Raw genomic sequence first — 124,303 nt, forward strand, 5'->3', positions numbered from 1 at the left:
ACTGAGACTATGAGGTTCAGATTCACGCACTAAAGAAACACGGTGCTTGCCTCGTGTCTTCCTGTTACCTCAAAGGAGTGGACCCGTGTGACTGTCAGCTGGGCGTGCTCTTCCGCTCACCTTACTGAAGCTGAAGTGTGCTTCTGATTGAGTTGTAATTAGGATTCATCCAACGTGCAGGAGAACCATGGGCAGCATGGGTGAGGTCGGAAAACTACCCACCCTTCTGAGAGGCCCTGCAGACAGGTTCGTGGGTTGCTGAGAAAGAGCACCCTGTCTAGTCAACATAGTGCTTAGTGTTTTCATCCTCAGTCCCCACTGGATTCAAAACTGGAGGAGGCTGTAAGGCCAGTAGCAAGGCACCTGTGGATTTGATGCTGCTGAGGGTTTCTGTCCTCGTAGACTGTGCCCATGACTCGCCCTCACACAGAAGGAGGATGAGGCACATTATGTTGGGTTTGTCCCCTGTTACAGGTGATACATAAACCAAGGCTGGGAGACTAGGAAAGGGCTGTGCAAGTGTGGGGAACCGAGTTTGGGTCCTCAGACCCATGTCAAAAGCCGACGTGTGAGATATTTCCGTAAGTCCAATGCCAGGAAGCAAAGACAGGTGGATGCCAGAGTCAACCTAGCCAGAACGGCAAACTTCAGGTTCAGTGAGGGACCTCATCATCAACCTTTAGCCTCCACACCTGCCTGCAGAGGTGCGCTCTCTCTCTCTCTCTCTCTCTCTCTCTCTCTCTCTCTCTCTCTCTCTCTCTCTCACACACACACACACACACACACACACACACACACACACACACACACATGAGCAGAAATGTAAAAGGCCTCTCAGAGTCTCCCTTGATTGTAACATGAGTCCTGATCACTGGATTCAGTGTGTGAAGAGAGGGGAAGACAATGTGTTGGATGGAATTTCAGAGTAAATCCAAATACATCCTCCATCGTGTTCCAGAAACACCATCTAGCTCCCCACCCTAAACACAAAAGTCAAACACACACGTCAAAGAGTCCCAGCTAAAGCAAGCATCCCCAGGTCTAACAGCAGTTCAACAGAGGGTTGACTGGGCCATCCTTTCATCCCATCACTCAGGAGGTAGAGGCAGGAGGGTCTCGAGTCTGAGACTTTATCTCAAAAAGCCAAGGACTGGGGGTATGGTTCAGAGGGAGAAAGCTTGCCTAGCATGGAAGGCTCTAGGTAGGAAACAGAGAAAATTTGGTCCAAAATCAAATAAGGGAAAATTCTCTGTCTGCAAGGGCTCTGTTAACCCTCTGCTCTTGTCTGTGGCTAAATCCTGGCCAAAGGGCTCCAGATGGGACAGATAGCTTCTGGGTTCAGCCACGGGGTGTTCTGTGATAGGAAATGGGCCTTCTGCCAGGCCGGCCTTCCCTCTGTCCTCCTGAGTGACCCGAGCCCACTTGGGCTGGATGAGTTATTTAAATGTTGTACATTACTAGTTAACAGACACAACATATTGAAAGTTTTACAATCAAATATTTATGCTGCTAGAAAACATTGTACATTATCTTTAAACAGCCATGTCATCTATTTATTTTCATTCTCTGATCTTTCTGTTTTGTATCAGAATTGGAGAATTTAGCCTATTTACCCAGAAGTAAATATTATGATGAAAACATTGGGCGGCTCAAAAGTAGACCTAGGAAAATGCAGAAGTAGTTTTTGTTATTATCAGTTGCACAACAGCCTCTGCATACTAATAAATTAAGCAATGTCTTTGGAACACTTACAGGATGGAGATTAAGTACTTTACAGTTACTCCCTGCTACTCACCTGCCTGGTCCCTGGTTGAGCAGCCCAGCTACTCCTTCTGGCCTTCTATTCATTTTCTGCAATCAAGAGAGAAATTGTTTGGGACAAAAAAGATGTGATGTGCAGGTGACACCAGTCAAAAGAACACACTGAACACTAAACCTTGGTCTGTAAGTAAGAGATTCCTATCAAGGGCCTAAGTACTTTGATTGACAGCCAATGATGACCAAGGCCTTAGCTTGGCTCCTTCTTTCTGAGTCAGACACTACTGACTTCCACAAACTTCTCCCCAACTCTGTCCCGATTCACTGCTTACAGGATCTCCAGATCCAGTCACTGTGCTTCAGGATAACTTCAAGAAAACCAAGTCAGTATTTTGTCCTGCTACTGAGTTAAGGAGGAAGATTCTGCTTACCTGCTAGATACCCTTGTCAAAGTTATTTCCAAAGACCTTCGAAAATATGGAGAAGGGGCCAGAAAGTTCCATCTTTACAGTGACCCTCCGTCCCAAATCTCAGACTTAAGGTGCTTCCTATGGCTTGGATGTTGTTGGACCATGTACTGGAATGTGCTAGAGGCTTAGTCCTCCATATGGTCATAACAGAGCTCATAGGACACTAAAGGATAGAGTCTAGTGGGGAAGGTCTGAGGTCACTGGGGAGCTGTTCTCCAGTCTCACTCTACTTTCACGTTTGGTGATGACTATTTGCTCCCACGTGGACTCCTGTCATTGTCATGAGGTCTTCCCCAAGATCGGGCCAGTCTGGCCATCGTTCTCTGAATTCCCACAATGGTGAGCTAGGCAAACCTCATTCTTATATATGAAGTTAACCTGCTATGGGTACCCTATTGAAGCAACGTGAAACAGATCAACCCAAGCTATGAGACCCACTTTCTGCTTCTTAGCTTTAAATTGGTTCTTTTATAGCCTCTGGTCCTTGAACTCCCTCTCCACCCACATTCAGTTGTCCAAGCTCCAGCTGAACTGCTCCCTAGAGTCTGTTTTCAGTCTCTGCCTTCACTTTGATGTTGGATCAACTATATCTCCTGCCTTGACTTAGCAGAGTCTTCAGTAAACTTGAGGAAGGTAGGAGGTGAGTTTGAGGTGACATCCATGTCAAAATCCATGCCACCTTCTCAATAGCCCAAGCAATCCCCCAGCCTCCGTGAATGTCAGTTCTTCCTCTATAATAGAACACCTAGACCATAGGGTTGGTATGGGGAATACAGAGCTAAAGCACCGCCTACCATGCACGACCTCAGAGTGCACTTGCCAATGACGGACTGTTAATGCCTGTTGCTACGATTTATGCTCTGACTTCCTCGAGTTTCCTCCTGCTTTGATTTCCTCTGTCTAATAGCGAGTATTAACTCTTGATCAATGACTCATTGCTACAATGAAATGGGAAAACAGGAGGAAGAAAAGAGGGAGTTGATGATAGAGAGAAAAATAAATTAGGACCACATGAATTAGAAAACCCATGCCATGGGTTAAATTGTTCAGTGTGATAAAATGCATACCCAGTGGAGAAGGCAGCTCTAGTTCTACAGAAAAGACAAGACACAAATTAATGAGACATTTAGGAGGTGCTGATGGAACACCCCAGTTCCGTCCCGATGTGAGTTCCTGAGAAATTCAATCCAGCTTCAGCATTCTTAGCTTCCTCACCTATAAATGAGAAGATTCAACTAGATTCATTCAATCAACACTTAGCCAATATTCCCTAGCCGCTGCCATGTGCAAGGCTCGTCTCTAGGCACTGAGGTTACAAATTCACAGGGCAGACACAGGATCCTGCTCACATTCCAGAACTGGGACTAGGAAAACAGGGACTTGAGTAGATAACTAAATAAGACAGTTCCAGTTAATCCTGGGGCTTAAAGGGAGTCAGAGTCTGGCAGTAGGAAGCAGATTACTTAAGACAGGGATATCAGAGAAGACCTTTCTGAGATGCTCAGGGGAGTGGAGTTCCGACAGGTGAAGACCTGAGGGGTTTGGGGGGAAGGACTGTGTTCTGCAGGTAGCATCATAAAGTGCTTTTACGGTGTACGTGGAAGGAGAGCCGGCAAGGTGACTGGCAGACAGCAGGCGAGCTTAGAGCAAGGTTGGGAGTATAGGCAGGTGCCACACAGCAGGGACTTTAAGGCCAGTTAGGAGCAGTAGTCATGTTGAAAACTAGAGGCAATTTGGATAAAGGGGATAACGGCGAAGATGTAGGTGGGATGAGGGCCCCACAGAGCCACATGGAAAATTCCCAGGGGCTGGATTGGCAAAACATCCTGACCATGCTGAGGACAGCAAGAAGAGGAGGGAACGGGTATCAGAAAGGCTGCAGCTGGACTGGGGACCTCACTCTGCGCTTCCTTCCAGTTCCTGCCAGAGCCTCCCATTAATTGGGCACATCCAGAAAGCAAAGGGCAAATGAGCCTGCTAATGAGGTCATCGTATTTGGCCACCCTTCCGCAGTAGCTGCTGAGAAGAAGAACTGAATGGAAGAAGGAGAAGAAGCTGGAAGAACCAGAAGCAACAGGAGGAACTGGCTGAAGATAGTCCAAGGGTCAATGAGAGGGGCTGGGTTCGATCCTAAGGACGTTGTGGGGGAGTTAGAAAGCTCTGTGGAACATGAGCTGGTTTCCACTGAGTAGGTCACTATAGTGGCTGTATGGAGAATGGATTTCAGAGGGATAAGATGAGATGCCAGCAGGATATTTAGGCAGGGATTATAGCACCCACAGGAGAAGAGCATGCTGAGGTCTAATATGGTGGTCAAAGAGAAAGAGAGAGAAACGGATTTAGCATATGCATCCAAAAAAATTTTTCTACCATGGCTCTAAGCTAAAAGAACGAGTAATGGAAAAAATAAGAACATATGCATGCCATCCACACTCGGACTGGAAGCCTCGATGCCAAGGCCAGCTCATGTTGATTTTACAGTACAGAATGCATTAAGATAAATTTATCAGCTCTATGCTGTTTTTATTTATAAGAAGGAGACAGAAAATAAAAGAATTTTCCAAGCCTGGCATGTAGAAAAATGATTTGTCCGGTTGACCCAATAAATAACAAAGAGTAAAGTCTTCTCGTTTTATGGCCGCACTATCATAAAGAACACGCCGTGCTTATTATCTGCTTAAAGGGGGTTAGCTCCGTGTGATGTTCGAATGAGTTATCATCTTAATAAACAAATAGCATCGTTCATTTCTTAATTCCTAGTCATGAATGCCTCTCTCCCCCTCTCTCTCCTCCTCCTCCTCCTCCTCACCCATGCCATCTCTCTGCTTTGCCGGATATCAGAATGCCCCCAGATGTGGTGTTGTTCCCAACCTGAGATCTGTGGAGCTGTTTTTGAATGCCATTGGTGCCAGCCATAGTGGCTGGTGTCCTCATATCAACCTAAATCATGAATCCACTTCTGAGAAGTTCCGGTGACCCAGGAGCAAATCTGCACAAAGTATGACATTCCTATTCTTACATAAGGTGAGCCAGAAGCAAAGGAAGTTTGATCCCTGGCACATAAAAGATTTGAAAACCTGAGGCAGATTGAGGAAATTGCCCATTTTTGTAAAATTCACATATAAGGACTACAACCAGTGATATCTTTAAAAATAAAGGAAAATTTTGTATTTCAAATGTACCTGGGCCCAGAGTCCAGCCCTGTCTCTTAGCAACCGGATGACCCCAGTCACACTGTCACTTCTCTAAGCAGGGCTATTCCTTGAAGGTCTGGGGGCTTTGGGCAAATAGTTCTTGCAGGACTCATATCTATATAAAGCTTTGAGTTATTGAAACAACATGCTGGGTTCAGGGATCATGGTTAGTCTAATCTAGCTGCCTTAAGAGGCATGTGTCATAGGTTTTTCAGGTTAGAGTTCATGGCTCTGGGGACATTGCATGCCTTTCAGTTTCTGAGAAATGGAGGCACCCCCTCAGGCAGCCAAGCATTGAGACTGCCTTCTGTTTCTCTGTGTTCTCTAGAAGTCAGAGGATCATATGGAAGCTTGACAGGACAATTGGTCTTGGAATATTTAACTGCCATTATATTCGGTTTCTGATATGAGTCTAAAAATTCTGATTGCTGACAATAAACTTGTCTCAACCTCAGTCCTTTTTTTGTTGTTGTTTATGTTTTTTGTTTCTTGTTTTTTCCCTTTTTATTTTTATTATTAGGAAATTTTCTATTCATTTTACATATCAACCACAGATCCCCCTCCCCTCCCTCCTCCTGCCCCCCAGCCTTCCACCCCGACCCACCCCCCATTCCCACCTCCTCCAGGGCAAAGTCTCCCATGGGGAGTCAGCAGAGCCTGGTACATTCAGATGAGACATGTCTAAGCCCCTCCTCCCTGCACCAAGGCTGTGCAAGGTGTCCCACCATAGGCACTGGACTCCAAAAAGCCCCCTAGTGAACCAGGGACAGGTCCCGATCCCACTGCCTGGGGGCCCTCTAAACAGTTCAAGCTAAATAGCTGTCTCGCCTATCTAGAGGGCTTAGTCCAGTCCCATGGGGGCTCCACAGCTAATGGTCCACAGTTCGTGAATTTCCACTAGTTTGCTCAACTTCAGTCTTGCTGAGACCCTTCCATCATGGCCTGGTTTTCATTCCTCACCAACATTAGCCAGATAACCCTGGCCTGGTAAGTAAGTGCTTTCAGTTGGGTACCATTATGTGAGCCCACCAAATAAACAACACCCCGGCCAGGGAACTGTATCAACACCAGGAAGCCCCCTGAAACCATGCAGGCCAGACAGCCAACAAGACTCTAGTCCTGACATGTCTAAGTATCTGGTGGACCCACTGCAGGGATAGTTCATGGCTATCAGGCCAAGGAGAGAAAGCCCATTCTGCCACCTACCCTCACATACCACCTCTGGTCTCCTCAGATGCTAGGTTCCACATGGAAAATGTCAAGAGAGGTAGGCCTTCCAAGCTCCAGGGATGACTCTGAGATGTGATATTAGTATAGACACCCTGATGGTCTTATTTTAAGGTCAACTCTTGCTCTGAGCCTCAGTTTCCCCATCTGTAGGAGAATAAAAATTGTAGCCACTTGCCAAATTGTGAATATTAAATGAGATACTACAACCATTCAAATATCTAGCACAGGAGACCGCTCAATGTCAGCTAGTGGTTCCACATGTATGGATGCATAAGTACATGCTCACAACACTTGTGCTGTAGGTGAAATTTAAGAAGCTGGTTTGCGGCAGTGCTGAGGATGAAACCCAGGGCCCCACATGGTAGGCAACCATTCTATCACTGAGCTACACTGCCAACCTCAGAAAACTTGGATGGTACATGTGTCTACTAGCTTTTACTACCTGGCTCTGTCCCCTGGAAGGTATCATGGCATGTCTGTCCTCAAACCTACTCACCGACAAGACCAAATTATAGAGAGAGGGGGAAGGAGACTTCAGAGTTTTTAATTCCATATTTATAGACTTCTATCCCGGCAAATATTTCAGTGGAACTTTTCTTCCCAAATAGGACAAAACTCAAACCTTTGTGACTGCCATTGCTTTGGTTATTACAATTAACATCCAGGCATTTCGTTACATTATATTCCCCAGGGAACCATCATTCAAATAAAATAAAATAAAATAAAGACTCAGCTGGGCTGTGTGCAGCCTCCCTGGCCACATGCCTTCTCACACAGCTGCAGGAAGACCACAGCAGCCATAGGCAGAGTTCCTTGCAAAGACTTGTAGCTGTGTTGGTAGAACACTCTAAAATGCATAAGGTGCTTCTGTGTATTGGCACTTGGCCTGGAGATGAGCTCATAGGTTCTGGCACTAGAACTCGATGTCTCACCACCATCTTCCTGCTCATCAGCACTCTGCGTCCCATTTGCCACATGCCAGCCTCTGAGGGTGCTTTTCACGTATGTATCCCTTGAATTCTCTCCATACAGATAAGGCAACTGAGATGCAAAGAACAGAGAGGTCAAGTAACTTACCCCACAGTCACACAGGCCATAGAAGATACAATCAAGAAACTGTGTTTGAACCTTTAGTTTCAAAACTCACAACCTTTGCTATAACCAGCCTCCGTGACAGTACATCTACTCTGCAAGATGAAGGACCATAACACCACCAAAGTGGTTGGGTAGGTTGGATGTCTCAACCCTCCTTTTAAACCCAGCCCAACTTCAGTCATGTAAATCTCCTCTGACCATTTTAAACAACGTTCCTGTCAAACACATCAGGATTTCCTAGACTCCTGTCTTGAAAGTCTCATATATACAGTTACTGTTCTTTAGTTTTACATGATAATGTAACAAAATCTCTGAGTTTTTTTTTTTCATTGAATGGGTTAGTACCAAGGTCAGTTCATAATAAAGAACTTTCCAGAAGCCCCCACCACCACCAAAGCCAACAGGAATTGGCAATGAACTCTTAAGGAAAGGCTACACGAGCCAGGAAACAACTTAGAGATGTTTAATTTTCCTGACATGAGCGCTGGCCACCCAGGGGGATAAAGGAAACACCTGTCCCCGGTGGACAGCGGTTCTGTGGGGCATGTGGATGGCCAGAGAGCTGCTGACATGTCTCTATCGCCTGTCAAGTTGGAGACAAACCAATCCGTGGAAAGAGTGGCTCCACAGAAAGACCCCAGACCCCAGCCCGTGTCTTAGCTCTGCCTCTGACTAGGAAGGGGCCACTAGAACCAACTACCCTGCTTCCCATGTCATCTTCTTCCATGTTAAAAAAAAAAGCATCTTAAATCTCTCAAAGGCTTTTAGCAAGAGTCACAAAGGAAGCTGTGAAAGTTTGAAAGTGAAAAAAGAAAAAAATGTAGGAATGAGTTTGGGAAAAAGTATGAAAACAGAGCAATTACAAGACAGGAAAATCCTCGAGAAGAGAGGCATGATGGAACAGCCTGAGTGCCGAGGTTCAGGGGAGGGTGCCTGGTGAATTCCCGTAATGCAGGACACGTCCAAGCCAGGTTCATAAAAAGTCATTCCGCTGCACAGGGGTATGCTCAATGTGAACATCCCTTGGCTGTTTGCTCAATTCAGTCACTTTAAAAGTTTCCTTTGACTGAACACTGGGTTCCAGAGACCAGCTTCCTGAGGGTATCTTGGTAAACAAGCCTCCCACCACGAATCTCCTCACTGTTACTGTAGCTGGTTTTAATTGCACTTGGGATTTTTCCGTTTCAGACAATCGCACTTAAAATGTACTAACTTCTTAATGGTCAGATGTAGTTTTGAGAGAATGTGTTTAAACTCCCTCAGTGAACCATGTTATTCCTGAGGCAGATCTCCTTCCCAGACAGTGTCCCCTCGGACAGCAAGACCCCTCTTTGACTCACACACATCCTTGGAGAAGTGGGGTGATGTGAAGAAGAGGTTTGGCAAGTGTTGACTGACTGCCACATCTGCAGCTTGATCTGTCATCCTCCCACCCCTCCCAGTTCTGCAGGCACTGTGGGAGGTGCTCAGTCATGCTTTAGTCAATACCAAGCATCCTGGATTAATGAGAATGTTCACATGATTTGTAAGGTCACCTGATTCGGGGCAGAGATTTATGGGACTCTGTTCTGTTATCTGGGGAGTAGAGAAGATGGCAGGCTAGTGAAACTCAGAGACACAGTGTGACTGATTACACACACACAGAAATGTTGAAGGAAATAGCAAACTCCCGGGTCACACTTTATGAACCAGAAGTGGTTTCATCAATTCTGGGAAGTACAGACTGATATAGCATGTCCAGGGTGATTCCCTCTGCTGCATCCACCAACCAACCCAAGCTGAGCAACACTTTGTGAAAGCAAACCACCGCCTGAGATTTCTCTGTAGACTCAAAGAAAGTCACATCCTTATCAGCCTTAAGTTTATAAACTAATTGTAGAAGGAGGGGAAGACAAGAAACACTGCTCAATATGTAATAATGAAAATACAAATACATCACAGGGTAGTTTATTATGAGAAGAGAGACACAGAAAATTAATGATATTAAAAGGGAAAGCTAGACCATCAGTTACTGATGAACATGGCAGCATTATCCCTGTCCTTCAGTCTCCCACAGATGACTGATAAATCTTTGTGTTGGAAATAATTGATACTCTGGCATGCTCACACAGGCCTGCCATCCCAGATACTTGGTTTCCATCTATCTATCTATCTTTCTATCTATCTATCTATCTATCTACCTACCTACCTACCTTCTGTAAGTAAAGGGGCTTGAACCAAGGGCTACATGTAGGTTAAGCAAATGCTCTACCACTGCGCTACAGTCCCAACACTCTTCCTAGCTACTTAGGAGACTGAGGCAGGAAGATTGGAAGTTCCAGTCCAGCCCGGGTTTCATAGCAAGATCATGTCTCAAAACAACAACAACAAAGCAAAACAACACACTGACTATCACAATAACACAAACATACATAAGATAAGCCAGTAGCAAAGCAAGGAGAGTATAATGAACTCAGTCTGGGGCTGCCAGAGAAGAGAATATAAACAAGATAAAGCCTGGGATAACTTTTGGAGAATGGATATATCTCTAGGCAGAAAAAGGGAGAAAGACATTTCAGACCAAAGACAACCATGGGGAAAAGAATTTGAAAAACAGGGAACACAAAAAGGCCCCATCACGCTGAAAGCTATTTGCTACTGATAACACAGAAAGAATGGAGGGAAGAGGCAGAAAACACAGCAGGAGAACATGGCGGGGCTGGGTCCACGGAGCGTTCTGTGCCACACGCAGAAGCACGGGTGGTACCTATAGGCACTGAAGAGGTCCATGGGCAACAGTGGCATCTGATTCAGAAGTATGACCTTGATGACCACATGGAAGATGAGTCGGAGCAGGGAAATGTCAAGAGACACTTGTAACAAAGCAGGAAAAAGCCAGGATCTGAAGCATAGAAGTACCAAGGCTAAATGAAAGGCGGACTAGGCAAGGAGCCTTTAAGAGTGGGTACAGACGGGGCTCTGAGATAGACGGAATAGCAATGGGAGGAGGCCCAGGGGTCAGCAGTGGGCTCTTCTCCAAGCTAGAGTCAGGCAAATGGTTTCCCACACACTTGAAAGGGCAGGAAACTACAGGTTAGGAGACACAGGGACAGGAGGAGGCTCCGAGGGAACGCGGGACAGAGGCAGGTAAGTCTGGTTTTGTACTTGGGTTTTCAAAAAGCTTTGAGGAAACCAAAGTGGAGAAACATGTGAATACATTGGTCTAGAACAAGACTTTTTGAGTTTCTTCCGTTCAGTATCATTTTGCATGGGAAATCTTTACGTGACACGTTATATCAATAAATAAAATACACCTATAAATCAAACACTTACTGAAAATAAGTTTTAAATAGAGACATTTTTTAAAGTCTTTGGTATATACAATGTTAGCATTTATTAAAGATCGAAGCACATTTTCATATTGATGAGATAGATTGCTCATTTATTTTTATATATGGAATTAAAGCTTCACTAAGTATTTGATACTGCAGGACGCAGAGAGTCTTCAATGTTATTCAAACTTGATCAATGTTTGGTTTTATAGTCATCAATAATGAAAATGCCATTTTCATTGATACATAATAAAAAAATCTGGTAGAAGCATGTTTAGGGACATCTCAGAAGGCTTCAGAAATTCCATCTTAATCCAGAGTCAAAATCCACTGAATGATTTTTAAGGGCACTCAAGTGAGCAACTCAAATGTAACTTTAAAATCAAACATTCTAGTATAATATAGTCCAAAGAACTACTAATTTAATACATGCTGAGAAACGATGGTGGGGGAAAAATCAAGTCTGTTTTCTGTATCTAAACCATTATGCTCTGTAAGAGCAGAAGCCTTTGTATTCAGAGTAAAAACCACTGCAGTTCATAACATACAAAAATCTTGAATGTGAACTGAGACATTTCAGGCAGTATTCTCCAGAGACCTGTGATGCGGACACATGCGCAGTATAAAGCCCACGTGTGTGTTCAGAACCGAAGCTGTGAAGACGTGGCAAGCTCTTCCTGAAACACCTCACACTGATCGCCAGTTTCATTTGCATGAATTTTCAGTTGTTAAGTGACCATGTCTTAGTTACCGTTCTGTTGCTGTGAAGAGACACCAGGAACTATGCAACTCTTACTGAAAAAAAAAAAAAAAAAAAAATGAAGGCTGTCTTACAGTTTTAGCAGTGTCCATGATCATCATGTCAGGAAGCAAACTGTCATAGAGCTTTACATCATTATCCAAAGGCAGAAGGCAGAGAGAATAACACTGGGCCCAGCATGGGCTTTTGAAACCTCAAAGCCCACGCTCAGTGACACATCTCCTCCAACAAGGCTGTACTTACTCCAGTAAGACTACACCTCCTAATCCTTCCCAAACAATTCCACTAACTGGGGACCAAGCATTTAAATATATGGGGCTATGGAGGCCGTTCTCATTCAAGCCACCACAGTCTAAAAACCTTTTACTGTTGCCAAAATATTGGTTCCAAATATTTTGGAACCCCACATTCAATTATGCCATAACACAGTTCAATAAGCTATGGTCCAGCATACAAGAGCAAAACTTCAGAGGGGCACAGGGACATGAGATGGGTTTTATAAGGAAGAGAGAAATCAGCGATGCTCTATCCCCAAGAAAATCTAGAAAGATAAACTTGTACCTGTGCTTAGATAAACTAGCGATCTTCAGTCATTGTACTGGATGTTTTTCCCTGTCATCTTGACTGAATCTGGAATCTTGTAGGAGATACACATGTGGGCACATCTGGGAGAAGGTTTCTAGAAAAAAGGTAAAGAAAACCCTTTCTAAGTGTGCTTGGCACCATCCCATGAGCTGGGGACTTGAGAGAAGAAAACAAGCTAAAAAATCAGTATTCATCTCCCTCTGCTTCCCAACTGAGGGTGCAACATGACTATTCTCCTCACCTTCACTCAAGTTGCCTATCAGACCTACCTTGCCATGACAGATTACAGTCACTTCAACTGTGAGACAAAATAAACCCATTCTTAAATTGTTTTTGTAGGTTACTCTGGCACCCTCAAAACCCAAACAAACAAAAGAGCTTCTCTGAGTTTTGTGGAAACAAACAAATAAAAAAAGAGTTGAATATGTTGTAGCATGCAGCTCACACTTAGCTGATGGTGGCTTAATCCCTGTTCTAGGCTTTTCCATCTTCCACATGCTCTAGGACAAAGGAAGCTCATCAATGAGAGTCGTCCTAGGCCGACCCTGGGCCAGAAGGACAGGCCCATTGTAGAGCTGTAATTCAAAGTAGCTTGAACAAAACTTTCATGCTCTGTAACCTAAACACTAGAAGGGGTTGGAAAATGGGATGGGGTTGATTCAAAAGCTGCCAGCAGACTCTCTGCTGGTGTGTGGTCTCTACTCCTTAAAGGACTAGCAAGGACACTGAAGGACAAAGTAGAGAGGATGCAGGGCCCATGACCTTTCAACCCTGTAACATCATCCTCTCGCCCAATGGCTTCAACTTGGCTTCAAGTTGTATGCCCTTTGAGGAGGAGGCAGGGTGGGAAGTGTTTCTGTCAGGCAGGGAAAGAAAGGTTTGTGGCAGATTCTTTCAACTGAAACTACTTTTTATTTTAACATTTGTTTAAATTGAAGTCTTTGTTTAAGTTAGGAAAAAGTCCTTTTATATTCAGTTTCACAAAAGCAAGCGGGTTCTATTAGCTGTGCCTGACATGAGTCCCACCTGAGACATGATGACATTAACTAGCACTGTGCAGTAATGACCCCGGATTCAGGTTTGTTGGGAGCCTACAGAAGACCCATCATTGCAGTCTCAGCTCAAGGTCCCAGCCCCTATCTGTTCCATCTTTATATTCCCTTTGCTGCTAGAACACAGTTGGTGCTGAATAAATATTTCTGGAATTGAAATAAGCTAGTGACTGAGGCTACATTCCTTCAGTCAGTGACTGGACCTATTTCCCCTGCCCAGCTAGAGTTTGAGCGGTTTTTCAGAGGTGAGAAGTTAAATTGCTTTCCTGAGGCAGCTAATAGTGGCGTGGAATTACCACTCAGCCTGAAGTCACAGTGAGTGTGCCCTCATGTTCTTTCGACCAGAGGTTAATGCAGCAGAGACGGGGTACCCACTTCCTCCTGCACGGGCCCCGGGGATGCTGGGAGAAGCTGACAGCTGACAGTGTTCTAGATTGAGAAGGGGAGACAGTTAACAAGCACTTGTACTTGGCTGCTTCTGCTGCACTGATTGAAGCTCTCAATCTCCCATGCCTCTGTCAGCAGTGAGCACAGGCATGGTATCATTCGGTAGAGGCAGTTGCTCTTACACGACATATCGTATTTACAACTTTCCACTCATTTTTTGAATAATCTGCACGTCCCCGCAGACCGACCGGTCATATAGTAGGGCATATTTTATTGCTGTTTGCTGCTAATTGTTTGTGTTTTCAAAAACCCAGTGTTTTACACCCTGGATTTCCGATCCTGAGCAGTTGTAGAACATGGATTTGTATTTCCTCCCCAGTGGCCACAGGCACCTGGGCAAGCTATCTGCCGCCCCATCTGTTGCATGCTACCCTTCACCCCTGCACTTTTTTCTTACCTTCCTACCACTCAACTCATTGGAGTTTGCAAATCTGCCTGACAGGGTACTTGCCGTGGGGCCACAGGCACATCCTGGAACGTATTTTCAGAGTATGTGAAGGAAGAGCAAACGGTCCTCTGATTGCTTGTCAATCAGACCTGTGGAAGGAAGAGGAAGGACTGTAGGAGGGAGGAGACACCTGAATCACGGACTCTTCAAGATCACTGTGAGAGCTGATGCCAGTGGGAAAAGCAGAGACCAGGCTAAGAAGGAGCCTCCTCCAGGGAGGAATTGCAAGTCCTCAGCCTGCGTAGGTGCTCTGACTGTGCTCACCACACTGCACCTGCCTGTGACCTACCATTTGGCCTCAGGCTGTACTCAAGGAAGAAGGTCTCCGATCAGAATTCAAACTGACTTCCCTGAGCCATGCTTTGGGCTCAGGCCCATGAACACAGCCATTCCCATGTTACCTTCAGACTGAGTACCACAGCTATGAATGACGTGCAGTGATTTCCATACCCCCTTGTATAATAATAGTTCCCCTTCACCATGTGCTGCACTGGTAAAAGTGATACGCGGCACTAGACTGAGCAGAGCATATTTGGTAAAGATGAGGCTTTTTGGGGGGGAAGGAGGTGGGTAAAGATGGACCCATCTCTACCTGTAGCACCACAGACCTATGAGCAGTGCATTGCCCCACAGTCTTTGGGGCAAACCACCAACAAAGGACAGAGAGGATTGTCGTTGTCGTTGCTTGGACTTTTTCTTTGTTTGGTTTTAATTTTTAGACAGGCTCTGCTACAGCCTTGGTTTGAATTCCCTCTCTAGTTGAGGATGACAGTGAATTCCTGACCCTCCTCCTCTCTCTCCCTTGTGCGGATGCGTGTGTGTGTGTGTGTGTGTGTGTGTGTGTGTGTGTGTGTGTGTGTGTCTTAGAGGTAAGCACCATCACTCTCAGTTTAGCAATAGAGATGGTTAAGTCGATCTTTTAGTTAGAATTTATTCTTTTCATCTCTATATAAGAACTTACAATCTTAAGGGAGCATCCTTGTATATGGGTTCCACTCGTCCGTGGTAGATTGAGCCATCCTTACATGTCACGTGACTATAATTTCTGACATAGTAAAAAAACAAAACCAAAAACAATTGACTAACAGCAAAGTTAAAAAAAATCAAAACAAAATTCCTTGAGAAAGAGGAAGGACCTTGAAAAATTACCGGTGAGGAGTCAGGCTGCACCGGCAGCCACTGCTGTGCTGCTACAGTACATTCTGACAGCAGCTGTCTGAGATTCCATTCTCCTGGGGAACAGCCTGTCCAAATTCCACCCAAAAAGTCATAAAAATATTTGACCGCAGAGGGCAAAGGATGAGCTTCTATAATGCACATATTTATATCCATAGATATCCCAAGCCATAAGGGCTAGAAATCCCAGAGGGCAGAAGTCAGCTGCTCCATACTCTGGTGGGAAAAAATGGAGGAGGGTTGTGGTTATCAGGATTTCCCAACTCACACCAGAGTCAGCGGCAGGGGGGTGGAGGGTGGGGGGGGGGTGAGGCCCAGAGACAGAGAGACAGGAGAAAGAGGAAGGAAGAAAGGAAGGGGACAAAAGTAAGAAAGGGGGTATGGCGATACAAACGTTTAATCCCAGCACTCCAGAGACTGAGGCAGGACTGTGGTCAGCCTGAGCAGGCTCCTCATCTGACCTGAGAGTAGTTAGGCATTACAAATCGAATACCATGGTTTTAAAAAAAGAAAAAGAGGAAGGAGGGGGAGGAGGGAGAGCAGGAAAAAGAGGAGGTGACCACAAGGACAACTCAAAGTTGGACGGGTAGGGAGGTAAGGAGGATGGAGAGAGTGAATCTGGATTGGCTTGGGGGAGGGAGCATGAATATGCTCAAAATTCGTGATGTGAAATTCTTGAAGAATTAATAGAAGCATTATTTTAAAGGTTGATCAATAAACTCCTTTTGAGATGGAAACTGAAAGAATTCCAGGGTAGCCTACACTCATTCGGGAAACCTCACCTCATTAAACAACAGTAAAAGAAAATGAAAGAGGGACTCGGCTCCTGTCTCCAAGCACAAACTCAAACAGGCTCCCTCCCTCTGGGTCAGGAAGACCCCTGGGTTGGAGCCTTCCCTTGATTTCATCACAGCCCCCACTAAACAAGAATGCCCCCATTGAGTTTCTGTGGGCATTGTCTCAGCTTCACTGCCCTCGGTGTAAAGACCTGCTTGGTTCTTTTCTTCACTCTTTCTTTTGAAATGTTGTTTTCTCCATGGGATTTTATAATGCTCCTTATACTACCACCTCTTTTCTCTGGAGTAGCCCCTGCCCCACAGCTCAAACCTGCTTAGGGTTCTTCTAGACTCCTGAGCTTGCCCCTCCCAAATCTTCCTGTTTTATTTCTTTTCACTGAAGACCTGGATGGCAGGGTTTAGCTACAGCGAAGAGAAGCTGAGAAGACAACCACTCTGTGTGACCCACAGTATCACACCCTCGCCTTCGTGTTCTGTTTTCAGGCATCAGCGGCCCTATTACATTACATTGCAAATGGGAATTAAGGTCCATCATCAGTTAGCCTAACAGAGCGTTTCCTTAAAGTAAGGTTAACTCACTCAAAGAGAGATGCAAAAGTGTGTGTGTGGGGGGGGGGGGTGTTAGACTGATAAGATGGAACAAGAACTTGACCTACAATTTCTCTTTTGGAAAATGGAAGAACAGGCCAGAAGCCAAGGAACATGGGTGGCCTCTAGTAGCTGGAGAGGGAAAGGAAATGGATTCTCTTCATGAGCTTCCAGAAGGGAACACAGCTCTGACAACACCTTGATTTTAACCCGGTGAGGCCCATTTCTGACTGCCAGCCTTCGAACCTGCGTGATAATGAATCTCGGTGGATGTAAGCTGTTAATGCGGTGGTGGTTTGTTCCCACAGGAACAGCCCAGTCCTGCACAGCTTGTGGAATGCGGGCTTCCGCAGGAGGCAGCCTCTCACAGGCCTGGGCTGCCCAACCCGATTCGCAAAAGGAAGCTGGGTAGGACGGCTCCACCTCCTCTCTGATCAAGTAGGGGGAGAAAGTTGCCTATCCCAGAAAACTTAATTCATACCGACGCTGGTGCAGCCCAGAGAGTGAGGAAAAGGAAGGTCTAGTCCGCCTAGCTTGTCTTCAGCGACAGATGACAGAGGCAGAAGCTCCCGGATCGGGACAGAGATTAGCCCCAGAAGTTATTGTCACTTGTAGGCTTCCACCTGTCGCTGGCTGATCTTTCAAGAATTCAGAGTTTTGAGACAAAGTGGAGGTGTGAGGAATGGGTACCTGGGAGTCCACGTGTACAGAAGGTTGCAAATAATGACAAATTGTATTTTTTATGTATGCAGTTCGATTTTTTTTTTAATTTGTGCCTTTGTCTTACACAGAATATTTGTTGTACTTAATGACGCACGTGGGACCCCTGTTAGCCAGAGACCCCTAGAAACGTGCATCAGCGCCGCTTTGGGTGTGCGGTGAATTTCCCACTAGAGAAGGCACTGGGAAAGCCTCTGCACCTTTCCAACCTGGCATGTCCAAGCCCCCGTCCTACCCTGTTGAGAACCCAGTAGGGCACTCGACTCTTGCACCTTCCCCCTCTGTGCTCAGTCCCCAGACACCAAGTCTCTTGTGTCCCTAAAGAGGGCATCCATCCACAGCTAAAGGCTTTCGCCACCTTCTCGGATTCTCTTGGGCGGCTATAGCTGCTGCAAGATGTCCGGTCTCCTTGATGCACCACCGCTCGGATGCCAAGAAAAAGCGAGCGCTCCCGGGCGTTGTAAGCCTGGCTTCTTGGGCAGGGCTCCAGCGGGTTCCGAGGGTGTCCCTTCCCGAGCCCTGCAGCAGGCTGGAGACACCGAGGTCGCGCACAGCCAGCGCCGCCGGGTACGCTCCGAACTCCGGGCGCCACCTGCAGCCTCCAGGCAGCCGACTTAGCAGTGTCAGTGCAGACTCCGGCCCGGGCCAGCAGCGGCTGCTGAATCTTCTGCAAAGAGTTAAGAGCGGGCTGCTGAGGCTCCCGGGGCCTCGCCGGGTCCCCCGAGGCTCCGCCAGCCGCTCCTGATTGGCTGATCTCCTGTCAGTAGTAAAGAGGATCAGATAGCAAACTTGGGACCTTCATAAAGGCGTAGTGGCGATACTCCGCGACCGCTGGCAGCCTATGACATCAGTCAGGAACGCCTAGGATGCGGCTGCTCCTGGCCACCCTGAGAGGAGGAGGGTCCTGCCTGCTGGGAGTTAATTAGCCTCGCGCGCGGCGAGGGGGGAGGTGCCAGTTTTCTGGGGACACTGGCGGCCACTGTGCGTCCTCCTGCCCAAGGGAGCTCCCTGAGAGTTGGATGAATTCTGGGTTGTTAGCTGCTGTCCTCTGGGCTCCCGGGAGCCAGTTTCTGGTGGAAAGCAGGGGGCGTCTGGCCAGCGACCAGCGGCTTGCTGAGACTCACCATGACACTCCTGGGGTCTGAGCACTCTTTGCTGATTAGAAGGAAGTTCCGATCAGGTAGAGTAAGGCGTTCAGCACTCCTTCTTAAACTTTTCATTTCTACCGCTCTCCACTCAACTGCTTTCTGATGAATGCCTCGGGCCTGCGCTGGCGGCCGCCACTCTGTTCCCCCAAAGTGAACAGCTGTGTTTGACTGAATGCCTTCAAATGTCTTCCCTTTCACCTGTGTCGAGTGTGAGTTTTGTTTATATGAATAATCCAATGTCTTTATTTTACTGTATTTCTCCTCTATCGGTGAATAGGAGTTTTCGAGGGGACTATCCAAAGGGAACAGTGTTGAAATGGGCAAATACGGGATCTGAAGTTAAGAGAGTGGGTGCGTTACCAGCTCCAACTGCTGAGAAGATGAACCTAGTGCTGTGTGTCAAGTCCAGGGGTCACTTAACATGTAGTAATCCAAACAAATGTATTTCCCAAAAAAGTCACTTGGAGGAAGTAAAAATAGCGAATTTGGAGCACACTAAGAATTTAAAATGACATCACCATGGGGGAAAAAAAACCCAGTGCCACAAATATTTTTTCCCAAACCATCTGATATTTATAAATGGACAGTTTTCCCTAAAATTGTTGTATTAGTAGCGCACGGAGAAACTTCTGATGGGACAGTCCAGAGAGGTGAGTAGAGAAGGAAAGGGTTTGTCTGGAGGCCTACAGAAGGTGCAGGAGTGTGGGTTCCCGCATCACTATCCCGGTAGGGCCACCTCGCTTTGCTTGTTATTGCTTTTATAATGGTGGTAACAGACCATTCATTGATGGCGGAACACAACTTCTAAGAAGGATCCTTTTGATGAGAGTTCTGGTGGGAGCCTTCTGGGCAACAGGTGTCGGCTGGATGCTGGTGTCGTTCCTTCTCAATGGCTTTCGTTGGTGCTTCTGAATGGGCTACACAATTATTTGACTTGAGATGGGTGGTTCAAAAGTGAGTACAGTGGCTGATGGGCCACAAGGAGCCTCTGTGACTGCTTTTGTTACTCCTGGTCCTTAGGTGTCTGTGGGACCCACTACAGATTTTCTAAGGCTCTATATAGTGAGGCAAGTTGAAAATTCAAGAGCTTAAGTGGCCACAAGCCAGAGTGCCCCTGCAGCTCTGGGGCATATCTCCTAGCCACTAACCATCAGTGTTAGCCATGGATTTCATCTGTCCTCTCCTTTCCATGTTGAGGAGAAGGTGGTTGTTCACCAGAGACCTCACATGCTTGGTAACTTGCTCAAAACCGCAAGGCAATACTGCCACCTTTCTGAAGAAGTGAGGATGGCCTTTTGTTTTTGCATTAAGCTGAGTTTATTTCAAATGCTCCCGTATGGTTTAATGGGGGTAGAGGGAGAGATAGGGAGAGGCTGGTTCATCTCTAAAAGGATTTGGTGATGCTCTGGAGAGTGGGCTTGCAAAACAGATTTATCAAGGAACCCCTCAGCTAACATACAGTGGGGAGGAAAGACAATGTTTGCACTATTCCAATCCCCACCTCTGCAGATTTGTGGAGGCCTGAGACCTCCAGCTGGACCCTGCAGATCTTTGTCCTGGAACTTTGGAGAAATCCAACCTTACTTCTTTTCAGGCCGCTGTGTCATAAGGAAGGTAGTTTTGGGAAGCATGATGCAAAAGCAGGAAGTTTAACCCTCCGTCTTTGATAAACGGGGAAACTGGAATCTGGGATGGCCAAAGTAAGTTGTGTATCTGAGACGCCATGGTTGATAATCTCATACAAAATACAGCTTGTAAAATTGTAAATTGTGAAGGGTGGGTACTGGGTACCCTTTCTAGACGGCATAACCACAGTGGACAGATGGCCCCCAAGACCTGGCTGGCAAGGGGACTTTGCTTCACTTTGTGGCTAACAGTGAATGAGGAGGGCTTCCACTTTACCTTAATCTCTCTCTCTCTCTCTCTCTCTCTCTCTCTCTCTCTCTCTCTCTCTCTCTCTCTCTCTGTCTCTCTCTCTCTCTCTCTCTCTCTCTCTCTCTCTCTCTCTCTCTCTCTCTCTCTTTCTCTCCCTTCCTCCTCCCTCTCAACCACCCTGTCCTGCTTCTTGTGCCTCCTCTTCTTTCTTGAGAGACTCTAGCTGCAAGCTCAAAACCTCCTATGTGGCAGTGAATAGTCACTTCAATAATAGACCATGGTATTATGATTTTAAAATTAATATTTCAAAACTAACTGAAACCCAATTGCTTTGCAATGATAGCAATGGGCACATTCACAGTCCACACAGTTCCTTTCATTCTGAAATTGGCATGGATAACAACAATGTCTTATCAACTTTCCACTAACTCTGTCCAAGTAACCTCATGATTAAGTGACTGATCCACCATAGGAGTTGGGGACTCTGAGTGTTTACATTTGTAACATGTTTGGTGATGTAAATTAATCTTACCTGACAGAGGCAGGGTGTCACAGCTGAGTGCAGGCGTCTCAGCCGGAGTGGCTGGGTTTTCAGCCATCACCTCTTCTACCTTTTGGCTATATGACCTTTGACCCAGGCCAGAGTCATAATTCTCCCTGTCTTGCTCACCTCACACCTGAATAATGAAGGTGTTGCTAGGGTGCTTATAAGAGCTAAATCTAATACCACAAACAGATTAGTTAGGACACAGACCAACGCTGGTGTGCCCTCAGGACCAATGCTCTTTGGCGCTGGGATCCTCAATCTGCCATTGCTTCCCTCCAGACCTTGGTTACTTAACTTGTAGATGTCCAAGCGGAAAGAAGTGGGTTCTTAGGCCCCTCTGGTATTATGCGTGGCTCTGGGAAGGCATAAAGATTGTATGGGAACAAGCGAGATGATGAGGCTGCATGGCCATGGGGGGTAACTAGGAGGCAGCTGCTTACCTACACATAATATGGTTATTTTTAAACTGATCACGTTTTTACAGTGTTTATTTTCCCACTGTTAATTCAATACTTGTAACTGGTGTCACTTTCTGCAGTTTTTCTTAGTATCAGTCTCTGTGTCCGCAAAGCACAAGGACACACACAGAAACACAGGGGAATTGAAAATAAAGAGGTTCCCTCCCGGTTTTTGTTTCAAACGAAAACCATGCGCGTCCAGTTTTTTCCTCTTTTGTCTCCCTCTTACCCATCTCAAACAGCCCAAACCAAAGCAGTCTCCGGTACCTGGGGTTGCCAGCCTTACCTCCTCATAGATGTAGACTTGTCAGATTCAGCAAACAGAACACCCTGTCCAGTTTTAATTTTGAACAAACAATGATAAGCTTTCAGTATTTATCAATATTTAGGACAAAGTTTTCTCTGAAATGCACATTTCACTGTGCCTGTAATATTTTCCTTGGCAATCACCTACAGTCCCAGGACTGTTTCTCCAATGTTCTGCTGTCCTGTCCAATATCCCATGAGCCTCTTGAGATTTTGAGTCCCCTAAATTACAGAATTCATATCTCAGCTAGGACTCAGTCTGAGGTGGGAGCAGCTTGAGAGGAAAGCTAGGTGATCAGGGACAGACCCAAGATTCAGAGGGAAAGAAGACAACAGGTTTAGCTCTGCCTTCCTGGCAAAGAGGAGACCTGATAGCACATAGCTGTAGCTAAAAGAATCTTGGGATTATCAAAACAGGCAGTGAAGACCCAGTGCTCAGGATCCGTCCTCCCGTGCATGTGAGTAGTTTCTTGTCCTCCAAGAGAAAGCCTGAGGAGTTCTGGACCCTTCCTGTCCCTCTGTCCTCCGCCCTGCAGACAATGTAGGAGGTTTACTAAGTCCCGCATTAATCTAGACCCTTAACAGAGATTGAATTGTGTCTCTTGTGAGCTGAGACCATTAGATGGAGAGATTGGTCACCGATTTACCATCATAGACACTACTGAAGGAATGTTCACTATACACTAGAAAAATCGTTGTGCTGCCTTGGCTGTTAACTAGTCTTATAACGCTAGACAACACATTTAACCTAAAGGAAGACCTTTTCCATTACATATAACCTAGATGGATATGGATTTCATTCAGCTTTTTCAGATCTCATTTTTATCAAATGTGATAAAAGAAGATTATCAGAAGATTCATTAACTGATTCATCTCTGGCTATTCCAGCCTGAAGATTTACTTCCCCTACACACACCCCCAACTGAATGGCCTTAACTGTTTTTGTAAAATTTTAAACACTATAAGCATTAGATTTTAAATACCAAGGCATTATCATAAGAGACTATAATTAATTGGACTTTAGTGAATTTTATTTCAATTTTTAAATGGGAACCTTAACTCATCTTTCAATTGTTTATTTACTTTGTTTTTAAACCAGGTCACTCTCTAGGCCAGGCTAACCTGTAACTCACTATGTAGCCCAGGCTGGCCTAGAGCTGTGGTGATCCTCCTGCTTCAGCCTCCCGGTGCTGGGATTATAGACATGAGCCTCCATGCCCTGTGACACTTTGCATCTTTTGTAAAGGGCAAAGACACTTTCAGTGTCTGACCAGGGCCACCTTCTTGAGACCATTGCATTTCCCTGAGTCCGGCAGCAGTGGGTTTGTTCATGGAGCACGTGCTCCTCTATCCCTGTCTGAGTTAGAGGCAAGAGCCCCGCCCTTTGCCTTTCCTATTTTTATCCCCTATCCACTAAAAACCTTTGCACAGACTAAACATTTTATTTATTTATTGGTTTATTATTTTCCTACGTGTACAAGAAGAGTTCTTGCCTGCTTTTGGGTCACTGCTTTTATGCTCTACCACCTAGGCCAGGGCTCAGCATGGAAAAGGCACCCCACAAAACATGTGCTGAGAGCCGTGCCGGGGGGTGGGGTGGTGTCACTCACTAATACAGTATGTATTCAGCAGACTCAGGGTTTGATTCTCAGGACTTCTGTTAAATAAATACTCGTCTTATTTCTCACAAAGACTGTTCAAAAACAACTAAAGTGAGGATATCTGTTTTGTAGGTATGTGGGTAGGTGTTGAAATTAACTTAAAAGGGGGTACAGAGATATAGGTGAGCACAGCATTGAGAACTACAGCTAGCTCTTATCTCCTTCGCAAGCAATAATTAATGCCCAGAAAGTAGCACAGTGTGTAGGAATTTCAAATCCAGAGTAGTATCAAAGTGGGGGGAGGCTAGGAGAGATAGGTGGAATCCAAAGTAAGGAAGTGGGGAGTCTGGAAGTCGTGACATGCATAATTACTATAGGCAGATTAATTAAATGAAATCACTTCTTGGCAGATGTTAGAAGTGTGGCCGTGTACCACACACCAGGGGCTGTGATAATTGAGTTGTGACCTCTGTTCCTTTCTAAGAGACTGGAGATGGTGCCAGTGTGAGGGGAACTTGCCTAGCATGCAGAGGGGTCCAGGTTCATTCCCCAGCACTGGGAGGGGCATGTGACGGGGTGGGAAGCTGGTGTGCTTTTAAGGCCAGAGCAAGTGGCATTCATTTTATCCGCCATAGGGTATGACAGGGATAGTCAGAAAATCTTTATATCGAATTGTATTGAGCTTGTTTCAGTGGTCTCTAACCTAACACAGATTAAATTGAAGAAAAACAGATATAGGGCAGAAGCCAAGTCCTCAGTCCCAGGGTTAGAATTTGACATGTTTAAGAAGAGCCTAACCTGAATGAGAGCAGCTGCGATTTACCCATAACAAGCTACCTAACAGATGGTGAGCAGGCACCTACCATCTCTGTCCAGGTGGGGATGGAGGAGCAGCAGGTGCATTCTGCAGGCACCTGCTTCCCGTTACTCTTCCCTCTACCCTGTAGGCAGAGCCACGTGGATGATACTATATCTTCCCTGACAGCATGATCTTGGGAAAGCCGGCTCTGCTCTCTGGGCCCCCATTTGCATGTTGGCAAAATGACTCACGGTCTCTGCAGCTGCAGGACTCTTTGAGGGAAAGATCTCTGACAGTTACTAAGGACTTATTTTACAGGGAGAAATCTTACTCTCTCCATGGGAATGGCTTGCTTGACACACTGGCATGTGAGTTCCACAAGACAGAAACATGAAGTAGTTAAAAGATCTTTAAAAAGAAAAAAAGATCTTGATGGACATAAATAGGATTAACAACAATAACAGCCATTAGCCAAATGGCTTTGCAATCTTATACTTTAAGTTCTTAGATTTTTCTACTTTATCAAAAAGGTAGTGGTTATTTTTTTCCCCAAAATTGCTAATAAATCAAGCTTTACTTAACTAGATATGGATCACTATTCTTACACAAAACAGAGAGTTCGCCAAATTTTGTTCCAACAAGATATATCGTTTATCCCCAGAAATCTACAATACATAAGGCTCATTGCTGGCTTGATTTTTCCACAATGCCCCCAAATGCCCTCTAGAATATTTGAAGGGAGAATGATATCTTCCTTTTCTCCTGTAGATGAGGGAAGATAAATTCTTTCACTCTTTTCCTGGAGGACTCAAGTGCAGTGGTCTCTCTGACGTTTGCTGCGTTCATCCATGTTACCTCCCTACCACAAGCTGTAGATTCAAAGTAAATGAAGTCCTTGTAACATTGTAAAATGTGTTTACCGGGTGATCTTTCATGTAGGGACTTGGTGACCCTTGGTATGTGCAGCATTGACAAATGGATACACGTCTCTCAAATATTTACTATGTTAAGAACCAGCACCTCTTGTCTGCTGCCCTCTTGAATGAACCCACAGATAAGGTTTCCCCAACTGAAGGGTACAGCTCCCTGCTGGGGCCTTTATTGAGTGGCACAAAGGCATCCACTATTTCTTAGAGAATTTAAGTGACCTCGTGGGGCACCTCCATTGCACAGATCACATGTGACATGATGAAAGTATCCTGTAAACGGTCCTGCCTTCACTTGTTTCTAGAAACACACTTCCTTTAGGAAGTCAGTGAACCTTGGTGTCTGCATGGCTGTGGAAAGGGTTTTAGGTACAAGGCAAAGTTCCAGAAGTTTCAGGGAAGCTCAAAAAAAAAAAAAAAAAAACAAAGCAAAACAAAAAATAGCTAAACCCAGAAAGTCTTGTTCAACATGAATGGGACAGAAATCTCCTTGAAACTTGAAGGGAAAGGCCTTCCAGAAATTTGTTATAATAAGAGTGTTAGTGTAAGTCTTTCTGTTGTTCAGCATAATGTAGATATTTCCTTCTGGCTACTCAATAGAAGCATAATTTTGTTTTAAGGCTCCATATCCCAAAAAGCATGTGTGTGGTAATTTACTAAACACTTGTATTGGAAAATTCAGTTAGCTTTGATTTCATGTATGCATACTACTATTCTGAAAAATCATTGTCCATAACTCTATGAAACCCTTTAAGACAGTGCTTTGCAGCTTGTGTGTCGTGACCCCTTTGGGGTTGAATGACCCTTTTGCAGGGGTTTCCTGAGATCATCAGAAAACACAGATGTTTACATTATGATTTGTAACAGTAGCAAAATTACAGTTTTGAGGGAGCAAGGAAAATTATTTTATGATTGGGGGTCACCACAACGTGAGAAACTGTATTAAAGGGTCGCAGCATTAGGAAGTTTGGGAACCACTGCTTTAAGAACAAAAAGGGATCTTTACCTTGGCTGCTCTGAGAAATCCTCATTAGATAAGCACCTGAGTGTGGGAATAATGGAGTTGTTTTGTTACCCACGGTGGTGGCTGGCATTTTCATACCTAGATCAACCCTGACCTACTTCCCCAGGTGACAAATACTTGTCTGCTGTAGAAATGACTCGTCCTGTGTTCTTTTCCAATGGCAAGTGGTCTTCAATGAGACTTGGGTCTTTTCAGGGTTTGTGTAGAAAGCTCTGTATTGTCTACTATTTAGGAAGCAAAGACTCCCAAATATAACAGGTAACTTGTCAAAGAAGTGGGGTAGGAGTTTCTGAACCTATGATCCATGAGCTTGTCTGTGGTCTCATCCGGCCCTTAGAAAAGACTCGGGGGTGGGAATGATTCTCCCCAGTTACAAATGAAGAGGGAGAGCCTCAAGATGGCAAATGACTTGGAGACCAGATGTGAATCTGTGTGTCCCACTGCATTGGGGTAATGTCGTCTTTCCCTCCTACACATACACGCATGCGTGCAACACACACACACACACACACACACACACACACACACACACACACCTTAAACCAGTGGGTTTAACAGACCTTCTTGCTACAACTCCAAATATGGCCCCAGTTATTATCATCACCAAATAGTTACTAATGAAGCTATTTGTTTTAGTACTAATTAAAACATTCATACCACTCCTTATCTCAGGATTTTTATCCAACTTAAAACTAGTAAATATCATTTTTGTTTTGGAAGATAAAATTTCAAGAAAATTTTGGAAGCTAATTAAATAATGAGAAGAGACCTACTCTAAGACATTATACATAGATGTGTAAGAATTGTTTAGTAATTAAGATTCAGAATAAAAGAGCAAAATATTAGCAGTAGGCCAGGATCACATATGTGTGATCCTGTATATACATGTACACATACATATGCACTACCTATACATATATTTATGTATAGAAAAAGGTATAGACTTACTCTTATGTGATAGCAGTTGTTCAAAATCACAGAAAAATATGTAATGAAAGTCTGCTGGAAAAGTTGATATCCATAAACTTTAAATAAATTCCATATAGATTAAAGAGTATGTGAAGTCTGTAAGATATCATAAAGGAAACAGTAGAGAACAATTTCATAATCTTAGCATGGGGCAGCTTTCCCATGCCTGCCTCCCAAGCCAGAGTAGAAATAAAAATGGAAGCATTTGACACTTAAAATAAAAAACTTCACATGAAAAAAAGAACACCTAAAGAAACTTAAGTAGGTTGAAAAAATAATTCTGCAAAGTATATTCAAGACAAAATTTTTACAAATATTTCTATTAAAATAAGATTAAAAGCAAACAACACAAGAAAGAATTCAGAAGGGAAATGGTCAACAAACACACGAAACACATCAACTTAGTATCCAACCCATGGCCCAGGGACATGTGGCCCTGGAATGTTAAGGACATGGTCCCACACAAAATCATAAACTTATTTAAAACAGTATGTGTGTTTTTTAGTCTTTTTTCTATTTGTAACTCAATTGCACAGACCTTAAACATGAACTTTATAGATGACAATATTGAAGTCAAAAGTTCAGCTATGCCTATCGATTCAAACCAAAAAGTCAGGATGCGGTATGGTTTGCAGGTCAAGTGAGCTAAATTTAAAATCTTAGTAACATTAAGTGCTGTATAAGTGTGCAGACATGGGTACATATATACTATTGGTGAGATATACATAACTATAAACAATAATTGACATAAATTTGTATGAGTCTCACAAGACAGATTTTTTGTATGACTCTCATAATTAGCTACGAAACTTCAGGGTATCTAATATATATATGTATATATATATATACACATACATACAGGTACTTGGGTTTTTGCTCTTGTTTTTGAGATAGAGTATTGCTGTATAACCCAGGTTGACCTATGTCTTGAAATCCTCCTGCCTCAGTCTTCTAAGTGTTGGCACACCTGTTGCATCATAGTTTATAAGCCAGTGTGTACCTATAATTCCCGGCACTCAGGATGATCAATACTTCAGTTCTAGATTGGGTTACATAGGAAGATCTTACCTCAAAAAAAAAAAAACCAACATGGTTTCTATTGTTTAACCTAAGAAAGATGGAAGCCACATAAGTATTCACCTACAGAGACATGTTTAATTAAATGATGTTAAATGCATATGATAAAATATAATAGAATACAATGCAAAGTAGAAACTGATTTAAAAAATACCATGTGGACTGATGCAGAAAGATCTCCAAGATTAGCTTCTTTTTTAGCATTTCTTTTAGATTTAATTATTTTATTTTATATGCATCAGTGTTTTATCTGTTCCTAGATATATGCACCATGTGTATGCCTGGTGCCCAGGGAGGCCAGAAAATGGCCTCAGACCCCCCATACAACTGGAGTTACAGGTGTTTGTGAGACATCAAATGGGTTCTGGAAATCAAACCCAGGTCCTCTGGAAGAGCAAAAAGTGCTCTTAACCACTGATTCATCTCTACAGCCCAAGATTTGGAATTTTTAAAAACAGATTATGAAATGACTGGGCAGCATACTTTTATTTACACTTTTAAATTATGCATTTAAAAATACATTAAAAGGAGAAGATATGTGTCACCTTAGTTAGAAAGACACCTAGACTCAGGCAGACGAAGGTCTTTTCCATTTGAATCTGTTTAAGATATGAATGGATTTGTGTTTACACAATTTTCAAGCTTGCCTAAAACGTAAGGAGAAATTCATATGTTAGTGAAGGCTGGAAATACCTTATTTCTACAAGTCTTTAATCATGTTAATAAAACTTCAAGTATGAATTAGAAGATATAAATAATGTAATTAATTGGATTGCGTATTTTAAGCCTCTGGCCTAACGGAGAATTAGATGACATAGACATAGAATATACATTTAATACACATATACACATGTCAATAAATTCTAGGTGTTAGATTCATTTCTTGAGCATAAGGCATCAAAAGAAAAAAAAAGTAAAAAAAAAATATTGTAAAAGCTGAAATACTCTTAACAAGTCAGTAATCAAAACATAACCACAAATATGTCAACGTAACTTGTCCTTCCCGACTCTATTTTGGTCGATTCTTGAGTGTCTCCTACCCCTTCTGTAACACACAGGAACAACTTGGTCCTGGGGTCTATCTGTTGCTTTATTTTTAGGCCTTGGAGTGCTGCATGGGGGAGGGCAGGCATATGCTATCTTTCAGGAGCAATGGGATGAGGGATTGGCTGGATACCTGGAAAATTTATCTGTCCTCAAGTTCCCATTGGCCTCACAGGGCAACCAAAAGAGCCTTCTCCTCAGTCAAGAGACTGAAAACACACAGACCCTGATATTAATTGACTGTCCCCCTTTCTCACACCTTATCCAGCATCTTGCTTTCACAAGTTTCAGTCAGCCACGATCAACCGTGATCTAAAAATACCAAAGAACAAACTCCAGAAATTAAAAAACTGCATACTAAGTAGCTTTTAGTAAGATATATTATGATTTTTCTATTTTAGTGAGGTATTATTAATATGCCCCTGTGCCAAAGTTGTAACTAAATGTTACCATAGATACATTTGCATAGGGAAAAGTCAATACAGGGTCCAACATTATCAGAGTACTCAAGCTCTGAGGAAGCATAAATGCTATGCCCAAGGCGATAGTACTCAATGCTGAAAATTTCTGATTTAAAATGTAAATTTAAGTCATTGCTAGAGTCTGTGGGCTTAGATTAAAATTCTAGTGTCACTCTGAATGAACCAGGCTTCATTGCAGCTCCCCGCTGTTACACGTGGACTAGAAACTGACACCGCAGAATGATCTAGATAGAAAATATTCTGAAGTCTTCTCTTTGCTTCAAAGCCTGGTGTTTAAACGGTAGAGTCACTACTATTTTCCTCTCTTAAAATATGATCATTAAATATCATAGTATCTATTAAGCATGTTATAATTTTCTACAATAAAATTTTAGTATTCCTATATATTGTGCACATGCATATATATGTATATAGCATACACATATTATGCATGTAACATATAATAAACTTATCTACAACATGAGAGGATTAAAGATTTATATTTATATATCCTGCAGAAAAAAAATATTATGGGAAAAACTTGAACTATCCAATAAAGTGGAAATATCCAAATATACTGAAAATGATATATAATGGCTTGTAACATACATTAAATGCATGTTTTCAAAGAATAATGAGCTATAAAAATGGTTATAGTAAGGTAGAAGATTTCGAAATTGCACACATAATATAACTCCAATTCTGGTTGGGCACCCACCTCAATAACTCTTCACCTTCCTTTTTGAGAAGGTGTCTCTCCTGGAAGCTGGCCTTGCCTGGCCTTTGACATGGGTGCTGGAGATCAGAGTTCAGGTCCTCGAGTATGTGCTTTATGGACCAAGTTATCTCCTCAGCTTTATGTATCAGGGTTTTAGAAAAGCTAAAATCTGTGTGTTCAAAGACCACAGTCATGGGGAAAAAGGAATCTCCTTTTCATTTAAGGAGAATATCTTTGCCCTTACAAACCATACCCTTGTTCCAAATTCTAATTCCCTCTTATTCCCAATTTTCTCTTGTCTATAAACTATTTTAGTCTTGCTCATGTTTGTTTAGTTATTTATCATGATTCAAGAGATCTAATGGTCCTTATTACCCTATACAGTGCGTGTGATGATTTAGTCTCCTGAGGGATGGAGGTCAGAAAGGGGTGTGTGAGCTGTCCAAATCCACACAAGCACAGCATAGTAGAGCTGGACTTGAACTCTTATCTTCTGGCACCAGATCATGTGACCTCCCCATGAACAAACAGATACGAAGCATAAATCAGAGTCCCTTTGCTAGAGGACCTCCCTCAGCAATGGCTTTCAAGGAAAGCAGGTCAAATGGGAGGTCCCCCGCTACCCCACCCTTCCTGCTGTCCTCTCTGGGGTGTGTGCATGCTGTCTGCTTAATTCACTCATGGCTCAGCGCCACAGCACACATAAACAAGTGGGGAAAGCCTCTGGGAGAAATCTTGGTGCCCAAATGGAGCAATTTGTCTTCTGAAATTATTGTTTGAAATTGTTTATGTCAGTTGCCGAGTTTCTGTTCTGTACTTCGGGACCTGTTGGCAACGGAAGAAAAAGTGCCCCACAGCTGAGCAGTTCGCCTGGGCAGAGAGCACAGGTGACGGTGGGACCTGTAGCCTGCATGTCCCCCGGTGAGATTCACCACAACCAGACAGAGCACCCTGAGGATTATGGGGTCCTCGTTTAACCTAATTAATCCTTATCCTGTCCTATAAAGAGAGACTGACAGTGTGCTCACCATCTCAGGTGAAACAGAAGCAATGACACAGGACCCCATGACCTGTAAATAGAAAACTTGGACTTGAATGTGAGTGTCTTTGGCTTCAGAACCCATGCTTTCCACTTCCCTATGATGCTCCCACAGGCGCCTAAACCACCAGGGGCAGGGAGGGGGCCGAGAGCAGAATCCTAAACCACTGGACTTCCTTCTGTACTGAGGACACACATTGCAAATCCTGCCTCCTCCACCTCTGTGACATACATGCCTCTGAGTCTCTACCGAGGCTCGCCTTCCTCCACCCTCTAATGCCTTGACATATTTTAGCATGAAGGCCCTAAGCCCACAGACCTGGCAGCTTTGTGAGTGAGAGAGAATTCCTTTTGAGGCATGAATTAGTCTTCTTCAAATGTTTTGACAAACCCAGAGTGTGGTGCTTAGAGGAAAGAACAGCTTCGCAGTGTTTGTGTGAACAGACATCTCTCTGAAACAACTTGAGCCTTTGCGTGAGGCGAGGTCACTGAAGGAACTGCTTGGAGATCGAAGGCCACACTCTGTTGGTATTCCGCTTGTTTTGACCCTCCAGATGCCTGAGCTAGAAGTGGGCCTAAATTAATGTCTCCTAATCTCCTGAAAGGATGCAGAGAGTCAGGACACCCCTGAGGCTGAGGAAAGGGTAGAGGTCACCTGGCCTCATTCTTTCTGTGTGTTCATGCCTGTGCCAGCCACTGAGCCCAGTCCTATGCCCTGATTCTCCCACACCCTTTCCTTTCAAGGGCTATGGGAGTAATCTGGTCATCATGTTCTTCTCACAGTCTCCCCCTAGCAAGAGATGGTGGACATTGGGCCCCTGTCATTCGTAGTCAGTGTGACAACGTGACTGTGCAACAAGCAGGCAACCCAAAGTCTTGCAGGGAACGATGAGTGGTGTCTGGTGCCAGGAAGTGACAAGCCTGGGCTCAGCCATTAGTACTAAACACAAAGATAAATCCCTGACTCTCGGGCTTGTTGGTAACCATGTCCAGGATGGAAACAGGCACTCTAACTGTCAATTCCAGTTGCCCAGCTTTGTATCAGCCACCTCACTTTCTCTTTTCTGAGCAATTCAATGATGTCTTTATGCCTCACGTAGGAACATGGGAGACCCTTAAATGCCGCGCGGTGGCTTTTTCCCGGAGTTAGATGACACCAGAGGGAGGGCGAAATTTGACAGGGGAATCCACCCGTAGGGCGAGCGATGGAGAGTGTTAGTGTGATATGTGTCTGTGGCAGCATTGAAACCACCAAAATACTGCTCCTGCTCAGTCTGCTCAGGGATTCACCCATCCATCAGTCAGTAGCTTTCCCAAATGTCTACCCACAGTGCCCTGGAAGGCAGCAGCAATGCCAGGGGCAGGAGAATGTGAAGATGTATCCAGTTTATCCCGGGTCAACATTAGCACAAAGAGAATGGTGAAGGCCTCACTTAGACACAGTCGTGACTGTCCTTCCCGGGGGGGGGGGGGATGTCTTCAGTGGGCTGGCTCTTTGCTGTCATGTCGATGGCTTGTGGTTTTCCCATGGGCTGTACAGAGCAGAGGCACTGTCAGCAGTCACCTGAGAGGCTTTTGTTCCTGCTTCCTCCAGGCTCCTAAGCATGCCAGTGGCCTTTGACTCATGTTGGTTATGTACAGTTTGGTCACCTTTGAAATAAGATAGTCTGAGGCAGGGGAAACACAAGTTTGAGCCCAGCTTGGTTCACACAATGAGACACCATCTCAAAAAAAGACAGAAATTAGATCAAATAAAAGGAGATTTCAAAGTAGCCCTTGGTGATATAGATGGTTTCTGCCACCAATGCGTCTCTTTACTACTAACACTGGGGATCTCTGTGGAAAAATAAAAAAAAATAATAATAGCAATTTTGAAAAGCTGGCTAACAACAGAACGCTATCTCAGCTGTGCTGGTGTGCCCTGTGAAACTCAAGGGAAGTGCCAGGACTTGGGTGAAGATAAGCTGGAGCCAGAGGTTGGATCCTTCCACAGCTCTGGGAAGTGCTTGTCCACTCTGAGGCCCCCCACCCCCCTCCAGGACGGACCAGTTTTAGCATTGCTCGGTTCGTATGGTGGAAGCAGCCATCGGTTCACACGGCCGGCCAGAATCAGTCATCAGACTTCTCCTAGTTACATTCCCAAACTGCCCAGGGAAATCCAGTCTGGCTGGGTGGCTGGCCAGCCTCAAAACACAAACTATGACCAGGAAGAAAGGCCACCAAGGGAACCATCGGAACTACACAGGAACTGTGTGGACAGCAGAAGAGACGAACGTTTTCTAACCTACAGGGAAAACATGCCAGAAAAGAATTCGAGGAAGGCGACACTCCTCGCCATTTTTATTTCTCTTTCTGCTCTAGTATATCACTCCCCACATACAAATGCACTCAGAGAGACAGAGAAAGACGAGAAAACTCTCTCTATTCCCAATTATTCTCAAATGACAGGCAGATGCTCCCACCCAGGGCATTCCTACAACCATGATTTTTCCTTTAGCGTCTTTTCACCTCTCTAAACTATAATAATCATCACATAGGTGGAGCTTTAATCACAGCTGGATCCCTCAATCTGAAAGTATTTGGACAAGCAGTGGGTGGTCAGCAAGCACTGCATGGATGGATGAATAAATGAACAAGGAGCTGAAGAGATGACACAGCAATTAAAAGCATGCACAGCAGTTCCCAGCACACACATCTGTGCAACTCACAACCTCCAGTTCCTGAGCAGCCGATCAGCTCTGGCCTTTGAGGGCACCGCACGCACTCAGATGTACATACCCACACACATAAACATAATTAAAAACATGGTAATACATCTTTTAAAAGTCTGTGAGAGAGAACATCATGTAAGTTTGGTTTCTGTACGTTTCTGTCTTTTTGCCTCTGTCTCTTTTTCTGTTTCACATCTGTCCTCTCCAACCACCTGTCCCTAATTTATTGCTGAAACCAAGTGTGTGGTGTGTGTGTGTGTGTGTGTGTGTGTGTGTGTGTGTGTGTGTGTTTGCGTTTGCTCTTTTTCCTCACATCCACTCTCTTTTCCATTCCCAAGTGGACTTTCAAGATTTATCCACAGATAGTGACAGTCTCCAAATCAGCTTTGTGTCACAGTCATGTCTACATCATATTAGGGATCCAAAAATGTCAGTGTTACCATATTATTCTGCAGGAAAAATTGTAAACACTTAAGAAGAACATTCCCGTTCTTCCTCGGTATCATGCGTCCCACTGCCCATGGGGACTTTCCCTCAATGATGCCAACTAAGAGATAAGGTTTACTTTGTGGGTCTCAATGGAAAATGACAATAGTTAGGTCTTTGTTCAAAAATGATTAAGAATTTTTAAATGATGGTGGCATGATAATAAGCTGAGACTGGGGCCTTCTAAGAATGGAGCCCCATGACAGCACAGGTCTCACACACACAGGAAGCTAGCCCTGGCCAGGATATGCCATGCTTAATCCAGAATTCAAGTCTTATATATGTTATTCAATTGGTCAAGAATTCTCTATTCAGAGGGCTGGAGAGATTGTTCAGTGCCTAAGAGCACTTGGTGCTAGTCCAGAGTTCAGTCCCTGTACACACGTTAAATGGCTCACAACCACCTGTAACTCCAGTTCCAGGGGACCTGGCACCCCCTTGTAGTCTCTCAGACACCCATACACACATGGCACACACTTAAACAGGCATATAAATAGAAAGTAAAAATAAATAATTCCATCTCTCAGGTAAGATCTTCCTCATGAAAGTTTTTAAGGCTCAGACTTTTTGTTCTTGAAAGAGACCCATCTTCAATCACCCATGACCCAACACTTTGCTCACTTAACTCCAATATGCATTTCCTCCTCCTCAAGGGAAGATGCAGGCCTTGATTTCTTAGCATCCCCCTCAGTATCTAGAGAGAGCAGCCAAGAGTGCAGAAGTTTGAAAGATTCTTTGGGGCTGAGTGAGTTAAGGTCAGGAATGTGTGATCCCTAGCTTGGCCTGCCCTCTGCAAGGTCCTTGGGACCTGGCTTTTATAATTGGCCCCTTAGAAGCCAGAATAGAGCCCTGCAGTTGGATCTCACAGGCTTATCTTGGACTTTGAATGTAATGCTAAGAAAGATTACAAGCAATAAGATAATCTCCTGGTGGAAAGTGCTGGAGATGAGGGGAAATCTCAGAGCTCCAGATCTGGAGGCTCATAAAGAGAGAGCCTTGTCAAAAGCAAAGCCAAGTGGCATGAAGCACTGGCCCTCCAAGGATCCTTGGAGCTCACGATGAGCTCATCTCTCTCCTCCTACAGGGAAAACCAAAGCTGGTGAGATGAAGCATCCTAGCCAAGGTCACATGATGGCTATGCAGGAGGAGGGATGGGAACTGGTCTCCTGAACTCACACATGACTTGCCAGGTGCATCTTGATGACACAGTGAAGCAGACAGAACTTAGAGACTTTCTAGTCACTACTCATACATATTTTGCTTATTTGCACAGAAGAAATTAAATGTATGTCCAGCTTATTTTTGACAATATTTTTATTGATTCCTTGAGAATTCTGTTCAAGGTGTTCTGAATATATTCACTCCTTCACACTCCTCCTATAACCACCTGTTCCACTTTCTCATCACTGCCCACTCAATTTTGAGATTTATTATTATTATTATTATTATTATTATTATTATTATCATTAATTTCTCCACCACATTTTGTTTGCATTTGTCCAGGTAATCTTAGGAATGAGGCCTGCCCTGGTGTATAGACAGCCTATCAGGGGTCACATAATTAAAGAAAACCATGCAACTCATTTTAAATTATGCAGCCTTCCAAGTTCTTCTGTTTTCATTCCATAACATGCTATTTTTCTTCTGTCAGATTTCAATTAAACAAATATTTTTTTAAAGTTTGAAGTTGATACAGTAGCACACACCTATGTATCGTCCCAGCATGTGGAAGACTGAGGCAGGAAGACCTGTTTGATGGCGGCCTGGACTACATTTCAGGCTCAGGACCAGTCTGGGTTAGATAGTAAGATTATGTCTGCAAAGGAAAGGAAAAAAGACACTGAAAGTCCCAGACATTACAAGCTCATATGTAAGGAGGCTGGATCCCAGAGAGATGTATTTCTCTTATTACTATTATGAAATGTTACTGGGGTGCACAGGTTTCCTTAGTAACATTTGGAAAGTTATTTTCCTCTTTCTGTATTGACTAGAAAAAGGCACCCCTCAGACTGCAATTTGCGGAATACTGGGAAGTAAGACTGGGAAGTGGCTTTGTGAATGATGGGCTACGGGATTCTTACACATTATTCTCTATCGTCCAGTCACCCTGTTTTCATAATTTTTATTTTCCTTTGTTCATGAGGTGATATATTACATGGGAGAGAACTGCAAATTATGTCATGATCTTGATAAGCTTTCAGCAAAAATTAACTTGTAAGTCGTAAAAGGTATCCTGTCAGACCAAGTATTCGTGTGTTTCTCCAGAGAAGATGAGCATTCTCAGAGACCATGGAGGTTGCGATAGGTAAAGAGTTGTACAAGCCTGCCAAGCCAAGACGAGGGGAATTCACAACAGATAGATCGAGGGCGATCCTGTGGGGCAAAAGTGAACATAACTTGAACAGACATCAGTACTGTAATGGTGTTGAGGAAGCAGCGTATCCACGGGGACATGGTTGGGCAAAGGTGATGCTGTTGACAATGACAGCTTATTTGGTGGAAGAAATAGATTCCAGGAATGTTGGTGATTACTTCATGGTGAAACATTGTGGAAAGAAAGTGGACAATAAGTATTAGGGAACACAGAGGCATCTGGTATCATTGTGGAGACACAGAGAGACCTTGTATCCTTGTCTGGGGACAGGAGTAAGGCAAAAAAGCTCAGCCATGCTGCATGGAGAAAGACAACTGTCTCTCTCCATCTTGAATGACAACAGAGAGGCTTCCTGGCTTCTGTTAGACCTCCCAGCTCTGTCATCGCAGTCAAAATTGAGGCACGGGTTGCTATTAAACCCATGCTTATATAAGTGATTCTTGTGCCGCTTGCTGCTTCCGAATTTATCTAAACAGTTGACCGAACAGCCAGCCATTCTGAAAACCATACGGCGAACTCTTGCTGTGGAAGCAGAAGTCGGTTTTCTTTTCTTCCTTTTGTCAAAATCAAACAAAATTGTAGGGATGAATTTACAATAAAGGAACTTTGTAAATAAACAATTGCGATCTGGACAGAGAGAGAGAGCAGAGTGGCATCTCCTGGGTCAGATCATAGAGAAAGCTAAGGGTGTATTAGAACAGAAATCTGTGTGGTTCATTTTGAATGAAAGCTCATTGGCACTTCAGTGCCTGGGGGACCTGGCAAGCTTCGACTGGCCAACAAGGTGACAACTGTTATGTCTTACTGTAGCAATTGACAGTCCTGAATCATAACTAAGCAACCGTCATCTTAGTGGTTGACTTCAGCACTTCATTTTCTTCCTATGGCCCCTCAGCTCCCTTTCAGTGGTCTGGAGAAGAAAGGACCTATTTTGTATAATGAAGGTCACAAGCTCCCCTCCCCCATCATTCTCCTTCCTCCCCTACTCTTCTTCCCTTCCTTCCTTCCTCCCTTCCTCTCTCTTTCCTTCTTTAAAAGCTCAAGATCTAAGCGTGATGGTGCATACCTATAGCCTTAGCTACTCCAGAGGCTGAGGCAGGAGGATTGATTGAGCCCGATACGTTAGGAACTGTTAGGCTATGTACAAACTCCATTTTTTTTAAAGGTTGCTATCCATTCCCTGTTGGAGGGAGACAGCTCCTGACAGGAGTGACAGTGTGACCTCACAGTCCAGACTTACCAGTTCCCTTGGTCTGTCTCTCAAATCCCTCCTGGGGTGGGACTTGGTGTGCTCCTCATTTCTATTAAGTACACACAAACTCTCTCTCTCTCTCTCTCTCTCTCTCTCTCTCTCTCTCTCTCTCTCTCTCTCACACACACACACACACACACACACACACACACACACACACACACAAACACACACACACACACACACACACACACACACACACACACACACACACCTTGTTATTACAATTAAAAAGTTAAAACTGTCTCCCTGTCCTGTGTGTCCCCCACTCTTGTCCACTTCCTTATTCTTTCCCTTTACACCCTCTTCTCTAAATCCTTAGAATGTTCATAACTAATTCAGATGCAGATTAAGTCCCCCTGAAGCACCTCTACCCGTGTTTGTAAATATTTGAGGCTTATTTCTGTGGATTCATTTGCAAGAATGGGATAGGCTACTCACTATTGTTTGATCCCCGAGATCTTGTTACTGCTAGAAATGGTCCCCAAATGGCTTGGGACATTTAAACTATAGCTGTGTAACTGGATGAGGGAAAGGGAGGTCTAGTCTATCTCAAAGGAGACTGCCATACTCTAGTGTATAGGATATATTGAAAACAGATCTAAACTCAGCTACCATCAAATAAAACTAGGCATTAAGGCCAGAATATGAAGAAAGTAAAAAGAGGTTGAAGGTGTAGATGTTGAATAATATGAAATATTTGATATCTAAAATGAAATTCATGTTTGAAAACAGAGCCTTTGGTAACACTATACTAAAATTAGTTCCAGACATATTGAAAGTCAAACGCAGAAAACAAAACCATAAAAAAACTATCTAAGGTTAGAGTGATGGCTCGTCGGTGAAGTGGTTGGCACACAAGCATAAGGACCTGAATTTGGATCCCCGGCATCCATGTAAAAGCTTCCATGTATAGCAGTGTGTACCTGCCATCCTAGAGCTGGGGAGGCTGAGACAGGTACATCTCTGGAGCTCAGTAGCCAACCAGCCTAGATGAACTGGTGATCTCAGGTTCACTGAGAAAACTTATCTCAAAAACTAAGGCAGGGAGTAATAGAGGAACACACCCAAAGTTGACATCTGGTCTCTACATGCAACAAATAAACATGTACATACACACTGTACACACAAACTGACATGCCACACACTACGCACACATACAAAAATATGTATGAGGAAACTCAAATACACGAAATCTCATGTATACTGAAATGGAGATCTCTCTGAGTCTATAGCAAATGTAGAAAACATCAAAGAATTTCTTAATTTTTTAAAAGATTAATTGCATTTTTATTTATGTATCTGCAACTAACTTGTATGTATGGGTACCCACAGAGGCCAGAAGAAGGCTTTGGATCCCCTGAAGCTGGAGTTACAGGAAGTTGTAAGCAGCCCAGCATGGGCACTGGGTACTGAATGCAGGACCTCTGGAAGAGCAACTAGTGCTTTTAGCTGCTGAGCCATCTCTGCAGTCCTTCATAAAATAATTTTTAAAGGACTGCATGTAGAAATGTTAACTGTCCCAAATCATCGCAAATAACGTTGAAAGACAAACTGGAAACACAGCAAAATTTACGACACAGGTGACTATGCTTAATTGTACTTTAAACATAAATAGCTTTCCCAAATCTATACAAGAAAATATTCCCCAGGCCTGGCAGTTGTGGTGCACACCTTTAATCCCAGCACTCGGGATGTAGAGGCAGGCAGATCTCTGTGAGTTCGAGGCCAGCCTAGTCTACAAAGTGAGTTCCAGGAAAGGTGCAAAGCTACACAGAGAAACCCTGTCTTGAAAAACCAAAGAATATATATATATATATTCCCCAAAGAATATTTGGCCAAGAATGTTATTGGGAAATTTGCCAAAATGAAAAAAAAAATACTAATGATCAAAAGATACATTAAAAATATACTTGATTCATTAAAAGCCCTTCAATAGGATACCATAATTACTAATTAAGTTAGCAAAGCCATTTTTCATTACAGCGTCTTCTGAGACTATAGAATGTCACATCTTTACTTATTAGAGAAAGAAAGTAAACCTATAATAACAGAGACTAGAAGTGGTGTACAAAGAACTTCTAAGTGGTCATTAAAGACAGATGCATACACACAAGAAGTGACACTACATTACAGGTTAAAAAGCAGGACACTAAGTATTTTGAAAACACATCTTAGGTGGAGATGTAGCTCAGGGACAGAGCCCTTGCCAAGCATGCTGGAAATCCTGGATTCCATCTCCAGGATCAACCAACACTCACAGCTCCATTTTCATACACTATAGTTTCATATATATACACACATACATACACTTATGTACACATGCATGCATGGTGTCAGGGCCTGTGCATGTTAGGTAAGTACCTGACCACTGAACTACATCTCTTACTAGCATTCCCATTTCTATATCTGCCTGTTGCTCAAAGCTTATTCTCATTTAACCCCAGACCTGCTAAACAATGTTCTACAGGAATGGACCCAGGGACACTTATGGTTTTCGTCAGGGTCAAAGGTACACTGGAGAAATGTCAATAGGATCTCACCCCACCTCTTCCTTCAGTATAACTTCAACTGGGGTCCAGTGAGGCAGGGAGCTGTTTGAGGCCATAGCAAGAATAGCTTCCAAAGATTCCCATGCTGTACTCCAAATGAGCCATCACCCTCAAGAGCATCGTATTTATTGAGACATAGCCTCCTCCTTCTGTCAGCCAGGTAACAGACTCAAGCCCATTGTTCGGCTTTGGGTAACAATCTTTCTTTGTTGATAGCAAGTGGAAAGTTTTCCGTTCCTTCCCTGTTCCCTAGCAATGTGACATTTTCAAACAGTAGCACAAAGCTCTTTAAATAGCCAAGATCCATTTCCACTCTACCGTGACTCAGTAACAGCCACAGGATTCTTCTCAAACTTTCCTAAAAATGTCATCTTTGGGCTAGACTCAAGAAGAACATTTCAGCCGTGGAAGCACATTTTCCACTCTGTCAGGAATGAGGGAGAGCATGGGCTTGGAACATAAAGTGTTTTGCAATCCTCAGAAAAGCAACACTTCTCACCAAAGCCATAGCAACCACTCAGTGTAATGCTGGCACCGCCCAGTCACTCAGGGGCCTTGTGTTATTATCAGCGACTCTGTGGGGACCATCACCTGTGGTCCTCGCAACAGCTACCTGGCTGACTGTGGGCTCCACAGAGAATGGCACCCCCTGTGACTGTTGCCATGGGGATACTGTAGGCAGTGAATTCTTATGCTGAGTTGCCAACCGGACAGGTAGCATGAAACTTGCCAAATGTCCCAGGGGCACCTGATTCTTTATTTAAAAAGAGTTCTCCTGCCCCCACATGGGAGATACAGTAAAACTTCAACTATGGGACTGGAGAGATCTCTTCTCCCGCAGAAAACAGGAGGGCAGTGGAGTTCAGCTCCCAGCATCCACATCTTTAACTCCAGGGGCTCTCACATCCTCTTATGACCTCTGAAGGTGGGGTGCACACACATACATGCAGGCATTCAAACACACATATGAAATAAATAAATCTTTAAAAGACACACACATACAAAGTATAGAGTGGTCACAGTTAGTGTTTTCACATCAAAATAGTTCTATTTGAAACTTGCACTCATGAGGCCAGATCTAAATGTCCCAGAGCTCCCTCAGAATTTGCCCTTTCTGAACTTCCACAGCTTTAGCTAAGCTGTTGATAAGCTCTGGGGCTCAGGAGCTGTGGTGTGGGATGATAATGCCTGTTCCTACATACTGATGATTGGAGGACTCTTGAGGAGGTAATTTTTATCTAACTCCTTCCTCCAAACCCGAAGTTTTCCCATTCTTGTTGGTGACTAGTCCCTTAATTTCCTTACCAGAAATAATCAGTCATCAGAAAGACAGGAAGAAGAAAGAGTGGATGGGAGCCAGCTCCTTCTCTCCACCCACCTCCTGCCTTCCCAGCCTTCTGTGTGAGCCAGGTTACACGTGCCTTCAATTCCTGCTTCTTAGAATGGTGTGTCCTCCTTCTGGACAGAGTAGCCCTTGGCAAGGCCCCTTAGAGACATGCTTCTTTTGGAAAGACCTGTGACTGTTTACCCCACTGTGGCCTGAGGTGTCTGTTCCTCAGATTTCCTAACCAGAAACAAGCAGGGAGTTTTTCTTCTGTGGCCATTTTTTGCTTTGCTTTTTGAGACAAGGTCTCACTATATCCACCAGGCTGGCTTCAAACTCTCAATCTTCCTGCCTCAGACCTGTGAGTGCTGGTTTACAAAAATATGCTACCATATCAGTGAAGACAAGTCATTACCATAAGGCTATTATTTGATAACCTTGCAGAGTTCAGGAAAAGGTTAACTTTTCCAATCCTGCCCCTACTATTGATCACATTGCTCTAAAGATGAGAATATTAAAACTTGAAGACGCCATCACTCTGCCTAAGCTAGAGGAGGACAGGCAGAGTCTGTCTTCCACCCCATTGCCTTTGCACCATCACGCTGCTTTGCTCTGGCAGCAAGAGAAGCCTGTCCAGCAGCAGCATTTGGCACGTAGAAGAGGGGAATATTTATGTGACAGGAAAAATGTCACAATGACCATCGTTCCTGATATTTCTCTCTGTCTGAGAAATATCTCAGGAGACAGTACAAGGGCACTTGGTCCTTCTTCTTCTTCCTGAGCACAGGCAAGTGTTACCTCCCAGGTCACAACTTCAAGCTTATGCAGGTACTTTCACTGTTATTCACAACTTGGATCCACCAGTCCCATCCCCAGATGCATGCAGGAGTCTAGCCCTACATATCTGCTATATTAGACCTGCATGTGTATATGCATCACTTAATTGTCATTCCACAGGAGACTCCTTCTCTGACTGAGTAGGACTATGCCTCTTCTTTGGTGAAAAACTATTAAAGATATGTGGCTCCCCTCCTTTGGGGAGGTAGGTACTTGCAATGCTAGAACCTGCCACTTCGTTCTGAAGATCATCTGGAAACCTTTTTATAAAGTACTTCTCAAAAAAGAAAGTTTAAGGAAATTATGAGATTCTTCCTACCAGACATGAGAAATTTCCCACTCGTCTGGGATAATCTATTAATAACTACTGTAGCCCCTGAATTCTGAATAAAGAGCAATCTGAGCCCCGCATATGACTTCCAGTTCTGATGATGATGATGCAGAAGTAGAGAGCAAATTGCTTTAGTTCTGGAAGCTGAGGAAGACTGACTACCACATGGCAGAACCACAGCTCAGTCACCAGTAAGCTCTTACCTAGGAAGCACAAGGCCCTGTTTCAAACTCTAGTGAAAATAAGGGCACATGTGCACACACACACACACACACACACACACACACAACCAACATTTGTCATTGTTATCATTATTATTATTTTGTTGTTATTTAATGATCTCACATAAAGCACTGGGGTGAAGTGGGTAAAACCCCAAGAACTGTCCTCTCCCCTCAAGCTGCTTGAAACCGGTAAAGCCTGAGAGGAGATGGAGCAGAAGTCTATGAACACCTGCTGTTTGCAGGAAGTGGAGAAAAGGATGAGACAAAAAGCAACGCTCTACTGAGAGTGTTTTTAGCTACAGTGGATCACCCAGGGCTTGCCAGGACCTCAAGAGTCACCAGTGGCCACAGCAAGCTGACAAGAAGGAGAGAGAATAAAAAGACTCCCAGGAATGACTAAGCAATGGCTGGGCTCAGAGGGAAAGGCAGCTTCACCAGCTGGCACGGGCAAGGGGTGGCATGGTGTCACCGTGAAGCTACAGAGCTCTGCGTAGGCCATGTGAAGAAGACATGGGGAGGGATGTAGCCACTGAGGTTTGACCTGCAACCTCCCAGCTTTGGTAAACCTGGAGAAAAAGCAACCCAGGAGCAGAGAGATTGCCCTGGCAAGCTCACCCTGGGCATGGCTCTAGGCTGGAGACCTAGCACCTAAAGATTTCAAATTTTGCATTTCTTGTGACCAAATCACTCTACTTCTAGGTTCATTCCTATAAATATTTTAAAGTACTAGGAAAAAATACATGGTCAACAAATAAGACCCCGATTTTAACCCCAGCATCACCAAAACTGGAAAAGGGAGCAGGCAGAAACATAATTTCAAAGAACTCTCACTCCTGTCTTTACTGGTAAATGGTACAAATTTTCTTTGCAACATTCATTCAAAAATCTAGAAACACAGATTGTGAACAAAAATTCAGCAGTTGAAATTCTTCTTCTTTTGTTAACTTTATTGTTAAAGTTATTAATTTTATTTCTGGTAGATTTTTAAAAATTTCAACCAGAGATTTTCCTACCAAATGTTTAAAAAGTGAGATGCCATGATGAAAAGCATTACTTTGTGTGCTAAACTAAAAACTAATTTTAAAAACATGAGATCACAATCACAAAACATAAAAGTGTGGAAATGAACTAAATATGCAATGGCCATTCACAACTTAGATGATAGCCAGAACATAAACGAAGAAGGAAAAGAAAAACTATTGGAGTTGTGCATTTTAAAGGGTTTTAAATCACTCGGGAAAACATTGTGATATCTTACTAATAAAGAGTGGAGAATGCAGGAGAACTCACGATGCTTACCACGTTTATGACACATAAGCTTAAAGCCTCACAAGTCAGATAGTAATATGACATAGCTAAGCTGAAAATAATGTCTTAGTCTATGAGACTGCTATACCAAAATATCTGGTGTAAACAGGAACATGGCCCGTGGTAGAGGCCAGCCTTCTCCAGTACCTCAACTTGCTGCCGTGTTAGTCCTGGCCAGTCCCATCTTCACAGTGGAGGGTCCTGAGCCCCTGACTTTCCATCATTTGACTTTCTTTTTCATATCTCATAGGTTAGTTTCTATGAGTAAGGATTTCTTTGTTTTCTCATATAGATACAGACTTTTCTCTCAATTCTGCTATTTACAAGAAAGAGTAAGTGTGTGCTTAGCTTACCACCAGGACACAGAAAAATATTTTGTACTTTTGCTGCTTAAAAAGAGAAGAAATGGTACAAGACATAAATTAACTCACATTAGAACTTAGCTCCTAAAAGCAGATCATGACTGGTGTTAAAGGTTGCACAAATGAAGAAGACACTGCCAATCAGTGGACACAGGAAAGTGTTTAGTAAACATCAGTTGTATGGTTTACTAACCACACAATGAAAATTTTTGTGATAAATTAGAGTTATTGTCTCAATGGGCCTTCCCAGCTCCACATGGTAGACTATCATAAGGCAGGGCAAGGTCCTATCTGGCAGTATTAGTCTTAAGAGGAGACAGCCTGATGCAGAAGAGAGTCAGTATAAGAAATAGAGGCTGTGTGAAATTAAAAATAATCAGATACAAGGAGGAGGAGCCCTGTAGTGCACTACACAAAGCAATCCTATGCAAATTGAGCTTTGGGGTAACTCTCTTTATGACATTGTATGGACACTACCAGTAGGCAGCATGCTAATCACATGAGAAGATGTGAACTAGGTCTGAATTAAAGAATATTGTTAACATTTGAAGACTCCAAAGACTTCCAGAAATCTAACAGAACCATGTACTTGTACACACACACACACACACACACACACACACACACACACACACACACGTGCAATTTTGTAGTTTCAGAACATTTACAGAGCTTTTCAAAACCAGACTCTTTGGGGGAAAATACTCAAAAACAAGATTGATACTTAAAGAAAGCAAAAGAAAAGGATGGGGGATAAAATGAACTTCTATTCAGGGAAATTAAGTTTATCTCTCCACCTAGCATGTTTAAGCCATGAGACTAGTAACCACAGGTCTTATTCATTATGTGCTAACAGTGAACAGTACTAGTCACTTAGTGGGCAATCAGATACTGTTTAATGAGTCAATGCTTTTCAGTCTTCATGACTGGTAAAAACCTGCAAATGATTTTGAAAATGAATAGTGTCAACTTCCACAACTGTTGCATATTATACCAGATGCATGGAGTTAATTTGCTCCCTGGAATTTTTTAAGCATCTTTTCTTTGTTTATAATGCAATTTTATCACTCTTTTTTTCTTATTACCTCTTTCCTTGGATAATCTATTCCTATTACTTTAGGAATTCTGCCAAGATGATACCTAAAGTCAGTGTCCTAGCTTTGACATCTGAACTTTTTCAAGCCACGTAAGTGACAGTAAGGCACCTCATTTATGATTTACGGGGACCTCCAAAATTCAGATGATCTAAAATTAAGCTCATCACCCTTTTCAAACTACTTTGTCAGCTCCATGACTCTAATGCACATTCTAAGAATTCTTGATCTTTCAGACTTCTGCATTAGTGCTCTCAAACTCCGGAGGCCTTGGCTCTGTTTGGGAATCTGATGAGCACCATGGTCCATTCCCAAGGGGGGAATGTATATGTAGATCTAGTTCCTTCTGTCAAGGAACCACTGAGTTTCTACAGCATCTTGAAGAATCTCACATTATCAGTCTTCAGAGAGAAAAAGTTCTATTTCTCTCTTTCATGTCATCAACTTCTGCCACTCTCTTTTTTGATTTTCTCTAGTCTGTTGTCTTCATTGAACTCAAGCCCAGTTAAAATAGCTTAATGTCTAAAGAATTGAAACAGACTTTAAACCTGCTGACCTTAACAGAGAGTGCTAAATGCTTTTCTTTGTATGGTTAAAATTCATGATGTTGAAAGACTAAATATTCTTATTTACAATTGCGGAAATGAATAGAATGTGGAGGCTGTTTGTTGGAGAACTTGAAAAATAATTTATTCTTTTTAAAAGATATTTATTTAATATATCTGTGTGTGTGTGTGTGTGCACATGTGCACATTTGCCTAAGTGTATATATGTATACCACATGCATGTAGAAGCCTGCAGAAGTCAGAAGAGGGCATCAGATCTCCAGGAACTGGAGTTAGAGATGGTTGTAAGCCACTATCTGGCTTACAAAAGGTTCTGGAAACCAAACCCAGGGCCCCTACAAGAGCAGTAAGTGCTCTTAACTGCAAAACTGTCTCTCCAGCTTCCCAAATAATTTATTCTTACAGCAACATTTGGGAAAAAATTCACTACCAAAATTACCTAGCCCTAGAGTTGTTTATCAGTATGCAGGGTGGGTAAGGTTCTGGTTTTCAATGTAATTTCTTTAAATATATGTTATTCAGAATTTCCGCTTATATCTGTTTTGATAAGGTGTAGTTTTCAAGAAATTTGTCCACTTATTTGAGTTGCTAAAATTATTGGCACAAATCTTTAATGATAGTCTCATATTACCTTTTTAATGTCTATGATATGTCGTTATATTCCATTATTTTATTCCTAACATAGGTCGATTTTATCCTGCTTTTCTCCATCAGTCTAGATAGAAGTTTGTTTATTTTTATCAGTCCATCTTGGGGAATCTCCTTTTAGCTTTGTTAGCTTTTTTCTACTATGTATAGGTTTTCTTTTTTGAAGATTTCTCCTTGTCCTAGTCACTGTTTTATTGCTGAGAAGAGACACCATGACCAAGGAAACTCTTATAAAAGAAAGCACTTAATTGGAGGGCATACTTACAGTTTCAGAGGATTAGACCATTATCCCCATGGCAGGGAGCATGGCAGCAAGCAGACATGGTGCTGGAGCACTAGCTGTGAGCTTTACATCCTGATCCATAGGCAGCATGCACAGAAAGAGACTAGGCTGGTGTGGGCTTTTGAAAAAAACACCAAAGCCCACTCCCAGTGACACACCTCCTCCAATAAGACCACACCTCCTAATCCTTTCCAAACAGTTCCACCAACTGGATACTAAGCACCCAAATATATGAGCCTATGGGGGCCTGTACTGGCTGGTTTTGTGTGTCAACTTGACACAAGCTAGAGTCATCATAGAGGAAGGAGCCTCAGTTGAAGAAATGCCCTCATGAGATCCAGTTGTAAGGCATTTTCTCAGTTGCTGATCAATGGGGGAGGGCCCAGCCCATAATGGGTAGTTCTATCCCAGAGTATCCTGGGTTCTATAAGAAAACAGGTTAAGCAAGCCATGGGAAGCAAGCCAATAAGAAGCACCTCTTCGTGGCTTCTGCATCAGCTCCTACCTCCAGGATCCTGCCCTGTTTGAGTTCCTGTCTTGACTTCCTTCAATAATGAACAGCAATATGGAAGTGTAAGCCAAATAAACCCTTTCCTCCCCAAGTTGCTTTTTGGTCATGGTGTTTCATTGCAGCAATAAAAACCCTAAGACAGGGCCATTTTCATTCAAACCACCACACTGCTTTAATTTCTATTAATTTTTTATTTATTGTTTGGGGCATCCTCCTTTCCTGTCTTCTTAAGGTAGAATCTTGGGTCACTGATCTTAAGCTGATCTTCTTTTCATATGAGCATGTAGACCTGACTTTCTCTCTGACCATGGTGGTTGCTGTTTTCCATAAATTACATCTTCTACTCACGGTCATTCAGGCCAAAATACTTTTAATTTCCCTTGTGCTTTCTTCTTTGGCCTGCAAATTATTTAAAGTGTATAGCCAAATATTTTTCTTAGCCACATATTGCTCCTGATTGCTAATTAATTGCAGTCTGATCAGAGGACACGCACTGAGTGATCTAAGCCCTTCTGAAGTTGGGACCATTTGTTGCCTATGGTGGCTCAATGCAGTAGTACCACATGCCCTTCAAAAGAGTGTCATGCAGTTGACAGGGGCAGTGCTCTGTAACTAAGTCAAGATACATGCCAACTAGGATAAGATTGCCTAGACTGCTCAACTCCTCTGAGTTGCTGGGGATCTTTTTTTTTTTTAATTTAGATTAATCAAATGTTGAGAGAAGACACTCATGTTGTCCATGTACAGTTGCTATGTCTTACTAATGATTGTCCATTTATAATTCTAAAATGCCACATTTAAGAATGTTTTTATTTATTATGTATCTAAGTGGGGGTGTGTGCCTGGGGGACCTTATGTATGTATGTAGAGGTCAGAAGATAATTTGCTGGAGTCCTTTCTCATCTCATACTGTGCGAGTCCAAGGGATCGAACTCAGGTGATCAGGCAGCTTGGTGGCAGGAACCTTTATCTGCTGTACCATCTCCCCGGCCTCTAAAATGCCTTAGGCTTCTCGTAAGCTTTGACTAGACGTCCATTTTGTGTGAGAGTCTAACCATCACTCAGGCTTTTTGACACTTTCTGAGTGGCAGATCTTTTTTCAATTTATTTTAATCAGAATCTTTATACATAAAGTATATTTATTGTAGGAAATATAGGCTTAAATAACATTCTTTTAAAACCCATTCTAATGATGTCTTTTACTTTGGGTGTTTTACTAGCAAATTTTGATCTAATGACTGATTCAGTGAGGTCTAAAGCTGTCACTCACTGTATTATTCGTTCTCTGGTTGTCCCTCTTTCTTTTTTCCAATATTTCCTCTTTTTTTTCTTCCTTTGGGTTATTTTTAATAATTTAGCATTCTTTTTTATTTGTTTTTTTGTCTTTTTTTTTTTAAACAAGGTTTCTCTGTGTAGCCCTTGGAGCTCCACCTGGCTCTGCCTCCCAAGGGCTGGGATTAAAGGCGTGCGCCACCACCACCAGACAAGAATGTGTAGCTCAGGCTGTCCTCGAACTCATGATCCTCCTGCCTCCACCTCCTTCAGCAAATCCTACTGGCATACACCAACACCACCGGCCAGCATTCCTTGTATTGGCTGTTAAAGGTGTATTTCTATTTTGGGAGTGGGTGCTCTAGGGTTTATAAAATGCATTGTTAACTCTTATCATTGAAATCATACCACTGCATGTAAATTATACAAAGTGTATAGTCAAAGGCTCATTTTAGTAAAAAGTATCGTTGCAAAGTACTTGAGATAATCAGCATATAAACAAGAAGAGATTGTCTTGGCCCGAGTCCTTGATCCATTGGTGCTGTTGCTTTGGGCCCATAGCAAGGCAGCATAGCATGATCGGAGCATGCAGCAGAGGAGCATGTGGCAGAGGAGGAAGCGGCGGAGGAGGAAGCGCATCTGAAACAGCAGAAAGAAAAATAGAAAGAAGGGGCCAGGGCCCGATATTTCATCCAAGCACACATACCCCAGTGACCTAACTTCCTTGCTAGGTTCTACTTTCTAAATACGCCACCTCTTCCAGAGCACTCAGGCCACAGACCAAACCTTGGCCATGAGGACCTTTGTGGGAAACTCAAGGCCTAAAGAAGGGCAGGGCTATTCCTCTATAACCATCAAGTCTGCTTTGCATCCATGTGTCTTGGAAACGCCACCAGGTGGAGATCAGTCTTTCTCCCAACAGTCACATGCTCTTTAAATTAATAGGAAAGGAATAAATCTGAAATGTTTTCTAGATAGTGTTGCTAATATTCTTATTCCTGAATATCCAGGTTTCCTTTCAGCCTTAATTTCCATAATCAGTTCTTGAAATGACATGAGCTAGCATGATGCTATTTTCCTTTCTCTGAACATCACTTGATTCCACCTTCGTACCTGCAGGGTGCTTCTGTTTAGGCTGGGGGCCTCTGGCTTTGTTTTGATCGTCCATCTTCCCGGGGTTCCAATGAGAAGCCTGTGGCTATTCACTCTGACATGACCCCCCGAAACATGCTATTTGGCCACCGTTTCTCCCGCTGCTCACCCTTTGGCACTCTTAATTCCTCAGAGTCAGATGTTTGGATATTGTTTTACACACCCCTGAGAATCTGCTCACTTAATCCCCTCTGCTTTTCTCCTTCAGTGTGATGGGCCTCTGAGTTTACAGATCTAGTAAACCTATTTTCCACAAAACAGTGTTTTTCAGATATTCTACAGTTACATTGTTAGTATTCCAGTGTTGTTTCTTTTTACATGCTGTAGTCTGATTGCCCATCCTGTCTTGCATTTTGACCGTTGCTTCTTTGACTTTACTGAACACTGTTGAAAATCACCCCTTTAAAGTCCTTGTCTGGTAACCCAACACTAGGGTCATCCCAAGCCCAGCATTTGGGTTTGTTTTATTTTGCTGTTTGCACTTAGCATGTGTTCCAACGACTGGTTTCTTTGTGAATAGAGTAATCTTACATTGTTCCCCGGACATTGGACCCAAACCCCAAAGCCTGTCACAGTCTTCTGGAAATGCAGATTGTTCTGTGTTTATCATAGCAGAAAATTCGTCCACCGAGCATAAACTAAGCTGACTCTTGCCCAGGTGTCTAGAGTCTGTTCCATGGAAACAGTAGGAACCAGTGTGAAACTGGGGGACTCTGATGAGCTAGGGGCCCCCACTCTTACTGTCCTCTTGTTTGATTTCCTCAGCTCACTCTGGCAGTTGGCAGCACTTAGCAGAACCCCACTCCCTGACACCTCTGACCGGAAGTTTGAGTTTGGTTTACTTCTGGAGTTCTAGTTGTCGGAAACTGTCACTTTTCTCACTGCAGCTACCTCCAAGCCTAAGCTTCCAAGTTTGGAACCTGAAGTCAGGTCCTTTCCACAAGCTCTGGGCCCCTCTGCCATCTGCTTAATTCATGTTTGCTATTCTTCAGTGTGTGTGTGTGTGTGTGTGTGTGTGTGTGTGTGTGTGTGTGTGTTGTGTGTGGTATATGTATGTGTTGTGTGTATGTGTTGTATATGTATGTGGTGTGTGTAGTGTAGTGTGTGTGTGTGTGTGTGTGTGTGTGTGTGTGTGTGTGTGTGTGTATGTGGTTTATTCGGTGTTTACTGTTTTTAATTAGAGAGGGGGTTGGTTTAACCTCTGCATGTACAAACCAAAACGAACTTTTCCACTCCAAGGTGTTTACAAAACTCAGGTATTTTATCACGGTGATGGAGGCTGACAAATACACATTCTTATTCCTGACAACTGAAGCCAAGGGCCATGATGGAAAGCCAGAATCTTCCTGAGGAAATAGAATATTCATGAGAGGAAAGCTGAATTTCCAAAGGCAGAATGTGTTTGAGGGAGAGGCGAAGATTGTAAATATTCTACTCATATTTTAACAATCCTGTAATAATTCAATGTTAACATTTTGCAGGTACATGTTTTATGCATAATCTTCGTGTTATGAATATCTAATGCATGTACATAATATAATGTTTGGGTAATTTATATGTTTTTCTTCTAAGAGAGGCACTGTTCCAATAACCTTTAAATTCCCTTAAGAATCCCAGAGTCTCCCAGTACTAGCATCTAACAGAGGCATTGCTGACAGATACTTTGCTGAGCTACGTGCGTACACTTGTTTTATTGTGCTTTAAAGCAATCCTGATAGCCAGGTGTGGCTCCTATACCAAATGAGAATCCGAGGCTCCAGGAGAGTAAGCCGTGTGCCCAGGTGGACATTGAGTGGTAGGGATGGGACCTGGGTTCCAATGGGTCTTCAAGGCTGATGTTTTCTTCGCTTTGTGTCCCTTTGGAGTCATGGGCTACCACCCAAAAAGCATTGGGTCATAATACATCTTGGAAACAGTGCAGTAGAGAGAGGGAAACACCATACGGGGAGGGGGGAAAGGAGTCTCTTCAAAGGAGTCCAACATTCTAGCTTCTGTAGGCTCGCAGCATTGTGAGCGTCCGTCCTGCTCCTCTCACACTTCTCTTTCTGTCTGCGTCAGAAATAAACATGGACTTGACAATAGCGTTCAGAGCTGTTCTGGACGTTAAAGCGGAAGGGCTAGGGAAGTGTGATGAAAACATGTGACTGTAATCCTTCTGTCCCAACTTACCATCTCGTGCTTGCTTTTCCAAGTCTTACAGTTACGGCTTCAACAGCGAAGGACCCAGGAGCAGCTGGCTAACCAAGGCTTAATACCACGTGAGTACTCGCCACTCTTCCTCATTCACTCAGCATTGTGATAGCTGGGAGACTGCAAGACCCTAGAGATCAGTTAGTCTAAATTGGTGCATCTCTCAGACAAAGTCCCCAGGAATCTGAATCTGCAAACATCTAGACCATGGATGTTTTGTCCCCTATCCTTACCTACATAGGGTTTGTTGCTAAGACTCCAATATGGTAGATTTACTCTCAGGGTAAACTCAGTGGATGATGGGCATCCCTGATTCTTCTCCCACTTTTGAAATTGGTTCTTCTAGAAGTACCAAATGTATGCTATTTTTTTCCTTTCACCTTCTTGGGTTGGGTTCAGCTGTTTGAACCCACAATTACTTGAATGTTGTCAAGCATTTCCTTTCTAGAAGATTCAGTTGCAATACTGTTCTAGCATGAATACTATAATATTGAACTACTGCCCAAAATATGAGTCAAAGAGGGATTATCAGGGGTTTTCGAAGATTATTTGAAATGTCTAACAACTAAAGCTAATTCTTGGTTGTCTAGGGAAGTACAGGGGAAGGTGTTCCAGACACATGAAATCAAAGTTCAAATCCTTCTAGGTCATATTAATTCTCCAAATAAAATTTTTAAACAATCAATGTTCATAATAACACCCGCAGAAATTTGGATTGTTGCACGATACTGATGAACTGGGCTTCAGTGTTCAGTGCACAGCTCTTGGACTTGTCCTTTAGACAGACTAGGGTGGTTAATACATATAGGTACTAAGGCCCCAAGGGAGGACTGCCCAGAAATGAGAGTCTGCAAGCCTTTTCTTTTGTGAGTCAAAAGTAGCCTTCATAACAGCTAAGCATACAGACGGTGAACAGCAGGGAGCTTTGGAGCCAAAGCGTTTTTTAGAGTTTTTCCTAAACACAGAAGGGACAGGTGGCCCCTGACTCTCAGAACTGCTTCAGCAACACCATTCTGTTGGTAAACTGAGGCAGTGGGTTTGTGTCTGGTGTTTTAGTCTGATCAGTCTCCTGAAAGTGAGAAAGATGGGAGACGGGGATCTGAGACTGGATAGGGCAGAGAAAAAATGATTTCCCTCAAAGCTTGTGCCTGTCTCCTCAGTTTTGGAAGGGCAGATGGCTGACGTACGCCAGAACCTTTTAGTCCATCCAAGTTCACAACTGATTTAAAACAACATTTAGCCCACATGCCTGAATGCTGAGCCTGGATTTCACAGCTGGCATTTGGATAAGAGTATTTTTGATGCCTATGGAGGTAACTCTGGAAATAAGTGAAAAATGACAGGTCAAGACATCGATGACTCCGGGGATAGAGTTTAAGTCACGGCTCTCACGTCAGGTGTGGAAGCTAAGCATCTCTCCCCGTGGAGGAACAGAGTGGAGATGTAATGTTTTCTTGTCTGGAATGTTCAGGCCCAAGTCATGTAGATATCAACAAAACACTATTAAAGTGTTTACAGAGAATTTTTGGCTAGCCCATTGCATCATCAAGACAATTTCAGGGCAGGGAAGTCCTGCAAAGAATGAATTATTTCACTTGAGACTCAGCCAAATGATAAAGGTTTAGCCACCTCCTCCCAACCAGAGTTTCTAGCAGCTCCTGCTGTGGGAAAGTGTGTGAGTGTCTGGCAGACCCTGTGGGATGGATTGGTTCTGCTCAGCTCTCTTCAGAAAGCTGGAGAAAGGACCAGTCTCTTCCCCTGCTGGTGGGTGAGCCCAGAGTCCTCATAGGAGACTGAGCTGCCACACAGTATGCCAGGGCATGCCTAAAGGCAAATGATGGCAGAAGATCCAAGAGCTCGGTTTCTCCTGGATTTAGCCTCATTTAAACCATTTGATAATTAACTGTGTACAGAATCCAGAGCCATGTACTGAGAGGCCCACAGTAATGATCAAGACGATTCCTGGGAGGAATTCAGAATGCTCGGGGGAGTTGACAATAAGTCTACCTCAGTGGGGTCTCATTGTCTGCCACAAGAAGACCTTCTTCCATCATTTCAATTTTTTTTAAGAGAAAGAGGAAAGGAAAAGAGAGAAAATGGTAGAGCTGATGATCTACACCACTCCATGGGCCATTCCTCATCTCTCCTAAAAACCTCAAAGTCTCCTCACTAGAGTGGTGTTTTTCTTCAGCAGAGGTTTGAAACACTCATGGTATCAAATCCCTACTTCTAGTTAAAATTCATGAAAATGAAACTGAAGGTCTAGGAGAGTTTTCAAACATCCTAAAGACAATCCAGTACATCCCAGGTCCTTCTCTTTTTAACTTGCAAAAATTTAAGTATATATAAAATAAGATTATTGAAAAATCTTACTTTTCCCATGGTGTGGAATAACTGTAATTCTCTCTGTAATTCTCCTATAAATTGCCTACACACGAGACCAATGGCCACATTAGTGGCTTGTTCTAAATCGTCACATATACCTAGTTAAAGGTAAACTGCCACTCTTTGGCAGAATTTGTCTTATTTTATTTTATTTTGGGGGGAGGGGTTTGTTTTTTTACACTGGGTTGTCTCCAGAGCCTAGCCACTGCAGAAAAGCCAGCCCTCTCTTTGTGTGATAGAGCTGAGGTCAGAACCTATGATGTCCAGTGCCCACACAGACCCCCTTTCTACCTATCATGCTCGGGCCCCACATAGACCCTTCTTCTCAAATGTTTGAGAGAAATCGTTTTACATTTGTAAGAACTTAAAGCCATTGTGACAAAAATATTCAAGTAGCAAGGTGGGGTGTAGCTCATGGTGGAACACCCACTTCTCAGGCACAAAAGACCCTGGCTTTGATCCCGAGGACTGTAAAGACCGACCGGGAAAATGTGAAGGATGTTCCAATAATCTCAATGAGATGTTTCATCCTGACCAGCTGTGAATGGCAAACTACTTGTTAGCCTCTGACAGATCTCACTTTTTCTCAGAGTGATGATGAAACTCTAAGTTTTCTCTTCTCTGACTCCAGTGAGCTGAGATGTGCCTTCCAGTTAACTAGTCCATCTAGTTCAACAGGGTTCAATTTCCTTTCTTCTTCGTGGCCAGACATTGTGCAGGCTATGAGGTTGCTGCTAAGGAACAAACAGTCCACACCAGGAGCAACAATATTCGCTTTTCAATGCCTCCAGTCACTTTAAAAGCATTCACGATGTCCTTGTCTGCATGAGTTTAGGGTGTTCCCTCTCCTGGTGCTTTGACTGAAATTAAATGCACCATCTTCTGACTAGAAATGAAGACAGATGTCTTCTTGTATTCTTAGGCCAATATAGAACCTTAGAACAACTTAAAGAAGAAAGTGTTCTTTGGACCTGAGTAGGAGGCTGAGCCATATCCTAAGATAGCTTTCACAGTGAGTTGTGAAGTTCATGTTTTCTAAACAGCCGTGAAATCTAAAAGCTTTATTGCTTTGACTTATCTCCCAGAGCTACATATGATTTCCCAAATGGAACTGCCTGATTCTCCAGTGAAGTTAGGGTTTGAAAGGGTGTCTTCACCAGGCCTGCAGGCTCAAGAATGCAAGACATAATAACAGACAGCACACTCTTGGGGCTTGAGACAAGAACCTCCTCTTCCCTTGGAAATGTCGAGGGAGGGTGTGGGCTGGTCATTGTTTTCAGACATTTCCTCCATATACTTCTTATCCCTGAGCATCACTCTCCCAGGCAGATGCATTTTTATTTTTAAATTTTATTATTCCTTTGATAGTTGCACTAAGTGTTTTGCTTATATTCACTTTCCATCCCCCAGCTCTTCCCAGACACACCCTGGATTCCCTACTCAACCAACTTTCTGTCATTTTATTTAAATCCATCAAGACCAAATTGTGATGCTCAAATATTCTTGGACGTGTAGGCTTCCAATGGAGCAGCATCAACTTACCAGGGGGCTACACTCTTAGAGAAAACTCTCTCTTTCTCCCAGAAGCTCACCATTATCAGTAACTCCAGAGCTAGAGGTGGAGTGTCACACCCAACTCCCATCTCTGTGCTAGGGTATGGCCTAGCTTGGGCTTGCTCCAGTCTTGAATTCAGAATCTTTGGCTCCATCTCATTCTGACCCCTTCCAAAGGCCTCGCATAAAAGATTCTCAGCCTCCTGGGCCAGATGCCTTAGAGTTGTGAGTATCTATGAAGAGTAAGGCTATATGTAGGGCATACACATGGGAATCAGACACAGTTTCTGAATCAAGGGACTTGCAGTCAATAGGAGCTAGCTCATTTAACTGTTTCTATTGATAACTTGGGAAAAGTACAGAGCCCTTCTTGAGAGTGAGTACTCAAGGGAGTTAGGGGAAGAACCTGAATGTTCCCTCCTTCTCTGCTGCTAAAGAGCACCTAATGAGGATAAACTCAGGGAATACAGAGATGCAGCTGTCTTCCTGGAATGGAAAAGAAGAGGAAAGAACTGGGATGGATTTTCGAGGACCTAGGGACCAAAAAGTTCACTGTGTACCCACAGTTTCAGAGAAAGCCATGTCTGGCTGGAGTGGGATTCCTGGGCAGCTTGAGTTCAATGATCTGATCTATGTAAATGAATGTCAAGATACAAGGAGCTATCTGTGAATGGTGCTGCCTTTATTTGTTTTGCAGACTAATCCAAGCTACATCAGCCACATACTTACTGCAAAGCCTTGGTAAACCCCTGAACTCTGTGGCACTCCTGAATAGCCAGAAGAATGATGGGCCATCCCCGCACCCACTGCCCATGCAGCCTCACCCTAGTTCTGAGACATTCACAGGACAGAGTCTCTCTGCCTTTTCCCAGTGCACGAGCTGACTTGGCTTCTCCCCACAGCACCTACCACACACTGTTGGCTGCCTGAGCAGAACGCGGCATGAGAGGATTAATCTGTCTGCCTCTTCCTTTCTCCCTACCATCTCCCCCTTGGAGCTAGGAGACGGTACCCTGAACTTTTCATGTCAAGCTGGATCAATTGTGACTTCTCTCTTCTCTTTCATCTCTCCCTCAATTTTCCAGTTGCCTGTTTCTTCAGAAGTTGAAAAGCAGTCACTAGAGACACGCTTTGAATTTGTCTCTGTATCCATGAGGGGAGAAACTCCCAAGTATTTGCATGTGTTAGGTCAGACTCTGTAGGTGTACACACCAGGTCTTAAATGCCACGAGCTACACTGGGCAAATACACTGTCTTTAAACCCCTAAGACTATAATTTGAGCACAGAATAAGCAAGTTATTATCAACTTCCCCTCAGAAAGAGAGAGAATAATTTCCAAGTTGCTATCACCTACAGAAAGCCTGTATCCTGATTGCTCAGGGGGAAGTATTTGGTATCTGTTCTGCCTTTCAAAGCAAGGCAGGGTGAGCAAACACCATGAAGCCCATTTTATAAGTGGGAAGCCAAAAGTGCAGAAAACCTACTGGATTAGTTCAAAGTTATATCAATAAGGAGAGTTCTCAGCTAGACGGGCCCTAAATTCTTAGGTACCCAGGATGCCTTTAATCATACAGTGCCATGAGTCTCATGTATGGGAATAATTGTGTCTCCCTCTTCACAGAGTACCCTGTAGAGGGCTGGAGAATTGGCTCGTTGATTAAGAGCACTGGCTGCTCTTGCAGAGGACCTGGGTTCAATTTCCAGTACCCACGTGGTAACACACAGCCATCTGTAACTCCAGTTTCAGGGGATCTGACACCTTTTTTCTGGCCTCTGTGGGAAGCAGGCACACACATGTTACACAGACATACATGCCGGCAAAACACACAAACACACAAAGTTAAGATTTTAAAAAACCTAATAAATATTCATTATCGACCCACGTGTCTATTTTCAACTAACCAATGAGCTACAAATTTACTAGCAAAAGCTTTTTCACTGGAGCTTGCATTTTCAAACTACACTGCTATGACTCCAGGCAGCAAGGACCAAAGAGACAATGTCATTCACCTGAGCATCCTGTCTGGGAGCTGGAGACCAATCCTGACAGGCCCGGTCCAGTGCTTCTCCTTAGTACTCACTGTTTCTGTGAGACCCTCTGTAGGGGCACACTGGCTTTACAAGCCCCACGGCTGTGGTTCTTAAACCTAGGTATCAACATCATCTGGAGCATTTGTACAAAGTCAAATTCCTATGCTTCACCCCCAGAAACTCTGAGGCTGTGGTTCTGAGGTGGGGTTCAAGGGCTGGAACGTCTAACAAGTTCCCAGTTGATGCTGGGAATTGCCAGTCCTGGGGCCTGTGCTAAGAAACCGTCTGTGGCTCTTGGCATCTCTTTCTGTCTATATTCAGTGGAGTAGGATAGAGTACCAGGAGTTCTCTCCAGGCCTGGTCTTGAGAGGTCCCCTAGAGGGAAGTCAGCGCTGCAACATCCTGGTGAGCTACCACTCAAAACCAAAGCCTGGCCCTATGCAAAAGAGCCCGCACACACCTCAGCCCTAAATGAGTTCTCTGCATCCAAGGCCTCATTTCTTCGATGGATCCCACTGGGGGCCTGGAGTCAGTCAGAGTAGAGCAGAAAGGACCGCAGGAGGCCTGTTCTTATCTAGGCAAATGTTTATCCACACAGCTGACCCAAATTAGCTGGAGCTGTAGGGACAGAAATAGGAATAGCCTGCGACTGAACGCTGAGGCGAGAACATGAATTCCCCTGTGAGGAGCGATTAATCTTCCTCCAGGGGAACAAGTCAGATGTGTGGCTGACTGGATTTATAGCCGAATTCTAATTTGAAGTCACATGGACTTACTTTTTTAATTTAGAAATCCAAATTCCTTTTCCATCTTAAATGTCAGTGTCCTTTAAATATGAAATTTTGCCATTTGATACTCCCTGGGCTGGCAGCAAAAGTGGTCCTTTGTGTATTTTTTAAAAAAAAAAATCAACTGAGGGAGGCATTATGATTTTTGGAGGCCTGTGGGGGACAGGGCTAGAGCCCACATTCTCTGGAGTCACGGAGTAGGCAAACTTCAACCCCAGGGCCACTCTGCTGGGGAGTTTTCCACAATGTGACCTCAAGCTAGTGCCCCATAGCACACCCAACCCGCACAGCAAGCCCTGAGGAGAGCATTGATTTGGTGAGGGCAACATGTAGACCTCTTTATGTTCTTACCAAGACCTCAATAAATGGACACAGCTTTCCACCCTTCCGTAAAAGGTTTCAGAAGACCTTTGTGCTCCTAACATCAGAGGACTAAAGAGTTTCAACCATTTCACAGGAAAGGGAGTGATACAGTAATGAAATGTGGTTTTTTTAAATCCAATCCAGGGAACACAGTGTTTCTTAGAAAAGGGATAAGCTCTGCTAGTGAGACCTGAATAATTCAAGGATGCAGAATCAGTAAATTCCTCTCATGTCCAGTTAGAACCAGTTGTGTGGACCGGCAAGGTGCTCAGTGGCTAAAGGCATTTGCTGCACGGATCTGAGAGGCTGAGTTCAATGCCCAGAATGCACATCATGGTGAAAAGAGAGAGCTAACCCCACAAAGCCGTCCTCTGTCTTCCACACATGCCCCTCGGCATAATGCCCCCACATACACATCATACATACAAATGCACACACAATACTAACAATGAATTAAAAAAAAAAAAACAAATTGTGTTTAGAATGTGGGCAATAGCTAAAGAGTATGGTTCCCTTTGTGGAACTCCTCCAGGAAAACCATGTTATTCTTCCTAACCACTTAAGGAAGATCAGTTCAGGATCAGTTCCTTTACTGGTGATGAAAGTAATTCGGCCATACTAACAGGTAATGCTTAATTCCATGGACACCAGATGATGGGACAGAGGTAAAGGCATATTGCTGCAGAGGTCACACATTACAAGGGTCCAAGTAGATTCTGTGACATGGTAGCCTGGTGAGGGGGAGAGTCACTCCAGACATTCCCATCGTCAAGTTCCAGGGATCAGATATGAGAAAGGCAAGCCTCCTTCCTAAGGGCACCGAGATTCCTGTAGATGAAAGTGCATGAGCCACAATGAGCCACAATAGCCCTCCACATTTGTTTCTCCAAATCACATGGCTGGGAAAAAGTAAGAAAGAAGGAGGGCCCATTTTAAGACCGAAAGTGATCATCTCACAGAAGCTGGAAAATCTGCTTCCAGACCAGTGTGAAATGTGATATATATTCAAGCTAAATATTCACCCTTTTTCCTTGGAGAAAGAGCCTCTGTGGCTCCAGTCTAAGTGAGAACGGAGTGTGTCGACTATATCGGGTACAAAGCAGCCAGCTGGGACAATTTTGGCATGGCCTTTGGTCAGCATTATTAATGCTGGACTGAGGCATGGGAATTGATAGGGTATGTCCAAACAGCATCCTACGTAGAAAATAATACGATCAAGCACCACTATGGTGCCTACCAGGTCCTGTTAGCATCATCTCCACCAGGTTAGTAGTAGAATTGTGTAGTTTTCAGGGCTAAAGTGCATGCAAGGGTAGACACACACACACACACACACACACACACACACACACACGCACACGCACACGCACACGCACACACAAACACGTACGCATGCACACATGCATGCATACACGCACACTGAACTAGCCAGAAACCAATTCAAGATTTGGAAAATGACCTCCTTGTCTGTAGTGTAAGAATGGACACCTGCTAGAATATTTGTAGAATCTGGACCATGTGTTTCATAAATGTATCCAGACTTACAACTAATTTTTAAAAAATGCAAGGCAATTCTGTACTTGGTTCAGCCTCTTCCCTTACAGTGAAACATGATTGTCTGTGGCTTCTGGCTGAGGTTGTTCCCAGGAGGCCAGAAAGCCAATACAAAATGCAGACAAGTGCAGAGAGATGTCCTGTACTTTTGCTACACTGAGTTTATGGAACCATAGTGAAGAGGTGCTCCGAGGAGAGATAGAAGGACCCAGAGAGAAGAGTGGAAGCACTGACTGGTATAGGCTGACTATTCCGTGCTACTCTATGCCACTGGGCATGACTGCCTGGGGAGACCCATGTCGGCTGACAGAGAATTATTGGAAAACCACTCCTGGAAAAAGATGAGGGAATCAGAGGACCCAGGATCCAACTGTGTGCTCCTGGACAAGTCAATCCATTTCTATGGACCTCAGTTTCCCCACTTGGTTTAGGGTTGGGATTTGAGTTCACTGTCTCCATGGACCCTTCAAGCTCTCATATTCTGAATCTCAGTTTCTCACTGGACACCCTTGACTGCCTGTTCATGGTCAACCAGCCACATTCTATATCCAAAGAAGTCTCTTCCTTCAGGATGCCCCCATGCATCCAAGACTACAACCATCCCCTAAGCTTTTAGAACTAAGGGCTTAGTGAAGTCAGTGAGAGGGTTAGTTGCTCCACTTAGCATCTCCCCCAAACCAATGTTATTCTAGCCCCCCTGTTTCCTCAGAAACTTGGCATGGCCTGCCTCCACCACTTCTCTTGTTGCAAAACCTGCCTCTGCTGCTCTTCCTGGTTCAGGCCTGAGTTCCGCCTTTCTCTGTCTCCTGTGGCTTCTGAGCAGCTGGCATCCTCCAGACCTTCCTGCCTTTGTTGCTTGTAGCCTGGTAGAGGCCGTCACTTCCAGACTGTGCATAGCTCAGCAAGCACACGACAACCCTGCGATACTGACCCTGCCCTCAGCCAGCCTCTGCTCACCTCTCTATCTTTCTGTTGCAGCACTGAAAAGTCCAACTGAATTCCATGACCCAAGAAAAAATTTGGATAGTGACAAGGTAATTTTTGCAAACTGCCTTTGCTGAATATGGCTTACAGGGTGTAGATATTGCATGCTCAAACTTTGGCTTAAGTGGTGTGTAGGATTTCTACAACCAACTCCAAATGGCCACATCCCTGGCCTCACACCATATGGACTCTTGCTCCCAAAAAAGCAAAGGCAACTGTGAAAATGACATCTACCATGTAAGCTTTAAGAGTGATAGTTCTCAGCTGAAAAAAAGGAACGTTCTTAATCACTCGATGTTGGAGGACAGTCACCAAAGATATGCTAGACATCAAAAGGTCAAGACACCTTTAAGAAGGGAAGTAAGGTTGGCCTTCCCACTGATTTATCTTTTCGGACAGTCATTCTTAGCAAAATCTGCTTTTCCTAAGTAGGTTCAGTGGGAAGATGAAGGCTGTGAGTGGGGTTCATTTGGAGCCACCCAAAGAGTGGCATTCATTTGATTTTCTAATTTGGGGGACAGGGTTGCTTGGTTTGTTCTATTTTTTCATTGAAGGAAAAATTGACGTACTCATCAGGCACCTTCATCATAGATTTCTGCTCCTCTTTTATCAGCGATATAAATGCAATGGAGGAGCCATCAGAACCTTCCATGACATGGAAACGGCAGGCTGTCGTCTCTAGTTACAGCCTTGCAGCCTGTCTGTGAATAGACAGGAAGAGCAAGATTTTGAGATTCTTCCAAGTTGCCTGTGAGGAGCTGTGATTCTTAGCGCCACAGAGTAATGAGCAACAGATGTCATCAGCACTGGGGAGACCAGGGGCAGACCTAGAACAGGGAGAGGGAAGAACCAGAAGAAGGAGTCAGAGGCCTGCGATCCTCAGTTGGTTTGAGCCTAGCCTGCCATCCCTCCAGACGGCTCCTCCACGACAATGAGATGTGGCAAACCATCCTTCCCTCGGTGCCTGCCAAAGCCTGGGTCACAGGTTTCACACTTTGCTATGTCAGAGATGGCTGACAAGGGCTGGGTGGAGTCCTGTTGGAGTGCACATTTGTGCAAGGTTTTATCTCCGACCTTGGTCGCTTTGGTGACTCTTAGGCAATAGGATCAATGATGGCAAAATGACTCCAGGTCAACTGCCATATGAATATCACTAGAATGTCTTTGTATGTATAGCCCTTAATTTGGGCCCAGGCTTTTTTTTTTTTCCCCTCTGCCCTTCTTTCCCATACTAAAATTCTAGGGGGAAAATTTGTGTTTCTTTGCAAAAACATGGGAGAAGGAGTATTTTCCATTCACCACTCATAGAGAACTTTTCCCTTTTGAGAGAAATTGAGAGTTTTGTGCTTTTCTTCTACAGACTGAAGATTCCCTGAGGCGCAAGGGCAGAAACAGGTCTGATCGTGGCAGCCTGGTTAATATGCACATTCTCCAAGGTAAGGAAGGCTACATAAATCATAAACTAGGAGATGCCTGCCCAGCAGGGGGCCCTGTCTCTAGAGTTTCCTGTCTCTACTTGCTAAGTCTTTGTAAAGCCTCTCCAAAGATAAATTAATTAATAAAATAAAATAAAAATATTTTTAAACCATAGATAGACAGATAGATAGATAGATAGATAGATAGATAGATAGATAGATAGATAGATAGATAGATAGATAGATATAGATATCTCCATCCCAGCCTTGCATTAGGTCATTTTGAGCAGTCATCCACTCATTCTTAGCCACATAGAAGGCTTAGAAAGCCACACATTTGTTTCAGATTTGATTTCCTGTCTCACCTACTATTGTTGGGTATTCGGTTTTTGGCTCTTTAGGGGGACCCACCACCCAGCTCCCAAAGAAACCACACACAGAGGCTTATTCTTACTTATGAATGCCTGGCCTTAGCCTTGTTTGTTTCTAGCCAGCTTTCTTTAACTTAACTTATCCCGTCTACCTCTTGCCTCTGGGCTTTTCACATTCTCTTACTTCTGTAAATCTCAATCTTACTCTGTGGCTTGCTGTGTAGCTGGGTGGCTGGCCCCTGGAGTCCTCCTCCTTCTCTGCCTCCTAGATAGTTTTCTCCTTTCTCAGATTGCTCCTTCTATCTATTCTCTCTGCCTGCCAGCCCCGCCTAGCCTTTCTCCTGCCTCGCTATTGGCCAGTTCTTTATTAGACCATCAGGTGTTTTATACCAGCACAGTAACACAGCTTCACAGAGTTAAACAAACGCAACATCAACAAAAGGAGCACATCTTAAAATAACGTTCTGCTACAATCTACCCCACTCCTGACTCTAAGGCCAGGCAATTCCACAATTTCCCTGAGCACCTACAGAGTGTCCTTCTCGGTTCATGTGAGGGGCCCATCTAGTGGTTGCCACAGTCACCAAGTAGCAATTTGATCCTGCCCTGTGGATGTCTTTATGTTCTAGTGCAATGGTTCTCAACCTGTGGGTTGCAACCCCTTTGGGGGGGTCAAATGACCCTTTCACAGGGGTCCTCTAAGACTATCAGAAAACACAGATATTCATATAATGATTCATAATAGTAACAAAATTACAGTTATGAAGTAATAACAAAAATAATTTTATGCTTGGGGGTCCCCACAACATGAGGGACTGTATTAAAGGGTTGCAGCATTAGGAAGGTTGAGAACCACTGCTCTAATGGGTGGGAAATAACCATCTCAGAAAAATCAGTGCTGATCCGTGAAGTTTTTCCCTGGGATGCTGCAACCATGTTGGGAAAGAGGAAACGAAGCAAAGGCCTAGTTGCCACCTTAATCTGACACCTGAGTGGGGTGGGGGGGGGTGGGAGGGGAAGCCTTTCCTGCAATGGGAAGGCTCAGACCACTGGTGCCCAGCCTCAGAGAGGCTCAGCTTCTACTTTGACATTTCCTGTGAACTATTTGATCAGGGAGAAAATGCTGCACTGACTGGCTGACCTTGTCAGTGCAGAGATGAACAAGATGTGGATGTCTGCCCTTAGCGAACCCTCCCAGGGTAACAGAGAAGGCAAATGTGAGAATTAGCATTCACCAACCAGCACAAGAGAGAAAATGCCTGGTGTTGTGAATGCATGGTCTGTGAATGCAGAGAGGAGGCCTCAGAAGGGAGACATCTGACTCAGAATAGACTGGGGAAGGGAAGGGAAGGAGCTGGGATATGAAGTATGGAGCAAGTTCAGGAAGAAGGAAGAGCATTTTAGGTGGAGGTGCAGCATGCACCCAGTACCCCTGTGCTCTCTCTAGAATGCAGATTTCCTTCCAACCCTGATGCAAGCTGTACAGGGTAGGAAAGACCCTGAAACAGGGAGGAAGTTGTGAGTCTGTCCTCTCTGATCAGCCTCATTTCTGACTCTTCTGGCTTCCCGATATTTCTCCAACGTGGAGTAAGTGAGATGCTGTGGGACAGACAGCAGACAGCACAGGATCTGGAGGGAAGGTTCTAAAGAATCCTAAGGACTCTCAGGCACAAGTGACACAATTCTTACCTCCTTTACAGTGACACCTCTGAAGACCCTGGGACCTGCTGCTGTGTTAGCACAAAATTACAGCTATACAAACATACCAAGAAAGGCCATTCAGTTGAGATACGGACTTTCAGTGGTCGAGTTAGCAAATGAAAATAGATATTGCATGTGTCAAGAATGCACGAGATGCAGGCATCAGTATTTTGCTGGTAGGGTGCAACCGGGTCAGTGTTTCTACAGGGCACTTTGGCAGAGTGTATCAAACTCCTTGACCTTGCATCTAATCTTGAGCTTGCAAAGGTTTGCATGCAAAAATGGTGTTTAGCAAGGAGTTAATTGGAGGGGAAAACATGGAAACTGGTAAAATGTCCAACAATGGGGGGGTCCCCAAGTAAATTTACTTGGGGATCCTGTGTCGCGTTTAATTCCACAGAGCCACCACAGCAAGGGCTTCAAAGAGTAATGACTTAATAAGAAAAGGCTTAGAAGATGTTTAGTGAAAACAGCAGAGAGCAGAGCAGTATTTATAGACAAATTCTGGGAAGACCAACTAAACATGTAAATATGTGCATTTGCAGTCCAGTTCTGGGAAGAGATAGTATTGATCTAATAATAAGAACAGACAGCTCAGAAAGACTGGTATGGCAGGGCGAATCCCCTGCTCCTTTCACTTGCTCGTGCATAGCCTTGGCATTTGTGACGCCATGTGCGCAGAGGTGCCCTGGTCTCGGCGCTGTGGCACCTGCCTGACTTCCACCCCCAGCATGTTCCAAGAGTTCTTTCCCTCGTCACTGTCTTTGGTATCAAGTTCTCCACCACAGCAGCCCTTGATTCTGTGACATGTCTCTTCCACGGTGGCTTCTAGTCTCCCCAGTAGAAATTAAGAATTAGTTTCCTGAAGTACCAAAGACCCACTGAGATGCCAACGGCTCCTCTCTCCTGAGTTTCTCATTCAGGTGGGAACAGGAAATAGGGAAGAGATTGCAAAAGTGAGCACACTGTGCCCCGAGGGCAGAAGGGACCAGTGCCTGACTGATATGTCCAGGAAATAAGTGGATCCATTCATGCATGGCAGGCTTGGAGGCTGAGGGGCTGTGTGAGGAGAGGCTGAGAGGCTGTGGCAGCGTGTGTTGCAAAGTGTCAAAGTGGGGTCCAGCCAGGACCTGGATAACCACATTCTTTCTTTTTTTAAGATGTATTTTAATTTTTTAATGACATGTGTCAGCAAGAGGCAGGAGAGTAATGTCGCACGAGAGCGCTCGGAGAAGCCAGAAGAGGGTGTCAGATCTCCTGGGGCTGGGGTCCTAAGCATTTGTGAGCCACCTGACCTAGGGACTGGGAACTAAACTGGAGTCCTGAACTTCAAGAGCAGCCAGTGCTCTTAACTGTTGGATCATCCCGTCCATTCTTCTGAGTGGAGCTTCTGGACAAGCATGATCAGCAAAATGAATTAGGAGATTTCTCTGCTGTGTAAGAAATGCGCAGTCAGACTCAAGACCCCCCGGTCTGGATTGGAGGGTTGGGAGAGGTGTCTATAAACACCTCATCGTTTAAACTCAGCATGTTGAGACAGACCCTGAAAGCCTCTTACCTTACATTTCTCCACCAGAAGTAACAGGTTGGCAGGATTTTTCTTCATAATTTTTTTTTCACGGAAATCACTCACAGCTCACCCTAAAGAGGACATTTAGGGTCAGCCATAAAGGTGAGAGTTTAGAACACTGTACTTGACCTTCCTCACCCTCCAAATGATGAAAAACTGCCTGTTGGATAAATTCAGTTGTTTTTTTTTTTTAAATCCCTCTGTTTAATTAAAATATCAACTTCAAATGGTTTTGGTTTTTTGCCTTTTACAATATATCTGAACATTTGACTCTCAGTCAGTATCACAACATTGACAAATCTAAAACCCCTAGAAAATTACAGCACCCCCCCCCCCCCCACCCTGCCGCACCAACTATCACCAGGAGATGATGTTTACTGCAGTCCTGGCCTGTGCCAATCACTCTCAAAAGCCAGGAACCGAGGGTCAAGCAAGCCACATGGACCCCATGGACTGCTTGCTTACAAAATTGCCAAATTGCATTTTTTTTTAAAACAAATCCTCTCCAGGCGAGTTTCTCCAGCTTTCCTGTGCCTCTTCATTTGCCTTTATTTGGAAGTGTCTGCTCGCTGGTGCTAATCCCTGTGAAGTGATGATGCTTGCATTGAAAAATTATCAGGATGGTAGAGCATGGTGTGACAGTGTTGTGTAACCCCCAGCCAAAAAAACCCAAACCAAACAAAATGACATCAAATTCTAAAACGGATCCTGTCTGTTTCAATGTTGTAGCCTCCACGGCAGAAAGATCCATTCCAACTGCTCAGATGAAGCTGAAAAGGGCCCGCCTCGCAGATGACCTCAATGAAAAGATTGCTCTCCGCCCAGGGCCCTTGGAACTGGTGGAGAAGAATATACTGCCTATGGATTCTTCAGTAAAAGAGGCTATAAAAGGTAGTTGGGGTTGGGGAGGCATGCCTGTCCCACACTTGTGAACCCCAGAGCAGCCACAGCTCTGACAATCGAGGAACCCCATTCTGGTTCTGAGCAGCTCACTGGATGAGCCACGCCATGGGATTGGTCCCCAAGCATATACCTCATACCCAGAGGTCCACTCTCTCCAGCTTCCTATGTTATAGAGGCAGAGGCAGGAGGGATGAGATAAGAGCAGTCAGCAAAGAAGTCTCACAGCCATGATCCCAGCACTTGAGAGGCTGAAAGAGGAGGATTACCGTGATTTCAAGGCCAGCCTGAGCTCCATAGTCAGTTCTAGGCCAATCTGGCTTCAAGTGAGATCTTAAAAACCAAGTCAATCAATGAAGAGAGAGAGGTAGTGAGTGAACTAGTACAGTGGGAATAGCAGTTGGCTGCTGTGTGCTAGGGTTGAGATGGAGATGACAATGTCCAGGCTTTCACAAGCAAAACTTACGCTATGACATGTGTGAAACTGACCATTCTTATGTGATGTCTGAGGCCACTCAAGGAGATGATGCACTCACCAATTCCCTCAGAAACCACCTTAACTCATTTCATAGACCTTTAGACCGACCGACCTTAGATAGATCCAAACAGCCTGCAAGTACAGAGTTCAGCTAAGCTATGCTTTGAGTTGGGTCAACAAGGGAGAGTGGAGTAGGGAGATGAACATTCCTATAGGCAAGTTGACTTTCTTCCCGTTAGACCCACAGGCAGCTCCTGGAGGCACTTGAAAGGTACTATTTATCAATAGATATTTAAATGTTTTAATATGTTACCAAAAGCACATGTAAGGATATCTTATTCTAAACTACATTTATTGTGAGTTGCCCTTGAGTTGATTCATGTCTTGGTCTTACCCATCCATTCAGAGGTCATGTGGATGCTGCCTTTGGAATGTGTAACTATGGAGCTCCAGGAGAGACACTGACTCCACTCCTAGTGCCCATTTGGACATCTCACTGTGGTTGTCTGTCCTTTTCACACCCAGTCTCCACATGGAATGTCTTGTGCCTGTGAACTTGGCCTACAGTTCTCAGGAGTGCTCACTTTCATCACTGCTCTGATAGATGCTTCCACCGACAGAAAGAAAGTCTGGGGGAGAAAATGCCATTGAGCATCTCTCATCAGTTCTTGGAACATTCTATTCCATGACTATAAATTGTTACTTCTCTATTGTAGGCAAAAGACTTTTAACCTGCACCTTTAGCGTATACTGTCCTTACACCTGCCCTTGTGTTTATCCAACCGGTAGCCTTTTCTCATTTCTTCCTCCTGCTTGTGTTTCTCCATGTATGTGCTACTTATACAAGAAAAGAAAAATCTATCGTTAGGGTGGCAGACATTTTACCATTTTACATTGCCTTGTGCATCCTGAATTTGCACACAGGATTTTCAAATTTCTCTGTCATCTGTTCATCTTTTTCTTCATAGTTTCTAAACTTGTTTTTATCGAAAATAGTTCCCAGCTTGCCTGGCAGTGGTGACACATGCCTTTAATCCCCCAACCCTTGGGAGGCAGAAGCAGGCGGATCTCAGTGAGTTGGAGGCCAGCCTGGTCTAAAAGAAAGAAAGAAAAGGAAAATATTTCTGAGCTCAAGAATATAGACTTTTTTCACTTAGATCATCATATACACACCTGAATTTTCACATTTGAAATCTGAGTGCCTCTGAAAATGTTTCAGGACTTAGATTAAGAGGCACATGCAATTTTGCTTTGCCCAAAATTTTGTGGTGTGTTTTACAATTTGATTTCACGTTTATCTTCAAAAACTTCTTTGCATTAGTCTGCTCTGTCTGTTGTTTCCTGGCGACTTACAGAGGTGTACTGGAGACAAAACTTAGGAATGGTTTTTTGTATGCTAATTTACTCCTTTCAAAATTTGTTTGAGAATGCAACACATTTATAAGTTAATTTGCTGTGGATTCATATGTTTAAAGGATACAGATTCTTCTAAGTCAGAAACACAAGGTTCCTTTCCATTTACCCAAACCTTATATTTCCCTCAACATGCTTTGTTGTTATAAGCCAGATCCTTTGGATCACTGTGACACTGGAAACATTAATTTTGCATATTTCTTTTTTCTTAGCATCTTTGAAGATTTCCTTAAGAGTGCCAATAAGTTTCTCAGTTCACCCTGTTTCAGTCGAAATGTCTGTGTCTACAAATGAAACATGTTTCCTGCTCCACTATGTATAATGACTGGTAGTTGAATACCTATCTATTATATAATCAATGTCATCTTAGAACCATACATGCATAGTAGCATTTCAATAGTTCAAGAATTCCAGTATGTATTTACATTTGTAGATTATATCAATTTGATATACATTATATAGATGATACAGTGTAGTATACCAAATAAAATAAAATTTTACTACATACATATATCTAGCAGGGTGGCTCTTTTTCTTAAAGAGCCATAGAAACACCTACTTTATGTATAAAATTATGTATATGGCATAGAAAGCCTATATAAATCATACACATTCAATAAATAATGACATGCGAGATGATTGAATAATCATGTACCTCTTGCTTAATAGAATCCTATTATTACTGATAGGTTGACAGTGGTTCAAAGCAGCCAGGAGGCAGTGAGCTTGTGGCCACACTGGGCTGTACAGCAAGACTCTGTCTGGTAAAGATGAAGTGATAACAGGTCAGGCTGTCTATGTTATGTTTATCTGTGTTATGACAGCTTGAGGAGCACATGTTTTTCAAACCATTTCTCTTTTAGCTGGAAGTCTGTAGTCACCCACCTTTATGTATGACAGGTGCTTTTGGTACAGGTAGTATAAGGATGTGTTCTTCCCTAAGGGTGATTTGAAGAGGATACTGAGTAAGATGCTTTCAAAGGATGCAAAACAACAATGATATGAAAAGACAACTTCTGCCTGTGACAGCCATGTGGCATTGATTTCTTCCCAAATCATCTTGACATTCCTGGGAGCAACCTTTCACAATTCTGTTTTTAGAAATTACAAACATTTTACTTATACATTTGAATCACTTTTGTCATTGGCATGTCATGGCATTTATTTAGTGTTCTAACAGCCCAGGAAGAGGTTTCCACCAAGAGGAATCCTCCATGGCAGGCTCCTTAATCTTGTTGCCCCCCCCATCCCCCACCATCCTCCAAGGAAGATGGCTCTTTTTCTTAAAGGGCCAGATAGTAAACTATAAGCTCAATCTGTCACAACTGCTCCACTCACTCTTGTAGTGGGGATGTAACCACGGCAACAAGCAAACAAACGGGTATGGTTGTGTTCCAATAAAACTTTCTTTTAGAAGCTTGGAAGCATGGAGCTTCATCACCCTCTGGATCCAGCCAGTGAAATCTAAAAATGAATACCTTGCTTGCGCTCTGCCTACTGTGAGACCAGTATAGAGGCTGAGAAAGGTCCCCTGGTTGAGCTCCATCTGTTTCCCAGCAGTAGCTCCACACTGCAGAAAGGGGAGCATAATATTTGATAAACAACTATCCAGTTACAGCATTCAAAAGTAATATTGCTTTCTCCTGTATTTGTTCTATACTGGTCCAATTTAAAATGTCAAAGCCGTCCGGATGCTCCTTGAGTTATGGTAAGGTCACGTTCAAATAGACACATCCCAAACTGAAAATATATTTACTACACCTGAGAAACCCAGCCTAGAGCATCCTGCCTTGAAACACTGTGGGGAGTGGTTTGTTTCATGCTATGACCACGGGTCTGAATACAGCGGCCACCAGCATAACCAAAGGATTGAAGAGGGCATAGTTGACCCAGGAAAAGATCAAAGTGCAAATTTCTCAGTAAAGTTCCTCCTGAAAGACAATAGCTTTTGCACCATTGAAAGCCACCTCATCGTAAGTCCAGGGTGATTTATCAGTATACATTTCACAAAGTAATTGATAATTGCCTCTGAGACTTTCCTGAGTGATGGAAACTGTTAAATGTGGTCTCATGATCAGCTTCATGAGTTTTTCTCATTCACATCTCCGAAGTTGAGTCCCTGTCTTGGGAGTTGTTCTTTCGTGACTTTCTATGGTGATGCTCATAGCTACGTGCATATTCAAATTTTTACCTTTTATCCGCTGTATGATTTATCCCATGCTGGAAATTCTCCTCCTCCTGTACGTCAAAGTTCATGAGTCTCCAGCAGTATGTGGTGTTGGCTTGCTGTGGTTCTAAGCATCTTTGAACTCGGACTCCATTTTTCAACCTAAAAACAATATTTAGGGTATTGTCTCTTCCTTTCTCCTTTACTTCACTAGAAGTCTGTCTGGTTCTTCTCTGAGAAAGGAGAAGTTGACGACTCTATTCTTAAAGTCTGTTGGCTCCATGTGTTTATTGGAATTCAATTTGCCTCTAGTCCAGCATGCTGAGAAGTTGCATGAAGTGAGCTGGAGGCTTGCTTTGCTATTTGTTTTCTAGGGTGGTTGTTGTTTGGTTCTTTCTCTCTCTCTTTTTTTTTGTGTTTTTGTTTGTTTGAATGATTGTTTTTTGTTTCACAGTGGCGGTCAAATCCAGGGCCTCACAAATTCTAAGGCAAGTGCCCTGCCACTGAGCTGCACCTGTGATCACAAACCAGAGCTTTGCATGCATCAGGCTGGCTTTGAACTGTAGTTCTGTGACCCTGGGCCACACACCTGTAGATACTGTCATTTCATCTCACTGTGACTCAACTGCCTCATCTGTAAATTTCTCCATTACAGTAATCACTATGTCTCGGGGTTGTTTGTGGCAAATAGACGAAAACAACTGGTATACAGAATGCAGTCAAGGCTAGGGAGACTGCTCCATTGGTAAAAACGCTTGCTGCACAAACATGAAAACCTAGTTCAATCCCCAGAACCCATGTAAAAAGCCAGGTACATAGGCATGAATGTATAAGCCTATTGCTGGAGAAGAGGAGATAAAAAGACCCCTGAGGCTCACTGGCCAGTAAGTCTAGCCAAATCAACAAGCTTCAGATTCAGTGAGAGACCCTGCCTCAAAATACAAGGTAGAGGGTGACTGAGGAAGAATCTGATACTGACACCTTCATCTGACCTCCTCACACACTCCATATATGTACACCACACACGCACACACACACACACACACACAGAGAGAGAGAGAGAGAGAGAGAGAGAGAGAGAGAGAAACAGACAGAGACAGAGACAGACAGAGAGAGAGTACTACCTAAATGCTGAAGTCTCACTTCCCGATCATCAGGAGCCCACCAATAATCCACTCTGAGGCAGGGGTGAGGAGGACAGAATGGAAAGTGCTGGCCAAGTGCTAGAAGCGGCTTACAGTGTGTCTTCTAAGCAGAGAGGCTCAAACTTTAGAGTTCTTCTCGCTCAAGAAAATGAATAAAACTGTTTTTCTAACGTCCTAGCTAGAGAAAACATCATTTTTGAGGGATAAGAAAAAGGTAGTGGTGAGCACAGGAAGGGTTCTGGTGGGTCCAAATTGTGTGTGTGTGAGTGTGTGTGAGTGTGTGTGTGTGTGTGTATGTGTGTGTGTATGTGTGTGTGTGTGTGTGTGTGTGTGTGTGTGTGTGTGTGTGTACAGGGTCAGAGTGTGCATGCAGACTAGACTGTATCTGTGGTGTGGAGTGGGCTTGTGAGAGATGGAAGAGCTCCACTGGGAGGCTGGCACACTTGTTTAAAGAGAGCTGACAAACCGGGAAAAGTCCTGCACGTGAATGTACAAAAAGAGAGAATGATGTGACCAACATTGCTTGACTAGATTGTAGATTATCCTGCAACACACAGGCTTCTCTCTTTGGCAAGGTAAAACAAGACAGGAGTATGAATGGATTTGTAAGGTGGGGGAAAGTGACAAATTCTCGCATTAACTCCTGAATGTGAGGGCCTACCAATAATACAAAGGCAGATGTTCATAGTCAGCGGGTCCTGTGACTCCTAGCTCAGAAGAAGGCACAAACTTGCAAATCTTCCACACATATGGTGATTTCAACCGATGGATTAGATAAGATTGCCTTTGCATGCATGCATGCATTTCTTCACTAATATCTATTGATTCTCTTCTAATGGGCCAGACACCACTCTAAACTCTTAGTCAGTGATCAGAACCTACAAGTAAATTAAGTAGTGTAGTAAAGGCTGCTTGGTACAGTACCAGTTCAGGGTATGAGTAATGCATAAAAAGAGCACAAAAAGACTGTTGTGTGGTAGGAAAATTGTGCAGAATATCAAGGAATAGTTGGAGAAAAAAGGCTAAACATGCATTTGTTTTAGTCCAAGAAAATCCCAGAAGTGGGTGCCAGCTTTGGAGAATAGAGCACTCATCCCTACTCCCTACCTCCCCCCACCCCCACCCCCACCTCGCAATCCCTGTGTCCCCTTCTGTACTAATGAGTCTCACAAGGAAATGAACATATACTAAGAAACATCACAAGGCTGCTTGGAGTCCAGCTGTAGAAACAGCAGCTGGCACTCTCCCAGCAGCAACGATGACCCAGCTCTCCCAGCTCGCTCTTGTGCCTGTTACTCCTGGGGATCACATCCCTTCTATGGTGAGATGGAGATGAGCTCCTGTGGTGCTTTTTCTAGGCCTCACGACCTCTGCTCCTTTCCCCTTCTCCATCCACGTGCCGTTCCATTTGTGTTTACACATTGTGGTTCTCTTTCCAGCTGTGTTTCTGTGCTCCTGCCAGACTTGAGGGGCCTACTGTGTCATCGGCTCCATCCCTGCCAGCGTAACTAAAATCTAAGAGAGAATGATCTAGAACCTTTAACACAAGGAAGGACCTTTGGACAGTGAGTCTTCCCACGAGGGCTCACCACACCAAGCCTTTAAAAAAAAAAAAAAAAAAAAAAAAAAAAAAAAAAAAAAAAACTACAGACTTGTCTGTCTTATAGGATGCCAACTGTTGGCTCCACTTCCAACCTGGGAGTTTCTTCTCTGAATGTATAGTCTTAGAGACTCTAGCTGATCTCATTCACATCACTTTGGAATGGCATACAGTGCAGGAAGACAAGACTCAGGCTCTTGTGGTCACCACTCAGCGTGCACCCGACTGCCTATCATCCTTTTGTGAAAAACCTCATGAGGTCAGGACACGGCATATAACTAACGCAATCTCCATGGCTTCTCTACAGAAGGTGGGATGCCTTGCTAGGCTTATGAATGGTCGTCATTACTCAGGTGCTCCTCAGTACTGAGAACCCTCGGTTCTTCTCTTCACCTGTGTTATTCTGCTCACTGATCATTGAATAGTTTCTTCCTGGGGTGTGAGCATCCTGCATCCCCTAGTTCTAGAGATGGCAGTGTTTTGCTCGGATGCCTGACTCCTGGCTTGAGTTAAACCAAAGCCAGCGGGATTCCTCAGACAGTAGGAGGACTCTGGACTCCAGCTGCAATTAAAAAGTTTCTCACCTTGTGTTTGGACTGGACCAGATTTTCCATCTAAATCAGCGCTTCAGTTTCTGTACAACCAGTGTTTTAGAATGAGAGCCCAGGTTAGTTGATACTGCCGGTTTCCTTGTGGTATCCTTGACCGCTCTGGTTCCTACAATCCTTCCTCCCCCTCTTCCACAGGATTCCCTGAGCTCAGCCTAGTCAGTGTTTGGCTGTGGGACTCTGCATCTGTTTCCATCAGTTGCTGGATGAAGCCTTTCTGATGACGATTATGCCAGGCTCCTGTGTACAAGTATAGCTGAATATCACTAGGGGTCATTTCGCTGACTTTTTTTTTTCCTGCTGGTCATGTTTGCTTCTATCCTGGGTTTCTAGGCTATCCAGCCTCTGGTTCCTGACTCTCTGGGTAGTGTCAGGGGTGGACTCCCTCTAGAATAATCTTTTAATATAGAAACCAGTGTCTGACCTGCCAGAGCTGTTGCAAGGGCCATCCGTTTCCAGCTGTCCTGATTCTGAAAGCCTCTTTACCCATCATGTGTTTGTCTGTGATCCCGAGGCTTATTTTAAAATCAAACTCTCTTGCTCACGAAGAATCCAGTCCATGTTCAGAGACTAGGCATGTTGACACCCACCGATCACGCATTTTAAAGGCAGATTTACAACAGCCATGGCGCTGTGCCCGATGGTAGGGTTGTTTGCCTTGGTGTGACTTTACTTCCTCATGGACAAGATTCTATCATTCCACGATGAGAAAACATTTCCAAAGTACAAATGATCCTTATAAAGAAACACACCAGGGTCTATATGTCAATTTGTTTCCTGAGGGAAAACTCGGGGGGAAATGGGATAGGGTTTAGAAAATTGGGGAACCAGCAGATTCGAGGAGAAAGAGTGAGAACTGAGAAAAGAAAGCAGCCCTTTTTTCTCTGCAGGCCGCCTGGTGATCTGAATGACTAGTGCTGCTGAAGCCATGTTGGCATTGCTGAGAAGTGGGCATTGGAGTTGGGGGCATCTTTCAAGGTCTCCAAGGGTCAGCTGGAGGTACTGACAGGTGACTACAGGGACACTGAGTGTTTTCCCATAAAGAAAGAAGGAGACAGCGGGAGTATGTCATATTTACACCGAATGACAGTCTTTGTCCCTTGGGTTTGACCTCTAGAGCTGATATGCAATAAATGCACATAGAAGTTAGCTGCGTTTCCTGATTGATGAGGATCAGGTCAAGAGACTGATGCAAGAGAAATTTCTGAGGTGTCATGGATCTGAGGAAAGGGGATCCATTTATCCTAGTACCAGTTCACATCTGTTGTATAACCAAGAAACACGATGTCCTTTGAGAGCAGTGAGTTCTCATTCTGGTTAGAGGATCCACCAGTCTACAGACCATAGTGTGTTGTTGGGTCTCATCAGGTCTCCTTGGACAATAGCCAGGGTTGTTAACATCTGCATCTAAGTGAATGATCCGTGACACGTTCCCCGGGGAAGCAGATTTTGCTTCATTCTTGTTCAGGAGCATGTTGGGGATGGACTGTTTGTCCTTGAATGAAAATAGCTCTCCTGCCATTCACTGGACTAACTTGCAAGTCGAAAATCAGGAGGTGCACTTTCATTTTTGCCCCACCCTTCCATCACAACCCTTGGTGCAGGTTCCAGGGCGACAGTAACCAGGGCTCCAATTTTCTCATTTAATCTTGGAATTTTAAATGTTTGTGCAGAGGAAAGTACAGCTGACTCATTCATTTAATCACTTCCAGGGAATGGGGGAGTGAGGGTCTGTCGCCAGCCTCAGGTCCCCAAGGGGCCTGTGCCCAGAGCCAGTCCTGTGGGCATACCTAGAGGATGATGTCAGGGCCTCCCAGAGCAGGTCCTTGTCATCACACTGCCTGACGTGTCTGCGGGGACAATAGCCAGCGCTCTGCTCTCCAGCAGCTCCCAGCCAGCCTCTTGTCGTGGGAGATTGGAGCAGAGGCCCCAGGTCACAATGCAATGCAACCGATGTGACTGTTCTACAGGAATACAGATAAGGTGACCAGAAGGTGACCTGTGTCCCTCTCTGCAGCAGTGTGGCTTGAACTGGGAAAGAGGGAGTAACTGGTGGTCTTTCCAGGACAGGCTCTCATCCTGCTCTAGGGAAGCTGACCCCTTCTTTCTCCAGAACAAATCTCTCAGGACAAAGGAGTTTTCCTGGCCGTGAAGACACACTGACCTTTGCGAGGCTGACCACAGAATAAACTGCCTCCTGGGTGGTCTTCTTGCTTCTGATAATAGTAAACTGGAGAATGGCAGATGCTAACAAAAACAGTATCGGCCACCATAACAGCTAGACGTGACTGAACAGTTCACATCAGGCCATGCACTCAGTGCTCTGCAGATATTATTTCTTGGAATCTGGAGTGGCAGCTGCATTCATCATTCCCATTTTAGAGATGGGGAAACCGAGGCCCAGTAAGTTCCCAGTGTTCACACTCCCACTGACGTGGCAGAGCCAAGAAAAAGAAAATATCCCAAGTACCCATGAATGCCTCATGCATCTTGTGGAAGTAAGGCAGCATGCAGCAGCAGCAGCAGCAGCAGCAGCAGCAACAGCAGCAGCTCTGGCAGGGGCGGGGAGGGGGAGGTCGGAGGGGGCTCCTCCACTGTTCCAGCTCTTGCTCTAAGCCTGAACCAAGCAACTGTGTAGCTGTGTGGCGACTCCTTTCCCTTCCCTCCTCTTCTGCCCCCACAGTGGCAAACCGAAACCACTTGCAATCCTGAAGGAGTAACTGGCAGGGTCCACATGATAGCACATCTCATCATGGTCCTCAAATGTACCTGTTGGCAGAATCTGACACAGCAGCCTCATGCTTTCTAGGTACCAGACGGTCACATTAGGGGACTTGGCATTCACCCTGCTTCTTTGTGTGAGTGGGAACAACTTCCTTGTGTTTGGTTGTGTGGACTCATGGCTTCCTCCTTCCACTGGCTTAAGCAGGGAGCCTCTAAATGATTGGCAGATGATTTGATGATGTAGTCTCCTAGGTTATGACTCTGTAGGATTTGGCTCCTGAATAATCCTCTCCCCTGACTAAGGGACTTTCGTCCTCACCCCTAATTCTGCTCATCAACCCCTTTGGTATCTCTTCCTCTCTCCATCTTCACCCGAGATGCTGCCCCCTCCTGTTGTCCTGTCCCTAGCAGGCAGTTATTTCAGGTTCCACCCAAGCCCTCCTCCTCTAAGAGAGTTCTCAGACAACTTCGTGTTGCTATCACCTCTGCCTCCCTGCAGTAGACACTCTCCAGGCCACGTCTCCTTGACAGATTCTCCGGTTATCCCAGACAGATCCACAGACAGCCTCTTTCTCCTGACTTTCAGCCTCTTTACCATATCTTATCTGATCACCTCGACTCCTCTTGAAGTGTGAAGGGTGGAAGTGAGTGAAATCATTGAAAATCCCCTCCCTTCAGCCTGGGAGGGAAAAATAGAACTGATTACAGAAAGTTGATCCTCCATATCCACAGGGGATTAATTCCAGGACCCCCCACAGATGGCAAATTCAGGATACTCCAGTCCCTCCTGTAAAATGAAATGCCATTGGCACATAATCCATGCATAGGATTCTCCCTTCTATGTCAATCATCGATGTATTAACTGTCATGTTTAGTTCCATGCAAATACTAGGTAAAAAGTTACTAGACTCACTTCCAGGGGAGCTGTAGTGAGAACAAAGCCTGTATATGTTCGGGACAGATGCAATTGTGTCAGCCCCAGTGAGTGCCAAGAATGTGAAACCTACAGACAGCAAGCTGATACCATCTACGCCCTTATTCCAAACTCTCTACTTCTAGACGTTTTATTTATTTTTTAATCATTGTCGTGTCTTGACTTGAGGTCACCACTTGCCAGTGATCAGAGTGGGAGCATCTTCAGTGTATAACTTGTACAGAAGCAGATCCTTTGTTGCCCTATTGCACTCCTTGCCCAAGGCAGGCTGCTGAGTCTCCCTAAATAACTGGTGACTCCACCCAAGGGCTTTATGGCTAGCAGGGAGGACGGTTGTTTAGCCACCCTCTTCTGTAAAGTGACTCTGAGAGTCCAAAGGCTGGGAGTTCACTCTCAGTAAATAGTCGCATAAAATAGAACTTTCGGTATCCCCAGCAGTCAGCCAGATTTGAGAAACTGTGGACGTGCCTGGGCTCCCTGGGCCTGTCTGAGGACTCACAAATCTGTTTTATTCTAGTTGTCACTGTTGTACAAATCTGCCCCCTCCTCTCTCTCATGCCCCCCACTTAGATATCATCAGGTCATTGTATTGTCAGAAGAAAAACATTATCCTTTTCTCCCTGCTTTTTCTAACATTTCTACCCATATGTTAGAAAGTGGGACAGTTCCACACTTCAGTTCATTTCTCCCTAATTTTTGCACATTTGGAATGCCATATTCTGGTTGACTGGGGTGGGGAGTGACATTTTTGTCACATGAAACATCAGAACACGCAGAGAAGGCCCAGTCCCCTCCTAGTGAAGGAGATGGGAAGAGACGTGAGACAATGAACTCCTCAGAGTGTTCTCATGAGCAGAGAAGATGGTGTTCCTGAGGGACTGGTAAGACCACATGCAGGAGTCTCTGAGATGGTGAGCAGCATTGGCTTAGGGCACGAGCCAGGTAGATCTCAATGACATGCTGTGGTCTCCCAAGTGGGTGGGCAGCAGCCAACACCACCCCCACCTTCTCCTGTCTACCTGATCCTCAGTGCGCATGGAAAGACTGTGACAAGAATAAAACTTTTCATTATATGTATAAATTGAAACAAAAATACCAATGAAAGCATAGTTCATAAAATTGTTTTTAGATGGATTGAGTAGACAATATATCTGTATCTTCACAGAAGCAACCAGAAGGGTCTTCCTTAGGAGATCTCAGGGGTTGATTCCCCTGAGAAAGGAACATGCACAGAATCCCACTTGATGCAGGAAAATGACATGCAGAGGTTGTCTGCAGGGCTTAGAGTGTTCTGAGAGCTAAAGAACCGAGAGTGTGACCAGAGGGACAGGGGTCAGAATTGGGAAGAGAAAACTAAAGGGATAGAAGAGAGACTCTGGTCTCAATGAAGAAGTTGGCACACATCCAGGGAGTCTTTCTAACCAGAGGAGAAACAGGTTTCTGACATAAATACTAACATTCATTTATTTGGGCTTTTGGGTAAAAAAAAAATGATTTATGAAATTCTCTGCACTTCTCTAATCTTTCTTATTTTTTCATTTTATTTTTAGTTTTGAGATGAAAATTTAATTCAGCATCTCTCTTCCCTTTCCTACCTCCAAATCCTCCCATATACCCACTCTCCACCCTCCTACAGACTCATGACCAATTTTCCACTAATTGTAATCATATATGTGTACATTTATTAAATATATATATATTTCTAAATATAACCTGTTCAGTCTGTTTCCAGGGTTGACCATTTGGTACTGGACGTTGTTTTGTGTGTATGCTAAAAATGTATAAGAATGGGATTACAGTTCAGTGGGAGAATGCTTCCCTAGCATGCACAAGGCCCTAGGTTTAATTTCCACTCACACACACACACACACACACACACACACACACACACACACACACACACACACCAGAGTACAAGGATACATTTTAAATGTTCCCACTAATACAGTGGAACACTATACAATTACTTGTTAAGTGAGAATAGTCTTTTCTCTCATGTGGAAAGATCTCTTTAAAAAATAAAAACTGGCCAGGCAGTGGTGGCGCATGCCTTTAATCCCAGCACTCGGGAGGCAGAGCCAGGTGGATCTCTGTGAGTTTGAGGCCAGCCTGGGCTACAGAGCGAGATCCAGAAAAGGTGCAAAGCTACACAGAGAAACCCTGTCTTGAAAAACCAAAAAAAAAAAAAAATAAAAAATAAAAACTGCAGAGTAGGAAAACCATAAGTTATCTTCTCTCCCCCCCCTCTTTCTCTGTGTGTGTGTGTGTGTGTGTGTGTGTGTGTGTGTGTGTGTAAAATATCATTTTCAGTGTTGGGAGTCGAACCTATGACTTTGTGTCTGCTAGGCAAGCACGTTATTGCTGAGTTACACCCCAGGCCTTCAATAGTACATTTTACCCAGTCCAGTCTACTTAAAACTTCTGATTTTGCATATATCTTCCTGTGTCCATACAGTTAAATCTAGAAGAGACTACTGACTTTTATTGTGAGGTAGAATATGTACATTAGGTATTTTTATACTAGGTGAATTTTTATCACGAGTCTTCCACTCTGCTAATTATAACAGCAACATTGACTTCTACTCATGACCCATGAAGCAGGTGTCCTGGCATGTAAGCCCCTCCAGGTTAGTGGGCTTCCCATAGGGCTAGTTGCTGGAGTTTCCACTCACTGTGTCCTTGTCTGGCCTCTTTTCTGATTTGACACTCGGATGTCCAGAGAGTCTGTGACACATGCCAACAGTGGTTGTGATGACAAGCCCCAAACCACATTTGTTCCATTCCTCCCAGCTCCTCGAGGCCTTTGCAATCGCCACAGTGAGAGCCCAGCCTCTTATCTATACCGAGCAAGAGTCAAAAGTTCTTGTGATTGTGATTGCAGAGCAGGGGCTGTAAAAGCTCCTGATAATGCTGAAATTCCTTTGGAAGGGCTGTGCTGGGAATGGGGTCAGGGGAACTCTGTGGCTTTGGCACTTTGTGTACTGTTTAGCTGGACAACAAACTGGAGAATGGGTGACATCAAATGTGAGAAACAGGTCAGGAGATTGTTATAGACCTATCTGGGCTGACGGCCTCTGTCTCCAACACAACTTCTCTGTTGCCCTAGAAAGATGACCCAGGAGACAGAGGAAGGGTCTGGAGGTGGGTGGTGGGTGCTGAAGGACTCGCAAAGACACAAAACATTAGCCATGAAAATAAAATCTACGTATTAAGAAAATAAGAGTCAGGATGAAGTCTCTGAGGTAGATTTTTGGCTTTTCTCATTGCTGGTTGTCTTGGTTGGGTGGCTCCTTGGACGTGAACTTCGGTGATGAAAGCTAAATCTGACATCTAGGAATTTAAACTTAGTAGCTGGCCTCACTTCTCCTTATTAGCAAAGTTTGCTAAACATTTTGTGCCCATGTGCCCTGCTTTATCTTTGAAGATGAAGCAACTGGCAGGCTGTCGTTTTGATTCCCTTGTGCCGGAAAGCCCAAAGGAGAGGGGCAGTCATTCCGCATTATCTTCCAGAGGCCTCACAGCACGCTCATTCCTTTGCCTTTCCTGATTTATTTTCAAAAGGACATAGGCTCCATAGAAAATGTTGAGAAATGACTCAGCCTGGAAATAAAGTTTGGTGCACGGCGAGAAGCTTTGCTACATCACCCGTTTTCCCCAACAACAGACTTCTTTTTTTAAACATATGTTCTCGTGTAGAAAATCTAATTGTTTAAAATACATTTTCACTCTTCCCTGAACTTGCACTACATTGGAGAGAGAAGCATGTGTTTCAGCCTGGGACAATGCTTAGCAGTGCTTTCAAAACAGCTCTCTGATGCTCCAAGCCACTGGTCCCGTCTTGGTTTTCTCTTGCTCAGGTACGGAGGTGAGTTACTCCAAATCAGCAGACGCATTTGCCTTTGAAGAGGACAGCAGCAGTGATGGGCTTTCCCCAGACCACACTCGGAGCGAAGACCCCCAGGGCTCTGTGGGATCGCCCCCAGATATCAAAGCCACTGAGGTTCCTTTGGCTGGCCCTCTGGACACAATCCAGGTAAAACAAACAGACCGCCCCTGCCTCACAGTCTTGTCTGGTCACTTAGATTTCATATCAACACTGCTATGGCTGGTGTTGCTTATAACCCCTGTCTGCTGCTGGTAGTGGTTTTATCCTGAGATGGTCTCACTATGTAGCATAGCCTACTCTCAAACTCCTGGCTCAGGCTAAGTGATGAAATTACACTGTATACCACCACACCAAAGTTACCCGATGATGTATTTTCTTAATGTCCCTTCTCAACCTATTTGGCGCAGGCACTTGTGGGTCATAGAAACATTAGAAACCCTCATGATGTTAGCTTTCCACTTACCTTGTAAGCAAGTAGATTAGTTTACCTCCATTTCATGCACAAGGTAAGTTGACATGGTGAGATTATATGATTGGTCAACCATCTCCTGGCAGGACTGATAACAAACTCAGAGGACATGGGGGGGGGGGCTGGTGGAAAGATGGAGGTGCTGACTATCAGCAAAGCAGGTGACACCAGTAGCTTCTAACCCATGCCAGCCCGAAGCCAGCACACCGCCCCTACTCAGCTCAGTTCTCATTCTTTCTAGACAAACCCACAAGGACTTAAAAGTAAATGCATACAAAAATATGAAGCACCCTTATAAAGAACAATGATGAGTTTAATAAACCACATCTCCTGCCCTAATGCTCACTCTGGTCCCCTGCCTACACTGGGCACTTCATATCTCCTCACATGAGATCACAGTCCCTGACAGATGAGCATCACTGATGCCGAGGACCACAGACAAGGAACTATTGCTCCATACAGTTAAGTAGCTGTGTGGATTCCAGGATCACACAGAATGTCTCACAAAGCCACATGATGGGAACTATCCTCAGACAAACATGATGTCATCATAGGACCCCTGAGAGATGTCAGTGCGGGGGGGGGGGGGTGCACACACAGTAGGAAAGGAGAGCTAGTGCCGTGGACATGTGATGTGGAAGTGCTTTTTTTGGGGGGTGGGGTTCAAGACAGGGATTCTCTCCATGTAGTTTTGGTGCCTGTCCTGGATCTTGCCCTGTAGACCAGGCTGGCCTTGAACTCACAGAGATCCACCTGGCTCTGTCTCTGGGATTAAAGGCGTGAGCCACCACTGCCCGGTGTGGAAATGCTTTTGACCCTGGTTCTGCAACACTCTTCTCTAGAAAGAAGCCTCCAGGCCACTCCCTCCCCCCTCAGAAGACTTCGCTCTTCCTGGTGACCAAGGGATTATTTTATGGACTGGAATTAAACATCTACTTTGACTGTCTCTTACCCAAAATGCTTGGGCCCAGAAGTGTTTAGATTTAGAATTTATTTGCATCTATTCGTGATAATATGTCTTGGGGCTAGGATCCAAGTCAAAACACAAAATTCATTTATGCCTTGGATATGCATACATACCCATGGCCTAAATGTAATTTTATATAGTACTTTTCATAATTTTTGTGCATGAAGCTAAGTTCTACACTGTGGCATTTTCTTCTCATGGTTTCTTGTCGGCCTCAAAAGGTTTCAAATTTTGAAGCATTTCAGATATTGGAATGCCGGATCAGGGATGCCCAACTTGTATTTGAAGTTATTTTCTTACTGGAACGTCCGTCCAGAGGGGGAGAAGTTTGCAGTAGTGTTTATTCAGGGTCCAGTTTCCCGAAGCCATGATGGTCACCGGTCACTGTCGCTCCTGTCTCCACTCCATCAGGGCAAACTCAAAGCTGCCAAGAAGCAAATGTGAAGTGGGAGGGGATGGGAGGCGTAAGAAGCAGGGCTGGGTGTGCACTCCTTGTGCAGGGGTTCAGCATCAAGGCATCCCCCTGCCCCTGCACGCCCATGCTGAGCCTCGCAGCCGAACATCAAACAGTCCATCAGACCACTCGCACGTATTCTTCTGACAGCAGATTCCTCGGCTTCTGACTGAAGAATGGTTTTGAGGAAAAGACAAGTTCTTTTCTGCTTCCGCCAGGAGAGGGGGAAGAAGGGGCCAAGCACTGAGCAAGGCAGGGAAAATGCAGCAGCGGCCTCGTGTCTTTTCTCTAAGGACACCGAGACTCTGGGAGAAAAGCTTGTGACAGATGCCAGGGCTCAGGGGAGAACTGAGAAGGTCAGTTCTGGCCCCCCAAGAGGGGTGTAAGGACCCCCACCCCTTTGTGCTGAGTCACAGCATAGGAATGTAGGAAAGGAAGGGAAGAGAATTATACCTTTCATAGAACTCTCAGCAGACAGAAACATACCTCTCATAAAAACATGTTTCTTTATGAGACACACACATGGATCCATGTTAATACATATATACACATGCACAAGCACACATATGCACAGATTAACTTGTTTGGTGTTCTGCCAATTCTTCCCCTGATATAATTTGTATATAAAAACATATGCACAGGCACACTTATACACTCAGATGTGTACTCATATACACATAGATATTTATATATTTATATCCTGACATATGAGTGGACATGCATACATACGTATAACCAATACATACATACACATGTGGGTACATGTATGATCATGCATATATACACATTTAATCAGCATACATGTACACATACATGCATGCATGAATGCATGCACATGCCCAGGAAGGTGCAAGGTACGCATACTTATTACTGCACGCACACACACACACACACACACACACACACACACACACACACACACACACAAACACACATTCACAAAGACATGCATATACCCTGAGACATGTGTGCACATGTATGTACACATACATGCCCAGCAAAGAGACATGTACATTTACTAATACACATGCATATACTCCCACATATTCCTACACACTGAGACACATATTCATAATTTTATCTATTTACACACATGCACACATACAAACATTCCCATACACTGAGACACATGTGTAGTTCTATCTTTACACACACACTTGCACACCTTCTCAGGCATTATTCATACTTCTGGACACTTGCCCTTCTCCCCATTTTGCTTGTGCTTTTTTTTCTCAGAACTTTTGCTCCCACTCTCCCCTTTTCCTTTCCCTCTCATTATTCTGTAGAGCCCTCCTTCAGGGTGACCAGATGTCCAATTTGCCCAGATCAAGTCAGAAGTACATCCCATCTTCTGGAATTGGTGCTGAGATTGCCCATGTGTCTCTCAGTGGTACCCTGGGGTAGGTGACAGATAGGGATGGCCTCCTGCAGGGAGCACCTGATGTCACCAGGACAGGAAGCCAGGGTGAAAACAGCAGATCTTCAACAGAGTGATGCAACACCTCTCATTTTTGTGCCCTGGTAACACTACACTTTGGATTTCAGGATCTTGGTCCTGGTGCAGAAAGTGACAAGAATGATGTGGCCTCCCAGCCAAGCAACCAGTCAGACCCCGGGAAGCAGGGGCTCGGCCCCCTCAGCACCCCAATCCCTGTGCACGCTGCTGTAAAGGTATGGACTGGTCTATCCCCCAGCCTCTGCCTGAGGCCAGGCTCACTGAAGCCGTGCAAAGCAGGGCTTCTCACATCAGTCCTGTGGGCATGAGGAAGGTCACATGGACCCACACACAGGTTCAGGCACCAGAAATGTCACAGAGTGGCCTATACCATATATATATATGTATGTATGTATGTATGTATGTGTATATGTGTGTGTATATGTATATATTCTCTCAGCACTGAAGAAGCCTGTATGTATCACTTTGGAAGTATAGCTCAGCCAACCATGTATCTGGCTGGGATTTCACTAGCCAAGCAAGGTGGTACATGCCTGTAATCCTAGCACCCAGGAGGAAAATAAATAGAATAGTAAGTTCATGGCCAGCCTGGGCTACACAACACAAAATAAAAAAAAAAAAATGAAGATTTCCCAAGCTCACCCTGAGGAAAGACAGAGCTGACTGCAAGGCACACAGGACTTGTGAGGGCTGTACAGGCCATCCGGAGCAGTTGTGTTTATGTGGAGGGAGCAGCATTGAAGCCGTGGGTGTTGCAAAGCTCTAACACATGTGGGAAGCGAGCATGGGAGGAGGGGTCACACTCCCAGGAGACAGCAGCAGTTACCACTGGATTTCATGCTTAATTTCCCCACTATTATCTCCAGCTGTTCCCAGAGCACTGTTTCCTAATAAGCCGCTGGGCAGTTGTTTGGTTTTCTGGTAATACTCTGCACTAGCTAACTTCTATTGGAGTTGGTGGGGGACATGCTTTTTCAGGTCTAATACCACCTTCAGTACCTGCTGACATGACTCTTCAGGGTTTTTTTTTTTTTTAGGTTGTAAGTTAAAGTAATAGTCAATGACAAAGTAATAGTTTTATCTTCTAAGTGGATGGCCTTGTGCACATTAGATGGAGGAGAAAAAGATTCCCATTATCAGTAAAGCTGTCTATAAAGAGGAATCACGGTAGTATTGCTAGTCAATTATTTAAATTTTTTATAATTCAAATTAGTAAAACTGTCAAAACATCCCCATACCAAGAAGGTGTGCTAGGAGCTCAGAGGAAGGACAGATTGAAAAAAAGAAACACATCCCCACGCAAACTCCACTGCTCCACAGGGCTGCTTGCTTCTCCATGACTGCCCAGACCTTCTAAATGGTCAACACCTAAATGCCAATTGTTGAAGATGCGTCACCTCTAGGTTCATCTAGACCAGAGGTTCTCAGCCTGTGGGTCATGACCCCTCGGGGAGTCAAATGACCCTTTCACAGGGGTTGCCTACGACCATCTGCATATCAGATGTTTACATTATGATTCATAACAGTGGCAAAATTACAGTTATGAAGTAGCAGCAAAAATAATTTTATGGTTGGGAGTCACCACAACATAAGGAACCATATTGAGTGGCCACAGGATTTGGAACAAGTTTGAGACACATCTAGAAAGCTTCTTAGAAGAAAGCAGTTGAGCAAGGGTAGAACCTCTCAGCCCAAGTGACTTGATGAGATTCTCATGGGGCTGGAGAGAGACTTCACAGATCAGAAAATCAGAAAAATCCTAAGAGGAAGGTACCTGGCAATCTCCAAGAGGCTGTGTCACAAACCAGCAAGAACATCACTCCATCCTCTAGTCTAGCTGGGTTTTCAGGCCATCATCAACCATAATAATGTCTTGTGGAAGTATGAAAGATGTGCTGAGAAGGCTTGGACAGGTACTTTTCTAGAGACACAGACGTTTTCAGGAAGCACATGGAATGTTCTCCATGTTGTTAGTCTTTAAAGAGGTGCAAAGTTGAAACCTCAATGAAATGCCATTCCATGTGTATTAGGATAGCTTCCATCAAAACAAGGTGGAAATGACAGATGCTGATGAAGATGTGTGACAGCTGGAAGCCCAACACGTTCCAGGCCTGAATGTAAAATGCTTAAACTGCTGTGGGATGGTCTGCCATTTCCCCAGTGAATTAAACATAAATTTATCATGTGCTCCAGCGGTTCCACTCCTAGGTATACACCTGAAAGAACTAAAAACAAGCCCCTGAACCTTCAAAGCAATGCCATTTGCCATATTTACAAGCTTGAACCAACCCAAATGCCCACCAACTGATGGATGACTAAAGTCATGGTATAGCCAAGCCACTGGATATTTTTCAGTCATAAAAAAAGGATGCCATATCGACAGCTGCCACAACATGAGTTAACCCTGAAAACATTATGTCAAGCATAAGAAGTCAGACACAAAATCCATTCATCTGGGTCTTGTGTATAAAATGCCCAAAGTAATCACATTTAACAAGATGGAGATTGGCAGTTGTGGGAGCTGGGGAGAGTGGGGAGTGAAGAGTGATTGCTTAGTGGTAAAGGACTCATTTGGAAGCAATGGGAATTTTACAGGACTGGATAGAGATGATGCTCACACAAAATTGCAAATGTACAAAATTGTTCCTTGTGTTTTACCTCAATCATTAAAGAGGCTCTCCTGCCCAGGCAGTTGGTAGCCTAGGCAGGGGAAAGGAGGTTGGATTTCATTCTTCCTCACTCCCTCAGTAGGTGATTTGACCACTGTCCAGTACCCTCAACATACTCAGTGAGGAGGGCACACAAAGCTTCCCAAGTTGGAGCCAGCTTTGAAAGTCAGACAGAAAGGTTGTCGCGGGTGACAGCAGGCTGAAGGTCAAAGAGGAAGGAGGTCTGCACAGCTGGAGAGGAGACCCAGGAACGAGGACGAAGAACTGCGTCCTGTTGCCGCCATGGGGCTGTGCCTCATCTTTCAGAGGATCACCAGCACATTGGTTGTGGGCTGCTGGGGTGCATGTTATTTGGTAAAGGGGTGTGTGTGTGTGTGTGTGTGTGTGTGTGTGTGTGTGTGTGTGTGTGTGCGTGTGTGTGTGTGTGCATTTGAATCAGTGCTACATTAGGACGTCTTGCCATCTCTAGCCACAGGGTATTCCCTGCCTTTTTCCAGTTGATGAATCTTAGCCTGGGACTTGAACACCACAGTGGATCCACCCCTGATCTACCTTCAGGAAAATGCATGTGGGTGCCTTCTGTGTCCTGTGCGTTATGAAGAGGAAAACAAACGTGCAAATAGACAGAGGCCAAGCATCCCCTGTGCTTACAGGAAGAATAAAACCATACAGTCCTGTTAGGCCAATAATGTTTGTCACTCGCCAGCTTCTGGAATGTTCCTGTACCCGTGCTATGGTAATATAGGGGAACAAAAGCATCTCCAGGTCCCTTGCGTCAGCAATAAGACAACCCACCCCCTGTCAACGCAAGTCTGAGGGGATGAGGCCTGAACAGTAGCTGAGCTGGAGGGAGATGGTCACCAGACCCTTTAGAAACTCACCCAGTACAGAAATATGATTAATTAACTGGAATGCCAATCGATTATAGAGTAGGGAAATACAAAACCACCAAACTCATAGAAATACTCCCAACTATTATTAATTAGTCTCCAAGAGGAAGACTCAAAAAAAAGAACACAAAAGAAAAAAAACCCACAAAAGTGCCCACAGTGATAGGATGTCTGAGTCAGAGTAAAGAACACTGTAGGCTCCTTGGAGGTCACACTCAAATGTGCTTTTTGTGGTTGACGTCTGGAGGCTGCTGCTGCTGGAGACTGTGCCAGGAGCTCCCTCTTCTGTACAATGGTGGAACTACACTTTCATTCCAATTTGACGCCCATGCTAGCTCGCTCTCTCTTCCTTTCAACCGCCTATAATAAAAACAGGTTTGGATTTTTTTTTTCCTACTCAATGATAATAGACGTATTGCTTACCAACATATGAAGGCCTTCTGCTTTCCAGAGAAGGTATAGAATTATCCTCCAAAAGGACATTTGTTACTTTTATGATCTTAATAGCAGCAACCCCCCACCACTACTGTGTATGTATGTGAGTGTGTGTGTGTGTGTGTGTGTGTGTGTGTGTGTGTGTGTGTGTGTATGTGTGTGTGTGTGTATTTGTACATGGGTGTATGTAACAATATATGCACACATAGCATACCACAGCCTATATGTGGAGGTCAGAAGACAACCAATGTAAGTCAGTTCTTCCCACCATTCTGGGTTCTTAGAATGAAACTCAAGGCTTGGCAGCGAGTGCCTTTACTTATTAAGCTGACTCCTATGATGATCTTTTTATGGTCTTTTTATTGAACACTAAGGTGCAAATTAAATAATGTTTTCTTCCTCTTACATGTGATGAAATTTAGAGATATTAAACTTACATAATTGCATCACATTCACACATTTCTCTTAATCCCCAAAGTTGCGCCCTTAAGTCCCTTCACTGTGCGCAGATCATAATGCACAGCAAGTGACTCCTGGAAAGGTGCAGTGGGTGGGTAGCCCTCCTCATAGTAAAGAATCAACATTTCAGAGGGCATGGCTTCCTGCCACACATGGGTATTTGGTAGAGGTGAGGGGAAGACAAGTGTGCAGGTGTGTCTGGCTTTGTGAACCACATTCTGGATCAGTAGAGACAATGTTGACTTCATCTAAGCCCATGTCCTTAACAAGTCAGCTTATGTGTTTAACTGAGGTGCTTGCATACACTGTCACGAGTGACCCCTCATCAGAGTGCTAAGCTATCTGTAAGCCTTACATAAGCCACTGAAGCTCAGACTTCCGCTGGACTCCACTCCAGGAAAGCTCCAAGAGCCCCTTGTATGACATAAGGTGCCTATGTGCAGTGAGGTTGAGGATTTCATGGCAGATCTGTTCATCTGCTACATGACCTCTGTTGGGAACTATACACCATGCATAGTATTTCCGGGATTTGAGAAAACCTCCTCACCACCATCACCTAAAACCCAGGCCATGTTTCCCTTCTCTTTGCAGTCCAAGTCTTTGGGTGATAGTAAGAACCGCCACAAGAAGCCCAAGGACCCCAAACCAAAGGTGAAGAAACTTAAATACCACCAGTACATCCCTCCAGACCAGAAGGCAGAGAAGTCCCCTCCGCCCATGGACTCCGCCTATGCCCGGCTGCTCCAGCAACAGCAGCTGTTTCTGCAGCTGCAGATTCTCAGCCAGCAGCAGCAGCAGCAGCAGCAGCAGCAACAGCAGCAACAGCAGCGGTTCAGCTACCCTGGGATACACCAAACACACCTCAAGTGAGTACAGCAAGCTGGGGTGGAGGCTTCTGGGCAGAGGTAGAAGAAGATAGCGTCTCTGTCTGAGGCCTACAGGGTCCGCTGCTTGGGACCAGTGTGTCCTGTGTTACATCGTGTCCTTGTCTGGCATGTTTGGAACACGACTCTCTTTAGAAACCATGCACACATGTTCAGGACCACGGGGCTGAGTGGAAGCAAATAAAATCAAGGTCCTTTAGAGAAGAGGGAAACTCCTAGCATGTCCAAACTAAACTGTGGAATGTCTAAGAGTGCAGAGTTGGCTTTGCTGGCAGTTCGAGTTCACTGCTAAAGTGACAGCTTGGGAGACTGACCCCTGAGCCCGGGCTGTGTACCCGTATTGATAGGTCCTATTCATATTCCAGGAGGACAACATCCTCACCCATACAGGTAGCACGGGGGTTGTTTCACCGCTCTTTGGCCACCCTTGGGTCACAGTTTTAAATGTATCCGAAGCTGAGCATGATTAAGATTTCCATGGCACGCCCAGGCCTCTCCAGAACAGTGCCTCAGCGAGGTCGTGGGTGAACGCGCATGCTTTGCTACGCCACAGTCTCCATCACCCCTTTCTGTGTCCTCAAAATGAACCTGGGCGGTTTTCTGCAATGTTGTTCCTCCCCCATCCTCTTCTGTGGATTTGTTGCCTGCCTGATTTCTGTAGGCAATTACTCTGAGTTTGTTCCAAGCTCCCGCACACAGGTCTGATTGCATTCTAAGTGACTCTTTGTTTTTCAGGGAACCAAATGAACAGATGGTCAGAAATCCGAATTCTTCTTCAACACCATTGAGCAATACCCCTCTGTCCCCTGTCAAAAACAGTCTTTCTGGACAAACTGGTGTCTCCTCTCTCAAACCAGGCCCCCTTCCAGCAAACCTGGATGATCTCAAGGTATAGAATTTGATCTATTTCTTATTTTCTTTTCTTAAAAAAAAAAACAAGCCCAGAGATGTGCTATCACCAGCTCCTTTGCCACCGGGTTTCTTGAGTGAAAAAGTAGAAGAGGGAGAAAGTGTGGGATAGACCCAAACGTGTTGCAGAATTTATGGTGCAGTGGTCAAAACCAAACCTGCAGATCCTGCCTCGGCCTCCCTAGGCTATTCAAGCTCCAATCTGCTCTCTTCTGCACCTTAAAACTCCTCGTTAGCATAAATAGGTTATGAAGAATCAGTCAAGGCAGAGCTTAGCATCGAGTAGAGGTGTGCAGCTTATAAAGTTTCCAGAATGTTCTAAAGCAATGGACAGTTTCATGATGAACCTTTGGCAATCTCTGGTGAAATAGGAAAGACAGAAACCATGAGAACTTGAATTGCTCTTCATGTAGCTAAGGACAATCCACATAGCTAATGTGTTCACATTTCTTCCTAACGCTTTTGAGTTTTAAAGTAGCCTTTCCATTAGAAAATGCCTACTATACTGATGGAAGTTGGGTGGTTTGGGTTCTTTTTGTCCAATACAGATATTGTTAAATAAGGATGTTGAGCCTCACTGAATAAGAAACAATTTGGTGTCTGAGCCCGCTGTCAGTAACATAATTTAAAACAATGCCCTGTTCTTTCATATTCCCAAATCTGGGAATGTCTGCCCTAAAGTGACAGCTTGTTAAATGACATGCGCATGGGATCTACATTCACTCAAGTGATATTGGATTTCTAATTGAACCCGGTATGTTTCAAAGCAAGTCTCAAGATTGACATGCTCACCCTTCTGTCCAGTATTCACCATGGGACTGAGCAGGATGGATGTAGTTTCTGCAGTGTATGAACATTACCCACCCCCTCATCACATTGTCAGTGATGACACTTGCTTGTCTGGTTCCCACTCTACCTACTGCTCACCAAAAACCATCTTGTAATTTTTTTCTCTAAAATCCTGCATCTTTAAAGGTCCTGATAGCTTTTTACTATGATAATCCTGCTCATTCCTCCATTATCAGTCCTCATTATTACCCTCATTTCTATCCTTAACCCTCGGCTAGCAATTTGGTTTTTCTTTTGGAGGGTCAGGAGGGAGGTGGGATAGCAGTTACTACAAATTGAAGGATATCCTATGGCTGCCAAGAGCTGATAAGGTAGATGCTACATGCTGCTATCAAAGTTCCTCTGTTCCAGCAGGGCAGTGGTGGAGCACACCTTTAATCCCAGCACTTGGGAGGCAGAGCCAGGCGGATCTCTGTGAGTTCGAGGCCAGCCTGATCTACAGAGTGAATTCTAGGAAAGGCACCAAAACTGCACAGAGAAACCCTGTCTCAAAAAACCAAAAACAAAAAGAAAAAGAATAAAAAGTTCCTCTGTTCCTTCTATAGATCAAAGAGGCTTGTTTCTGTCTAGCATGCACGCACCTAGACAGAGATGCTAAACTGATAATAATACTCCTTGGAGCCATGAGGTCACTTCCCTCCATTCCTCAAGTTATAAGTCCATGGAGATAAAAGATGCCATCTTACCTGAAAATGTTACGTTAAGTGAAATAAGCTGAGTGCAATGGTTCAGACACCGGATGAGTTGTCTTACCTCACACTTGAATAGGCAGATTCATAAGAGACAGAAAGTAGAACAGAAGTTACCAGGACCATCCGAGGAAGACCATAAGGAGTAACTGCTTATTGTGGACATAGTTTGAAATTGGAATGATAAAAAAATTTGTGGGAATGGATGGCAGTGTGGATGTGATAGCTGAAGCTAAACTATGTAGTTGATAATGGCCAAATAGTAAGCCTTATGTTTACTTTCCCTTCATAAAATTATTATTATTTGAAACTAAGTAATTAAAGCTTAAAAGTCCTGGGTCCATGTAAGGCTGGAGAGACTGAGAGAAAACATAGCCTAGAAGTGCTTGTGGCATTAGGCAGAGGAGAGTCCCCAAAGGTGGTTCCTTCTGTGCATCCAAGCTCAGAACCATTGGTTAGTGACAATTACAGTAATTAGGACAGTTCAAAGGCATGGTGGTGGTGGTGGTGGTGGTGCTGGTGCTGGTGGTGGTGACAGTAGCTACCATTTTTTTAACTAGCCACTCAATGTAGACTCCTATCTGGTCAGGTCAATCTTATCAGTTCCATTTTTAAAACTTAAAATAAAAAGCCAGAGTCTTAAAGGGGTTCAATGACATGCAAGTTAGTCAATTTGCAAGTAATGAAATGGGGCTCGAGTTAAAGTAGCTGATGGCAAAGGTTTTGCCATTACTGTGAAAGATGAGACTAGAAAAAAAGGGGTAAAGGGAGGGAGCTTGGCTGGATTTGATCTCTCACTTAGTCTGTGGGGAGACGTGTCCCTGAGTCCTGGGAAAGTTATACCAAGGGCAGAATTCCAGTAAGTTGAAGAAGAAGGACCAGAGACAAGTTCATTCAGGTTAGGAATGCTGAGTAGCAACCAAGAGAAAACCTAACCCATTTCTATGATAAGAAACACATTAATCTCACTTAATTCAGCTGTGCTTCAGGGAATGGGGGCATAAACTTTAGAATCCTTAGCAAAGTGGGGAAAGCTGAAACTAGAAAAGTGAATGAGATCATGAGAGGGAAAGAAAAATTAGTGGGAAGGAAAGAAATGGTGGGGAGGCGGGGGAGAGGAAGAAAGGAAGCCCACCAATACACTCACCTTTGCAGAAGGGTGGAATGAGGCATTTACGAAGGTGGTCCTCCCTGAGATGATTAGGAAGGTAATACAGTATAGGCAACGTTTCTTTAGCAAATGTTCTACCGTGTAAAGGGCACTGAGAGGAGTTTGGTTTCTCCTCACAGAGATATCAGGGTTGGGAAATAGCTCTGTGAGAAAGTGTTGGCTGTACAAGTATGGAGACCTGAATTTGATTCCTCAGTACCTATGTGTGGCATTTGTAACCCCCTCGCTAGGGAGGCAGGCACAGGAGGATCCCTGGGACTGGCTGGCCAGCAAGTCTAACTCAATTGGGCAATCTCCGGGGCGATGACAGACCATCTCAAGAGAGAGAGAGAGAGAGAGAGAGAGAGAGAGAGAGAGAGAGAGAGAGAGAGAGAGAGAGGAAAAGAAAAGAAAAGAAAGGAGAGGTAGACCTCTGGCCTACAGAGAGAGAGAGAGACAGACAGACAGACAGGCAGGCAGAGATAGAGACAGAGGAGAGAGACAGAGAGAGTTATTAGTGGTTTTTCATAGCACATTGACATTTTAAAATTCTATTTCTAATGAATTAAATGTGAGGGAGAGTGGGGGAAAGGAACTAAAAATTCTGAAAACTGCGAAAATGTCTGATGGAAACTAAGAAATTGTCCATTTGAAGGTGAGCTAGATAGTGCTATTTTTCTGTGTGTTTAAGAGCACTTTTCTTTCAGAGCTAGATACAGAGTTGCATGCTAATTAATTTATAAAATTTGCCTCAGAACAACTCAAGAGAAGAGAGGGAAACAAGATTGGCATAACCAATAATTATTGGTTATTTGATGGGTTTATGAGTCCCTTGTGTTTTTCTAGCTACTCTTGAATATGTTAGAATTTTTCCATACGAAGTGATTTTAAAGTCACCAATAATTAGAATAGCAGTGAATGTAGAGAAGAGAGATGTGCAAGCCTTCATCTCAAGCAAACCCACACAGCCAAATAATCTGAAATTTTTAAGGGAAATTGAACTAAACAAGCATTCATTTTATTGTAGAATGTGATCTGCATTACTTAATAATGTAACCAAATTATTCGGTGCAAGAACAGATTCTAAAAATAAGTGTAGAACTCATTAATTTTAAGTAACTCAAAATTAAAACAATAATGAGTTGCCACCTTGCAATTTTTCAAACCAGGAAATTTGAAAGGAAAAAAATTTGTCCAGCAAGATTTTGAAGAGAAGTAGTGTGCTGGATGCCAGCAAAGGCGGCCATGGTGCTTTTCTCATAGCTTTTAGTTGATTGTAAAGTGACATTTTCCAGCTGAAACATGATCGTGTATAGCAAAGGAAATGCCATTTTAATAGACAAGAGCCAGAGAAAACATGACATCATGCTTCTTCCAGCCTGAAATGCATGTGAACACATTTTGTTTGACAACAACTACTTTTAAATAATTATGCTACCCATAAATTTCTGACATGCTTTCCTTAACACACCATAAACATCTTCCATAACTTTTAATATTCAATAAAAGTTTTATTTTTAATAACAGCAAATCACTCCATCACCTAGTTAGCATTCCACTCCTGGACATTTAACTTGCTGCCAAATGTTTTGCTATTCAGAATAGGATTTCAGTGCCCTCTGTACATACATCTATTATTTTATCTGATTATTTCTCTCTAATAACTACATACATGTTAGATTTGTGCTTTAAAATACATTGATTTATTTTTTAGCCTGGTGTGGTGGCACACACCTTTAGTCCCAGCACTCGGGAGGCAGAGGCAGGCAGACCTACATGAGTTTGAGGCCATCCTGGTCTACAAAGTGAGTTCCAGGAAAGCCAGGGCTAAATAGAGAAACCCTGTCTTGAAAAAACAATAACAACAACACAAAAAAAACAGGAAAAAAACATTAATATTTTTTAAAGTTCTTGAAGGATATTACCAGACTTCTCCCTCCTGAACAGTCTGCTGCACAACCACATGCTGAAGCAGCCCTACTCCATCATGAATGTGCCCACGTGTGTCCCAGTGCACATTAAGATGCAGACCCCCGGCTCAGTGGTGTGGGAGGGAGTAAGAGAGCACATCTCATCAGCTCCCAGACATTGTCAGGCTGCTGCTTGCAGGAACGTACCTTAAACAGGACGACAGTAAGTCCTTCAGCTTGCCGAGGTCTTTATTTCACCGCTGCTTTGCTCATACAAAAAGCTGCTACTTACTTCTCTGTCATGGGGGTGAATCAAAATATACCTTTTATTTTCGTTTCATTGCTTCTTAATTTGTTAATGATCCTACACATATATTATGGGACATTTTAAACCTGTGTTTTTGTTTATAAAGAGCTGGGTTAGATGTCTTACCTATTTTTACATTAGGTCTCAGTCTTTTTCTTTTTGTTAGTTTTTGTTTATTTATTTATTACGTATGTATGAGTGTTTCGCCCACATGTATATAAGTGTACCATGTACATGCTAGGTACACACAGAGATCAGAAGAAGGTGTCATATCCCCTGGAACTGGAATTATAGGTGGTTGTGAACCACTATGTGGGTGCTGGGAACCAAACCTGGGTTTTCTGCAAGAGCAACAAGTGTTCTAAACTGCTGAGCCACTTCTCCAGACCCCTTCCCCTTTTTCTTTTATAATGATAAGCACACTTGATGTGTTCTCATTTGGGCAACTTAATTGTTTATACTGCCATTAATTTCTTTCTAAGGATTTCTATTTGAATTTGCATTTGGGGTATGCCTTTTTGATTCATCAAAGTTTAAATCTTGGTTGTGGATATTTTTATGATTACCTCATTTGCTTTTATGCTCAAAAACCCAGTTCCTACAGAAAAGCTTTCTCTGTGTATTAGTCTGTTTTACAGACTCATTGGACCTTAGGTATCTAATATGTTTCCTGCATTACTCACAGAAGTGATGTGTCTGTTTAGAAATGTGAAGGGCTATTTAGAAAATACAGTAAAGAGTACACTAGCTAACATTTTATCATATGTTCATCTACATAATTTTATAAGCAAACATAAGTTTAAATGTATGCATTGTATGCATGTGTTATTTATCTAAAATAATATCAAATCAAACTTTCTTTCAGTTAGTAATAAACCATAAACAATTATCCATCACCCAGTGTCAACAAACTTTCATAGCTTTAATCTTAGTGGATCTTTGGTACCCCGTCATTTGCAGTATTCTTTATTTAACCAGTTCCCATGTCTGTATATATTTCATAGTTTACAACTTGTGAACATTATAAGAATGTGGAAATTAATTAGCTACATGTGTATCAATATAATAATAGTGGCCTTATATTGCGCAACCATTTTCCAGGCACTATTCCAAGTGCTTTCATAAATCTATGTATGCCCTTGCAAAAATGTATAGGCAGGGATTAATATCCCACTTCAAAGAGAAAGTACAGAGGATCAAGAATCTAGGAACAGGAGGGCCTAGTTTTTATTGCCATGTACTTTCTTCAACATCCAATTGCTCTCCAGCCAGTCATGAAAATTAAAATAGACCCAACATACAGCTGAGCGTGGTGTGATATGTCTGTAATCCCAACACTGAAGAGGTGGGCCAGAGGATTAAGAGTCAGAGGCCAACCAGACAAAACAAAAACAAAACACAAACTGAGGAAGTGGAGAGTAACTCAAGAGTAGACATCGGGTCTATCATGTGCAAGGTTCTGGGTTCTGTCTCTTGAACAGAGGTATCTGTTTGTATCTGTGTAACAGAGATATCACATTTGTGTCTAGGCACATTCACATACACATGCACAATCTTCCCCACTCCCTAGCCACCCACCCCCCTCAAATGATGTTCACATAAAGTCTTGTTCTCGAAGTCTGGTCCAAGACCAGCGGCATAAATGTCCTCCTGGGATTGTTATAAGTGGAAGATTCTGGTCCCCCCCCTCCCCCACCCCGACCCCACTCCAGACCTACTGAAGCCAAACTCCAGGATGGGCCCACAATCTGTGTTTTCTATCAGGCTCTTCAGTGAACTGGTGTATGTTTAGGCTTGAGGAAGAGCACGTGGTAGAAGAAGCCAGAATGCTGGACAATCGTCGCAGCTTACTTATGTCTAAGCCCAGGCAGACACCAGTTTTCCATAACACTGAAGCAGGCTGAGATAGGTTTGGAGAGCTGTGGGTTAGGTGACTTTACCATTGAATTAAGAAAAGCATTCCCATGACTATGGGCAGATATGGTCTTCACTACAGGGGCTCCATGTATGTTTATTTTTTCATTACAGTGATGTGAAATGATATACATTCCATACACATCATACTTGAACTGATTTTTGACTCGTGGGCTAGTGATAGCTGTCAGTCTTTTCTGTTGGGCAGCAGGAGTGGCCTCTGGGTTCAGATCACTGTGGGCATGGGAGTGGCTGATGTTTCATGCAGGCCTTGTAGCTTAGCTGGCTTGTGCCACAAGTTAGGTGTAGTCCCTGTGATTTTGAATTCATGATATTTTCACATTAGGATGGACTTATTAGGAGATAAAGTTTTAAAAGAATCTCTTAGAATTCCATAAAATTGGTTTAAATCAGAGGCAGGAGAAAAATTACAAAGAAGTATTACAAGAGAAACGGATACGTATTGTGAAGTCCCACGTGCCTATCCCGTATCCCAAAACTCCCTAAAAAACAAATAGAAACACACTGTGAGCACACTTCACCCGACACTGCACTAACGAAGCCTTTATTCCCGTAGGTGTCAGAGTTAAGACAACAGCTTCGAATACGAGGCTTGCCGGTGTCGGGCACCAAGACGGCACTGGTGGACAGGCTTCGACCCTTCCAGGACTGTGCTGGCAACCCTGTGCCCAACTTCGGGGACATCACGACGGTCACCTTCCCTGTCACGCCCAACACCTTGCCCAGTTATCAGTCCTCCCCGTCAGGCTTCTACCACTTCGGCAGCACGAGCTCCAGCCCACCCATCTCCCCGGCTTCATCTGACCTGTCGGCTGCGGGGTCCCTGCCAGACACCTTCACCGATGCGTCGCCTGGCTTCGGCCTGCATGCGTCCCCGGTGCCTACCTGCACCGAGGAGAGCCTGTTGAGCAGCCTGAATGGGGGCTCAGGCCCCTCGGAGCCTGATGGGCTAGACTCGGAGAAGGACAAGATGCTGGTGGAGAAGCAAAAGGTAATCAACCAGCTCACCTGGAAGCTGCGGCAGGAGCAGCGGCAGGTGGAAGAGCTGAGGATGCAGCTGCAGAAGCAGAAGAGCGGCTGCGGCGACCAAAAGCCGCTGCCCTTCTTGGCCGCCACCATCAAGCAGGAAGACGTCTCTAGCTGTCCCTTCGCAGCCCAGCCAGTGTCTGGGAAGGGACAGGGCCACAGCTCCGACAGTCCCCCTCCTGCCTGTGAGACTGCTCAGCTGCTGCCCCACTGTGTGGAGTCCTCAGGTCAAAGCCATGTACTCTCATCCACGTTTCTCAGCCCCCAGTGCTCCCCTCAGCACTCGCCCCTGGGGACCCTGAAGAGCCCGCAGCACATCAGTCTGCCCCCATCGCCCAACAACCATTACTTCCTGGCCTCCTCCTCCTCGGGGGCGCAGAGAGAGAGTCATGGGGTCGCCTCACCTAGCAGCAGCCAAGGGTGCGCACAGGTAAGAAAGTGTGGCCTCACTAAAAGTGTGTCTCAGGAGATGGACTCCTACCTCTAGAGAGCTGGAAGGGGTTCCTAGAAGCTGGCAGTACCTTACTGACTCTAGCGACCTTGAGTCCCCACAGCCAGTCTTTGCATCGTGGGCTGGCAAAGTCGTTCTAGAAAGGCTGAGAAGGCAAATGTCTGGAAATCATAGCGTCTGTGCCAAAGTCCTCAGCTTTGCCCTTGCAGCAAACAAGCACCCACAGACAGTTTGTAAGAACACATAACTGTCCAAAAGAAAGTTACCTACAAAATCAGGCCCCAAGCAACATTGAGCTTGTGGGCTATTGTTTGCTGACTAATGTTCTCCAAGTGGTTTAATATCAACCCTTATCAAAGCTCAAATCATTCTATCAAGAGAGCCAAAAGGAAGTCAGGCATGGTGGTACTGGCCTGGAATTCCAGCACTCTGGAAGCTGAGGCAGGGGATGGCTGTGAGTTTGAGGTCAGCTTAGGTTACATCCTAAGACCACATTTGGAGGCATGGAGTGGGTTTGGGGAGACAGAGAGACAGCCTGTGTGTGAGAAAGGACTTCTCCTTCTCTTACATTAGTATCGAATATTTATTGAGACCTGCCATGTGCCACACTTTGGAGGGGGTCGGGGGAGGGGACAACAGGTGATAGGTGGTGAGGAAATAGGAGATTGATGGTCTGTCTTGAGGAGAGAGTAGAGAAGGACTAGGTTCTGTGAGAAGGCTGGAAGTTTACAATCTCCTCTAAAGGGGTCAGAAATGTTGAAGGGGAACCTTGGAAGAGGTAAAGGAGGAAACATTGTTAATATTTGGGGTGAAGGTATGGGAGAAGCATGAGGTGAAAGTAGAACGCCAGAGGATCAGACCGAAAGCCAGTGTGAGTCTGGGACATAATAAGAAAAGAGCTGTAGAAGAAGAACAGTTCAAAGACTACACCCAACATGATCCACAGAGTCTTTCCTTTTGTTCATGAAACTAACGGATTATTAGGAAAGTGTGTAGAAGACTTTTTGAAGAAGAAAGCCACATTGTCAGATTATAAAATCTAAGACAATGACCCACATTGGGTAACTGCCAAGTATCCAGAGGAATGAACAGAAGCTATCTGTCCACTGTCACAGCACCCTGTGGCTCCAGTTTAGTGTTTTTATTTGACATTGAGAAAAATGAGATCCAGGAAGACTGAACTCACTGCCTAGAATGTCAGGATTAGTTGATTTTAAAGTTTATAATGAAATATCGCTATCCTGGAGGTAATGAGAGTGTACTTTCACAAACCTACCTGAACAATGCATTCAAATCAGTGGTACCCACTCCTGAAGGAACATACTGGGAGGCATGTGGACTAAAATAGCCTATCAACACCATTCAGAAACATCTATTGCATGCATGGTACCCTAGACAACAAAGGTAAAAATAGCCCTTGGGCCATGATTTTCCATTTTAAGGATATTGGTGCTATTGGGGAGGAATAAGATGGTACAATTTGTTTACAAAGACTCTATAGGACAGTAGCAATTTCACGAAGAGCAGATAACATGACTAATCTATGGCATTAAATAATGCAGCACAGACTAGGTGGGTAGGGGAGAGATTGATGGTGAAGTGCTGGCAGAGTCCTGGAAGGCTTTGTCACCAATTTGCCCTTCACAGTAGCACTAAAAAGGAGAAGGCTGGGTCAGGAGTTCAGTAGACTTGTCTTTTGTCCATGAAGCTGAAGGGTTTTTGGAAAGTCTAAATGGGAAACAGATACTCCATGTGAACAAGATAAGTAGGTAGAATGTAAAAGGCATGGTTACAGGAGGAGAATTCAGGTTCGTAGAACTAGGTAACGCCTATAGTCATAGAAAGTCTTAAACTCTTACACAGGTGAGGTGTGTGGAATCTATGCTGCGGATGTGTGAGAGCTAGTGGAAGTTTGTGACCCATAGGTGACATATGCCAAGCCAGATTTTAGACACGGTCATCTGCTAGTAGAATTCAGGAAGCTTCGTAAATATCAGAAACCTGGGGGCAAAAGATAGGGGCCAAAAGTGTCAGCTAAAGCCACACTCACGTATGCTGCTGGCTCTTTAATTTGTCACATGTTCCTTTCTACAGAACTCAGGTGCACACGAAGGCCATCCTACTAGCTTTTCCCCGCCATCTTCCAGCCTCCATCAACCTTTCTCTGCCAACCAAGCAGACAGCAGTCATAGTGCTGGGCTCAACCCTTGCCCCAAAAGCCCAGTTATTCATCCAAAGGTCAGTACCAGAGAAGCTGACAACCAACCAGTTTCTGTGAGGGTCAGGATTGAAACAGGAGCCCTGGGGGAAAATAGTGTTGGAGACAGAGATGGATACATAACAGATTAATATTAAGGAAAATGGAAAACTGGGGTCCAGAGTCAAGTCTCTGTAGAGGATGTGAGAGAAGATGCTCGTAAGCTGGGGAAAGGAATGGGGATATAAAGAGTCAGGATGCAGGGAGTTCTCAGAGCAGAGAGAGTGATGGGAATAACACAGGCAAAAGGTGGACACACCATAACTGTGCCACATGCCTCACGTCAGCAAAGGAATAGAGACCCTCACAGGCTAGGCACCTATAGAAGTCCACACTCATGGTATCTGTGTGAAAATGACCCAGTTTAGAATGAATTGACCTAGGGAATGAATTGTTCTGAAAATCCCTGGGTTAAAGACCTTCTTTGTATTGGATTGAACTCATGTCCCTTTCTTATCATCCAGTAGAAAATGATGCACTTGGTAGGTATGGGGGCACATGCCTTTCACCCCAGCACTCAGGAAGCAGAGGCAGGTATGTCTCTGTGAGAGTTTAAGGCCAGTCTGGTCTATATAGTGAGTTCCAGGATATCTAGGATTACACAGCGAGACCCTGTCTTAAAAAAAGAAAGAAAGAAAGACAGACAGGAAGGAAGGAAGGAAGGAAGGAAGGAAGGAAGGAAGGAAGGAAGGAAGGAAGAGAAAGAAAAGAAGACAGTACACTTTAGGGGAAGAAATAAATCAGTGAGTTCCATGCCAAGATTCCATTAACAAATCCCCAGTGGCAAGAACTGGTGTTAACCTATTAGTGTTGTTCGCTATCTCTTCATCTCCATTGGCATTTTTTTTTCAATGTAACCTGTGGTTTCTAGAAACAAGCATTGTCCCTTGGTACCCATGGATTGAATGTTGTTCTCTGGATTATATTCACTTGCAGATGACTGGCTTGCAATCTTCTGACAAGGTTGGACCAAAGTTTTCAATTCCATCCCCAACTTTTTCCAAGTCAAGTTCAGCAGTTTCAGAGATAACCCAGCCCCCATCCTATGAAGATGCAGTAAAACAGGTAACCACATGGCTTGTTCTAGATGGTTCAATAAAAGGACTCAGCAGACAAAGCTTTGTAGTTTTAAGCATTGCATGTTTGGTAGATTCTGATGTTGAGTGGGCTAGGTACCTTCCCAATAAGAGTGAACAAAGTGTATCTACATGACCTGAAGACTATGTTGTATATCTGTACAGATAGCTCCAAATTAGGATAGCTCTGTTGATGACTTTTCTACTTTATGGTATTATAAAATGTTCATATTTGATCCAAATTGCATTTTGAATTTGGGCTTTATTGTGATCTGGTAGCATGTGGTACAGCGTTCTGGGTGCTGGGCAGCCAGAGTGAGCCACAGTTCCTAATCAACTGCCCAATCACAAGAGAAACCAGGTGCTCTACAGCATGCTGTGTTGCTGAAGTAGGGTGTGCTGTGGACTGCATGTGTACAATGCATTTTCGTCTATGATGGTATCAGTTTAGGGTGTCTTTACCTGGCCATAACCCTGTGGTAAGCTGAGGATTCAGGGACAGCAGGCTGAACAGGCATTCAAAAGGCCTGGCCTTAATGCCAACTCTGTCATCTGCCACTGTCACTAAGGAGGATACACACTCAACTTCTCTTCAAGAAAATAGAAGTACTGACTTTGTAAGGATTATGGATCATCTAGTACTTACCTCATTGTTTGGTCACATGACAGGTGCTCAAATATGAGAGCAATTATCAAGACTATATTTTCCTAATGTCTTAGCTTTAAAACTCAGTGACCTTGAAACAGTGTTGATGGTTGTTGAACCTGAGTAATAGATACAGGGAGGTTCATTGACTCCAACACTTACATTTGTGTTTGAAGACGCTTCAGAATTTAAAAAGTAAGGAAAAGAAAAACATGGGTGACGTTATACAGTCAGCCCTCAGTGTCTGCATCCTAGCAGCCATAGCTTGAACACATTAGGGAAATAAGTCCTGAAAGGCCCCCCATGCACCCCTTGAACTTTCTACATGCCAAGTACAATGTTGAATCCATCCAAATGAAAGGGCTGTCTGTCTTGTCTCGAGTCAGCCTCTGGCCGTTTCACAGATCCTCTGTCTCTTCAGCATTTGCATTGGGAGTGCCAAGAGTCAGGTCTCACTTGCTATGTTAGGCATGTCACAGTTTCACCTGTACAGAGCATATACCTCTTCTTCTTTTCACTGGTCCCAAAGCCACACAGGACAGTAGCTATTTTCACAGCCTTTACACAGTACTATGTAGCAAGCTCCAGAGATGACTTGCGAGGCAGGGAGACAGGTGTAGGTTCTGTGCAAATACTAAATCATTTTATAGAATAGACTTGAGCACCTGAAGATTTTGAAAACCAAGGGTGAATGCTCCTGGAAATTAGCTCCCAACAGTACTAAAGGATGAGTAGATCAAGTATTTTGAGTTTATATATGACATCAAATAACCATATTTATGTACCCAACCCAGAACAGAGCGTCTATGTCAGATGCTGCCTGATATCTGGTCTCTTGAAACCAAAACCAAGGCAGTAAGGTTTCCTTTGCTATCAAAAGATAGCATGCAGTAGGCTTTCTCACTTCTGAAAATCCCAGGAGAAGTAAGACTGTGCTTAACCATTCAGAGGGTAGACTCACAGATTCTGCAAGAGGAACCAAGAAAGTTGATGCCTACTTCCTGGGCCATATCCACAGCAGTCAAACAGAGGTAGACAAGTGGCTTCCAAAGTGAGAAAGGTATATGCTGCATATTAAGATGCCTGCTTCTGGGATGGAAACTTGCCAGACAATTGACCTGAATCCTGAGGCGAGGATCCCTCTCCCAACTTCCTCATTCTTGTTGTGTTGGATTATCTAGTTCAGTGGATTATCTGTGTACAATTTACACTAAGATTTTTGATTAAACATGGACCAAAGCCCTTTAGCAGGTCTAACTAAGCTCTTAACAATATTATTCACTTCAGTCAGAAGTAGAAATAGCCTGAGTATCCATCAACAAGCAAATGGTAAAACAAAATGTGGCAGAGTCACACTCCAGAGCACCATTCAGTCTAAGACCAAAAGTAGTCTAATTTCTAGAGGCAGGAAGGAGAGTAGTGAGTATTGGTGTTGGCAAAGGGCTATTGGGAGGTGTTGCTTGATGTGTCGAGAGTTTTAGTTTTGCAGATTAAAAGAGTTCTGAGGGTACATGGTGTTGATGATTGCATTAAAAAGTGAATGTACACTTAAAATGATAAGCCTACAAGTTTTTGTTATGCTCTATTTTACTATGCTTTTTTTGAATCCTTAAGCAAGCCTAGCCCAAAGCCCTACAGTGCTGCTTCTACTGTCTCCATACGGAAGTAACCACCTTCTAACCTCTCTGCTCTCTTTTTGGCTAATTTAAAATAGCAAATGACTCGGAGTCAGCAGATGGATGAACTCCTGGATGTCCTCATTGAAAGTGGAGGTAAGACTACCTTGCCCACTGTCCATCAGGACCCTCCACAGATAGATGTACACACTCTAGGACACGGCCTCTTATGACCAAGGTCAGGGATACACTGAGTAAGGTACACCAGGTGATCTGCTGGTAGAGTTACTGCCTCTGAGCTTCAGGTGTGCCTTGTTAGCAGAGAAGAGAACCATGGTGGATTTCTCACCACCTTTATCCTGGGGATGCTTTGCATGTTTCCTTTCAACCCATCTCTATAAGTGTGGTCCATTATTACATCATTTTTCTGCAGTTCTAATCCTTATCTTCTTGATTACAAAAAGAAAAAAACATGAAAATAGTGAAAGTTTTGCACTCACTACTCAAATTGAAATTCAACCAGCTATCTCCCACTGGATACCCCATTCATGCTTAAATGTTACTCAACTTAGCAATAAAAGTAGCCAGTGTGTACTTTAACCCATTCATCCATTTATGTAAGAACTACCACAGAATGTGTGCCTAGAATTTGAAAACACACAAAAGAATCAGAGGTCTGAAGGAGCATTGTGTAGGTCAAACAAGAACATGGGGCTGAACTCTTAATCACCAGCACTTGTAGTTTAACAGGCAGCAGTCAATGACTCAGAGATGGAATGCCAAGCATCATGTTAAGCTCAATTCCCCACCAGATAATTCTGTGAAATGCAGTCTGGTAAGGAAGATGGACAGTGAGCAAGGGAACCTGTGTTTCTTATCATAACAAGGAGGATGAGAGAGATGGATACAGTTTTGTGATGCAAGATGACTGTTCATACCAGGTGCTCCTTTTTTTTTGAAGTATGTGGCAAGGAGGCAGAGTATCGACGACACAGAAGGGAGTGTGGGAGAGTCTAGGGAAGGATAGCCATGAGTTAGTCATGAACAAGTTGAGCTTTATAGAGAAATACAAGATTGTCAGGTTGAATTAAGTGCAAGTAGAGGGCTTGATGCCATCAACTGACAGTAACTCCAGCCAGCCCAGTGGAACTGTTGTTCTCATTCTATACCCAGCTACCTTGGAGCAGGCTAAGAGAAAGTACATGGGGACTTACCAGGGTGGAGAGTTTTGCTAAGCTGGGAGAGAAGGGCAAAAAGGTAGGAATAACTGTAACAGTGGATCAGAGAATATGATGCAAACAAGGGAAGAAGTGATGTGGGAGGCACTGACATGCAATGGTCAATAGTACAGCCAGTAGATTAGGTACCAAAGAGTGTCTTAGAAATAATCAGCCAGGTGGTGGTGGCACATGCCTTTAATCCCAGCACTCGGGAGGCAGAGCCAGGCAGATATCTGTGAGTTCAAGGCCAGCCTGGTCTACAGAATGAAATCCAAAACTACACAGAGAAACCCTGTCTAGAAAAAAAAAAAAACAAAGAAAAGAAAGAATCGAGCTGGAATACTTCATCCATGACCTAGAGATGGGGAAGGACAGAGTGTGGGAAATCCTGCTTAAGATGGAGTTCTTGGAAGGATGTACTCTGCAAGGATGGGGCTCAAGGTATCCAACAGAGTGGGGATGCTGTCATCACTGGAGTGGATGGGAAGGACAAGGAGCAGTGTGTGATTTCTAAGGCTACTATAGTCTAATAAACACTGACCTGGCAAAATGGCTGTGAACTAAGGAATAGTTTCCAAAAGATGAGCAAGTGTGGTCAGCAGGCCTCAACTAGGGAAATGTGCTGCCCTAAAAACCACTAAGGAGTGATGGGGGGGGGTTATCAACATAAAATGAACTGTGGATGACACTCATCCCTCATTTGCTGTCCAACAGAGAGTATGATGGAGATACAATGTCCTCCAGTGACAGCTAGTGGTAGTGAAGGGAGTAAGGACACAAGCATGAAGAGTTTGGCCATAACAGGGGGGAAGTTCCGAGGCAGGAGTATTTGGGGTAACCTAAAGAAGAAAGAAATGGAGAGACAGCAAAGGTAGGGGTGAGCCCAGGGTTAAGTGCTGAGCAGGAAAGCATGGTCATCTACTGTGTTTTCCGTAGAGCAACTCATTTATTCCAAGGACTCATCATGTGGCATGGCCAGTTTGAGGTGACTGAACAATTCACACTGTGCTTTCCCAACAGAAATGCCTGCTGATGCCAGGGAAGATCATTCATGTCTCCAAAAAGTCCCAAAGATACCTGGGTCCTCCCACAGCCCTACCACCATCCTCTCCAAGCCCTCGGCTTCCTTTGAACAGGCATCCTCAGGAGGTCAGCTCTCCTTTGACCACTATGCCACCGACAGTGATGAACACCTAGAAGTCTTATTGAATTCTCACAGCCCCATGGGAAAAGTGAGTGATGTTACCCTCCTCAAAATTGGAAATGAGGAGACTCCTTTTGATGGAATCATGGATGGCTTCCCAGGGAAGGCTGCCGAAGACCTCTTCAGTGCGCACGAGCTCTTGCCTGGGCCCCTCTCCCCAATGCATACGCAGTTATCACCCTCTTCAGTGGACAGCAGTGGTCTGCAGCTGAGCTTCACAGAATCGCCTTGGGAAACAATGGAATGGCTGGACCTTACTCCCCCTAGCTCCACACCAGGCTTCAGCAACCTCACCACCAGTGGCCCCAGCATATTCAACATCGATTTCCTGGATGTCACAGATCTCAATTTGAATTCCCCCATGGACCTCCACTTACAGCAGTGGTAAACACCTGAGGTACAAGCGTTAAGGAAGCTTGATAGGAATTCCATGGGGAAAGCACACAACCAGAGATACTGTGTGATCCAAAAGATAAAGGGGGAAAAATAGGGAGGGGAAAAAAAAAACCAGCAATGGAGGTTTCTATGTCAATCAACCAGAACAAACAGGAGTCAGTCATTAAGATATGCATAATGTAATTTCTACCAACCTTCAGTAACTGTTAATAACTTGAGTGATGCACTCAAAAGTGTGCTTTCTCAGGTTAAGAATGCCAAAAACGTCTTTCACTGCCTTTTCTAGCCCACAGTTTGTCTCAGGCATTACTGGGACATAGGTTCACACTACAGTTTGTCTCAGGCATTATTGGGGGCATAAACTCACACTGTTAGCTTTTGTTATGAATTTACTAAATGTTCTGTGGAAGGAAAATAAAGCCTCTGGGGAGGGCAGGGAAGCCAGTCCCTCGGAGGTTCTGGAAACCATGCCCTGGTGGAGGCAACTTCCCACATGACCAGTGTCTATCCGTCAGAAGAGCAGGGTCCATTTCAGCTGATAGAGTCCTTAAGGCAAAAGAAAGGGACAAAACCAATCCATTCCAAGAAAAGCAAAGCAACTCAGTGTCCCTCCACCCCCAAATTGTCCCACTGGACTGGCGGTCCCTGACAGCAGCTAAGTAACTAGCATTGTCCAGAGAATCCATCCAGAACATGTTACTTTGTAACCAGTAGCCTGATTGTTTCTGACATATCTATGCTCATCAGTGATGTATAGAAAGTGAGAAACCTGAATCAAAAAAAACCTCATGCCGTGGACATGGAGGCTCTGAAATATAACTACCTCTAGTTCCAAAGACTAGAAGTAAAATAATCAGAAAGGCAAAGGGAGGCCCAGGAAGTCATACTGGGACAAGTTAGAATTAGAGAACAACGTCATTTCACCTTCTGGGAGAGAAATACCATGGATTTCTATTATAGGACTAACATACAGGGCCAACTTCTTCTCTTCCTTCTTCTCTTCCTCCTCTTTCTTTTCTTTTTGTATTATGGGCAGAGGAAGTTCACCTCAGTTTATCTTCACCTCAGTTTATCATCCTCTCACTACTTCCTTTCAAGGGATCAAACCTTTATGGCTCTTTTGGTTTTGATGATCTCTCTTTCTGTCTGTCTCTCTCTGTCTCTCTCTCTTTCTCTTCTTTCTCCCACACACTGAGAAAGGTGAGATTCTCAGCTATCACAAGTTGCAATACTCCTATTAAAGCCTTTCCTCTTCTTTTTTTTTTTTTAGAACATTTAAGAGTCCCAACTCTCTTGCCAAACTCGTTCTTCACACGCCCATTGGCTGCAAACAGAATTCACAAGTATTTCCTTAGGAAGAAACTGGGGATGTGGCCCATTGGTCACAGAGCTTGTTTTATTCTTGTTTGATTTATGGACAATCTTTGGTTTGTGTTGCTCTGGGGATATTGGAAATCGTTAGAGAGTGAAGATAAATCAGGGTGACATCTACGGTGGAGAGCATTTCAGTCAGGTTTCCAAAGGAAAGCGTGCTTGCACATTGAAAACAATGGGAGGCTGAAAGGCCATAGTCTTTCAGTAGCTCTTCACAGCCCCTGTGTTTGGTCAGGGCCCAGGGGAGACAGAGGAAGGCAACACAGATTGCAAGAGTCTCTTCCCAGGCTCGCTGTGGCACCAATTCTAGTAGTTACAATGTTGCATGCTATAGAAAGTAGCTGTTGCTGTTTTTTGTTTTGTTTTAATTTAAATCACACAGGCACTGTTTTCTTCTTTTGTAAAAAAAAAAAAAAATTTCACTGTGCACTTATAGAGAAAATAATCAACAATGTTGTGAATTTTTTAGAAGTTGTCTTTTTGATAAACCAAAGATTTAGAAATCATTCCATTGTCAACTTGTTAAAAAAAATGTTTGAACACTGAGTGTTTTTGGTGACTGCTACTCTGAAAGCCACCAGATCTTACTGTAGGGAAGGAAACACACAGATGTGCACACACATGTAGTTCTATACATGCGTGTATGGAATATGTGTATACACACACATGGACACATATGTATATAAATGCATATGTGTGCACATATCTGGAAGGTGACATTCAGAGTGCCTTGAACCCTCAGTCTGCTGTGAATGATGTGTGGCCTTTCTTACTATGAGTTGCTTATTAATCAACCAGACTACACGTATATGCCTGTATATGACTAAGGACTCCAGCCCAATGCTAGTAGCCACTTGCTACCGTGAACAAGCTCCTCCTGGCAATGAATATGGACATGAGAGGACAGAGCCTGGCAATGAATTTAGATGTGATAGGACAGAGCAGCTTCGCCGTCAGTGGCTGCCAAGGCTAGTGCCTTCTCTTACAGAGAGTCTAAAGGGAGCATGAAATTTGTTCTGACATTCCTTGATCTGCATTGTGCTTGAAAGGGTCTACGTGCTAAACTTTTCATTGTGTTTGTATGTCCATCATCAGAACCACAAATCCAGAGACAAAGCTTAGCATGAAGATGAAGCTATGGGGAAAAACCTTGATTGCCACATTCCAAACATTGGTTTGACCTCCGATGCTGATGTTTCATCTGAGTCTGGATGAAGCTTGCTGCCCTGTGTATTTTTTAAGCTCCAGCTATCCCATATATGCTATCCCCTCCTTGCTTCCTTGGAAAACAAACCCACACAGTGTCCTGCCTCCAAGCCCCTCATCTGAGTGGTAATAATTTTCCCTTTGGGAATTCCTGCCTGAGCGATTAGATGGCTCTGTTTTTTAGCTAGACTGTGGGGGATTTTTTAAAATATTATTCAAACTGATACACACACTTCACAGTAGACGAAAGGGAAGATGGCTCTGGTTTGTTACTGCAAGCCAAAACATCTAGAGTGGGTCCCTGGATACTTGGTCTCAGCCTGCTCCCACCATCTCCCCAGGTCATGTTTACCCATCTTCATAGCACAGATAGGAGACTGGAGACAACCGAGAGAGGGTTGATGAAGACGGATCAAATACTTGGGTTTATTCTGCTGTCTTCTATTTTTTTTTTTAAACTTTAGGTTCTTTTAAACTGTTGTGTCCTCTTGTGGTGACAACATGAGGTATGCAGAGATGGGTGCCCCTGGGTTTAACAGTGTTCCTAGGAGCCCCAAGGGACCACATGGTTAAGATGCCTGAAATATCCCCATAGTAAGGAGAGTCTTGGCTACAGAACAGCAGATTGCACTAGATCTAAAGGAGTCCAAATTCCCCCCAAGCTAGATGCCTCTGCTTCTGACAGTGCTATCGAGACAAAAGGTATAGGGAGAAGGAGTGTGCAGGAGTAAGGAAGAGAAGGAAAAGGAGGGGTGGGGAGGACAGGGAGAAAGAAGGAGAGGAGAGGAAGGGGGCAGGGGAAGGAAGGAAGGGAGGGAGGGAGGGAGGGAGGGAGGAAGGAAGGAAGGAAGGAATGAAGGAAGGAAGGAGAAGGGGGAAGGAGGAGAAAGGGAGGGTGTAGGGAAGGGAAGGGAGGAGAAAAGACAATCAGGGACCAACTTCCTGACCCATGAACCTCTTGGTTCAGCTATGATGTCAGAAATAGTGAAACACAAACTTAGAAGAAGGAAGTCCTTCTGAGCAATGGAGTGATTCCACCCATAAACAGGGACATCAACGCAGCCTCCATCTGGAGAGTCTATGAAATGGCAGTCTTAATGCCTTTCAAAAACATTAATTGGGGACAAAAATGAATAAAATCTACCACAAGTTTTTAGAACAGTTCTTCTCAAAAGTTATCTATTTTATGTTCAACCAATCAGCTTTCCTAGAGCTAGTCAGGCTGAAAACTCCCACGTGATGGATACCATCCAGGGAGTGGCCGCTGATGTCCACCGTGTACAGAGCACAAGGACCTGGTTCAGCACAGGTGTTGACTGTCTGGAGTGCCGCAGCTTCTCTAAGCAAGAATGCTGAGACCCTGTCAGGCCTTGCACTTGAATCCTCTTAGCTGTGATGAAGGGGTCTTGGTTTTTCCAGAAACATTAGACCGTTTTCATGAAAAGCTCTCACCACACTGTCTTGTCTTTTCTACCAGGGTCACAGGACAGTAGTGTATCTTGGAGCTCTGTCTCTCACCATTTAACCTGGGCAAAGTTTGGGGCTGTTTTACCAGACAGAAAAGCCCTTTGGAAACAAGGAAAGTGTAGAGGGAACTTTTTTTTCCCTTTTTTGCCTAATCCCAAGTCAACACGGTAAGATCTCTGGACAAAAGGGACAGAAGTGAAGGGTGTGTGTCCATGGTCAGCCTCTCTCCCTCCAGAGAAAAGCTTCAGAGAGACTAGAGGCCATTTGTCCCTGCTGCTCCGCCTCAGCTCCTCGCTGCATGCCCCACAGGAAGAAGCCCATGGCTGCTGGGGCACAGTTTGCTGTCAGATGTAAAGAAACCAGGAGTCCTGATGAGTCTAACATAAAACAGCAGGGAGGTGTAGAGGCAGAAACTTCTAAGACTTCCTAGACAGATGACATCAACAGAAGACGTGGAGAGTCAGGGTCCTGGAACAAGATGTTTCCATAGTGCCGAGATCTGGTCAGTTGTGTCCAGAAGCAGTTGATAGGAGAGGACAATCTGTACGGAAATGGTTTCAAGACAGGAAGGGATTTGGGAAGAACTTGGTGGCCATCTGCCGGGGATATTGTACAAGCACCCACTGGATTCAGCAAGCATGAGGTCCCTTCTGATCCTAGGAATCCATGACACTCCCACAAGCGAAACCCTGCAGGGCTCTGGTGCTCATTCAAAGTCCAGGTTCCCATGACGATGGACTTTGGGAGGCTGTGCTCCCTCTAGATGGTTTTGATGTCCTAAGGGGCAAAGGGGCACAGCAAGATGATCCAGGAAGCTCTTTAAGTGTTTTCCAAAGGAGCAAGACCCATGCTGTTTGTTCCCAGGGCTCAGTTCCAATGACCTTGTCAAAAGGACCAAGGGCAAAGGATAGCTAGGATATGAAAAATCAACCTTCAGTGGAACACAAAGCAGTGTTTGGGAAAGAACAAGGAAGCAAGCATGGTTTTCTTGGCCCCAGTATGGTGATGTTTTCACGTTGGTCTCCTTTGCTCTGTATAGTATGAGAGAAATGTGGCTCACTGGGAGAGCGAAGAAGCAATGGCTAAAATACCAAAGTTGGCATGTGTCCTTTTTTAAAAAAAAATACATATATTTTTAAATAAAATGTTTATTTTAAAGAGATGTAAACATTTTTTTCTTTGACCAGATAATATGGGTATGCTGTTCTTTGTGTGTGTACTGTCTGTCCTCTCTGTTCAGCAGCTGGAGAAGTGGTACCACTGTGATCCCCATCTTGCAGGTGAAGAAACTGAGGCCCAGACCAGAGAGGCTAAGTAAATTGTCTAGGGTGCTATAACTTATAAATTAGCAGAGCCCAGAACCAGACTTTGACTCATTCACCTCCAAAGCCCCTGCCTGTGCTCACCACTGGTCACGCTAACAAACACAGTGAATGTGCACAGACCCACAAACTGCATTAACGTTGCTACTGAAATGCACGCGTGTGCACACATTAATGCATCCTAATCAAGCCGATATTTTCATCAGTTCAGCAACAGTGCAAACTAAAGAATGCATAGAGTCAGTTGGGGACCAAGACGGCCTGTTGGATATACACACCACCCCTAAGATGTAGACTTTTGTATCTGCTTTTCTCACTTAAGGTTGTTCCCATCTGTTGTTTTCTCATTGGAGACTATGTGATCCCATGGAGGACCTCTGATGCCATGGATGACCTTTGGCTCAGAGACAGATCTGCAAACCTGGTTCAGATGAGAACTGTTCTTTCTCTGTAGGGTCGCACTGCCTTCTCTCACCTTGTTCTTCCCTAACACTGGGGTTGTTGCACAACTCATGCATAATTACAAGATCATGCTTAATATCAACAAAATGTAAAAATTCCAGCACAAGAGAACTCATTCCTAAGGGTTTCAGCAGAAGTTTCACTGTTGACTGTCACCGTCTGAGTTTCTCATGAGTCTCTGTAGCCTGGAGAATCAGGCACAAGTTCGTTTTCATGGCCTAGATCCCCAAGCTAAAGAGTGGACCATTTCAATCTCATTGATAACAGAGGGGATGGTGGGATTTTATAAGGGAAAATTGGAATGCTATTACTTGTAGCATGAGTCTTAAAAGTTCTTATTAATAAAATCAAACCTGAAGCCAGTTATTGGGGTGAACACTGGATGATCAGAGAGACAGAACAAGCCACAGCTATCTCACCTTGCCAATTCCTCAGTTGGTCTTGTTTCCTCAGACTGGAAGCTTCTGTGTCCTCATCCCAATGGCTCTCAGCTGAACTGCTGCTAGAAAGCCTGAATGCTTAACCAGCCAAATGCTTAACCAGGCAAATGCCTCTAGTTTCTGATCCTCACGCCTTATAAACCTTTCTGCTTTCTACCACCACTCCCTGGGATTAAAAGCTGCTTTCTGGGATTAAAGGCATGAGTCACCATGCCTGGCTGTTTCCAATGCGGCCTTGAACTCACAGATATCCAGAGGGATTTCTGTCTCTGGTATGCTAGGATTAAAGGCGTGTGCTAATATTTTCTAGCCTAAGTATCTTGTGGCTTTTCTGTTCTCTGACCCCAGATAAGTTTATTAAGGTACACAATATTTTGGGGAACACAATACCACCACAATTACTCCAAGGGATGATGCAACCTGAAAAGCCCGAGACAGCTTCACTACGTAACCCCTGTGTCTTAGTTACTTTTCTATGGCTATAATAAAATAGCACGACCAAGGCAACTTACAGAAGAAAGAGTTCATTTGGCTTATAGTTGTAGAAGAATAGTCCACTAGTGTCCAATGGGGCAGAGGTAGTTAGTAGGTAACAGGGGCCAGCAGCTAGAGCGGCTGCTGAGACCCAAGTGCTCTACGACGAGTAGAATGCCCAGAGAACAAACTGGTCTTAGCATGTGGATTTTGAAATCTCAACACCCACTCCAGGGACATACCTACTTTCTCTAGCCATGCCACATACCCGAATCCTCCCCAAACAGACACCAAGTAGGGATCTAGAGAGACTATTTGGAGACTATCTCATTCAAACCCCTACACCCTGCTCTAGACAAACTTTGCCTTTGTCTAGAGTACAGAGACAAATAGATACAAGATGGTATATAATCTGCGAAGCACATAGTATAGGCTACCAGAAGGGTATTTAATAAAGTCTTGGTGGAAATGGAAGGTGCACAGGAAGGCTCCAGAGAAGAGCGTTTGACCAAAGTATGAATTACAGAAGGGGTAGGAAGCAAATGGGTAGAGAATATTGTGGGCAGAAGGTCCAGCCTTTGCAAAGGCTTCAAAATAAAGGAAGGGACCATAGTCAAAGGACGAAAGACATGCTCATTGCATTGTCGCTAGGGGATGGGCTGCTGTGATTGAAATGTGAAGCAGATGAAAAGAAAGTTGGGAGCTTGATTCGTTTGTTAGAATGGTCATAAAAAGGCTGGGTAGCTAAAGCAGCAGAGGTTGTTTTTTTTTTTTTTTTTTGGTTATGGAAGTTTGAACTCAAAATGTCAGTAAAGTTGGTTACTTGAAGAGTTGAGAGGGATCTACTCCAAACCTCTCACGGTGGTTTATTTTTTATTGCATTTATTTATTTATTTGTGTGTGTGTGTGTATGTATGTGTGTGTTTATGTACAAGTGCGCACCTATGCACACTTGTAGGAGTCAAAGGAAAACTTTAAGAATTGGTTGTCTCCTTCCTCCTGGGTATTGAACTCAGGTTGTCACATTGGCAGGAAGTACCTTTTCCCTCTGAGCCACTTCGCTGGTCCTTTCTTAATGGCTGTCTTCATGGGTTTGTGTGATCATATCCCTGTATCTTTGAACTACCTTCCTTCTGTATGTTCCTGTACTCAAATTCTCCTGTTTATAAAGACATAGCCATATTGACTTAGAGCTGCCTCTGAAGACTTTGAGTTAAGTTCCCCTGTAAAGACCCTCTCAGTATCCAAGTTAAGTAATGATGTCCCAGCTTGGAACAGAGGAGTCTAATAACCTTCTGGCTACTGCTGGCCACCGTAGGAGATCTTTAAAAGCTATGGGCTCCCTTCTGCTCAGGCAATGATGACCCTTGAAAAGTAATATGAAGCAAAGATGGATATTGGATTTGGAGAGCATGGTCTTCTAAGGCCAAATCTAAACCCAAGTTTTCTAGATACTCTGCCAAGCCCAGGGAAGGGCTCAAATATTCTAGGCTTCTACAGAATAGCAAGCTCATAAAGGTTCCCACTAGTCATTTTCCCCAGGGTCTGCCAAGGACAATGTCCAGTTGGGGAAATTACGTAATTCATCACCTGGAGCACACCTTGTGATTTGAGATTAAATACTAAATCCAACACGAAGCCAGGATAACAGGCACATCCATGACTGTTCAAGGCAAAATCAGGTCACCCAAAATACAAGCCACCTTGAAGAACCTAGAACCCACGTCTGCATTCTTATACCCTCAGTATCCAGTGAACACACAGAAATGAACGTCTTTCTGGTGTGAGGAAGTAATATCAACGAGGAGTTTGGTCCATGTCTGTAGGGCGTTTACCCACCAACCCCACAGCTCCCCAGAGTTTTCTTGAGTGTGAGCAGCAGGAAATATTAGATAGAAGGATTTATATTGTGGAGATAAACAGATAGAAAATAAAGAGGGCCTGGAACCTATTCCAACGGGCCCCGACTGTCTCAGCCCCAGGGTATTTATAGAGACGCCAAGGGGTGGAGCAAAAGACCTCCCCCCAGCACAGCCAAGTGCAGACCATCTCAGACACCTGCACTCAGGCCAGTGGTCCTAGTCATCCTCTCTATGTGAACCTGCTGAGTAAAGCCACGAGGAACCTGAATACGGTCTCCCACACGTGCCCACTTGACATCGGGTTTCCTCCTCCTCCTCCTCCCTTCTTTTTGAGACAGAGAGCACCACTATATTATTCAGGCTGCCCTGAATCCTCTTGCTTCAGCCTCCTGAGTGTTGGGATTACAGGCATGCAGCACCAGGTATCCTTTAAATCCAAGCCCCCAGCCCCACAAAAAGTTTATCTATGAATATTATGCCAGAACTTTATCATCTTGATTTATTCTGTGCTCAACATCTCAGCAATGCACCCATAGATCAACCCACCCTTCTTCAACATGTTCTATAACAGGAGGTACTTGGAGACTCAGCCTACATGGACCTGGGTGATATTTTGAGTGACATACCTCTACATAATCAAGGGCATCAATAAGGTGAGAAATCCCAACCACAGCAAAAATATTCTCTGAAACAGAACACACTGTTATAGATACCCTACCATAAGGCAACTCCTATAGCAGCTAGTCTTTGTTTAATATGTGTTGTGTAACATGCCTAGTGTCAAGCAAGTTCACTACATATGAGCTTTTGTGTATGTCTCTAAACTCAGACATTTAGATTCTGCCAGGATCTGTGTTGTATTGTTTGGCTGCAGAAAGGTTAAATCAGTTATGTGGAAACACAGACCAATACCCAGAAGTTAAATAGATGGACATGCTTCTGAGCAGACGGTGGCAAAGAAGTATGACACTCTTTGTCACACTCCATTCATGGTGTCATATCTGGCTGGCCCTCACCTCTGAGAAAACTGTGTCCCACCCTAGGAAAAGGACATCTCTAATGCTTGCTCTTATGTTTCTGCCATCCCATAGAACGACCCTCAAGACATAGAGTCCGGTCATAAAACCCACACTGGAGATTGTGGGTTGAAATTGGCGCCAACAAATCTATCCCATTCCTGGCATTTGGTGTCTATGTTACCTCTTGGACTCACAGTGTACTTGCTCCCTCAGTAGCAACAACACTGTTTACATGTGTTAGGACGCACTCTTTTTACTTCTTATCCATATGCCTGTTACCTAAATTTATTCTTTCACATTTCTTGTCATGTATTTGGCAGTTTTGCCCATTTTGAATTTAAATCAAAGCCTCATTCCTTCCTTCTTTTAAAAAATTCTGATGATACTGAAAATATTTAGATCTACAAAATTCCTCCTGAGATCAGTTATGATATTTAAACACTGAGATTTGGAGCGCTGGAGAGATAGCTCAAATAGCTTGTCCAGAAGATCCCAGTTCAGGTCCTAGCACCCACTTCAAGTGGCTTCCAACCACCTGTAGCAAAATTCAAGGACATTTAATGCCCCCCTTCTGGCCTCACATACACATACACATACACCTACACGTACACATAAATAAATAATACATCTTTTTTTAAGACTGAGATTTACACAGTGTTCACAAATAAATCACTTTATGAATATTCACTAGTTATAGTGTTTATTTAATCTATAGGATAACTTAGAAGACTGGGCTACAGTTTCCAAATGCTCAAGCCTCTATTTATTAATTTATACATGCATTCAAATTTTTAAAATGTAATAGGCTTATAGAAAAGTACTCAAATCAGAGCCAATGAGATGACTCAGTAGGTAAATATGCCTGATGCACAAACCTGGCAACCTGAGCTTGATCCCCAGCAACTACATGATGGAAAGAGAGAACCAACTCCCTCAGAGTGTCCTCTGGTCTCCACACGCACACCCGCCCTCCCCCCCCCCCCGATAGTAGTAAATAAAAAGAAAAACACACAAATTGTAATGGTAGAGATTCATGAATTTTCACAAAATGAATATATTCAGGATAGACACCACTTAGATTAAGATGTAGGTCATTTCCATCACCAAAACCATAGACGTTAATTTACTATATCAGCTTTAAAACTTTGTATAAATGAAATCATGTAATGTGGACTCTTTGGGATCTCATTTTAATCCTTGATCTTGTTTATGAGATTCACCCAAGGTTTCATCCATTATAGGTGAGGTTTCACCTTTATTTCTGTACAGTATCCCATTGCATGGATATACCACCATTTACCTAGCCATTTTATTGCCAATAGACACGTCCATTGTTTCCACCTTTCTAGTATTCTTTCTAGTATTATAAACACTGCTGGCATAAACATTCTAACACGTGCCTTTTGCTGAAATAAATATACATTTCTCTTTTTCTTTTTCTTTTTCTTTCTTTTTTTTTTTTTTGGTTTTTCGAGACAGGGTTTCTCTGTGTAGCTTTGTGCCTTTCCTGGAACTCACTTGGTAGACCAGGCTGGCCTTGAACTCACAAAGATCCACCTGCCTCTGCCTCCCGAGTGCTGGGATTAAAGGCGTGCGCCACCACCGCCCGGCTTATAAATATACATTTCTGTTGAGCACATAAACTGGCTTTGTCACAAGATCTGCAAGTCGCCTCGCCTGCATAGGTAGTGAAAATGTGCTGTTTGCAGCACTTGCGCTGATCACATTCCAACCAAAATCTGTGGACATTCTGGGTTCTTTCCATTTTCACTAGACCTTGATCTAGTATCTTCCAATTCTGACCATTCTGGGGATCACCTCACTGTGATTTCAATTGGCATATACCAGATAACTAATGCAAATAAACACGTTTTCATATGTTCTTTGGTTCATTTGGGTGAATTGTAGGAAAGTACCTACTTAAATTGCCCGTCCATTCTTCTTTTGGGGGAATGCCCCATTTTTCTATTGATTGGTATGATTCTTTACATGTCATATTCTAAGGCTGATTTCTTTGGCAGTTGTACGTGTTGCCACTTCTCTCACACTGAGGATTGCCTTTACACCCTCTTAACGGCGATTTGTGAAGCCCTGGAGTTCTTAGTTGTCAAGTTATCTAGTTATCTACTAACATTTCCTTTGAAGTTAAAAGTTTTTTGGTGTCATGCTTAAGAAAACAATTTATACTACAGGAGCGTGAAGTAGTAGTATTTCCCACTGATTTTTAAATTCTTTATTTATTTGAGGAAAATAGAGGTTTTTGACTATAATATTTTTCAAGGAAGGATGAGTGGTTGGAAACAATCTCCAGCCATTATATGTCTAGAAGTGCCTTCCTTTGCTTTCGTTGATGTCTTCCAGCTATGTAGGAATAAGGCAAATGTGTGTGTGTGTGTGTGTGTGTGTGTGTGTGTGTGTGTGTGTGTGTGTGTTCTTGTTTGTTGATGGATATCAATCAGAAGTTTAATAAAGATGCCCCTAACTATACATGCTCCACACAATGATATATTGGAACTTAGTGAGTTGTTTTTAACTTTGACCTGGGCCTTTCTGGTTTTCTAGTATTTTTATATTTCTTCATCGCCTGGTCCGGACATTCCATCCCATGTGTTTTAATGTTCCGGAAAAAGATTCCACATGTCTCTTCCCTTTCCTCATCTTCTCGTTGCTTTGCCTGCTCTGTGCCCTTTACATTTCGTGAAGTCCTCCCAGCTTGTCTTCTAATGCATCATATCCACAGTGTCAAATCCATGATTTCCATCTCTTTGTAGTTTCTTTAACTCAGAAGTCATGTGTTTCATACCTGAGACCCCTGTCCTGTTTAGTGGGTCTCTTTTTCATGGCAACCCAAGCCTGTGATGTTAAATCAGTGTTCTTTTGGTTCCCATCAAGGATACACATGAGAATGAAAAGCTGTATTTCCCCCATTTCCCGTACAGCTTTCACAAGAGACTGTCTTCCCTAGATCTGTGTCCCTATTTGATGAAGTGAGGACCTAGAGAAAGGCATAGACATTTATATATGTATAGATAATAAGTAACTTTGCATTTGTATGTGTGGATTTATGTATACATACAAGTGGAGATTTTCAAATGTTAGATTAATTTTAGCAGATATATAAAAGCATAAATTGAACATATTAATAGCGCAGTATATGATGCCAAATGCATGTAGACACCATGCAGAACTATAGGCATTTGTGCCGGGCGGTGGTGGCGCACGCCTTTAATCCCAGCACTCGGGAGGCAGAGCCAGGTGGATCTCTGTGAGTTCGAGGCCAGCCTGGGCTACCAAGTGAGTTCCAGGAGAGGCACAAAGCTACACAAAGAAACCCTGTCTCGAAAAACCAAAAAAAAAAAAAAAAAAAAAAAAAAAGAACTATAGGCATTTGAGACAGAGAAGACTAGTTTTGTATCCACTTTATGATATGTGAATAACTATTCACCAAATACCTCTGAGTGCTGGATAATGTAATAGATATGACACAGCCCTCACATACTTTAATGATTCCTTTAAGGATTTATACAAGAATCCTTAATCTAAGGATTAAGATAATTGTACTTGGCTGCATAGTTTATTATCACCTCCGTCACTGTCATCATTAGCTCCATCATCAATCCTAAACACTTACATGGAACTGAGTATTTTTCTGTACTGAAGTCTGGTTAGTCTGCATTGGTGGCTGAGACATTGAAGGAGGTCCTTTGTCAGAGAACATGTGGATCTCAATTTAACTTACCCCAAATAAAGCAACACAAGGCAAAAATCTTACCAGTCCTCCTGTCACTCAGAAGGCATTGTTGTGGAATATTTAACTATGCAAAGACGTATTGCGTTTCTTTAATTTCTTTAAAGATGTGTTGATGCTCTACCTTGCCTGCCTAAGACCCCTGATTAGCCTAATAAAAAGGAGGTATAGGTGGGACTTCCAGGCAGAGAGAGTAAGTAGGAGGAGGAATTTAGGCTCCCAGAAGAAAGAAAAGGAGACGCCAGGGAGATGCCAGGGGCCAGCCAGTCAGACCGACATAGAGGAAGCAGGAAAGTAGAACATACAGAATGAAGGAAAGGTAAAAAAAATCCTGAGGCAAAATGTAGATGAATAGAAACAGGTTAAATTAAATTAAAAGAGCTAACCAGACAAGCCTAAGCTAAGGCTAAGCATTCATAATTAATAATAAGTCTCCAGTCTCCCTGTCTCTATTTGGGAGCTGGCTAGTGGTCCAAGGAGAATTCCAACTACAAGCCACCTGCACCATGGTTAGGCAAGCCCGTGAAAGGGATCGTTCTCTAATTTCCACGAGGGAGAAAAAATTGCCTTATTATATTTGGGAACTTTTGTCAAGTTCCTACTAGAGAAGATTGTTAAAATGACTAACTTTGGCTAACCTTTTAATAGCATAGGTGAATGTGGAGAGAGAGAGAGAGAGAGAGAGAGAGAGAGAGAGAGAGAGAGAGAGAGAGAGATTATCATTAATGCAAATGCACATTTATATTTAAATGCATGACCTGTTATATCTCATTTACTAACATTTTATTAATAATATTATTAATCTGTTTTTGTGACTGATAATGGTTTATGGCTTGGGGATTCTGTCGTCTTCCCCAGATGTGGGAACATGATGAGGTCAATACCAGCAGCAGGGATGCTTGGCATTGTCAACATCAGGATGCTTTTCATTTT

General features: G+C 43.9%; 1 protein-coding gene across 2 annotated transcripts; it reads left to right on the forward strand.

Annotated features, from left to right (window-relative positions):
* Positions 1–17,782: 17,782 nt before the first annotated feature.
* On the forward strand, positions 17,783–113,353 carry Myocd (myocardin). Of its 2 annotated transcripts, XM_052758957.1 has the most exons (15): positions 18,766–18,811; positions 53,103–53,168; positions 57,737–57,780; positions 62,755–62,810; positions 64,121–64,196; positions 68,547–68,708; positions 83,644–83,819; positions 87,108–87,233; positions 92,063–92,337; positions 93,091–93,244; positions 100,661–101,560; positions 103,676–103,819; positions 104,775–104,903; positions 107,275–107,332; positions 109,417–113,353. In XM_052758957.1, exons 5-15 carry the CDS (start codon positions 64,181–64,183, stop codon positions 109,986–109,988), a joined length of 2,712 nt encoding a protein of 903 aa, XP_052614917.1. In that variant the 5' UTR covers positions 18,766–18,811; positions 53,103–53,168; positions 57,737–57,780; positions 62,755–62,810; positions 64,121–64,180; the 3' UTR covers positions 109,989–113,353. The 2 variants fall into 2 exon arrangements, with proteins under 2 accessions (XP_052614916.1, XP_052614917.1); XM_052758956.1 differs by lacking the exon at positions 57,737–57,780 and having other exon boundaries at positions 17,783–18,811.
* Positions 113,354–124,303: the final 10,950 nt, after the last annotated feature.

This window comes from Peromyscus californicus, unplaced genomic scaffold (assembly GCF_007827085.1).
Source record: "Peromyscus californicus insignis strain IS unplaced genomic scaffold, ASM782708v3 Scaffold_3__1_contigs__length_106647218, whole genome shotgun sequence".
NCBI classification, from domain to species: Eukaryota; Metazoa; Chordata; class Mammalia; order Rodentia; family Cricetidae; genus Peromyscus; species Peromyscus californicus.

Bases quoted from the DNA above. Each gene is read 5' to 3' on its own strand.
- Myocd (XM_052758956.1), top strand. From the start codon at position 18,757: ATGACACTCCTGGGGTCTGAGCACTCTTTGCTGATTAGAAGGAAGTTC. The intron at 101,561-103,675 runs GTAAGAAAGTGT...TCCTTTCTACAG, and splicing joins GCAGCCAAGGGTGCGCACAG to AACTCAGGTGCACACGAAGG. The intron at 104,904-107,274 runs GTAACCACATGG...AATTTAAAATAG, and splicing joins ATGAAGATGCAGTAAAACAG to CAAATGACTCGGAGTCAGCA.